The sequence below is a fragment of the Astyanax mexicanus genome, chromosome 23 (genome assembly GCF_023375975.1).
Source record: "Astyanax mexicanus isolate ESR-SI-001 chromosome 23, AstMex3_surface, whole genome shotgun sequence".
NCBI classification, from domain to species: domain Eukaryota; kingdom Metazoa; phylum Chordata; class Actinopteri; order Characiformes; family Acestrorhamphidae; genus Astyanax; species Astyanax mexicanus.
The window spans coordinates 15,196,667-15,318,562 of record NC_064430.1 but is presented as its reverse complement, the minus strand read 5'-3'; the positions used below and the strand labels follow the sequence as shown (position 1 = coordinate 15,318,562).

The window sequence follows — 121,896 nt, the reverse complement described above, 5'->3', positions numbered from 1 at the left end:
TCTCTTTTGAGGAAATAAGTAAAATGTTTAATTAAAAAAATATCAAACATTTATAAACTATGATTTTGTTCAATTGCTCCATATAAACCCATTAATTTTAGAGCTCCTTTTGATGGACCGACAAACCTGTGAAAAATTCTTAATGGAGATTTCTCCTCTCTAAACATTTTCTGCTATTTCAGGACAGTTGCCACCTGGTTGGTTCCATTCCAAGCAACTTTTGGCCTTAAAATCTTGCAATGGTAGTAAACAAGGATGTACTATACTCTGTTATATACAGTACATGTACTATGCAGTTATTTTTGAGTTAAATATGGAGAATTGTGTCACTATTGACGCTACTCTGCACTCTGAATGCCGCTAACCACACTATGTAACTCTGGTGAAGCAGGTAGGAAAGGCACTTGTGAAAACATTTTGTGAAGCTGTTTGCTTTATTTGAAAAACAATGAAAAGTGTCACCCAAGGACAAAGGCGAAAATCAATACTTTCATTCTCAGTGTACAAAAAGCGAGGGTAGGACCACAATGTAAACAAATAAATAATTTGATATGAATGCAAAAAAACAAAACAATTTTATGCCTCTGATTCGAACATCTTCTTTCTGCCACCCATGCCAGCCTTATCTTCAATGTTTTTGCGCCAGTCACCCACACTCTCTTTCTCCTAGGAAAAAAACAAAAAAAGCACAACATGAAACCACTCCTTTAAATCCAAAAAATGTGGACATGATTAGATCACGCCTCCTGTTTACAGCACATTCAAATGCATTCTCTGATTACAGAATAGCTGTCAGCCACTTAAACTGCTTGATAGCTTCTGTAACACCAGCATAGGTCATAAGATATAGGTCATATTAAAAGGATAGTGTGAACTGACAAAAATAATTATCAATTTTGGAGAGTAAAATAGATTTTAGTCACTTTACTTCCTCCTCATACTTTATAACGATATGTTTGTAGAATTCTGTCAGTACAGCGAGATGCATTTCCAGTTGTTGTACTGAATCAGACTCCCTTCACATGCAGGCAAAAATAATTTAGATTTCAGCACAACACATTTTTTTTCTTCTTCTGATACTGAATGGATGATGGTTGCCTTAGAAACTCAACTTCCTGTAATTGGTCTGAAAGTCTAAACGATCTAGGAAAGTGCATTTACACTGCAAATGAGCTGAACCACAATTCAGTTGAACCGGAACAAGTCCGAAAGTCCAAAACAAGGACCAAACAAGGTAGGTGTAAAGGAATCGTCATTCTGTTTAAATATCTATTGTTTTATTTGGTTGCTTCTAAAAAATTTTTAGAGAAGACATCTCAAATCTGAAAAAGAAAGTTTACCCACCTCTTCCTTGGTCTCCTTCTTGACTTGTTTGAGGTTGGCCCTCAGGTCCATTGACACCTTGTGTTTGGAGCCGAGCAGAGCTTGCAGCATAGCGTCAGCAGACATGCGCACTTTCTTCAGAGCTGGCTTCTTAAACTTGCCCTTCAAATCCTGCACTTTTATCTTCAGCTCATCAATCTGTTAAGAATGTAAGTTCAGTAGATGGTGAGATTTAAATTGACTGTGTTTGTGTATGTACACCATATTGCCAAAAAATGACAGAGCAGGATCAGCAGATGTGCTGAGGTCGACAACTTTCTGCAGAGTTGATTGCCACAGACCACCAAACTTCATGTGGTCTACAGATTAGCTCAAGAACAGAAAAGCATAGCAAGCATCATGAAATGTTTTTTTTTTTATGGGAGCTACATCTAAGCCTAACTTAACAAAATGCAAGGCAGAAGAGTGGATACGTTTGGCAATATAGTGTATGTATACATATTAACAGACAGTTAAAGGTTAGATTTAACACTTTTTGATTACCTCTTTATTGGATTTGGCCACTTTGCTCTCCATGTCATATCTCTGCTCATCCACAAGATCAATCTGTTGGTGCAACTTCTTGCATAAATCCTGGGGAAAAAAAACACATCCACAGTCTTTCACTAACTCAGATTAATTTTAACTTTAGTTGAACAACAAATAATATAACAAATCCCTTAGTGATATTTAGGTATATTACTTTGGGATTTGTGCAATACTCTGCATGTGTTATTTGCAGTGAATATAAAATAGAAATCTCATTTATTTCAACATTTGATATCCTTTTTTCAGCTCCACTGAGCATATATGAACACTTTGTATTTTTTTGTACTTTTTTTGTGCTTTTTCTATAATTTGGCTACATACTAGTCCACCTGTTTCTCTGCAAACTTTATTGACCATTGAACAACAGATGAAAGAATAAAAAGTGTGCAGAGAAACAGATGGTCAGTGGAGCTGTTAATATGGTTGACCAAGTTTGGCCCAAGTTTCACTCTCTTTCACTCTCAAGTTCATTGTCTGTGTTAACAGCTTTTTCTCATTTCCTTATAAAAGCATGTTGTAGTTCTACAACTGTAGTCAGCCCATTTGTTTCTCTACATACTTGGTTATCCTGCTTTTATCATTTTTTAATTAAAAATCATTACACAATATGTTTGGGACCTAGAATCAGAATTTAGCAACACACCTTTAGCAGAAACCACAGCTTGTAAACACTTGCAAAGACAGATATTTTAGGTTTTAGGTCTTTAAGTTGAAAATTTTACTACACAGTTATCTCCGGCTATGCAATACAGATGACAGATCCACCCCCATGCTTCACAGATAGCAAGATGGCGTTTTTTGTGTGTGTATGTACTGGGGCGTAGCAGCAAATTCTGGGCCTTGTACACCAGTGGCGTAAAGTGAATATAGTACCCCTTCTGCAAACCATTATTATTTTATTTTACCTTGCAGAACAGTAGATCTCAAAGCAGGAGAAAAAGTAAAAAGGAGAAAAAAAAAACACACAGCCCAAGTGGGTTCAAAAATAAATGGAACGGGCACAGAATGAAAACGGGCTGAAAATTAAAAACGGGTGGGAAACGAAAACAGTTGAAAAACGAAAACGGGCGGAAAATGAAAACCGTCGGAAAACGAAAACGGGTAGAAAATGAAAACGGGTGGAAAACGAAAACGGGCGGAAAACGAAAACGGGTGGAAAACGAAAACGGGTGGGAAACAAAAACAGGTGGAAAATGGGTGGAAATGGGTGGAAACAAAAACGGGTGGAAACAGAGATCACGCAAAGCGCAAGCGAGGAAGACAACAGGCAGGGTAAACAAAGGCGGATAGCGAAGCGGGAAGCGAAACAAACACACTGGAGAGAAGCACGAGGGAGGAGGAGCAGGGTCGTAACAGCAAATTCTGGGCCCTGTACACTCTCAATTTCAGTGGGCTCCTATTCATGCCAGTACACAAGGAACATGAGAGAAAAAAAATCGGATTTTCATGGGCCCTGGGTAGTTAGGTCCACTTTCCCCCCACTACCACGCCCATGTGTATGTATGCTTACCAGCATTTCCTGCATTGATCCAGGCAGGGAGAGGGTAGGACAGTTCTCATCCATGTACTTCTCTTTCTCTTTCTCTGTCTCTGCAGCCTCGGCCTCGAGAAGCCCCTGAGCGATCTGAAGCATCAAGCTCTACACAACAGTCACACAAACAAGAAATTATTAGGGTGAAATCCTATTAAAATTATTAACTAATAAAATGTCTAAACCAAATTAAGCATTTTTTCTGTGTTAAGCTACTGACCTTTAGATGGTGCAGGCGGCTGGATGTCATCTTTTTGCTGTTTGAAAAAAAAAAAAAATAATAATGCAAAAAATATATTATTTGAGTCAGAATGAAACCATTTTCAATATAATTAACATAGTTATTATCTTAAAACACTATTTCCCTCCTATAGGTTCAGAAAGGATTAACGTCTTGAATTTATTTACTTACTAAAGAAAAATAAAATTATGTTTTCGGACTAACTGAGTCTTTCAATTCTAAAATAACAAAGATCATTTCTAAAAGTTAAAATAAACTTATGTCCCATATAAGGGCATTGTTTTTTGCAAAAGAGATTAGAGAAAATTTAAAATGCACACAATTAAAGTTCTGGGTATGAGAAGGAAAATTATACAGCATTCTGCATAAAGATTTTCATAAAAAAAATGTTTATCCAGGACTAGGCTTAATTTCTGTCTGGGAAATGAACCCATGAAATGTAATATCTAATATTTAAAACAATCAACGATTATATTTATTACAAATAACTGCCATTTTTGTGTATTTGTTAATATACAAAGTATTGGGACGTTCAAGGATATTAAAATAAAAATGTATACTATTTTTGTTGGTATATCTGTCGCTACTGTCCAGGGAAACCTACTACTAGATTTCGAGGCACTGTTGTAAGGATTTGATTTCATTCAGCGACAAGCATATTCATAAGGTCAGGATGTGGGATGATCATTACCTGACCTAATTCCTAACTCTCTGACTCATCCTAAAAGTCCTGGATGGAGCACCATCTTTCCAGAGAAAACAGTTTTTCAGGGTTCCTGCAGGTCCTTAAAAAGTCTTAAAATGTCTTAAATTTACTGGTATCTGCACATACTAACATGAGCAAGTTACCAGGGAGAGAACTAAGGTTAACAGAGTGCTAGCTAACATTAGCTGCAAGCTAGTTATTGTTACTGGAAAGAGTACTAAGGTTAGCAAGTTAGCTAACATACGAATGTTAGCGGCAATTTAGCTACATTACCAGGGAGAGAACTATGGAAAGCGGAGAGCTAGCTAACATTGGTTGCGAGCTAGCTATCATGCTAACATGTTCTACATCAAAATGTAACAAAACTGAAAAAAAAAGACTAACAAATGGGAAAAGTTACACTTTGATTTCTAATACAATACATTTTCTACTAACGAAATTAGAACTTCATTTTTGAGCCTTAAATTGTATTTATTGTGGTCTGTGAAAAAATTAATACTTACTCTGACATCTTGGTCTCTTTTTTTGTGTTACACCTTTAAATGGAAAAAGACTAAAATAAAAGAAAGAGAGAGAGCAAAAAGCGTTATGTTGAACGTTTTCATTATCTTAATTCAATCATTGTTGCCAGAAGAATGTAATTTACAACTCTATGTCAAAAAGTTGTGATGCTGTATAAAATGTACATAAATATAAATGAAAACAGAATGCAATGATTTACAAATCTCATATCCCCTCCTTTTTATTTACAATGCAAAACAGAGAAGAGGAGACCAGAGACATCCTGGATCATTTGCATGATGCAGCTGCTTTGACTTGCATTTGTGAATTGCATTGTAAACTGAGTGATTTACAGAACAAAAATTCCTGTTTTTAATGCTGTGCTGCCTGAGGGACCGAAGATCACCAGCATCCCATATCGACCGTCAGCCTTGTTCCTTGTATACAGGAACTTCTCCAGATTCTCTGAGTAGGTTAATGATATTATGAGCTGTAAATGGTGTAATATCCAAAGTCTTCATAATTTTACAAATTAAATCTACATTCACAGTTTTTCACAGACTAGTGAACCTCGACCCATCTTTGCTTTTGAGAGTCTCCGCCTCTCTAAAATGCTCTTTTTACACACAGTAATGTCAGTTAGTTGCAAATTTCTCCTTCAGCTGTTTTTGATTAGTAGCACTTCTGTTGTCAGTTTTTTTTGTCGCCCTGTTTTAACGTGTTTGAGATCCATTGCTGCAACTGAGTACTAAATGAGTAAATGTTCTGGAATGGAATAGTACACAGCGTTCCCATTTTTGGAATTAGGGTTATACTATATTGCATCTAAAATTGTAGCATATAACAATTCAAACATGCACAGTTCTTAAATATATATGAAGGAGAATAGTGTAGTACAATTATTACAATTATGTGTGTGGGTGTATTCAGGATCTTGGTAGGAAGTTTGCACACAAGAATTCAACAGCTGAGGGCATTTGTGTCTCCTCAGGCATTTCCTCAGCTGTTCTGAGACGTAATGAAAAGCTTAAAACAGCCCTGTCAACTCTCTTGGGTCTCCCTCTCTTACACACGAAAATAGCTCTTTGAACTCCCCTGATTCACATATCCGCATTCATTTCCACATGGATAAAATATACTATAAAAAACCCAATTACTGCACTTTGTTCTTTTACCTTAATAACAATATTTAATTGTATATTTAGATTTCAAGGCGTACACAAACAGACACACACTGCCACTGAAATGCATGCAATAATACAGATTCACTAATTTGTTGGATGCATAACAAAAAAGCAAATGCTGTAAAAACAGTATTCTCTTTCTATTGTACAAAAAGAAAACTTTACATGAGAAGGAAAACAGTTTCTTAACTTCCAATGGAGGTCAATGTAAAATGATTTTATTCCTTTTTTAAGTCCTTTTGCAGAATGTCTATTGTTCTATCATGAAATGTAGATACAATGAAAAGAACAACTGTCAGATTCACATAATGTCAAAACATAGGAATAGGCAAAAGTAGGGATAGATATAAGTGTTTTGTGACACAATTGTGTCATGATTTATAACCTTACTACTGGTATTAACTATTTATATAACTATTAAATTGTCAGTTCAATCAGTAAATGCATTTACAGTATCACTATTAACATGATACGCTCTGTGAAAAGTAAATTGGGCTGTCATGCAAAAACCTTGTATCTTTGCATTTTGCCCTTTTCACATTTGGAAACAATTTAAATGTTGCTTGGACCCATAAAATGCTTTAAAATTACATCATTTTAATGCTTTAAAATTACATCAGTAATATCATTTTATATTGACACCCATTGAAAGTTAAGGTAATTTTCATATACTGTAAAGTTGCCACTTTGAATACAAGGTTTAGACCTGAAACTTTGAGGTAGGGAAAGTTATCTTGGTTATTCACTTAATTAAAAAAATGGCACTGCTTTTCTGGATGTGTGACCAAACACCTACAAATCTCTTGTATCTCCAACTAGGAGAATAGGAGAACAGGAGAGTGAAAAGCCTTTTTACTAGTTTAGTTCATTATGAAATCTGAGTACAGTTTAAAGATGATCTAACATTATGTGAAAAAGTAAAGAATTCCAAAATGGTGCAAGTTTTTTTGTGAAAGCAAAATTTTAAATATTACATTTAGCAATATATTGTATACTGTTATGTAAATGATTCTGTATGTTTCTATATTTTAAATCACTTTCTTCACTTTCCTGGAAAGAAAAGGAAAGTTTTGAACATACCTACCATACCACCTGTCTGTTTTGAGATTCAAGGTATTTGCATGACACTGACGATATACAAATCTAAATTTATCAGGGCAGTAAGCATACATCTCTCCATTACAAGCATTTTAAATATTTGCAGCTTTAGATAATGCATCAATAAAAATTACAATTCCTCATCAGCAACATCAAATTCCACAACGAAATCTGTAATAGCATTTCAATCTGGTTATTCTTTAAGCTTTACTTTAGGAATCTAACCACAAGTCTTGCTCTGTGCTCCAATCATTAGAAGCCATTACGTACTAAGATAAGATTACTCAGCTTTCAGCAAGATCTTTAGCGCATGCATTGCACACGTATGTGCTGTCTATCTGATCTGTGTTAAAACAGGAAACACAAGAGCTACTAAACTTCTCTGAGGGATAAGACACGTCATAACGGAGAGAATCTCACCTTTCAGCAGAGAGAGAGAAAGAGACGTGAAGAAGGGATTATATGAGAGGCAGCCTGTGGCTCAAAGCCAGAGTGAACAGAAGCATTCATTCAGTTTATATAGGGGTCTCAGGGGGCTCAAGCAGACAATTCTGTTCTCTTTAAGGAAGGGATCTCTTCTTAAACCAATCAACAACAGGTTCCTCAAATATCCCACACCCTCCAAGAGTCAGCACACACATTTGTACCTCTGGAATTTAGGGTGGCCCGGGGGCACGGGTGACAGCTGAAAACGAGCCGTCTATACAAAAAGAAAATCACTTTCTTTGAGAAGCTGTTTGGGTCTGACTGATTCAATCCAAATGTATGGCAATAATATTCTTTTTTAAACCTAGGTTAGAGTTCTTTATTAATTAATGTATTTCCTGTTTTATCGTATTAGCTAAATCAGTTACTATCCAATTACTTCAACCAAGAACAAAATCAAAAGTGAATTTCTCAAAGCAAACCTGGGGGTTGGGGGAGGGGCTGTAATACGTGCAGAAATTAGGACAGAAATCTCTCATAAATCAGATATAAGTAACTAATCTCTTTAAAGCCACCCAGTGCTGAACAGCCTAAATCAGAGGGATTGGGGTCACTTTCCTAAACAGTTCTCAGAACACTAGAATGACCAGTCAATGCACACATGACCGCTCTTAGTTTCAACAGAAAATATCTACTACTCTAGTGATTTGTGTGAGATTATGATTTGTAATTTGGCATGGTAATTAGATTGTAATTATTTCAGCATTCTTTCTCAACATTGTATCCATATGATTGTATATATCAGTATACATATTCTTTGCACTATAAAGCGCACTTACAATTATTTTATTTTCCCAAAAATCAACAGTGTGCTTTATAATTCGGTCTGCTTTATGTATGAATTTTACCAGTCAGGTTGTAAGTAGCAGTAAAGCCACTCTGCTGAAGCGCAGCATTATAAAAGAGTTTCAGTGAAGTTTCTCTAACACCGAGGCTGAAGTAGCATTAGCATTAGTCGCTAACTGCTGTTCTAGCTCTTTCACCATTCAGAGGTGAGTATACCAGCTAATAGCTAATAGGCTTACCAGAGCACTTAGGGTTCCTCAGTGTAGCACAGTCAGGCAGTATTTACCAGCGCTAAGCACTACTAACCACGCTAAAATACTAGAAATCTAAGCTTATTGTAAGTAAACGGAATCGCTTTACTTATCCAATTAAACAGCTTATAGGAATATGTGTAGATTAACATCAATCTCTCGTTTGACTTTAAAATTGCACCTTATGTATTAAAATAGACCAGAAAATAGATGGTAATTGATAGTGCGCCTTATAATGGCAATGAGTCCAGGAGTCAAGAAGTCCAGAGATGACCCCAGAGCTGTGTTTGGAATGGTTTACTCATTAATTCTGACAACAATTGAATAGAGAATGAGCAAACAATAAACCATCTATTATTTGTACTGCTCGGAGAGCGTCTGACACAAACCACCATAATGCGTTATTTTATACTTTGGAATTTTTAGTGTATACTACATTTTCAATGCATTATGAGTGTTAAATAGGGAACTATATAGTTAAAAATATATATACTGTTGAGATTTTTAACAGCACTACAGCATGGCTGACACACCATATAGTGCACGATTTCTGTAATATGGAGAGATTTCGTAGGCACTCAGGACTGAGCACTGAACTGTTTGTCTCAGGTTGGGAATGTTTGAGTGGGACTCCTCTCTGCTGGCCTCTGGTGACAGAAGAGGGGACCAGCCAGTGGATCTCTCACATGGAAAAAGCAGTAGGACAGCACCAGCATGTCAGTTTACTGCAGATCAGAATATCACCCAAAAATAAACAATACGCAATTTTTCAAAATTCATTCTGCTTTTTTGTGTGTTTTTATATAAAGATTTTTTTTATTCTTTTAACTATTTGTTATATGTATAGAATTTCAGACTACACAAAAATTATATAATTAATCACTATATTTTTACTTGCATGCATGCATCAATCTTATCATGGTAAGCTGCACAACAGGGTGGACAATTACAGGAGGGGCGATTTTGGTGAAAATAGTAATTTATTTAAAAAAAAAGTTTTTTATTTTTCTAAAACTATTTTACCACAGCAGCATGGACAGCTTAAGCTTTACTTCGGCTAAATATAAGAACAATATGAGAAATATTAGATTATTATGTATTAGGTTATTAATATTATTCCCTGGCATTTTAACGTTGAATAAACGTTGAATCAGCGTTGATCAACGTAGATGTTATGGTTGAATCAACGTTGAATTAACTGTTGATTTTAAAAAGAGAATCAACGGTGATATAGCAACCTTGTTTCAACGTCATACGTTCAACCTTTAATAAACCATAGCTCACTTAAATTGAAAAATCCTATGGTTAACAAAGTGTTAACAATAAACTTACATCATGGTAATAAAGCTGAGTGTAACGAAAGTTACCCACCACTACCAATCTGATTCAACATCTGATCTCAAAAACACTAAAACCGTAAAACTATTAGAACATGAACATGGTGTTAAATTAAAAAGCAGTTACTGCAAATTGAAGTAAAACACTTTTTCATTCCTCCATCCAACCGTTTTTAGAAATGATATGGTGATGAAATGTAAAATGCTGATTCAAAAGGCAGAAGGTTGAGGACATTATGTTGATTCAACGTTAAAATTTCAATGTTAGCACAACCATTGAACATTAAATGTTGATTCAACGGTGAAACAACAACATACATTACTTTAGTCATATCAAGGTCAAGGTCGGTTGTGTACCAGCTGGGTTAATTACTGATAATTCAGTGTCTTTAGTCTCTCTCAAAAAAAAAAGGTTAAATAAGTTTGTGATGTCAAAGGTTACTTTCTTAAAGGTGGTACTCCCGGAATGACAGAGTGGACAAATAATACCAGCTATGTTTAAATAGCTTGATAATTCTGCAATTTGTATATATGCATGTGTATAGAGTACCAGCCTAAAGTTTTGACACACTTCTCATCATTCAATGTTTTTCTTTTATTTCTTAATTTAATTGATTTGCTACATTGTAGATTAATATTAAAGACATAAAACAATTAAGGGACACATATGGAATTATGTAGTAAACAATAAAAAAATGTTTTCCACAGTTCCCTGACAGCATGGAGCTTCACAGTGTGAAGGAAAAGCAGCAACTATTGTTCAGCACCTCCAGGAACTCCTTCAAGATGCTGAGAAAACTATTTATGGTGACTCTCCCTCATGAAGACAATATTTGTTCAGGCAACGCATTTATTTGCAGAAAAAGAGAAATGTCTGAAATAAATAAAAAGATGCAGAGCTTTCAGACTTCAAATAATGCAAAGAAAACAAGTTCATATCCATAAAGTTTTAAAAGTTCAGAAATCAATATTTGGTGGAATAACCCTGTTTTTTATTCACAGTTTTTTATGCATTCATGTTCTCCTCCACCAGTCTTACACACTGCTTTTGGATAACTTTATGCCTCTCCTGGTGCAAAAAATCAAGCAGTTCAGCTTTCTCTTGTTTATATTCCAGAGGTTTTCAGTTTGGTAAAATCAAAGAAACTCAGAGCTGTGTGGTATGACTAATAAAAAGAAAAAAAGGAAAAAAACTACTTGACAGTGCCATAACAAGTGAACGTCTGTGGGAAGCATGCGCAGAAGGAATAGAGAGCTGAGAGCTGCTGTTCTGACGACAGCACGGCGCAGCTCGACGTTGTAGGAAGTGCAGAAGGAGGAGGAGGACTAGCTGATTTTCCCAGTGCCTTCAGGAGTGGAGGAGTTATTACAGCCAGGAGCGAGACTCGGGCTCTGTCTGCAGACTGCACGCTCTGGATTTTACTTTATCAGTCTTTGCTCTATTTGCTCTATTAATCTGTACTGTAGGTTTTTAAAAGCAGCTGCTGTTTTAATCTCTGCTCTCTGGACGAACTGCGTTTATGGATATTCAGGGTCACGTGTGGTAAACAGGAGTGTGTGTGCTGTAGTGCAGCTGTGTGTGTGTGTGTGTGTGTGTTCAGTGTTGAGAGTGAGGAAGTGTGTGGAGGAGCGCAGAGCAATGCTGGCAGCGAGTTTCCCACACTGAAGGCTGATGTTCAGGAATGAAATCTGTGTTTTTAGCCGCGGCTCTGGTTTTCGCTCTGAGAACGAACCATGTCAGCTCTCAGAAGTGGGTTAAGCTGTCTTCAGCTCTGCCTGTTACTGCAGAGAACCGGACCACCAGCGGTGACCTGAATCTGCAGATACCGGGGGCTTCAGGTGTGCTGACCCGCGATGGAGACGAGGTACACAGTGTTCCAGTAAAAATATAAATGTATCATTTTGTCTGAGTAAATTATTACAGTTTCAATAGTGTGAAAGCTCGTGTGGTTCTGTCACCTGACCAGCCTGGAACTGAAAGTTGCGTAATGACCAAAAATAACCTGTGTAGGTTTACCAGCCTTCAGTCACTGATTTCCCACTAAAATCATACTTTTACAACTACATTCTGCATCACTTTATACTCTAATAATACTCTTCCAGTCAGGATATACATGTTTTAAGTGATTATTTATCCGATTTTAGCAAATTGTACTTTTTTTACGTTTGATATTATTACACTTTTTATTTTTGCATTTTCTAAGTTATACTTACTCATTGTTTTTAGTGTGCAATGAAAGCCCCCTATGCCCCCTCTGTGATTTTTAATCCCGTCCAGAACTACCATCTATGTGTTTTTCTCAGACGTCCTCTGAGAAAAAGGCTGAATTACCTACTGTTTTTCACTGAACTCCTTGGTCCTCCGGTCATTTTAGTTATGACTGATTGCACATCTCTTAGTTTTGCCACTTCGCGTTTAATAAAATAGCTGTTTGTCCACTGCCATGCCGTAATTGAGCTTTGGGCCCACGGAGATCCACGTAAACACAAGAGAGAGGAAAAAGAGGAGCTACTGAACACGATGTCACATGACCGAGAAAGCCAAAAAACTCAGTGGTCCTCCATGTTTTATTGCAGTCCAGATGCAAGAGTTTTGTCGTAAAAGTAAAAGTGTGAAATATTTTTCACAGACGTCCCCCTAAGAAACGAATCCCGTCCATCAGTGGTGGACAAAGTACAAAAACCATGTAACTAGCTAACAACTTGATTTGTTTCCCCAATGGTGGAACAAACAAACTTCCACTACCAGATCAGGAGCGTTCCTCGCTATCTTTAAGATTCTTCTAAAGACAGAGCTCTTTATAGAGCACTTGTTCTCCTAACACCTCTAACAAACTAACTACTTCCAACCTCATTCCCTGCTCCCCCTCCTTTCCTCCTCTATCCCACTATTTCCCCTTGGCCTCCTTTAGGCCCTGTGAAAAATGTTTTTGTCTTCAGCTTCTATGTCCTCTACTGTTAAATGTATATAATTATTTGTAAGTTGCTTTGGATAAAGTGTCTCCAGAATTGTAATGTAATATAATGTACTTAAGTACTAAACTGCTGTATCTGTATCTACTGGAGTATATTTCCCCCCACTTCACTACTGTATTTAACTACTAAACTGCTGTGTCTGTACCCTTCTGGGGTTTTATTTTTTCTCCTACTTCACTAGTGTACTTAAGTACTACACTTCTGTATTTGTTTTTTACTGGAGTATTATTTGTTTCCTGTTTTAACTTTTACTTTATTAAGTATTTTGCATGAGTTTAATACTTTTACTCTGAAAATTGTTTTATGTGCTGCATTGTTACTTGTTACAATTATAAAAAACATTATCATTGCCAGAGCGGTATATGCTCTGCACTTTCAAAGTATTAAAAGTAATAATGTCCTATTATCATGTTTGTAATCTAGACTAGATTCATTTCGATATGATGCCTGCCTAAAAATCTCAGTATCGACACTAAAACAATACCACAGCTAAAGCCTAAATCATCAGAAATGAATGGAGTAATAGAAGAAAGAATATGGCACTAAAATGTATTATTATTATTACAGAAAATATTAACAATGTGACGTTTATTCTTAATTTCTTGTAAGAACATATCATTTCTTTGATAGTTAACTCAATCTGTGAGCTGTCTAAGAGGAGAGCTCCTCCTAAACATAAAATAGAAAAAATGTTATGTCATTAGCCCTGCTCCCACACGGGTTTCTGTTTGGAATCAAAGTTCAAGAAGAGAACCAAATCATTGTTCTGTGTTTTGATACATCTGATCACTTAAAAGCAGAGGAAAACAGAAAATAAGGCATTTAAAAGCTGGTAGACTTTAAAATCTGCTGTTTTTCTTGTGAATCATCATGTAATCTGTGTGTTGCTTGAATGCTTTGAAGAATAATTGCAGAGTTGACTCATTGAGTGAATCAGTTCATGAATTGAGTGCAAATTCAAATCAGTGATTCAAAACAAGCCCATGCCTTGCTCTGAGCTCATGTTTAAACAGCCGTGGGGAAACTCAGAGACCACACAGAGCTCAGAGCCTCAGATACTGGATTATGCTTTAGTACTGTGTGACTATACTTTAGTGACTGAAAACTGAGAAATAAAGCAGTAAATCAGTCACAGAAAGTTACTTAGAAATAAATTTTAAAGGAAGTTTTTTTTTATTGAGAGTTTTTCCAAAATGGATTAATTATGGATTCTCACCGGAGAGAAATGATGCTGCAATTTTTAGAAACAGTAGGATTTCTTTCTTACTCTTTCTATCCATATATATGGTTTATGCTAAAGTGTTGAGGCATTCTTAAGTTATTATATTGATTACATGGTGTGATTATTTTTGTCAAATGCTACATCTGGTGCAGAATGATTTTAAGTACCAGTACTAAAAAAAAAATAAGGTATTTTATCATTTTTAATAAAGAAGTATTTGCAACACCAGTAGGTATAGGTTCTCCGAAATTTGTATGCCTGCACTTGGTTGCTGTATATGTCCATCAGATCAAAACAAGTGCAAAAACGTAAGTGCTGTACCTTGATCGATGGGTTTGTTGCACTCTTTTATTTATTTTATTTTGACATGTTACTTCTTTTTATTAGCCAAAAATAATTACTTTTTCTTTTTCTTAGATTATAATCTGTAATGTAGTAGAGTATAAAGCATGATAAAGTTTGATTTTGAAATGTCAAACTAAAAAGTCACCTAAAATAAAATACTTCAGTAAAATACAGATTAGGGGTGTGCGTATCGTATCGTACACAATAATATTGCAAACATTTTTTAGCACAATAAAAAAGCCTTTTATTGTGGTAATAGCGATATTATTAAAATGAATTGGAGTCTATTTTGTATTTATGTTCCTATTTACTGTATTTACTTTTAATTCTTTGTTTAGTTCTGTGGTAGATTTTTGTCATTACATTATTTTGTTAGACTATTATCATTTTATACAAATTCAGGGACTTATGAAATAGATAAACGTTTATATATTGTTTCTCCTAAATGTATAAACCTGTTATATGTTTAGTAAATACAACTTTAATTTTTTTATTGCATTAGTAAATTTTTCAAATTGTAGTCATTGTTACCTACTGCTTTTGCTGAACTTCGTGGTCCTCTGGTAATTTTAGTCTCTTCTAGACCCACATCTCTGAGTTTTGTAACCAACATGGGGAAATGGGGGGGTGGATTTTTTAAGCAAAATCAGAGGAAGTTTGGAAGTGGTGAATGAGGCCCACTGGCTTAAATTAAACTAATGAACTATAACTATAAATAACTAAATACTATTTCTAACCAGTGGTAGACAGTAACAAAAAAAAAGCTATAATTCATTACTATATTTAAGACTCTTTTTTTTTTTTTTTGTATCTGTACTAGGGATATGGCCCTAAGATAATATCAGGGTTTTATGCAATAAAATTATTTTTGGCAATAGTGATGCCCCATCACAAGACTAGCACCCCCATAACCCCCTCGAGTGTCTGAATATTTGTAAAAGCACAGGAACAGTTTTTTTTTTTTTTTTTTTGGTGAACGAGACAGTGTTCCTCATTCCTGGCATATTTCTCAGAAGTCTTTGGCAAAATGACGGCAAAACCCTAAAAATATGGAATGTCCTTTTCTACCACCAGTGTGACAAGGTGATGAACCTGTCAGCCGCCGACCGCTGTGAGTTTGTTCTGAACACCCCAGACTGTGCAGCGGAGGGCGGCTTCATTAACTACCCCAAGATCACGTTTTGCCTGTTGGCCCCTAATCTCCTGCCCCTTGCCATATTCTTATATGTAAGTACCTTTATAGGCTGCACAGGTTCCTAAAATATTACACCACTCAAACTGTTCGCACATCTAGGACACACTGAGATTAGAGATTGAACAGTACTTGAAATGTTTCACAATACACTTTCATGTGTGAATGTGAATACTTACAATAAAGAAACGCACTGAAGCAGAGCTTTCATTATGTTTCACATTTCTCTTTTCCTATTTCCTTCCCCCTTCAGATTGTGTGGCTGTTGGTCATGTTCCTGGTTCTTGGACTCATTGCATCGCAGTTGTTAGTAGTTGTCTTTTATATATTTCTATGTTTGTGTGTGTTATGTTATGTTAACCCTACCCTCACTTTGCAGCTAATTGCAGCTTATTTTTCATAGAAAGTGTAGGTTTTATTGGTTGAGTGACAAAACACATGAGGTGGATTGGATAATTGCAGAGAAATGTCAGAAGTCATGGGACGAGGACTAGTCAAGTAAAGTAGTTTTATTGTCAATACTGCATATGTACAGGTCATACAGAGGATTGAAATTGTGTTACTCTCCTTCCCAAAGTTACAACAAGAACAGCAAGATAAAAATATAAACATTAAAAAAATAAATGATGGACACTAAATGTACAATGCCACAAGGTCACAAATATAGACATACGTGAGACAAGAGACACAAGACAATAGTGCAATAGTGATGGGGGAATAAAGATGGAATGACCGTAGCATTGTAAACAATACCTGTATAAACAGTACTGCAAATAGAGGAATAAAGCATAAGGCTGGTAAAGTAAAAAAGATGCATACAGTTCTTAAAGGTTCTTAGTTGTAAGGGGAATTAAAGTGAGTATGATATAGCAGTAGTGCAGGTATGAGGTGTGTGAGTGTGTGGGTATCATGAATCTTAATTTTTGTAAAGTCCCACTGAAGCTAAAGCACACTGAACTGATTTGGAGATTACACTGTATGTGTGAATGGTATTCCTGCCAGAGTCACTTGTCTGTTTGCATGGACAGACCCTGCTTGTCACAATCATTACCACCCACAGCCCTGCCCACTGTGGGTGGTAACACTTTTAATCTGCATCTTGAAGCTCTGTGTCAAAAAGGTTTCAGGGGTGTCTTATTATCTCGTTATTTTTTAGAATAATATTATTATAAATAATAGTATTAATATTTTATCTAGGACAAAACTTGCAGAGTTATCATAGGTCATTCACTAGTAGAAGACAACTCAAACTGTTATCATGAACATATCAAAGACGGCAATGTTCTTCAGCGGCCTTTCTCCTCCCCAGATCTAAGGTTTTGTAATTCAGCTTACGTGTATGTGGGACCTAAAGCAGTAGAATTTGATTAGATTATCATTATCATAGTAAACAAAGACTAAGGATAATTCCTCTTCTCCAGCAACACTGTGTGTAAATATATGTGAACCAAAGAGACTGTAAACAATGTAGTAATCAGTGTTTTAACTTTGTCACCTGACTGCACTTTATTGCCCTTTAAACTCAGTCAGCATCTCTGCTGCTGGACTTCGTTTCCCAGTTGCTGAAGTAGAAAGAAGAAGTTGTGGCTGCTACATTCAGAACTGCATGCACACTTCACTTCAGAAATTTAGGGAAGGTTCAGCAAACAGGAAAGTGAGATTAAAATGTGTGAAATTTACTGAAGTAAATTGTAGGATTTCTTTTTCCAGTGGGTTACTTGCAATAGCAAAAAGCTGAGTCTGTATGTGTTTTATACTCAAATTGAAAGCACCAAAGGGGATGTTTGAAGGAATGCAGTAGAAGAACCAGTTTTGGGATCTAAAACAATCTTTCATTGGTGTAACTGTAAAATTCAGTGTTTTTTAGCTCAATCTTTGTCTGCTGTATTATATGTATACTGCAGATCTTGCAGATGTTGAACTGACCTGGGTTTAACAGTGTTTAACAAAATAATATAAAAGCAAAAATATATAATAAATAATAATCCCCATAAACATTATAATTAGCCTGGTTAATACAATTATATTTAATATTTTGTGTTCTCCAAAATTTTACCTTGTACAGTATTGGTGAGGAAAAAGTATCACTGTGGCGATATATTGTATTGTTTGTGATATATTATCAATTTATTTGCCGTATATGTGTCTTAATGAACCATACATTGGAAGATTCTTAATGTATGCTGTCATTGCTCCAAAGATCACCTATATATTTTTTATATTGTAGAACAAGAATGCATATTTACTGTGTTTTTGTGCAATGTTTACACATTTGTAATACGTATTTAGCATGCATTGTTTTGTTTTTTATCTTTCCATGTAGTTTTTGTCCCAACCTCTCAGCTATCTCCTCTACATTGAGGCTGACTCATAATGTGGCTGTATCCTTTAAAGCATTAGACCAGAACTTTTAATTTTGTAGTAGTAATTCTGTTCTCTCTGTGTCAGTACAGTTCCTCTAAACACATAATTCCGAGATTCTTGTGTCTTAGGGCTTATGCTGCACTCTGATTTATGTTACATTTTATGGACATTTTTTATGTCACTTCACCAACAAATCACTTGAATGTGAGTCTTAGATGCCCCAAGACTGAGAGAAGACCAATTCCAAATATGGTTAAGATCAAGACGAGACAAATGCCGCTTGTTTATGGTCTTGAGACCAAGACAGAGACTGGACTTGAGTACAACACATTCTAGAAATTGTTTTGTAGAATGTTGTCAATTTTAATCTACAGTTACAGTAGATACAGGATTCATTACCTTAAGATGCCTGTGCTCATGAAGTGAACACGGATTTTAGCACAACACAGGCTTTATTTTATTTTCTGTAGTTGAATGAATGAACAAACCCTGCCTGAACTCCCTCTAATTGGTCCGAAAATCCAATCTTCAGACAAACTGATTCATAGTAAAGTTGTGTTGTGCTGTTTCCTTAATGACACTGGCATACAGGGAGTGACCTTTCTAGCACTTGGAAATGGTGCTCCAGATGTTTTTAGTGCCATGGCTGCATTCTCTCGGCCACAGACGGCTGGTTTGGCCATCGGAGCGCTGTTTGGTGAGTATTAAGATATTTGCTAATGATGACAGAATCTGCTTTTTATTTAAGAGAGTACTTTTCACATTGTAATGGGTGGTCAATTCAGTGATTGAGGAATTTTTAGAACCCCTCCCCCATAATGATAATCAGTAATGAGTCTATGTAACTTTTATATGTGGATGTGTGTGTGTATGTAGGGTAAGATAGTAATACTAGAAATATGAGCTGGAAAGAGTTTGGTTTGATGCACGTTTTGGTTTTGTCTAAAAGGGGCAGGGATCTTTGTGACGACGGTGGTTGCTGGAAGTGTTACTTTGGTGAAACCCTTCACGGTGGCTTCTCGCCCTTTCTTGCGAGATATCATCTTCTACATGGCTGCTGTGTTCTGGACTTTCACAATCCTCTATAAAGGATGGATTGATCTGAAAGAAGCTCTTGGTAAGTTCCTTTGCTTTTTCATTCTCGTCTTTCTCAACCTTTATGTCTCTTTTACTTACAAAAACATCTGTAAATCAAACTGTTTGATTTTTATTTAGTTCTCTCCTTCTGTAAACCTTCCTTGTCCCCTCCCTTTGATTCCCCTTACAATAAAAAAAAACTAGGGGTGTCAACGTTAAAGCGTTAACGCACCCTGTTAATTTAGAATCCGTAATGCGTTACTATTTTTTTAACGCAAGTTAATTAAGGCACCAAGTTTGACTCCTACTTCCGCCTCAATCTGCCCCTATTTTCTGGCTGAACAACTGACAGGCGTGCTCATACGGTGTCATACGCACCCACACACCCGCACCACACACCCGCACCACACACCCGCACTCCTGCACTGCTCCTCTCTGATATTTTTTAAATATTCAAATTAAGTTCGAATTCATAAATCCTCACAACCAATTTTACAGTCCAATGTATCATACATTATTTATTCCAGCACCCTATGTTGATTTTATCTCCCCTCACACATACAAGTATATACCATTATTTTAATTGACACCACTAATATACATATAATTGCATTTTACATTCCTTACATTCATTATTTTATTTACATTTAAATATCCACTATAATAATTTACGTCTGAAGAAAAACAAATGCGATTAATCGCAGTAAATCACAGAATTTTGTAGTGATTAATCTTATGAATTTTTTTTAATAAATTGACACCAATTGACACACCAAGTAAAAGTTCCTGGAATTAAATGAAACGTTATACATGCAAAGTTTTGGGGGGTAAACTGTACAATTAAAATAAGGCTCTTGTTTCTTGTTTGTTGCCTGGATACAAGACCAGATGTGGTAGGGCATGGAGGCATACAGGTTGCCTGTGACTTCCTGCAGCATATTTGCCCACAGATGTTGTACCTAGGCATGTAGATCCTGCACATTATTAGGTTGCCATAGATTGCATCGAAGCAGGTCCCATAAATGCTTAATTGGCAGTAAATCTGGCAACCAGACAGACCAAGGAAGTGCTAAAATCTGGTAGAGACATTCCTCTGAAACCTTGCTGTGTGTGGGTGTGCCTTATCCTGCTGAACAAATCCACTGGATTTTGATGCTAAATACAAAATGGTTCCAGTCTGTAGCAGTCCAGGTTTTATTTTTAAACACTACTTAAAAGGAAGGCGGCAGTTACTGTCTGAAAGGTGGCCTAGATGGAGGGCAAATCATCAAAATTACTGTCTTGTACAGTGATGTTTTCAGTGTGTCATAGAGGCATGTCTGGAATTCATCTTTCACCAAGAGGTACACTACCTAAAAGTAAGCGCTGAGAGCTTTCTGTGGCAGTCTTTTGATGTTTGTACAGGGGTTTGTAGTAGCAGGGGCAGCCCTTTGAGTCCAACTCACTTTCTCTGATTTACATCCTATTTCCATTCCATCTGATTTGTCTCCTAATCCCTTTCTGCAGGATATCTGGGGTTGTATGTGCTGTATGTAATAACAGTGGTTGTGAGTACCTACATATATAGACGCCGAACACGCTCTCTCCGAGGACCACTGCAGAACTCTGAGGTTGCCAATGGTAAGGAACCTTTTCTCTTTACAGAAACGCATAAGAATAAGGGATGCACTGAATTAAAAAAGTTAAAAGGATTTATTTTAAGTCATATTTTAGTGTTTTCACTATCACTAGGATGGTTTTAGCAGGGGCAGCACTCCACTCACACCCCCTATCTGGCCTCCAGCAGTGCTGTGTGCCTGAGTGCTGCTGTGTACAGAGCGGGGAGGCAGTGTGTGAGGGAGCTGGCAGGGAGGTCCATCAAATGACAGAATTCAGAAGTTCAGTTTTATGTTCTAGTCACATAAATTAAGTGATGGCGACGCTTTATTTCATTTATCACGCCTAGTGTAAGGTTACATTTTTTCACGAACTGGCTAATTACTATCTGATTAATACAAGCTGTACAGGGCTGGGATAGTAATGCTGGATGAGCTAATCTAGCGTTAGCATCTGTTTGTTTACCGAAAGACAGCTTATTTTTCTCTGTGTAAATTTCAGTCACATGTGACTTGAGTAGTCTTGAGTAGAACTGCTGAGGTACATTTATTAATAAAAATGCACTACCTAAGTACATTTAATGAATAGATTAGCACTACTGAGGTACATTTATGACTAAAATTACACGAAATTAATAAAATAATGTAGTGATTAGAAAAGCGTTTTACATATTATGTGTTTATATGTTTATTTTGTAATTGCTTTTAACAGAGTACATTTAGGCTATAAAATATTTTCATTGGTAAAAAGAGTGTCATGTTTAATAAATGTTTATATGCTGTATTTATTTTGCATTTTCTTCCATTTCAGTCAAATATTTTAATTCCAGTGCATCCCTAGTAAGAATATAAGCTAGGGAATAGAGGTACTAGCTTTTTTTCTGAGAGGGAGGGACTGTGATGGTTACATCCCTCTGTGTGTATCTACAGATATACAGGCTTCAGACTACTACAGAGAAAATATTAACGGAACTCTACAAGAACATGGTAGGTCATGCTTACATGTCGTCATGTTTAAAACATGTTTATTCATAGTATAAATATATCCCACTTTAAATGTAGTAAAAGTGCAAGTAGACTCAAAGTATTTAACATAACGCTCATCTTAATTGAAAATTAAATTGATTATTACGTAAGTACTTCACTACTGTACTTAAGTACTAAAATGCAGGATTTGTATCTACTGAAGTATTATTTTTTCCTCCTACTTAAATTTTTCTTAATACTTTACTTTGCTGCATTTTTACTCGTTACAATTATAAAAATGTTACGAATCATTCCAACCCCACATTATCACTAAAGCCAGAGTGATAGATGCACCACACTGTCACCGGGCTTGATAAAACTGCTTATCATTGAGCAAATCAAGATTCTGTCTCATTCTGTCCAGTATCTCAATTGGGGGTGTGCCATATTTTATTATATGCAATAATATCGCCAAATAAAATGTTATACTCATTTTGTTGCAGTAGTGTATTCTTGAAATATATATATTTTTTAATTCAATGTTTTAGGATTTTTCAACACCCTGAAATGTTTAGGGCAATATCGCCCGCCCCTTCTGTCTTATAAGAGGACCACGCATGCTCCCATTCTGCCTTTCGCTTTTACTTTAAGTACTTGAGTAGAACATTTAAGAACATTTTAGAAACTATTTGCAAGAAATGTTTAAATACTTTAGTATTTCTGCTTTAGTGTGGAGCTTAAAGAACACTTCATATTCAAACTACTCAAGTTACTTAAAAAAAGCACTAATTTTGACCTCCTATTGTAATTTTTTGCAATTTTTTGTAAATGTGATCAGAAAGCAGAGATACACTAAAATAAATTGTGTATGTACTATTTCATCCTCTATATTTGTTTGTTTACATGTCTTCATTTCTTTTATTAGAGGCGGAATATGAGCCCTTAATCTCCTTCACTGAAACAACCAGTAAAATCTTCCTAAAATCAATTTCCCCTGTGGACACCAGGATCTGGAGGAGGAGCCACTGGGCCTGGAGAGCTCTCAAAATCATCCAGGTAAAGAAACACACACAAAAAAGGTTTTTCTTTCTCTTTTTTGTAATTTGATAGTGAGGAAGGAATGACTGAACAGATGAATGATATGATTATGTGTAGGATAGATGATGTTCATGCCTTATGTTGTCTTGAAATCTGTACTTTTGAACACCAGTAATGTGAATAAACCTGTTTGTTCTCTTTTCAGCTGCCGTTTGAGGTAGTATTGCTGTTGACAGTTCCAGTTGTGGACACTGATAAGGAGGATCATAACTGGAAACGTCCTCTTAACTGCCTGCACATCATCACTGGGCCTCTGGTGTGTGTGCTTACCTTCCAGTCAGGGCACTGTAAGTGTGTTTGCTTGTTCGTGTTCCGGATGCAAGCAAAATGTTGCTGTCTGTATCTTTTTATCTTATTTTTTTCCTCAGCATAGTAGAACTGGGCGGTAAAGCAAAGCAAAGTTTAAAATGCATCCCTCTATCTGCATTTCTTACACACCGTAGAACTGCTCTACAACAAAATACAAGTGCAGAGTAAATAAACTTAGCACTGTATAATTAAGGCACACCACAAACACTTATGTACTTATGTGTTGCTAGAGAATGCAGGCTCACACACACACGCACACACACACAGATATGTTCACACCTCATGAACATTCCGCCACCTGATTTAAGATAAACCTGCTCATTAGTCTAAGATAGCTTACAATATTGACACTATAAACTAATGAATGTCTGGTTAATGTTCAGAAGGGGAGAGCTCTCCTTCAGAAACTCTGTGAGACTTTAGCCACAGCCCCACCAAAAACAAGCACAACTTTTCTAACAACTCTCTGTCTAACTGTCTGCTAGCGTTTTTCTCTCTACACACCCCAAAAATAAAACACACACACACACTTGCACTTGGCTGGGAGTATAAACACTTTATTTAAACACACACTACAGTAAACTTTAGAAACTAAAGACTTTGTAGGATTATAAACAGTGCAGTTGTTGTGTATTTGTAGGAAAAAAACACTGATAAACTACTAAAATAGACCTTTTTTTCAGATTCAAATCAATTTGAAATATAATATTATATATGTAATATGTTTTTGCCCATACACCACCCTGCTAGGAAACTTATTGGAAATGTGAGTTATCAAAAAATGTTTTTTTAATCGTGAAAAAAAGGGTTTACGTTTTGCAGATGCTTCATGCAACCTGATACCTTTAAATACTGGGCCCTAACCTTCACCCAGTGCAAGATACCCCGCGAGGCTCATTGCTACTTTACACGGCATCAACAGTCCATTTTCACGCCTTGCATCTCCCTCTTTTAAATAGCAATGGTGCTTGTGAATATATCTACACCGATGGCTGTGGAGTTTCTTGAAATTAAGTGTGTTGAGGTAAATTTCTGCTATATTGCTATCTTGGCAATGGAAAACATAGGTGCGCCACTGACCGATTAGAACCTAGACAGCAGTCAACAGCCAGACGTCCATTGCTATCTTGACATCGCAGATGCACGACGCATGCTCACGTATACACGTATATCCCCACTTGTTACACACACATAAGGACAGCCAGCAGTGCACCTGACTGGGAATAGCAAGTGATTGGTTTATTTTTACGTTACGCCAAAAACACACCCAAGATTAATGAAGAGAATTAGTACATGCCTTTTACATGCTTTGAGCAGAGCAAGGCATAGTTTTTTCATTGTTATGATAGCAAAGGCACACTGACACGCCCTAAATCAAGCTGCGTAGTGCACAATTGACAGATCACATAACTAAAAAAAAGCCCATTTGTGTCATTTTAGGGTGCCAAGCAAACCCTATAATACCTAAAGGTTTAATGGTATACATGATGAAATTAATTCATCATACTCTATGTACCCTTAAAAGTAAAAAAAAAAAAACACAAATACATAGAAAATTTGATGATATTTGTAAAGATTTGGGGGGTTTAAAAATATACTATATTACCCATTTCTGGTTGTACCACCCATCCCTACAGCATAGTCATAGCCAAATTATTGGGTAATGCCTGCCTTTAGTGCATGTCGTTGCTGTCCAATGAAACACAAATATCTCCATTTATGTCGATTTTTAGATTACTACATAATTTCAACAAACCAACTATTGTTCACACTGTGTCAACATTTCTTGACGAATGGACCAATAGAATTTCTCCAAAATTACCTGAAATATACAGTTTTTACATTGACTTCCATTGAAAGTTCTGTCAAGTTGCTGGTTTTGATATACTTGTTTTTTATTGGACATCGACAATATGCAGTTTATCAATCACTATATCTTCGGAAAGTGGGCCGGCAGCACTGTAAAAATGAAAGATGGCACATTCAATCATTAGATAAATACCCAAGAGACTTTTAGTTGTGTTTTAAGTCAGAGAATTGTGAATGTATGCAGATAGTTATTGTGTATTGTGTGATAATTCTGGCTATCATTACACCAGTTGTAATTTGTCTGTGTGTTGCAGATGGTCTTTACCTCATTCAGGGAGATTTCCCTGTTTGGTTGCTCACAGCCTTAATCGGAGTCTTCCTCTCTGGAATAGTCTTCTGCACTACTAACAATGAGCGGCCTCCCCCGTACCACTTCGTGAGTATTCACCCTGTTATCTGTATAAACTAGTTTGGTGTAGAACATTGTTAGAGTTTTATTATTTATTATTTTATAATATTTAATTGTGTGTGTGTGCAGCTTTTCTCTTTACTGGGATTCGTAGTGAGTGCACTATGGATTAGCACAGTGGCGTCAGAGATTGTGAGTGTGCTGCACCTCCTGGGCATCGTCTTGAGCCTCAGTAATACTGTGCTGGGGCTCACACTACTGGCATGGGGCAACAGCATTGGAGGTACACAAACAAGTAGTTTTATCAATTTTATCAATTATCAATTTGATTTGTTTATAATTTTTACGTTTGTTTATTTTCAGATTGCTTCTCAGATATCACCATCGCCCGGCAGGGATACCCACGAATGGCAATTTCTGCCTGCTTTGGTGGAATCATTTTTAGTATCCTTTTCCTGTGGATTCTGAGTATGCAAAATACATAATACTGATGTTTCTGTAAAATATTTTTTTTAGCTTCTCTAACATCTCAATTTCTTGACATTCACCTCACACTCTCCTGTAGACCCTTAGCCCATCTCTACCTCAGATATGTTGTTTGGAGTTGGTCTTGGTTGCCTGCTACAGATGTTCCATAATGGAGTTGTAATGGTATGTAAGATTTCCCATCAAGCTAGTTTTTGCATGTTTGCTTTTAAAGGTTTAAGTGTGATTGACAAATTGTGTGTGTGCTGTATACAATTTACTGCCAAACCTCTGTGATGCTTTACTTTCTGACCATTTCAGTCCTAATCATAATAATTACTGCATTAATGATATGCATCATAGCTATATATAACTATATCTTGAATTATTTCTCAGTCAGTAACAATATAACCTGCCTTTTCTGTCCACAGCATTGTTGTTTAAATGTCATACAAGCGCTGTGTAACAATACATTTTTCATGGTTTACTCTGAATGAACACATTATTACCTCAATTTTGACATGGAAGTACATTGAGGCAACCCTCATTTTCAATGTAGCCGAGCATTTACAAAAGTAAATTAAATATAAAAATAAATAAAAATAAAAATTAAATAATAATAATAATAATAAAAACTTGGTTTATTGATGAGATAATTTAAGTTGATAAAGATTAAAAAGAAGATAAGATTAATACAACAAAAAAATAAGCTAAAACTAACTTTAATAAAAAATAATAATAATACTAGTAATATAGAGGAATGTGAACCATTACTTTAAAGGGTTTTTTTGTTTGTTTGTTTATACAGTTTTCTCTATTGTCTGCAGTTCCACATGGATAAGCTGAATTATTATTTTATTTTAAGTGGTTAAATAACACTTTATTGTTTTTTTAATGTAAAGCTTTAGCTGTCCACCCTGTCAAATAAAAAAAATTCTGGAAATCAAGCAAATTTTGAAAAATCAAATTGTATCTTTGAAATAGAACAAGCTCATCATGAGCAATTTAAAATATTTGCTCATTAACTCATGGTTAAACACGATTTCATCTAAAAGTATGTCTGCTTGCCATGACAGGACACATGCATGACAGGAAATGTAAATTGAGAAAAAAGTAATTAAACTAGAAAAATGTGATTTCTGGGTATTCTAAATGCTTATACATATGATATCTGATACTGACCCATCTCCAAATAAAATTATGTCTTATTACTTTTAACTATGAGGCCTTTTTGGGTAGGTATGTAGCTATAATACTTTGTTTATACCCATAGGTAATTTTAAGGTAGATTTTGCAGTAAGTGAATCAGCATCCCATTACCAAAAACATTACCAAAATCAGCAACAGCCAGCTGCCAAACCAGCTTAAAGGTTTCCAACCCTCTATGTTTTGACCTCTATGTTTAACCTATTAATTAAAATAATGAATAATGAATAACCTTTGTATTGCTATGTTCTGCATTATGGTGCTTACAAACCTTTGTCTGCATAAAAGAAACTTAAATTTAATACACACAGGAGTACTGACACCTAAAATCCACTCAATAATTTACTTTAACTGTCTATTACACAATGCCTCTACATTAGGTAGTGGTTCACCAATCAGTTTACTAGGCCATTTTATCATTATTTGAGTCAGACCCTCCCTTTTTCAAACCACATCATCAAAGAAAAAGATAAGACTGATTCAATAGATGCTCATAATGGTTTTATCAACATGAAAGTATTGTCTTCTCAAATAATGCAAACACCGCTGCTACATCCTGCCCTCAGCTTCACTATTGGCTTCAAAGTTCAATTGAGAGTCAATAATTGTCCCATTTATTTTTGTAAGACTTGATAAGAATTAACTTATCTAAGAATTAAGACCTCTTTTTTAAAAACAAAATGACAAGCACACAAAACCAATAATAACTAATACTTCTAACTAATATTTCAAATAAACAGAAATATACAGTTTTTATCTATTATCTCACTGTTAACTGTTGTTACACTGCTCCATGCCTACAATGTTGTCTCTACTTCCTAAAGTAAGTATTAAATATACTTGAAAATAGCGCCTCTTAGAGGCATAAATAATGCTTAGTTTAGTCTGCTGCCAAATAAGTATTCTAACTTGCATAAGAATTTAAAAAATTGTGAAAGGCAACACACAAAAATAAAAACTTGTCAAAATTGTATATATTTTTTAAACATTTGGGAGACATTTAATTTTTAAGAATCTGTAAAAACCCTGCCTTAAAAAGCATGTTGTCATGTGTATGAGCATTTCATCTAAAATCCATGACATATCTTTAGTCTTAGATATGTTTAATTAAGAATAGGTCTCTCCACTTGACAAAATGACAGATGACAGACCTATGGCATTTTTTATCAAGCAAGTTATTTTACTTATTTACTGGCAGATTGAACCAAGTGGAACCATCAGCATTATAATATTATTATAGCTTAGAGGGGTGCTATTTTTAGGTGTGGTAAATTCTTGTTTTAGCTATGATAATGGTGCTGTAGACATGGGGGTTAGATTACCCCAATTTTGCTTTCGACCCTATGCTTTTTTTCTTTGTGCAAAACTGTTCATTTATGCCTGTATGAAATATTGTTTTTTCAAAAAAATACAGGAATCACAAGCGCACTGTTAATTCTATAAATGTAATACTGGTGTTGTTAGGACAGCTAAACATCTGTGATGTTATACTTCACATCACACATTTTTATGTAATTCTGTTTTATGAACATGCAGTGCCTTTTGTGAAAGAAAAACAACTTCGATATAAGTGTTGTGCTGTTTTCTGTGTGCAGCTGGAGCCGGAGGGGCTGCTGGGCTGGGTGTTGTCAGGAGCTCTGGGTCTATCTCTTGTTCTCTCCTTCGTGCTGGTGCCCCTGCAACGTTTCCACCTCAACCGAGCCTATGGCATCTTCCTTTTAATCTTCTATGCTGCCTTTCTTGTTGTTGCACTACTTACAGAATTTGGAAAGATCCACATGTGAGGCCATAATAAACACAGACCGGACAATGAAAGTGCAATGAAATTACTCACCTTGGACTGTAATGGATGATCTATTTTATGTAGACACTTGAGACTGTCTGTTTCAGGGATGTTACAAAATGTGACAACTTATTTTAATGACATAAATGTTTAATCAGACAAATGCAGTTCTGTTTTAATAAACACAAAAACTAATGTGTCTTAATTTTGTGTATTTTTGCTGCAGTAATTATAAATTCTTGACTTTTTTGATGCTGCACTCAGGAGGGTAAAAGTTCAAATACTAGCAGATTAGTACTTATTGAAAAAAGAATAATGCACCCAGGATTGCTGCAAACCCCCAACATGCAGGTAAGTGATTAGTGATTGGACACAGGGTCTTCCCACATGAAAGCATGAAATTGCCCATCCTGCTGCCCTTTTAAAAGGCTATTAGAGGCTACATTTTGTAGTGTACCTCTTGATGAGAGATCACTGACTGCTAGACATGGCTTTGCAATGCACTTTGAGACATTTTGCACCAGTTAATAGACTTTGAGCGGGGCAGCATCACTGGACTGAGAGAAGCAGCATAGCCGTTTTGTCAAAATGCCCCCCATCAAGGCTGTCCTTCAGCCAGCAAGTGTTGGCTTTGTTTGCAGTGGTCTTGTAAACAGGAAACCTGGACTACTGTGAACTGGATTTCTATAATCTTCATCAACAAGTCCTGGTTCTGTTTGGGATCTGACGTAGTTTGGGTTTAAATATAGAGGCCTTATGGTCAGGCTTCAATCCTGCCTTTGCTGTGTAGTGACACATTGCCCCAACTGCTGTTCTGATGATTCGAGGAACCACTGCATTCAAGAGTCAGTCACCCCTAGAAGTAAGAAACCCAGACATTTATTGCCAGTTGAACATGAGACCAACTGGCAAACTAACTTTAGAAACCTACAAGTGTGTTGGATCTATAAAGTATCTCATCTTGTGTGCAGGCTAAAAGTATCCCAATTAAGGGGAATTTGGAAGTTGTGGGTGGAACCATAGTGTTTGTGTAGTTCAAGTGTTTTTTCTTTGCCAGAACTTCAGCAACTGATGATGTAAGGAACTGGCCTGAAGTCTTTCTTCACCATGGCCCTAGTTGAATATATTTTAGCTTGTAAAGCTATAAATAAAGCTGGTTAACCAGCATAGGATATGTTGTTAACTGAGTTTGGTGGATAATATGGTTTACAAACAATGTCAATACAGCCATTCTATTAATCTGACCAGGCTAACATTTCTTTACAAGCTGGACCCTGCTAGTTGACCAGCAAAAACAGTAGTATAGACAGTATATAAGTATAAGGTATGTTTTCATCTTGATGACCAGTTTTTGGTTCTTCTGGCTACCTGCAAACATTGGCCTTAAACGGGATTTTTCAACAAGGATATATATACAAACATATATGAACTAAATATAATTCTCATATTAAATACATACATGCCATACACATGCCTGCATCACTTAACATTTCAGGTTTGTATTGATAAGCTCGTTATAGGTGTAGTATTTTATGTGCACAGCAGGTGGTGTAGTGGAGCTGTGTTCCACGGGCTTTGTGGCAGAGAACCGTTTCGGTTTCATTTGTTTTTACTGCTTCAAAAGCCTTGTCTGCCCATCCATAACCTCAAAGCTTTAAAGTTCAAAAATGACCCCAACATGTGTTCAGTGTGAAATTGGCTTAAAAATTATAGAAGTTTCTGTTCAATAACCTGGATAAACCTGGGCCTCAGCAGAAACCTAAATTAAAATAATTTGCTCAATGTAAGTTTTTGTTTGATTTTTTTTTTCTAGATTTTTTTCTTTCAAATAAAATTAACTATCCGTGTCCACCACACCCCAAGCAAGAGGACAAGAGGGTTTTTGGTAAAAGCCCAACAATAATGCGGAGCCTAAAAAGCAGGGCCGCTGCTAAGGTTTTGGAGGCCCTAAGCATAACTGGTCAGGGAGGCCGCCTTTGTGATGTATCAAGAGCCACTATCCAGAGTAATGTCAGCATACCACCAAGAAGGAAGAACCGCATCCAACAGGAAGTGGGAGCGCATCCAACAGCAAGAGGAAGCTGTCTGAAAGGGAAGTTTGGTGCTAACCTGGATTGTATCCTAAAAACATAAAACCAGGTCTGCCCAAATCACGGCAGAATTCAGTGTGCACCTCAACTCTCCTATTTCCATCAGAACTGTCCATCTGGACAATAGATTATTGTGGTCTAAAACCAGGTGTTTGAGATACTGAGTTATTATTTTAAGATAATAAGTAATTTTGAGACACTGAGCTTTTTTTTTTGGAATACTGAAATACAGTCATTATTTTGAGATACAGAGATACTAAGTCATTTTAAAATACTAATATACTTAGTCATTTGATTATTACTGAGTTATTTGGGATACTAAAATACAGAGTCATAAGTCATTATTTTGAGATACTGAGATATGGATTCATTATTTTGAGATACTGAGTCATTATTTTGAGATACTAAGTCATTATTTTGACTTACTGAGATACTAAGTCATTATTTTGACTTACTGAGATACTGAATAGTTTGAGATAAGTCATTATTTGGAAAAACGAAGTCATTATTTTGAGATAATGAGTCATTATATTGATTTACTGAATAGTTTGTTTATGATAACTATTATATTGAGAAATTGAGTCATTTTTTATTTATTGAGTCATTTATTTTGAGTACTGAGTGACTATATATATATATATATATATATATATATATATATATATATATATATATATATATATATGTATATATGTATATGTATATATGTATATATGTATATGTATATATGTATATATGTATATGTTTTTTTATGAGTATCTCAATATTTTGTTTAGTATATAATGAGATTAGAAGGAATCCTGGCTGGAAATGTACCTACAATTGCGTGTGTAATTTAGTATAAGGGGAGTGGTTTCTACCACAACATCGTTTCACTTCCTTAAAGGAACGTGTGCAGTCTTGTTCGTCTTTAGTTGTGAGAGAACTCGTAAATATCGTTAATAGGGCTGTACCTGCAATAGAACTGCACTGGAACAATCTGTGGTGTTCAGACTGCAGGTGGGAAACTATGGATTCTAGCTGATACACGGGTTTTGCGGGATGTTACGGATATCGCCACTTTGTAACTTTACCCTTTTTACCTCAAGGTTTCTATGTTTTTGTTGTTGGTGGTTTTTTTTTTTTACCTTTCAGCGTTTAAATGAGTAAAATTAGATCATTTGTGCAAATTTTTGGACTACTCTCTGTCTTGTTCTGGAAAACGTGAAGACATATCTCAGCTCCAGCACAGCTGCTGTGTTTACTGGTTAAACTGGTATCTGATAAATACTCCCGAGAGTACAGCGTGTTCAGAGTACAGAGTAGAAGTGAAAGTAACACTGAGTGAGTAATCGACTGGAATTGCGCAGGAACCTCATAAAGAAAGGAAGCAAGAAATATGGTGAGTTTCTAAACTGCTGTTAATTATAAAAAGCTTTAAATAAAGAGCTGTTCTGAAGTAATTTTGTATACTGTACCTAATTATTAGTTTTTTCTATATATTTGTGTGTGCATTCAGTATAACCTGGAGCTTTAAATGAAGCTATTTCTGAAATGAGTTTTTCTGATAAACAACAAACCATGGAAGAAGAAAGCAAGAGGTGAGAGAACACTTAAAGTTACTTTTGTACATTTTTATAAGGAATACTAATTTGTCATGTAATAAAAGTAGTCTGAACTAGGAAAAATATGTATAGTGTCTGACAGGAATGAAACATTTTAAAAAGGACTAATTCTGACTTAATTTAGGCCCTAAAGCCTCCTCTTGCACACTTAATCTTGTTAGGTTAGGGAATTCTGAACTACTCATTGGTGTTCAATAATTAATAATATATAACATAAATATAGTATGTAGAGTAAGCACAACTACAAAATATTAAACACAATTATTTTATGTAAAAATCAGGGGGGGGGGGTGGAGACAGAAAATAATGTTATTATTAGTGGTAAATTTATGCAATTAGTATTTTTTTGGAATGGAATGAGGTTAGTATTTTTTTTCTAGAGGTTTAAAGGTCTAAATATTTTTTAGAAAAACTTAGATTATTTTAATTTTCTTTTAACTTTTTTAATAAAAATATCAAGCTCTTTAAAGCTGACTGAGAATTTGCAGCTCACACCTTGTCATGGTAAAATATTAAGGTAAGTAAATAATAATTTTAGAAAGAGGCCATCATGAACCACTTAAAATGTTTCCCACTCCACCCTGTCCTTCACTTTATTATTAGATTTGTCTATACATGTATGGGTGATTTTAATTTGTCATGCTATAAAAATAGTTTGAGAACTACAGAAACTCTGTATTGTATCAGTAAAGATCTGACGGAAATGAAACATTTCACGAATATATATTTTACTCACCAAAACTGAAAATCTCCTGCAATGTTTAATCTTGTAAGGAAATTCTGAACTACTCTTTGGGGTTCAATAATTAATTAAGTTATCAAGTAACCAACAACACAACCATGCTTCTCTACAGCAGAGTCCTAAAGGAGAAGAAATGGGATACATTTGGGAGCACTGTTGTTATGCCATCAGTCTGTTGATAATTTTGTGCAATGCTAGTGAGCCTGTTTTGCTCTCATAGTGTCATCACTGCATTTTAAGCAAGGATAATGTTCTTGTTTCCAACAGAACAACAATAGGAATGTAGAAAACTTGGTCAGGTTATATTTGTTATATCCTAAAGAAAGACAATAAAGAATTGTGAATGTTTAGGATGCTTAAGCTAGGATGCTACTGTATTACTCATTTTCTAGAGTAGATCCTAAATGTACTGTTTCAAAAATAAATGTAACAAACCAATAATTAAAAAAAACAGCATATTTCTGTTAGCAGTGTTGCCAAAAATGTCTGTAAAAAGTAAGCACCCCTAATGACATAGGTTTTACAAACATTTAGATGTATATGCATTGTATTGTACTAATTAAAAAACAAAAAATACTAAAGGTGTCAGCCACAAAACCTAGCAAAAGCATAAACAACGCTGTTCATTAGGTGTACAAATTGAGCACTTTAGACAAGGTAAACAGTGTGCGTTTTACTGCAAAAAAATAAAAATAGTAATCATTGACTTTTATTGAGGAAATGTGAGATGCAATGTGCAATCGGCCTATTAGCTACAATAACAAGTTTCTACATTTCCTTCATCATTGATTTTCAGTGAGGAAATTTTTCATGCAAAGTTTGAATGTTGTGATTAATTAATTAACAACGATTCTGTTCTGTATTTTCATAAACTTTTTTGTGTTTTTTATTAAATACAGTATTTGTATATTATACGTGCCTACGACTGCAGCACAGCAGTGCCAATATTACATGTTCTAGCACTCCCTCTCGTGTATTATTGCTTAATTGTATTGTTACAAATAGTAAAAGGCTCAAAGACAAAAGCACCACACTTGATGTTATATTATGTTTTTCATGCAATACCAAGCCCTTATACATTTACAGTTTAAATGTGTAGTACCTAATATTTTCTTGTAGTATTTACACCAATTCTCTTATCTTAACTGTAAGACATGTTTACTGAGTACCTTTATTTTAGTAAAAACAACTAACATTTGTCACCTTTTTAGTAAAATACAGTGTTTGCTTCTGTTTTAGTCAAATTCAGGCAATGAGATCAGACTCCCCTAAACCCAGCTGTGCATCAATGAATGCTCCACTAGAAGACTTCAGAGAGGGAGACTGTTCTGTGGACGTCAGGTAAGACATAGTAAATTGTCGATTTGCCTTCACCTGATAAAACGAATAAGACTATATGTTATAACTTCATGAATAACTGTTTTTAGACTAACAATTATGGTCCTACAGGACAGTTATAGAACATAGCATAGTGCTTGTCTTCCATGCAAAACAGAGCCCTTATACATTTATAGTTTAAATGTCTTATAGTTTAAAAGTAATATTTATGCTAATTCTATTATCTTAACTATAAAAACAAATTACTGTGTAGCTTTATGTACAATTAAGATTTTTAATGTTTTTATTGACTTCAGTGTTTATTTGTGTTTTAGTCCATTTCAGGCAATAAGATCAGACTCACCTAAACCCAGCTGTGCATCAATGAATGCTCCACTAGAAGACTACAGAGAGGGAGACTGTACTGTGGAGGTCAGGTAAGAAATAGTAAATTGTCGATTTGCCTTCACCCGTCAAAACAAACAACATCTAAAGACGTTTATTTTTTTTATTTTTAGACTAACAATTATGGTCCTACAGTACAGTTATAGAGCATAGCATAGTTCTTGATTTCCATGCAGTACCGAGCCCTTATACTTCTATAGTTTAAAGGTGTAGTACCTTACAATGTCTTAAAGAAGTATGTACACTAATTCTGTTATTTTAATTAAAATACATTTTAATGGGCACTATCATTTTAGTAAAAACAACTAACATTTTTCATGTTTTTATTAAATTCAGTGTTTATTTGTGTTTTAGTCCATTTCAGGTAATGAGATCAGACTCACCTAAACCCAGCTGTGCATCAATGAATGCTCCACTAGAAGACTACAGAGAGGGAGACTGTTCTGTGGAGGTCAGGTAAGAAATAGTAAATTATGGATTTGTCTTCACCTGATAAAACAAACAAGACCATAAGACTTTATGAATATATATATATATATATATATAAATACAGAGCTCCTATAGTTCTATAATTTAAATGTATAATACCTTATAAAGTCTTTAAGTAGTATTTACACTAATTCTGTTATCTTAACTATAAGAAATGTTTACTGAGTACCTTTATTGTAGTAAAAACAACTAACATTTGTCGAGTACTGATTCTCTTATTCTAACTATAAAAACAAGTAACATGCTATGTTCTTATTAAAGCTCACCTTCCGTCGTTTTTTCTTTCATTTTAAAATGTCTAGTTGTGGTCTCTAGTATGAATGAATGACATGTGAGCCGTTTTTGTAAAAAAAAAGTGCTCAGGTGTCTCTGTATAGCTCTTTTTTAATGAACTGTTTTAGGGGTGTGTCCAAAATGACCGGATTCCAGCTTTGCTCATGAATATTCATACATGCAAACAGCATGCAAATATCTCTCCTCTGATTGGCTAGGAGCACTGCGACGCCCCTCCACCGCTCTGCCGCTCACTGCCTCCCACCTCCTAACTGATGAGCGGTGATGTTGCGTCGCTTCAGCTCCGCCTCTGGGAGTTTCTCGAGCCAAGGTGGGCTGGTCTGTGAGTTTCTGCCTACGTAGGCAGAAAGATAATTCAAAATTCACCCGTTTTTCGGAGGGGGGGAGGGGGGATTTCTTTGCTTAGCTCCTGCAGACAATGGGGGCTGCAAAACAGTTTAATGTGCAGGTGTACACATTCAACTCGGAGAGACCTACTGTATTCCACAAAAAACAAGAAAAATCGGATTTTCGCGGAAGGTGAGCTTTAAATACATTGTTTGCATGTGTTTTTTTTAGTCCAATTCGGGTAAAGAGATCAGAATCACCTGAACCCAGCTGTTCATCCATGCATAGGGACTATCCCATGTTTGCTTCACCAAACTACAGGGAGAGAGACTGTTCTGCAGAGGTCAAGTAAGGATTAGTAAATTGTCAATTGCAAACACCTGAAAAACTTGACTATTTATTTTTTTATAAGATATAATTTATATATATATATAAAATTTGAAGTATTGTGTGTGTCGTAGTACTGATGCTTCTATCAGATTACCATAACTGCTTTTATGACAAGTTATGCTGCACACCAAACTGAATCCATGTCAGGTTAATTTCATATTTACAGATTCCAAACTGATTTTAAACCACTCAGACCAAATGTTTGCCACAGGAGAACCCCTTTCAACTGATATACTATATATCAGCAAAAAGCAGCACTATTAACATGGCCATTATTGACTATTATTTGGTAATTAATTGTTCCGTCTCGTATTAAACATATATGTGAAGCGATTCGTTTTTTTTATTACCATTAATGTCCTTTTTATATTATATTATAATATGTTATGTTATGTTATATTATATTATATTATATTTTAAATATTTTATACCAATCTCTTTTTATATAGACATGTATAGTTTTAATGTGTAGGAACTAATATTTTCTTAAAGTAGTATTTACACTAATGCTGTTATCTCAACTATAAGAAATGTTTGCTGAGTACCTTTATTGTCACCTTTTTATTAAAATACAGTGTTTGCATGTGTTTTAGTCCAATTCAGGCAATGAGATCAGACTCACCTAAACCCAGCTGTGCATCAATGAATGCTCCACTAGAACACTACAGAGAGGGAGACTGTTCTGTGGAGCTCAGGTAAGAAATAGTAAATTGTTGATTTGCCTTCACCTGATAAAACAAACAAGACCTTAAGGCTTCCTGAATAACTTTTTTTTTCTAAGGTCCTACAGGAAAGTTCTAGAGCATAGGATATAACAAGTTTTGTCACAAAATCAATACAAAAATACTTTATTTATTGTGTGTTTGTGTGTGCATAGTGGAGAGCAGAGCAAAACACAAAAGATCAAACCTTGTGCCCAGAAGGACACGAAGTGGACAGACTGTGACGATGTGCCACAGACCGGTAAGAGTCCTGGGACATTAGTCATTAGTCTATACTTTCACATCCAAAAGAATGCAGGTAAATTAGATGGAGGGTCTTTTCTTTTATATAATACTAAATTTTATATGTCGTTTTTCTGTAGAACCCCTATCTGTATGTCATCAAAAACTCAGATCGACTCTGATGGAGAATTGCAAAAGGATGAATGAAGGCATATCACAGCATGGCTCATCAGTCCTTGTGAAAGAGATTTATACCGAGCTCTACATCACCGAGGGAGGGAGTGGAGAAGTCAATGACGAACATGAAGTGAGACAGATTGAGACAACATCCAGGAGAATAGCATCAGAGGATATACCAATCCAGTGCAATGACCTCTTTAAAGGCAAACCTACACGAACTGCACTCACTAAAGGAGTGGCTGGAATTGGAAAAACTGTCTCTGTGCAGAAGTTCATTCTAGACTGGGCTGAAGGCAAAGCAAACCAAGATATCCTCTTCATATTTCCACTTCCTTTTAGGGAGCTGAATTTGATGAAGGATAAACATCTGAGTTTAATGGAACTTCTTCAACACTTTCTCCCAGAAACAAAATATCTGCAATCAATTGACTCTGAATCTTCCAAAGTCCTGTTCATTTATGATGGTCTGGATGAGTGTCGTCTTCCTCTAGATTTTCAGAACAATGAGAATGTGTCGAATGTAACACAGTTGGCTTCAGTGGATGTGCTGGTGACAAACCTCATCAGGAGAACTCTACTTCCTTCTGCTCTTCACTGGATAACCTCTCGACCAGCAGCAGCCAATCAGATCCCACCTGAGTGTGTTGATCAAGTAACAGAGATACGAGGGTTCAATGACCCTCAGAAAGAAGAGTACTTCAGGAAGAAGTTCAGTGATGAGAGCCTGGCCAATAAGATTGTAGCGCACATAAAGTCATCGAGAAGCCTCTACATCATGTGCCACATACCAGTCTTTTGTTGGCTTGCAGCCACAGTTCTGGAAAGAGTGTTGAAAGGAGCAGAGAGTGGAGAGGTCCCTAAGACACTGACTCAAATGTTTACACACTTCTTGGTCGTTCAAACCAAACGCAAACACCACAAGTACCCTGGAAAATCTGGCGGTGATCCTCAGCAAACTAAAAGAATTATACTGGCCCTGGGAAAACTAGCATTTCAACAGCTGGAAAAAGGTCATCTGATTTTCTATGAAGAAGACCTGAGGGAATGTGGCATTGATGTCGCAGAAGTGTCCGTGTACTCAGGAGTGTGCACTGAAATCTTCAGAGAGGAGTTTAGGCTACATCAGGGGAAGGTTTTCAGCTTTGTTCACCTCAGCGTTCAGGAGTTTTTGGCTGCCTTATATGCCTTCATCTCATTCACCAACAAAAATGTAACTAAACCAACTACTGATTTATCTGATATGTTCAAAATGGCACATATGTCAGACTTCCTCAAGAATGCAGTGGATATGGCCTTGCGGAGTGAGAATGGACATCTTGACCTTTTCCTCCGTTTCCTACTGGGCCTTTCACTGGAGTCCAATCAGACTCTTTTGCAGGACTTACTAGAACTGAAAATAAGCAGCTATCACAACAAAGAAGAAATAATCAAGTACATCAAGGAAATGATCAGACAGAATCCCTCAACAGAAAAATCCATTAATCTGTTTCACTGTCTGAATGAACTGAATGATCATTCACTGGTGCAGGAAGTCCAAACGTATCTTAAAAAAGAAGGATACTTTCGTCTCAGTGGAGCCAGGCTCTCTCCTGCACAGTGGTCAGCTCTAGTGTTTATATTGCTGAACTCAATGAGTAAAGATGATGATGATTATGATGATTTGGAAGTGTTCAACCTTCGGAAATATGATGCATCAGATGAAGGTCTTCTGAGGTTGATGCCTGTATTGAAGGCATCCAGAAGTGCTCTGTAAGTTAAATGTCTTACTGTTTCTTAAAGTTATTGATTTCACAGTTCACAATATAGGCATTTACCTATAAAACGTTCATAAAACAAATGTAACTTTAACAAACTGTAATTATCCGAATTTGTGGGTTTCCTATATGTCTTATTTTATGTGTTTTGACAGACCTGCATATACTGATGCATAATTCTTCTTCCAGGCTACGTGTGTGTAATCTAACAGAGAAAAGCTGTGCACTTTTGGCCTCAATTCTGAGCTCAAATTCCTCAAATCTGAGAGAGCTGAATCTCAGTAGTAATGAATTGCTGGATCCAGGAATGAAGCTGCTTTCTGCTGGGCTTGAGAATCCACACTGTAAACTGGAGACATTGAGGTGATATCACTTTTTCCCTGATCATGTTAATTTTGCTACTCACACAAGTACACACACAAAAGTATATAAGTATGTTGACATTTTGTCCTCTCCACAGGTTGTGTAACTGCAATATTGGAGAGGAGGGCTGTGCGGCTCTGGCCTCAGCGCTAAAATTTAATCCCTCTCATATGAAGATGTTAAATCTTAACCTCAACAGACCAGGAGAGTCAGGAGTTAAGCTGCTCTCTGAATTGCTGCAGGATCCACGGTGTAAACTAGAGAAACTTCAGTAAGTTACTTATTTACACACTCTTTGTTTACAATTTGAATAAATTGCATTTGAAAAAGTCTCACCACAGTTGAAGACATGTAATAATAATTGGCAATAATTGCCAACTGTCTAAAACCTGTTGCAACCTATTTCAGCATTAACAGTTACCAGCTGTATCCATATCTGATGTTCATAGCATAAACTGTGGATTGACATTCTTTTCTCATTAGTTGTGTAAGAATTTGATGTAATGCTTAACTTGAAAATGAGGGAATTCGGTTTTCCCCTCATATAATTAAAAACAGTGCAAAAATATTTTTACAACTTAAAAATATTTTCAAAACTTAATAAAATAATAAGAAAAGCCTGTAATGACCTTCAATATTGATATACAAAATTCTATATGTAGTTAAAATGCTTAAAAAAACAACTCATTCTGTAAGAAGCCATATCAGTCATGTTTTTAGGTTTGGTTTGCTGCAACTGTTAATCTGTAAAATACTGCTTAAAAAAATTAAACAAAAAGTTTTGTACTAGAAACCCATTTAGATTTTCTGTAATTTCCATTTGAACATGTCTGTGTTTGATTTGTGAGTGTATGTTTGTTGGGTGTGGGTTTAATTAGTATAGTGTTAATCAACTTACAATGCAAAACAAATGAAACATACATCTTTTAAAATAAAGCAGTACTAAATATACTTAATTGCACACTTTAATCTGAGTTTAAATTGCTCTTGCGTATGATATAATGAAAAATCCTTATAGATGTAGTATAAATATCGAATATGTCAATTTTGACCAATATTGTCCAATATTAATTAACCTATTTCTCAAATGTTATTTCTCTTTCAGGCTGTCTAACTGTAATCTCACAGAACAAAACTGTGCAGATCTGGCTCCAGCTCTCATCAAATCCAAATCTCTGAAAGATTTGGACTTGAGTTACAATGATCTGCCATATTCAGGAATGAAGCTGATCTCTTGTGGACTTCAGGATCCACAGTGTAAAGTGGAATTGCTGGGGTGAGAAACATCTTATTGTGTCATTTATGGATATATGTAGAGTATGCACTTTTAAAAGTAAAGAAAAGGTAAAATGCAGAATCAAACTTTTGATTTATGGTTCCTATATATTTTTGTTGATGTTGTGTGTATTTTGTAATCTGTAATATGTAATGGGTATGGTTTTATTCTTTTCTGTAGGCTGTGCAGCTGCAGTGTTACAGAGGAAGGCTGTGCTGCTCTGGCTGCAGCTCTGAAATCAAATCCCTCTCATTTGAAAGAGCTGAATCTGAACCTTAATGAACCAGGAGACTCTGGAGTGATGCTACTTCTTAGTTTCCTGGAGGACCCACAGTGTAAACTGGAGAAACTACAGTAAGCTACTTGCTACTCATCTGGAACTAATTTAACGTTTAGATTTTAGACTTTTATAAAGTGTCTGCATTTATGTAAACTGTGAAATAAAAACCCATCATTATTTCTCTCCCAGACTGTGCAACTGTAACCTCTCTGAGAAAAGCTGTGCAGTTCTGTCCACAGCTCTTGGCTTAAACTTATCAAGACTGAAAGAACTAGACCTGAGTAACAATAATCTGCAGGACTCAGGAGTAAAGCTGCTCTCTGCTGGACTGGAGAATCCACAATGTAAACTGGAGAATGTGGGGTGAGATAATTAAAATAATTACCTCATGTAACTGCATAACTCTTACAACCTAGAAATGGAAAATATTTAACAGAGGTTACATATGATAAGAAAACTGGTCCAATCTTTCACAGTAAGAATCTTCCAGAATCTTCTCAGTTTTTACAGTACTGAGTGAGTAAATGAGATAGACAGTGAGCAGAAAGTGAAAAACAATACGCTGTGTTCTGTACTGTAATTGTAAGAAATCATTTTTTTCCTTTTTGCAGACTGTATTAATTTAGTATCACTGGCATTAAATGCATTAGGAGAGAACAGTGATTTATTTTTTGTTTGTGAGTGAGAGAAAGAGAAACTAAATTAACAGTTTAAACAGTTTATAAATATCTTGCATTAATGTTTACAAAGTAGTATGGCTGATGAATATTTTATAATGCTGATAATTGACTGTTTTTTTTTATTCTTATTATACCCTGATATATTTTGCCATATTACCCACCTCTAATTATCACATCAGGGTGCTACTTTTTTGCTGTTTTTAGCAAAAGAAAAATTCACACTGGTTATTTTCCATTATATATCTACTACAGTATCATTAATTTTACTTTAATCCTGGATATATGCAGCTATTTTGAGTGCACTATTAGTATCATGACATTCTGGATAATTTACTTCTGATACAAATCTGATAATTTTTGTATTTTTTAATATCTCAGTTAAGTGTGTGCCCTATCCTATCATATGCAATGATACAATTTCATTTTCATTTTGTTGCACTAGTATTTTCTCAAATGTCTTTAATTCAGTGTTTTGTCATATCACTAAGAGTATCGTTATTGCAAATGTACCATGAAATATTGTGATATTATTTTAGGGCCATTTCGCCCACCCCTAGTGCAATATTCATTAGCTTCCATAGGACATTGCATAATCAATGGACATGGTACTAGTAGATGGGTGGGTGAGTGTTTGTCTGATGTCAGTGCTCTGATCCATCATAATTTCTGTCCAAGGTTGCGTGACTGTAATCTCACAGAGCAAAGCTGTGCAGTTCTGGCCTCTGTTCTCAGCTCAAACACCTTGAGTCTAAAAGTGCTGGACATTGGTAACAATGACTTGCAGAATTCAGGAGTTAAGCTGCTCTCTAACGGACTGAAGAACCCACAATGTAAACTAGAGGAGCTTAGGTAAGTTTAACACAATCACCATAGAAGATTTATTTTTTTTCTTTTTGTCACTTCCTCACTCACACACACAAAAAGTTAGATCATCTGCTATTTTACTGTAAGACCCTACTTGTATGTATGTGTTTTAACAGTATAATTATTTTTCTTTACTCTGCAGGCTGTATAACTGCAGTATAACAGAGGAAGGCTGTGCTGCTCTGACTGCAGCTCTGAAATCAAACCCTTCTCACCTGAAAGAACTGCATATAAACTCTAATAAGCCAGGAGAGTCAGGAGCAAAGCTGCTCTCTAATTTACTAAAGGATACACAATGCAGACTGGAGAAACTACAGTAAGTAATTGACTTTCTGACTCTTTTACACATGGTGTATGAAGAATGATCTAATGTATGTGTTTATTTCATTTATTGTTGAGGATTAATGCTTACAGCCAATGAAACCCCAAAAATCATTGTATATGAAAATCATAGAATATAATATGATATAAGACCACTGTGCTCTGGGCAGTGTGCCATGTCCTGCTGAAAAATTAAATCCGCCTATCTGTAAAAGTTGTCAGCAGAGGAAAGCATGAAGTGCTGTAAGATTTTCTAGGAGAGCACTGCACTGACTTAAGATTTGATATAACACAGTGGATCAACACCAGCAGATGACATGTCTCTCCAAACCATCACTGATTGTGGAAACTTCACACTAGACCTCAAGCAGTTTGAAATGTGTGTCTCTTCACTCTTCCTTCAGACTCTGGTCCCTGGATTTCCAAATGAAATGCAAAATTTACTGATGGGCAGTGATGGTTTGGAGATTTTAGTATGTTGAATATGGTTGACACTTATGTATGACATAATGTGTCCACCATACTCTGCCAGCTTAAGTCTTCATAACCACAGAATCCATATATAAGTTTTAAAATTGTTTACTGCAACAAAAAAAAGCTTGACTTCCACAAATGCTGTGTCAACCAAAAGAAAGTTTCTAAGCGTAAGCTAATGATCCAAAAACAAATACTTCACAGGAAGTTCTTTTGTGACATTTTTAATGAACCGTGGTGTAGATTATGCTTTCGTAGTGTTTCACTGATTTAGTTACTGATTATTGTCTCAAAGCTGACTGTGATAAGTGTATTCTCATGTTTTCTCTTATTCTGTTACAGGATCTAATAATCATCCAATTGGGCCTGTTATGAATCTTGAACAGGTTTTCAAACATTCAGACATTCTACATTGGAATTCACACAGCTTTGGTAGTGTGTACATAATTGGGCCCAGGTAAAATAACAGTCTGAAGACATGAACCTAAAACCAACTGGAACTTTAAAACCACCTTTCTTTAAAAATCACTAGAGGATAAATGACTTCTGCAGGTTACTGAAAAACATTATTTCATCCACAGACAAACAGATCTTATGACAGGTCTTCTTCCTATTTCTTAGTAGTAATATTATTAGTAGTTGTATTTAGATAAAGATCAATTTCTTTGTTGGTTCATGGTTTACATTTCCATGTTTAATGTATTTATTCATGTTTTTTTGCTTTATCTATATTTAACTTGTTAAACTTTTTTGTGTTTTGAGTCTTTTGGAAGTTACTGTTACCTACACAGGGTTATTTCATGCCATAGAGAAACCATTTTTGATTCTATAAAAAAGTGTTTGTAAAGTGTGTGTATTAAGAACAATTTAAATATTTTAGGTTCCGCTTAATGTAAACATGATTCAAGGAGTTTACACCTCTACTCATTAAATGTGTTTTTCTTTATATGATGTCTTACACTGTAAATTTTTTTGTCATTTTTTTATTTCAATATCAGCAATTACAATTACTTTTCCATTTTAGATTATATGTATAAACTTATCAACCTCCATCACCCCATTAACCCCTTAACTCCCCCCCCCCCCATTTTACATTGTACATTTAATATTTATGAAAATACAAAATGTGTCTTAGTGTTACAGCAGAATATGTTTTTTATATTTTTTGTATTTTTTTATTTTATATTATGTTTTTATATATTCTAAGTAGCACATTTAACTTTGAGGACAGATCTGCACACTCTTGGTATTTTAATCTCAGTGTCTTAATTGAGGTAGACTCACCTGTAATAGAGTTCTCAGCGTCTTGAAGGAGTTCCTGGAGGTGCTGAACAATAGTTGCTGCTTTTCTTCACACTGTGAAGCTCCAGCACGTCCCAAATCACCATCTCAGTTGATCAGGTTTAGACCAGGGAATTGGGGAAGAAAAACACTTTTTTTACTGTTTACTACATAATTATATATGCATCTCTTTATTGTTTTCATGTTTGACTTTTAATCCACAATGTAGAAAATAAATTAAATCAAGATTGAAGAAAAACATTGTATGTGTGAAGGTGTTTCTAAAAGTTTGACCGGTACTGTAGGTCTGAATATAGATTTGCAGCAATTGTTGCAAGTATTATGTTTATTAACACATTTCTCATTAAATACCTAATAAATACATTTTGTTTAAAAAGACTGCAGAAAAAACATTTTATCTTCCCTTAAAAATATGGGGACGAGCACTTGTGTGGTGCTTAGAATATTATAGATCTGGAAAAAAATAAGAGACCACTTTTGCTATTTATAGGTATATGTTTGAGTAAATTGAACATTGTTGTTTTTTTTATAAACTACTGACGTCATTTTTCCCAAATTCCAAATAAAAATGTTGTCATTTAGAGCATTTATTTGCAGAAAATTAGAAATGCCTGAAATAACAAAAAAGATGCAGAGCTTTCAGACTTAAAATAATGCAAAGAAAACAAGTTCATATTCATAAAGAGTTCAGGAATCAATATTTGGATGAATAACTCTGATTTTTATTCACAGTTTTAATGCATCTTGGCATTTTCTCCTCCATCAGTCTTACACACTGCTTTTGGATAACTTTATACCACTCCTGGTGCCAAAATTCAAGAAGTTCAGCTTGGTTTGATGGCTTGTGATCATCCATCTTCCTCTTGATTATATTACAGAGGTTTTTAATTTGGTAAAATCAAAGAAATTCATTATTTGTTATAAGTGGTATCTTATTTTTATCCAGAGCTGTATAATGACTTAAGCACATCACAATCCCTCTAGATATGGGGATGCTGTTCGAGGTCCAGACCAGCAGGTGGAGAGCCCACAGTGTAGCAGGGATGCTCTGGATGTTTTGAGGAGCTGGATGATGTGAGCTATCCTATCTTACCGCTGTGTGCAGCATCTGTTTCTGTTGCATGTTTTTAAAGACAGACAGGCTTATTGGAGAAAGGATACATTACTAGCTACTGATTTATCTAATTGACGCTATATTTTAATACACATAGGAACAGAAATCGAGGGAAATGTCTTTTAGTTCGGTGCGAAATCCCCCTCCGTTTTTAGACAGTGAGGATCAGGAGCCAGAATACGACACCAGGGAGCTGGACAGCGACGATGGGGAAGATATATTCACCGGATCGGGCGTAAGAATAAATTATGGATTCTATTATTTTCGCTTGTTTGTTAGCTTGTCTGACTTATAGACAAGCTGCTGGTTGGTTATAAAGATTAGTCATTTAAATAGTTAGCTAAATTTAAAGGCAGAAGGCGAGAATTGGCTTGTAGATTGACTAGGAGTACAAATCCATTCCAGGATTGTGTTCCAACTGCTAGGGCGGCTCAGTCGCAGCCCAGCCGCCCTGGCAGTTGGAACAAAATCCTGGAATGGATTTGTACTGCGTGGACCTGGACTTCGCGAGTTTACTAGCTAGCCTACCAAGCAACGAGATACTCAAGTCCACAGTCATTTAACCTTTTTAGCTAATGACGCGAATGGCTAGGCTAACTAACCTAGCTTAGCTTAGCTAGCTGGTTAATTTTCTATACGTTTTAAGCGAGATAGCAAGCTAACATAACTATGTTTTGCTAGCTAGCTAACCTAGCTTGCTAACTAACTATCGTTCTTCTTATTCTTAGCGTCATCTCACAGTTCTCGTTTGTTAGCTTAACTAGCTATTAATACGTTTTTTACAGAATAAGCTGTTTGCAGCAACTCCCCCAGAAACCGACCCCACCACAGACATCTTTAGTGAAGAAGGCTCTTTCACAGTGGAGAAGAATCATCCACCTGCTAAAACCAACGGCGTCCAGTCCGATGAGGAGCTGGATTTGTTCGCAGGTACGTTAAGTTAACTAAGCTATTATAGCAAAGACTCCTGAAAGCTATTTCATGTAATTTTAGACTATTAAAGACTAAACTCTAACCATTTTTAATTTCCCAACAGACATGCAAGGTTACCGTCTAAGCACAACAAAATTAACGCAAGCTAGGTTACCCTATCACTGCAATTATAGTCCAAAATTTACATCAGTAGTGCTATTCTAATTACAGATTTAGGTTGCCTAACCCTAGCTACCTCAGCAGTGATTCTTTTTAGTATTAAGTTACCTCAGCAGTGCAATTTTATGTCAGCAATTGGATTATAGTCATACATTTACTTCTGCAATGCTATTTTAGTTCAAGTTTAAAGTTTGTCGCATCTTAGCAGTACATCTATAGTCATACGTTTTCCTCAGCAAAGCAATTATAGTTATACATTTAGCTCAGCAGTGCTATTCAAGGTCAAGTTGAAAGTGTGTCACATACATACACAGTACAACTAGCAGTAAAATGCTGTGATTAATTGAAGCTGAGCAAATATGTCAAATAACATGGAAGTGTAGAATATTTACACAGAAAGATACTAAAAAAGAGGGATAGTAGCTATTGTAGCTTAGATGTAGATACACTAAATTCACAAACTGTAGAAGTGATAGCTATAGCTAAAAGTGTGAAATGTAGAGGATCTATTCTTGTCACACATTTAGCACACATTTGTGGGTCTTTTGCCACTGCTTTAAACAAATCTTAACACTGTAATATGACTTAAATCAGGACTCGAACAAAGTCCTTATTTGGTGTAAATGGTTCTATCTTTTAACATAGGAGTTTTTTGCAATGTCCTTCAAATATTTTAAATCCTTAGATATTTGGTGCATCCTTGATGTTAAAACAGAAGAAATAAAAGAGCAACTGCCAGTTTCACATAGTGTCAAAAATGGAGATCTTCTGTTCAGATCTGTTATATGATGTGATATGATAATCTTTTTGTAACAGTTGTAAATTTTATTCAGTTATTTGAAATACTGACAATGCTTTTTAAATGTCATCTCAGAAGCCACAGTAGAACTGACCCTGACCACTCCAAATAGCAGAGGGAGAAAAGAAATCATTGGGCCAACAGGACCACTTTCCACCACTATGAGCACCCAGAATAGTTTACACATGCACAACAGTTTAAACAAACCACTTGAAGAGGTAAGACAGCTACACATTAAATATAAATATCGCAAGATCTATTCTGTGTATAGACAGAATTTAATTATGGTTTCTTTGCAGTTAGAGGAAGAGGAAAGTGGGGACACATTTGAGCTCAACATTGCTGTTACCAACCCTGAAAAGATGGGTATGTAAGAAACTCTATTTTTTATGTCTCAGTAGTATGTGTTGCGTATTTCTGTACATACTTTTTTACTGGTTTCTATTGTTATTTTTCCAGGAGATGGCATGAATGCTTACATGACTTATAAAGTGTCCACACAGGTTTGTTAATTAAAAAAAAAAATAGCTATAGAAATAATTCTATGATGAGACACTTACAGAAATTCTCTCTTGCTAACAGACTACACTGCCTGCGTTCCACATTAAAACGTTTTCTGTACGTCGGCGGTTCAGTGATTTCTTGGGTCTTTATGAGAAGCTATCAGTGAAGCACCATCTGATGGGCTGCATCATACCACCTCCTCCTCAGAAAAGCGTTGTTGGTAAGAAGTCGCATTTAAATCTGACTGTTATACACTGGTATCTTCTGCACAGACCCTTTTTTTATTACTGCAGACTTTTAGCTTTCACAGTATTTGAGTAGCAATGGAATTGTTTAAGGGAATTGTAGGAGATTTTTTACCCTTCTTGTCAACTGGAGGATGACCAGTCTAACCTGAAACATCATTCACCTCAGTCGAATATGATGCCTATCTTTAAATGATTATATTATTTGTGCAGATGTTTTGACATCCATCAAATGTAATGATGATACAGATATGCTTGTAATGCCCAAACATCAACATTGTTAACCACATCTGGGCACAACTCCAGAGACAACTATGGCAAAAAAGAATACTTAATAGGCTGGCTTACTTATTAATTTATTTCATAAAAAAAACATAGTACTTAAGTTATGGGTGTGTTTGATACATTTAATTGACATGCTTAAGAACAAATCAACAAAGTATTTTTAAGTGTTCCAAAGCTTTAGGCAAACTCACCCAGGCTGAGTATTAATCAGAAATGGGCTGGAACTGAAAAGTATAGAAATGAAATGGTGAGAGCCATAAACAACTTTTTCAATATGGCGTTTTGGATTTTTAAATCTGTTAAGGTAATCGTGGGATTATGCTAAAAATTGTTGCCTTATATATCTGTATATAACACTCAGGGAATATTTCAGTGATGGATTGTGGGTAAATGTGTGTTTATTTTGTGTGCTAGGTATGACTAAAGTCAAGGTAGGGAAGGAAGATCCTTCCTCAGCTGAGTTTGTGGAGAAGAGAAGAGCAGCACTGGAGAGGTGACTTTATTTGTTTGCCATTTCTGAACCCATACTACCAATGAATGTTGTAACCAGAGATGTCAACTTAAGTAGAAACGTAGGTTAATTATCCTTTACTGGAGTAATTATTTTTACTTCTACTTCTTATATTTTCACACAAATATCTGGACATTGTACTCCTATTTTATTTCATCTTGTTTTTTTTTTGTTTTCCATAAAAAAAAAAAATCCTATCCAGATAAATCACATCATCTGGATAGAGTGAGTCTGATTCTGGTTGGATGAGAAGTATAAAGAAGTATAAATCATTTCGACACTATTGGTTTATACACGATCCATTGCACCTGCACATGTCACAGCTATACACTCCAGCAAGGACATAGCAGGCATATGTAGCTTAGTATAAAGATGATCTGTGTAGAGACTCAAGAGAACTTGAGTGACATGTCCCAAGTAAGCTTCTTTAATATGTATGCATTATTCGAAAATGCATTCATTTTTTTTAAGGGCATATATGCGGCTGAAACAGGGAGCCTAGTGCATCCCAGATTTTTGTTTGTAATGGCATTTTCCCCCTACATTTCTTTTACTTTTACACTTTATGTAGTTTTGAAATCAGTACTTTTACACTTTTATTTGAGTAAAAAGCTTGAGTTAATACTTCAACTTCTACAGAAGTATTTTAAACCCGAGTATCTATACTTCTACCTAAGTAATGAATGTGAATATTTCTGACACCTTTGCTGTAAACCACAGGTACCTCCAGAGAGTGGTGGCTCACCCAGCACTTCTGCAGGACTCTGATGTTCAAGAGTTTTTGGAAAGAGAGGAGGTAGGTTCAGTTTCACTTCAGATTCATCTCAACATAAGTAATTGCCTGCCATTGTTTGTCTCAATGAATATGCATATACGTGTTCCTCAGTTACCTAGGGCAGTGAACACCCAGGCTCTGAGTGGATCTGGTTTCCTCAAGATGATAAACAAAGCATCGGATGCCGTGAATAAGATGACCATAAAGATGAACGAGTCTGATAATGTAAGAATTTAAACAGGATACTGAGGTCTGTCACGATAACTACTACTTTTTTTGGACAATAATTTGTCCCAGAAATAATTACGATAAACAGTATTGTCATTATAAGGATTCAAAAGATTCAAAGAGATTTTATTGTCATTCGCATCACATGGGGTGGAACGAAATTGTGATCTCACGATCCAGTTTACACCCAAGACCTGTTGTTAAAATAGATAATATAGATAAAATAGATAACAAAATAAAGAACATATTAAAAAGAAAATAGAACAAAATAAATAAGATAAATACACAAACAAATAAATAGGGAGAGTAGGCAGGTAGCAGCAACATAAAGTCCAGAGTGCAAGTTTGCTATAGCAGCATGATTAAATGAGTAAATTAAGAGCAGTACAAGATAAAGTGTCTCAGTGTGGTTAAGAAAATGTATATAAATGTCAATTATATAGTTCAGTTGTACCATTTAAAGGATAATGCACTTTTAAGTAGTAAAAATAGTTTTGGAGACATTTTCTTTCTTCACCTTCCATAGTCCTCTGTGTGTATATTTATGTGGCATTTTTGATGCATTAGTCATTACATAAAACTGATTAAAACATAAGTAAAGTTCATTTGTATGGAAACAAGAAAACTAAATGGACTGTCAAATTAGTCACAATGGACAATATCAATGTAGTCAGCTAAAATGATTAAGGTTGTGTACATTCTATTGTTTGATAAATTGCTACTGTAATTATTGTGACAAGCCTAAAGGTACCAAAGAAACAAGTAATTTCAGATATTTGGGTGTAAATCATACATTTTCCAGAAAAGGTGTGTGTGTATGTGTTGCAGTGGTTTGAGAGCAAGCTACAGGAGGTGGAAAATGAGGAGCAGTTGTTGAGGAGGCTCCATGCTTCAGTTGACTCGTTGGTAAATCACAGAAAAGGTGACAAAATATAAATCTACAAGTTCATTTTAACAAACACTGTATTGGTGTTACCATAATAACAGAACTGATTAAATGTTGGTTGTAAATGTCAAACAAATCTCTGCAGAGATGTGTATCAACACTGCCATGTTTGCTAAAAGTGTGGCCATGTTGGGCAGTTCAGAGGAGAACTCTGCCCTGTCACGTGCTCTGTCCCAGCTAGCTGAGGTGGAGGATAAGCTGGAGCAGCTGCACCAGGAGCAGGCCTTCAGTGACTTCTTCATTCTAACGGAGCTGCTTGCTGACTATGTACGACTCCTGGGGGCTGTAAGGGTAAGAAATAGTACAACATACATTTTAGACACCTATTTATCTACTCCTGTTTTAATAAATGCTTTCAGGTATTTAAATTTGCACCTATTAGATAGATAAAAATGTGCAAATGCACACAAACAAACAGCTTGTCTAGTACCTGTAAAGAAGTACTTGCTGCCAGTACAGTTGGATTTTCTAAAACATATAAGCATAACCATGAACCTACAGACAACATGTCTAATGCCAGTTTTGTACTTAGTGGTAAAGAATCCACCAGCATTGAGCTGTGAAGCAGGGGAACTGTCCTCTGAAAGGATGATGCCTCATTCATTACATTTGGGATGAGCTGGGGTGTATTGTTGATGAGTTGGGGTTATGATTATCCAGCATACTGACCTTATTAATACTGTCACTAAATGCAAACAAATCCCAATGGTGATGCTCTCATAGCTCTAGTAGCTCTAGTAGGAAGCCTGCATTTTCTGGACAGTACAGACAGTTACTAAAGAAAAGCAGAATGAGCTGTAATTTAATGTCCTGATTTTGGAAGAAACAATGAAAGAGCATGTGTCCCAATATTTTAGTCTGTATAGTGTATATATATTTTTTTTAGCATTGACGCCATTCTAAATTTTAAAGCAAAAAGTAATCGGTAGCTAGCTTGTTAATTGAATCTAGCATGAGTCTGCCAAACACTGCAGAGTATTTTTTTAAGTAATATTTGTTTTATTTGTCAGCCCTGGAAATTTCCTCAAGCCTAGTAATGGGAATTTGACCATTTTAGGCCAAAGATTGGGCATTTTCATCGCTATTCTGAACTTTCCTCTGTGTCAGATGTCTGACGATTCGACAGTTGATGCAGTGACAAGTACATGTGTGAACTGTAAATGAAATTCAAGGTTTGTTTTATGGCACTCTTTTAAAATATACTTTCTGTTGTTGTTAGGGCTGTTTTGAGCAGCGCATGAAAGCGTGGCAGCGTTGGCAGGAGGCGCAGGCAACTCTGCAAAAGAAAAGAGAAGCTGAAGCAAAACTGCTCTGGGCCAACAAACCTGACAAACTACAACAAGCTAAAGAAGACTTGACTGAGGTCAGCACAAGCACACTAGCAACATATAGGCTGTGACCTCATTTAGTGTTGTTCTATATCACTTTAGGTTATATTCAAGAATTTATTCTGTCTTTGTGTTGAAATGTCCTGTCATTTTGTGTCAAATGGTTTATTGTGTAATTCCATTATCTAATTGTAAATTGTATTCATCTTATTCAGTTCATAAAGTTCATAGCTAGCTAACTATGCTAATCCAACAGACTTTTTAAACATTATTAAGAGCATAAGAGCTACCCTAAAGATAATCTAAACGCCTAATACATGAAACGATAGTAGCTGTAAATCTAGAACCTTTATATGCACTGGTCATTATCTTTGGATGGAGGTGTTGTGTTGTGTTCAAAACACTGATATTCAGGTAAAATTCTCCACTCTATGTTCAACTGTTTGTTGCTTAGTAACAAGAACATTGCAGTGCATTTTGCCAAGGGGGATAGAGTATCCAAAAACAGAACTTGGGTAAAAGTACTGTTTAGGGCTGTCCCTAACGATTATTTTTTAAACGATTATTCTAACGATTATTTTTTTCGATTAGTCGACTAATCTATTCATTGAGAAACATATTTAAATAATTATTTTACGTTTTAAAGCAAACGATAAATTACTATATTTATATATAATAACAACAACAACAACAACACAAGCCTACTAAACCAAACCCCACACTTATAATCACTTACATGTACAGCACGTTGTTTAGATCTATAACGCTAAAAATGGATAAGCTCCCATACACCACAACCGTGTGTTGCACTGTTTTCTGTGACCGCTAGATTTTGTGACCACTGGCAAGTAGTTCTCAGCAGACCGGTGCACTGGCCATTCGAAACGTGTTCGTTTCTAATGTTTACCCCGACTGGCCAAAACGGTTCAGTTTAGGGCTGAGGGTAAGGTGTAGGTATAGAAAGCTTCCGTTTTGCCAATGAACGCTCATAACCGTGAGCACTGGTCACAAAATTCCGACGGTGACAGAAAACGGTGTGACACCGCAGCACCGACGGCGCTAGCTAAAATAACTTAAGGCAGCTAGCTTAGCTAAACACCTGAACCTATGAATAATGCTACTGTTTCTGGAAACTGCGAAATGCCATGCACAAATATAAACCAAAAATGTATAATTTCTGCCTGTGGCAGGTTTAAAACCTTTGGTAGACAGCCTTAAGTCTTTTTAAGGACACCCGCGGAGACCCTGATGTAAACAGTAACTTACTGTGTGACCCTGTTGACATAGTGCTCCTGGATGTTTGCGCTTCAAGTGCTCCTTTTGCACATATGGCAGAGGACCACATTGTTGCCCTTTTGCGTGAAATGCTCCCAAACTTTAGATGCCCGCTGGCGTTTTTTTGTAGCTGGAGATTGCTCTCCGGAGTCCAAGCTCTCTAGAGCTTAGATTCTCTGCCCGAACCCGACATGACCCGAGGCCCGCCCGTAAATCCGACCCGGGCTCCAGAAAATAGTCCGAGATGTAGGCGTCTGTTTTTTAATTATATTTTTATTTAAAAAAAAAAAAAACGAAAACTGAAAGTGAAACTAAACTAATTTATTTATAAGCGCTGTTTTCACTACCGCAGTTCTACAGCGGGGGTGTTGTGCCGATTCTGTCCGCGAAGCGGGAGTCAGATTCAGCAGAGAGTCGGATTCGGCACAAACGCGGCGGCACCTCGCGGTCCGCGGTGTCAGTTGTAAGCGCTCGCGCTAGCCGCAAAATACGGCAGAAAACACTGAGGGAGCTGCAGAATTATGAATGGGACTAGAATATGAGCACGAGGAGATCAAAGAGAACCTTCACCTGTGAGTAGTTCTCACCAGAACACGCAAATCTCTCTCTCTCTCTCTCTCTCTCTCTCTCTCTCTCTCTCTCTCTCTGTCTCTCTCTCTCTCTCTCTCTCTCTCTCTCTCTCTGTGTCTCTCGCACGTGAACTCCTCCGCGTTTGACTTGCAGAACTGTGTTTAGCTGTTCTTAAAAATCATTTTAATTAAATAATAGTTCTATGCTTCTATGTTACCGTGTTAATTAACATAATTCTGATCATATTTCGCTCATTAAAACAGCCCGAAAACAGCCAGTTGGAATTTTTGGGCCCGATCTAACCTCTAATGCTCTCCACAGGCGCCGCCATGTTTACGACGCGCCGACGCACGTTATGCAAATCGATGTATTTTTGTAATCGATGACGTCGATTATGTCGACGCGTCGCCCCAGCCCTAGTACTGTTACTACTAGTAGAAGAAACCTTGTCATTTAAATTGTTACTTGAGAAAAAGTAATAAAGTATTCAGTAAAAACAACGCTCATGTAGTGAGTTACTTTCTCTATCTTAAGTAATAATCAAAATAATCAAACTTTTCTGCTGTTTACTTCTGTTTAGTCTCTTATTTCTTTGTGTCTTGCACTAATCATTTTTTGTTTCTCTCTCTGTACAGTGGGAGGCTAAAGTGGGACAGTGTGAAAGAGATTTTGAGCGAATCAGCTCCACCTTACGGAAGGAAGTGCACAGGTTTGAGGTAAGTTTGTTATATTCGCCACAGCCTTAAAAACAAATGGGACAAGGGCCTGTAGTTTATCATGTAACTGAGCTGCTATATGTAGCTATATGGATATAACGGTAATGTATATTCCTACCTAACTGCTGGTTAGATTTGCAAATATCTTCAAACGGCTGCAAATGAATGTATTTCACCAATGTTTTGATGTTTGATGTTCTTTTTTTATTTGATTATTCCAACTTCTTTGTGCCCTTTTTCAGAAAGAGAAGTGCAGAGATTTTAAACACCATATAGTGAAATACCTGGAGTCTCTACTTCGCTCACAACATCGGGTGAGTGCAGCTATTGCTAGGTGTGTGTTTCCATGCGTGTGTTAGTACGTTTTGACTCACTTTTGACTCACTTTTTCTGTTTTCTTTCTTTTTTCTTTCTTTCCTTTCTTTCCTTTTCTTTTCTTTTTAGGTGGTGAAGTGTTGGGAAGCGTTCCTGCCAGAGGCTAAAGCTATTGTGTGAGACTTCTACCTGATGATGATGTATCCTCCTTCCCCTGTGAATTTCTGACCTCTAATTAACACTATGCTCACACAGACATGCAGTCATGCGCACACGCACACATACACACACACACAAACAAACAACAAGAAAGCATGCACAGTGCTGAAGGAAAACGGACAATCAAGTTCTGCCCCCGTTTACTATATTTCAACTTGTGTTGAATGTTTTTTCAAAGGTGCTGTTTTATTCCAGTTCGATCAGCTGAAATCTACAGCCGTTCTCTGGCTGTCCCATGATGTCAACAACAAATGTATTAGCACACTTAAGTGTTGTTTTGTCCTTTATAGAGAGAGAAGTCTCTATATCATTATGATAGAGCTACAGAGGTTTAAGTGTAAAAAGATTTCATGTTTTCTTAAAACATCTCACCACATCCAACAATGTTAAGATACGATGCAACTGAAAAGGATCTTCTGTTTGCACTTGTGGTTTTTAATCTAAAAATGTAATCTATAGAGGAAATAGATTTGCAGAGAATTTTGCATAAGACACACAGCACAGAATACAGCAGAACTTTAAAGTACCTAAAATGTTCTGTTAGGCTTTTTACGTAAGACGAAATACAAAGCAGGTTAGAAAACAAGCATCACTTTTAAAACATTTTTAATTACCGGTAAAGGTCAATACTAGCTAAATGCATCAGTATTTCAGAAAGCATTGCCAGTAAATTCTGCTTAAATTGGTCTTTCCCTACCCATGTATCTGTACAGGTTTTTTGCTGTTTTCAAAGTTCCACATAATTCAGTCTTTCAGATGTATACAAAGTGTTTCTGAAGAAACGTATCTATCTATACATGACCAGTGAACCTACATACCTGAAATGATATATTGCAGTTGATGCAAAACTAGTGTAAAACAATGGCAACAGTCTTCATATACACTGACATGCCAAATTTCATGAGATACGATACTAAAGCAAAGAGAAATATAAGTATACTGAGAATACCGCGTTGTAGGATACGTGTGTGTGGCCTCTTGCATTAAATGGCTATTGTCCATGTAAACAGTAAGTAACTCTGTAAGAATGCACAAATGCACACGAACATTACCACTCACTCTAATGTCCAACGTAGGTGGTAATGCCTTCTATGAAGTATTCCCGGCACAAAACCCCGACACTGCAGGTTGAGGAATGTTTAATGCCTTCACCAACTTCGCAAATGGAATGCCCCATACCAACTACTATCAGATCTCATTTAAACTCTGATTATTCACACTGCCTTGCTATGAGCACACTGGCTATTTATTTTTGCGACCATAAGTTCCATCAGTATCACCTCTTATTTATAGTAATTGTGATTTTGTACATCTCCAGACACAGTGAAACAGGGTTCCTTTAGCCTTTGTGCATTTAGTGCAGGTATCTGACTTTTGGCATGTTAGAAAACTCAACAGAATCCAATTTTGGATTAAACCGTGACAGACTACCGGCATATACATTTATTCTTTTTTTTTTCTGGTGAGGAAATGTAAGTTGGTACTCTTTGACATTAGGTGGTAGATTCAGTGTAGTGTTGTGTGTGTGCACGTTTGATAGTCCACAGCCAGATAAACCAACATCAAAAGCTTGCAAGCTTGGTTTAAGCAGTTAAAAAACAGTTTTTGCTTTTATTGTTTTTCAGTTTGAGTGAACAGTGAGGGTTTGTACTTGTTGGCACTTGTAGTGAGAGTGATGCAACAGTGACATTGTTTCAGCTTCTTCCAGCCTATACATCAAATCTCACCATTGAAGACAAATTTCTCAATCGCTTGTGTAAAAATGTCAGGATGACTTTTTCTCTGTGTAATATTATCACAGGTTTTTTAATCTTGATTCATGAACATTGTGACATGAACACTGTAAATATCCCATAGTTAGTGTAAAAAAACTACCACGCAGAAAGCAGCAAAGGGTCATGCCCAGATTTTACTGCATGTTTTTTTAACATGAAAAAACTACAGCACACAGGAGGGCAGCCGTGAAAGCTGCTTCTGTTTATACTTTAATGTTCAAAAGTTTCCCCTCTTCTAAATTTCCACCAGGAGCATGATGGGAAATACTTCTAGAATGAATCCTGTTGTGATTGTCAGGCAGCCTCCCATTTGTGTACTAAATTTAAACACTAATAATATAAGGTATATACAATATACTAGTATAGTATATAGTAAAACAAATTATTTAACACACTAACCTGTTTTGTACTTTCATTATCTGCCTTTTTTCTATTGTTGTTCCAGACGTGAATAGCTCCTCCTTGTTCTTTTTGTATTGTGTGATCATAGCGTCCAAAAAGTTCAACCAGTATGTATGTGGATATTTGAGTGTACTCAAATATTGTATTTTGACACACTTATCTATACTACGTACTTTATATTTATTTATTTCTATACACTGCCTGGCCAAAAAAAAGCATGGGCATACTCCAGAATGACTGCCAGGATTCATGGGGCTGGAATTGTAAAATAGTTGTTCAGGTTAAGTCCAGACCTTAACCTCATTGAGAATCTTTGGGATGTGCTGGAGAAGCGCTGCTTTGTGCAGTGGTCAGACTCTACCATCATCAATGCTGTAGGATCTTGGTGAAAAATTAATGCAACACTGGATTAAAATAAATCTTGTAACATTGCAGAAGCTATTGAAACTATGCCAGAGCAAATACTTGACACAATTAAAGTTAAAGGCGGACCAATAAATATTATATTTTGTGATTTTTTTTTTTTGGTCAGGCAGTGTATAAGCATTTTGCACATTTAACGATATGACATGTCCACAGATAAAGTCACAGAATTAAACACACATATAGGAGTGATAAATGATAAACTGTATAATACTGCTGCTACATTTACTCCTTTAATTTGTAGTGCAGCCATCTTGATTCTGAAATCAGGGTTGGTGAGGTTCTCCTGACTTTCCTGGTAGAAAGGCTGTCCTAAAGAATCCTACTAGGAACTAGGAAATTCCGATATCCAAGTGCAAATAGAACGCAGCATTAAAATGCAACTGGGATGCACCCTTAGTCATGAAAGATTTACAGTCTTTCAAAGTCTGTTAGTGTATTGTTTGACATCAGTGCGGTTTAAATGAACCCCTTAAACACTACATTTATTATTTAGCTATTATGCTAATACAGAAACTATTGAGAACTATTTGGTAGCCATTTTATGTGGCATATTTTAAGTTATATTTGTTTTTTCAGGATTCAGGGTGGTAAAACAAAAGTATGTTTTCTCTGTTAAGGAAACCATTCAGAGGAGGTCAATTTGTAATGTAATTTTATGATATTGCAGCAATGACACACTAATAGCATTTGTCATGGTCATTAATGTCATTCTCAAGAGCTTTACTGTTAGCTATGGGTTTTCTTTGATTTCAGTGTAGAGTGTTCTTATGGCTCTCCATTTAAAAACAATTGACAAATCAAAATCTGTAGAGCACAAAAATAGGCAGATTCAGGATCAAACAAGCTGCAGTTACTTTATGCTGAAGCTCCACCACCATGACCTTAATGAAGGAAGGATGGAAGAGGCCAGAAACAAATTAGGTAACTTTAATGTAATTATCTGTATCATCGCTGTCCAATAAAAATATGTACAGTATCTCCAAAACAGCAACTTTACAGGAAAGATAAAATCTTCTTAACTTTCAATTTAAGTCAATGTAAAAATAGTATTCCTATTGGTCCTTTCATCAAAAAATTGACAGAGTGTAAGCGATAGTTGTTGTGTTCAAATTATCTAGTAAACTACAAATCAGCAAAAATTAAAATACTTGGTTTTTATTGGTGAGCGACTTTTAAAACCACTTAAAACCATAATTTGATTAAAACTAATGAGATTATTTTAGAAACGTTCTTTGAGAGTTTTAATGTTTTTGTTCAGGTTATGTTATATGATGTCCTAGCCTGATGAGACGAATGTCTTTATACATTTTGAATGATTTACATTATGGATGCACACGGATGAGCTAAGCCCAGCTTTTAAAATGCTCTTTTTGAACACAAAGAAATAATTCTCCACTGACAGTGTATCTACCTTGTGTGCAGAAAACTGTTGAACTATATGTGTAATGTATATGATTTGGAGTGTAACTGTCTTAACTGCCTTCACTGCTACACACTTCAGTAACTCATTATATAACTCATCTGATTGCTGAAAAGGTGCTGAAGAGAATCTGTGGTGATCTAAATGTGCTTTGATTTATAACTGATGAATCTTAAAGCGTGTGAAATGGTTGACTTGAATATAAAGTAATGTGAGTGTTTTCTTGACTACTAATCTGATACTTATGGAAGCCCATTTCCGCCACCTGAAGAAAAAAAAACGTCCTCAACTAAGTCATAATTATGAGATAGTAAGTCATAATTATGAGATAGTAAGTCATAATTATGAGATAAAAAAGTCATAATTATGAGATAGTAAGTCATATTTATGAGATAAAAAGTCATCTCATAATTATGACTCAGTATATCATAATTATGACTTTCTATCTCATAATTATGACTTAGTATCTCATAATTATGACTTTTTATCTCATAAATATGACTTACTATCTCATAATTATGACTTTTTTATCTCATAATTATGACTTACTATCTCATAATTATGACTTAGTATCTCATAATTATGACTTACTATCTCATAATTATGACTTACTATCTCATAATTATGACTTACTATCCCATAATTATGACTTTTCTATCTCATAATTATGACTTAGTTGAGGACGTTTTTTTTTCTTCAGGTGGCGGAAATGGGCTTCCATAGATACTACTAAAATGTGTTTAAATACAAAAAAATGGACCCAACTCTGACTGTTTGATTAAAGAATACTTTCATATGTGACGTGTCATTACTTTGCTTCTCGCAGAATCAGAAGGTTGTATTTTATTGGAGTTCAAATTGTAGCCCTTCTTTTCTTATTTACCCAACTTCATTAGAAATGTACAGTAAAGCAAAAAACATGGTAGCAGACTGATCAGAGCAATAGGAGTATGATTTTCATGCTTAAAAGCTTTAAAAAAAGTTAGATGTTTTGTACTTTAACTGCTTCCAGATTAAATGAGAATATAGGCTTGGGCTTGTTAAAGAGAAAAGTGTTAGTGAGCAGTGTTACCACTATTTGGCTAATGGAGCCGTCAAACTTTACATATGATTGCTGTCATGGTGCTAATATATTAAAATAAAATGCATTGGGAAGGGGAACAAATAGATGCTGTGGGGCATTTCGGGGGAAGGTGCACCTCATCTTAAAAATATGTGCAGAGATGGTCCAGTTCTTTAGAATGTATTTAAATCAAGGAGTTTAAATACGAGTGTAAATGCGGTATGTTACTGCATTTCTGTTTAGTATTGGAATCCAGTAAGAGTAATAGGATAAACAAATGTTATGGACATGTGATTTCACTGCTTTACTGTCCAAAATGTTTAGTGATAATAGTTCATAGTCTAGTTATATTCAGTAGAGATGAAAGTATATAATTTGTGTACCCCATTTAGACTGTACTGAATATTTTACATGAAAAGTATGCATTTCTCTGAAACGAGTATTATAATAATAATAAAAAACAAAAATTATACCAACATGCTTTATTTATAACAGTTTTAATACAAAGTTACATGTTTATAAAGGTTACAAATACAAGGTTACAAAGGTTTACTGAGTAAAAAGAAAGAAAAAACAAAGTGCAATAGTAATATAGTGCTGGTTACAAAGGTTACAAGTTTACTGAGTTAAAAAAACTAAACCAAAGTGCAATAGTAATATAGTGCTGGTTACAAAGGTTACATAGTTTACAGAGTAAAAAATATATAGTGCAAAAGTAGTATAGTGCTGTTAAGTTCTAGAAAAAAAAGATATGGTATATTAAAGAAAAGTACTCAAGTATTTTAATGACAAATAATACACAAAATACACTACCGGTCAAAAGTTTTAGAACTTATTTTTTTGCTCTACATTAAGCTTTTTTGGTCCCATCAATAACCAGAAATGTTTTGGGAAAAGGAACACACCTGCACAGAAACACAGTTCCCTCTGTAACTATTACAAGTATAAATAGCCAGAGAGCAGTGAGTACTGTTTCCCACACCTTTAATGATTCTTGTAAACTGGAGAAAACTGCTACAGGAAGGTACAGGAACTAAAATGAAGAGAAGAATCAGAGGTCTGACCGGTGAAGTGCAAAAAAAAAAAAAAAAAAAAAGGGGTGTTACGATGTTTTGGAGAAAGGAACATGCTATAAGTATCCTATAACTGATTCCCATATCCATGATAAGTCTTAGTAACCCTCCATCACCACATTTATGCCTTTTTAAACTGTCGACTCTCTTTCCTGAGCTAGTGAGTTACCTAGTCAGTGAGCTAGTTAGTTAAATAGTCAGTGAGCTAGTAAGTTACCTGGTCAGTGAGCTAGTTAGTTACCTAGTTACCTGGTCAGTGAGCTAGTTAGTTAAATAGTCAGTGAGCTAGTAAGTTACCTAGTCAGTGAGCTAGTTAGTTACCTAGTTACCTGGTCAGTGAGCTAGTTAGTTAAATAGTCAGTGAGCTAGTAAGTTACCTAGTCAGTGAGCTAGTTAGTTACCTAGTTACCTGGTCAGTGAGCTAGTAAGTTAAATAGTCAGTGAGCTAGTGAGTTACCTAGTTACCTGGTCAGTGAGCTAGTAAGTTAAATAGTCAGTGAGCTAGTTAGTTACCTGGTCAGTGAGCTAGTTAGTTAAATAGTCAGTGAGCTAGTGAGTTACCTGGTCAGTGAGCTAGTAAGTTAAAAAGTTAGTGAGCTAGTGAGTTACCTAGTCAGTGAGCTAGTTAGTTACCTAGTTACCTGGTCAGTGAGCTAGTAAGTTAAATAGTCAGTGAGCTAGTGAGTTAAATAGTTAGTGAGCTAGTAAGTTAAATAGTCAGTGAGCTAGTGAGTTAAATAGTTAGTGAGCTAGTTAGTTACCTGGTCAGTGAGCTAGTAAGTTAAATAGTCAGTGAGCTAGTGAGTTAAATAGTCAGTGAGCTAGTTAGTTACCTAGTTACCTGGTCAGTGAGCTAGTAAGTTAAATAGTTAGTGAGCTAGTGAGTTAAATAGTCAGTGAGCTAGTAAGTTAAATAGTTAGTGAGCTAGTGAGTTAAATAGTTAGTGAGCTAGTGAGTTAAATAGTCAGTGAGCTAGTAAGTTAAATAGTTAGTGAGCTAGTGAGTTAAATAGTCAGTGAGCTAGTTAGTTACCTAGTTACCTGGTCAGTGAGCTAGTAAGTTAAATAGTTAGTGAGCTAGTGAGTTAAATAGTTAGTGAGCTAGTGAGTTAAATAGTTAGTGAGCTAGTTAGTTACCTAGTTACCTGGTCAGTGAGCTAGTAAGTTAAATAGTTAGTGAGCTAGTGAGTTAGTTAGTTACCTACTTTGTGCTGGAATATTTAGCACACCTCGCTATCATGAGCTTTTTAATGGAGTGAAACACTTGCTTGGAGAATAAATCTAACATTAAATATAACGTTTGTATGAAATTTAATTGTAAAAGTATCTGCTGCTGTTGTGCGCTGGAACCTGTTCGCTCCCGTGTTTGGAAGAACGCTTGAAACTGGCGGGGTGTTTGGGGGCGTGGTCAGTTTCAGACGAGAGTTCAGGGAACCCGTCAGTCTAAAACCAGCGGACCAATACAGATTCAAGGGTAGCGCCTTCTTCTAAGCCCCGCCCACCCGTGAAATCTGTACCAAAACTCAGAAGCAAAAAACTGAAGCAGAAGCAAACGAGAGATTCCAGAATCAAGTCTTTAACAGAAAAAAAAACACAGAAAATTCACAAAAAAACACAAAAATAATAATAAATAATAACAAATAATAATAATCCAAACCATAATAAATTTCAAATAACTGCAAAGAATAATAAAGTAACCAAGTATATTTAAAAATATGTATTTGTTTATACATATGGATAAATAATTTTTCTCTTTTTAATTTGCAACACAATTTTTCCTTTTGATTCTTAAAATATTAATTAAGGATTTTATTTTTTTGTGTAAAACTGTTGGCACAAAATTCACTCCATAGGGGTGCATACCATGGAGAGCAATTGGAATTAAAACCAGCAGGGGAGCAGGAGAACATACATTATATTGGCAAATGTTTTCACTCACCAATCCAAATCATTAAACTCAGGTGTCCCAGTCACTTCAATGGCCACAGGTGAATAAAACCAAGCACCTAGGTATGCAGACTGCTTCTACAAACATAAACGCAATGCAGGCGAGCAGATACTTTTAGTAATATATTGTATATATGTAGAAAAACTGGATTATTACCGCATTATTATATGCATTAGTATCATAAGGCATAATCATGCCACCTTTAGTCAGCACAGCACTGGTGGTGTGTGCTGGAGGAGCGCAGGTAAAGGTGATGGTAGGCAGAGCACTGGCGGAAGATTCTGGCAGAACGCCTCGGGAGGACGTCAGCAGAGCACTGGCTGAGGATGCAGTCACAGCACTTGAGAGAAAGATGTTGGCAGAGCCTTTTAAAATTGTGTTTTGTTTTATCCACCCATTTATCTATCAATTTATCTGCATCAAAAATATGCATATGATTCTGATCTCAAGCAGAGGTTCTAAGGGGTCACTAATCTTAACTTGTATAAGATTATATTTGACCAAGAGTGAGACAAAATCCAATGTTGTCAGTGGCAAGCATCATAAGAAAAATACAGGACAGAATAAGTAGTAAAAAAAACAGCTAACTAACAAAATGTGAACTCAAGATGTCAAATTAATGATTGTAAAATATATATTTGTATTTCTTGGTATTGTACCGTTGGTTTGACATTACAGGGTCACATTCTGAGTTAGTTTCTGAGCTAGATTTTGCCTCAATCTTTAGTAAAGTTTAGTAAAATTAAAAAAGTGAATTTCAGTAAGGATTGTAAAATGATTGGGTAGGTTAAGGTTGTTAGTTGTTCAGCTGTTTTTCATGATTGAAAAAAAAATAGTTTCACTGATTAATGTAAAAACGGTTTATGCAGTTAAAAAAGTACCTCATATCTAAAGTAACTACTATGAAAAGAAAAGGATCTTCATTAAACTCTAGGTCTCATATATTTAGCATAAACAAAACTTACCCTGAGTTGCTTCAAACTCTCCCCTCTGATGGACACTCTCCCTTCCTGCTCAATCTGTCTTCTGAAATAGAAGACAGAATTACTATCCTTGTGCTCTCGGTCAATCTGAAATAAATTGATGGCACATAATAATATAATAATAATAATAATAATAATAATAATAATAATAAATATAATAATAATGTCCATACATACAGGTCTGGAAAAAATCAAGAGACCAGTTAAAATGATGAGTTTCTTTGATTTTACCAAATTAAAAACGTCTAGAATATAATCAAGAGGAAGATGAATGATCACAAGCCATCAAACCAAGCTGAACTGCTTACATTTTTACACCAGGAGTGAAATAAAGTTATCCAAAAGCAGTGTGTAAGACTGGTGGAGGAGAACATGCCAAGATGCATGAAAACTGTGATAAAAAAAACTGGGTTATTCCACCAAATATTGATTTCTGACCTCTTAAAACATTATAAATATAAACTTGTTTCCTTTGCATTATTTGAAAGCTCTGCATGTTTTTGTTAGTTCAGTCATTTCTCATTTTCTGCTAATAAATGCTCTAAAGGACAATATTCTTATTTGGAATTTGGGAGAAATGTTGTTTGTGCTTCATAGAATAAAACAACAATGTTCATTTTACTCAAACATATACCTGTAAATAACAAAATCAGAACTGATTCAGAAACTGAAGTGGTCTCTTAATTTTCTCCAGAGCTGTGTATGTCACTAAAATTTTACAATACAGAGACAACAACAAACACTATAAAACTTACAGCCATGCCCTTTTTACGTGACTGTCTCTGGTTCCGAGAGGATTTCTCCACTGAAAGATTTCTGCTTCCTCTCCTGCCCCTAAATTGATAACACTGGTTTAGATATCTGCTGTGACAACATGCAAAATGTTTACATACAATTTATTTACACTAAACAGATCATATATACATTAGGATAAACACAATTTAGGGTTGCATGTTTTTCCATTTGTAAATAAATATTTTACTGTGGTCTGCTGAAGTCCCTAAGCCTTAGAAATGATTTTGTTACCTTTTCCAGACTGATAGATGATCAATTACATTATTTTCTAATCTGTTGCTGTATTTCTACAAATCGGGGCATAATGTGTTGCTTTTTGTAATCTTTTAGCTGCTTCATGTTGTGAGACAGGTTTTTATTTAAGTGATTTCTTGATTCTACAGGTCTGGCAGTAATTAGGCCTGGTTGTGTTTAATAGTGAAATTGAACTCAGCTTTTTAAAAAGTGTGATTAATTACAGTTCATTTATTGGGCGGCAAACATGTTTTCACAAAGGACTAGATTGGTTTAAATAGTTTTTTTTTTCCCATAATAAATTAAATCATCATTTAGAAATAGCTTTTTATATTTACTCAGGTTATCTTTGTCTGATATTAAAGTTTGTTTGTTAACCTGAAAAAATGTAAGAGCAAAAGACTAAAGAAATCTGTAGCTAGCAAGCTGATATCAGCTAATAAAAGTTACCAAGTTGAATTCATGTTCTAGTAGGTTTTGTAGTGCTTCTGAATCTGGTTAACATTATTATTATTATTTTTTTTTTACATTGTTGGCTGTTTTCAGTGAAATAAGCTGCAACATGCTGCCCTTAAATAACAACACTATTTGCATATCGGTGCAGGACATCACATCACACCCGAATTGATGACCTTTCAGTTAAACATTCAGATCATTATCAAAGTCATTATCAAAATACTTAGTCAATTGGTTCTCAAAATAAAAAAATACTTTAGACTATACAGAAATCATATATTAAATTAGCTTAATTACTTTTTATTTCACATGCTGCATGCATTTATCCATCCAAGGCAAGCTGCTTGTCAGTATGGACAATTTTAGTGACCCACATGCAGTGACTGTGATAGCCTCCACCATCACCATCACCTCACCTTTTTTAATTTGTATACTTAGGATTGTTTCTGGGTGGTTCTACTGCTCGACTGTATGAAACTATCCTCTTAAACCACTGCCCATTTTTAAATAGCCATAACTTACTTTATATCCCCAGTAATATCAATTATCAGTGCAAACCACTAGGGGGAGCCCACTGACTTTAGACTTGATATAATACAGTGGATCAACACCAGCAGATGACATGTCTCTCCAAACCATCACTGATAGTGGAAACTTCACACTAGACCTCAAGCAGTTTGGACTGTGTGTCTCTCCACTCTTCCTCCAGACTCTGCTCCCTTTAATTCCAAATGAAATATAAAATTTACTGATGATCAGTGATGGTTTGGAGAGACATGTCATCTGCTGGTGTTGGTCCACTGTGTTATATCAAGTCTAAAGTCAGTGCTGAGGTTTCCCAGACAATCTTACAGCACTTCATGCTTCCCTCTTCTGATAACTTTTATGAAGATGCGGATTTCATTTTTCAGCAGGACTTGGCACACTGCACACACTGCCAATTGGTCTTATATAATATTCAAATTTTGTGAGACACTAATTATGGGCCATAAGCCATAATCTTCAACAACAAAAGAAATAAACGCTTAAAATAGATCACTTTTTTGTTTCACTTTTTAAATTGAATTACTGAAACCAAGTAACTTTTTTTATAATATTCATATTTAATGATATTTGAGATGCACTTGTGTAAGCCATTTTCACCCAACACTACTTGACACCACTCCTATTTAAAGTGGTCAAAAGGAATCTTTGCAAGTAAAATACTCTAATACAACCTAAAAATCAGAAAATGTTGGGACAGCATGAAAACTGTAAATGCAAATTCACCATTCCTTTCACAAAACAATTGAAGATGTGTTTTAGGTGTTAGGTGTTTGTCTCATTCTACCTGCAAAAAACATATATTATTATTATAAAATGTGTGTCAGATCCTGTGTAGGGCTAAACTATTGAGTTAACTCTGAGCTAATGTGTGTTAGCAAAAAAATAAAAAAGTCTTCAATAAATGGAAACAGAGATTTGCAGACCAAATTTTCCAAAACTTTTTTTTTTTTCATTTTTTTTCCCAAAACTTATCCAGGCCTGGAAATTGCAATTTTCAAATTCCTTTTGAAATCCTTACTTTTCCAGGATTTTTATTACCATATGAACCCTGTAACAATACATGGATGTCCCTGGAAATTATGTTATTTTGAAGAGATCATACATTGCTCTGAGATGTTGATGTATTTGTCTGCATGAATGCTGGATCAGCACTGACAGAACCCTATACCATGCTAGACCCTGACTTTTGAACATGCTGCTGATAACAGTCAGGATGGTCTTTTTTGTCTCTGGTCCAGAGCACACAGCCTCCATTTCTTCTAAAAAATATTAAAAGTAATACTTTTATCCCAGATGCCTCCAAGACCAGAGAAGTTGATGCCACATCTAGACCAAAATCATGATAATCCCCTGTAGACATCACCTGTTACAAATTACATAATTTTAGTTGTGTGTGTGTGTGTGTTTTTTTTTGATCTCATCTTAGCTTTTTTTAATGTGTTTCAGGCCTGAAATGTAGTAAAGAATGCATTTTAACAAATTAAATTACACTAGCCAGATCAAACATATCATGCTGTGGGTTTATACTGTCTGCAATGAAATAAAAGCCAAAGTAAATGTAAGAAAACACTGCATTTTTATTAGTATTTTTCATTCTGTTCGGGATTTTGGCATTGTGTTAGAAAATTATAGACCGATTGATTAAATTTATTTCATTTTACTTGATTTTTTTTTTCAAAAATAGGCTCAATCATCATATTACATTCTTACAGCAATCTCATCAGAAAATATTTACATATGTTTAATACATTTAAAATGCTTTCACTTGCCAATATATTATTTGTTGTGAAGAGGAAATTCAGAGTCATCTCCTATTCATACAAAAATATCACTTTCGATAGATTTTCAAGAAAAATACATTCTCAGCATCAAAATACTGGAACATAAACATCAGCACCTCTCAAACAGACTATCTGAGAGGGCAAAAGGCATTTTTGCTGAAAAACAGAAAGAGCTTCAGTCAGGTTAGACTGGCAGAGACACTGACAGGCAGAAGATGAACAGGACTACATGATGATGCTGGTCTCTGTAGTTTCAGTAGTTCATGCTGGATCATTCTGAACTATTCCTCATCCTCTTGTCAGTGAGGTGTAAACAAATAAGAGACAGAAACTCCTCAGTCAAAGTACTTGGGAAAAAAAGCTCTTTTTAAAAAACTACCATATAAAAGAAAGGTCCCCATTTTCACACCAGAATAAATTAGCAGTCTAGACCAGAAGAGGTCCTTAAATCCAGTCTGGTGACTAGAAGCAGCTGGTGTGTGTGCGCGTGGCTCCATGGTGGTCTCTCACAGGTCCTCTTCGCTGTCCCAGGTGTCCTCTTTGTGGAGGAGCTGGTATGACTGTCAGGAGTGGTCGTCGCTCTGGTTGATGACGTGGCTGTAACCGATGGAAGGCTCGCTCTGACGGCAGAGCACTACAAACAACAGCATGACCAGCAGCAGCAGCACACACCCACACACAGCCAGCCCAATGATAACATCTACACACACACACACACACGAGAGAAACAGCACAGAGAAAATAAGACATCCCATAGAGTTGAGCAGTATAGCGAGAATATACCGCAGTTTATAAAAAGGATGGTGTGTCTGATGTGTCTTTTTTTCTGTTCTGTGTTTAACTAGGACAACTAGTTAACTAGCTAACGTTAGTATGTTAGCTAGCTCGCTGCTAACATTAGTTCTCTCCCCTCATTAGATGTTTGTGGTGGGGCACTGTGTTTTCCCACCAGTATTAAACGCACTGTCTGAAAATGTAATACCTACATCAAATTTACTGTACATTTAAGACAATTTAAGACATTAACTATCCAGATTTTAATTTAAGACATTATAAGACTTTTTAAGGACCCGCAGGAACCCCGAAGATGGCCACAAAGTACTGAACTGAACTGAGGAAGTCACACTTTGAAAACATTTGAACTTGAACTATGCCTGAAGAAAAAATAAATAAATAAATAAATCAATAAAACCAAAGAACATTCATCCTCTAAACACAAGTTACTTGAGCCTTGAGTGTTTGGAACACAGCCTGTGTTGTGGGTATTACAGTTTAGAATCTAAATAAGATAAAACCTTTCAGATTTAGTCACTAAGAGTTTTAATGGTCAGCACTCGTGCTGTGTATTAATCTATAGACTCGTATTTAAGCTAACTAAGCTAAAGAGCTTAGCTACAGACTCAACACACCATGAAAGAAAAAATAAATAAATAAATGCTAACAGCAGTTTATTAATCTGAGCCATTCTTGTCTAAACACTAATAAATGGTGTTCTGTGGTGTAAGCTAATGCTAACCAGATTCTCTTTCCTGATTCAAAGCAATTAAACACTCGTAATACTTTAAATTAATAATCATTTGGTCAGAATTTGTTTAATCAAAGATTAGCTCAGTGTAACTAACTGTGAGTGCAGCATGCTGCTCACTTTACCTTGTTGTCTTTTCTTTACTTTGAACTTATTAAAATAAAAAATAAACAATAAATTCCTAACTAAACAAAGTAACATTACAGTCGAAAGATTGTGATGCTCCTGGCTCAAGGATTCTGCTGTCTTCTATGCATCATCACGCTTTATACTAGACTTAGTAGCCAAAGAAGTTGCAAAGCATGCGGATATCGCCCAACCCTAGTAACACTTGCCCTAATCTAACGGAATAATAAGGGTCACTTAAGTACTCAATGCATGTTAAGCTGACTGAACAGCCATTAGATCACAAAAAACTGAGTGTTTTTGTACCTGTATCAGTGGAACCTGTGTTCATCATGCACTCTTTATCCCAGTCTGTTGGAATGACCGATTGTGTAAGCTTGATGAATTCCTCCAGAGAGCAGTGATGAGCACAGCCTGGTATAGTTAGCGGGTATGGCTCAGCCACACTGCTGTCATTACGATAGAATATCTCAACTGAAAATGACCTGAGAGAGAACAAGACGACAGAGGTGTGAACACTAAAGAAGTATAAATGTATCTGCACTACTGTAAATTTACACATGTATGTATTACCCATTGCTGTCCTGATGCAGTTCCATTATGTGGCAGGAAGCGTATGGCGGCTGCAAGCCATTGAATACGTTAAGCGCTTCGTGAAGAGCTACAATGGTTGTGTCGTGCTAAGAAGGAAAACAAACAAAAGAAGACATACAACAGGGAACATAATTTTTTGCAGTCTTAATCGCATGATACAGAGCAGCTTTATATAAGAGTTGTAAAAACGCATCACCCAGCATGTTACAGCTGACTAAAAGGAGAATTCATTTAAAGGAGACTTTAAAATGAGAACCCAACAAATAGATAGGATAGAGGAATAGATTGCAATATTAATTTCTGTGGAAGTGCATAAATATTATAGGAAATTATTTGGAATTCATACATTTTCCACAGCTTATCGAATTATTGTGACTTAATTTCAAGATGGCAGCATTTGGAGCACTACCTGAGGGTACTGTGTGAATAAAAAGTGTTTTTAATAAACTACCTGTGCACTTTCAAAGCTCTCAGTGCCTCATTTTAAATGTCAGGTTCCTCAGTATTCTACCAAAGAAGAGTGGAGCTACTTTGAGCAATTTCTTTGCATGGGCAACACTATGCCCCTCTCACTAGCATTGTGAGCCTGTTGGGAGAATCAGCTAAAAGCTCTGTATTTCAGAATGCTGGGGACAAACGGAGATGGGATATTTGACAAAAGTTTTTACTCATCATTCACTACACCTCAAATTCAGTTCACACCGGACTTCTCCTGTAATGTTTAAAGGGAAACGTGTTCAGAACTCGAAAATATTGATTATGAAGCCTTGATTTTGTGAAGATATGATTTTAGTATTGACTTACTGCCGAATACATGATCATCTTGAGCTGTCCATTGGGCTTTAGAGATGAAACAGTTGTAAAATTCTTAATAATCTGATCTAGCAACAGACCTGAGAGAGAAAGAGAGAGAGAGAGAGAGAGAGAGAGAGAGAGAAAGAGAGAGAGAAAGAGATAGAGAGAGAGGAATAAACATATACAAATAGGATATTAAACAAGGACTTGAACACAATATTGTTCTGAAGTTCAAAGTTTAACAAAATGGCCAGGGAGTCAGCAGGTCCTCTTATCCTGGGACAACAAGTTGTTCTAACACCTGAATCAACATCCTACGTTTTTTTAAGAGGGTGTGTGTGTGTGTGTGTGTGTGTCTATGTTTGCATACATGCACTTGTAACTCCTGTTCCTTAGGGTTTAAGTGGCTCAAAATTTACAACCAGTCCCTTTTTTTTTGTACGTGATGAACAGTCAGATTAGTCAGTATAGCACAGGGAGAGCGTATCTTTCCTAACATGCAGCTAAACTTCACTAAACATTTGATGGACTGGAATTGCAGCTTCTAAGCCCTATTTCTGTCATCTCTGTCATACAGAGTTCCAATGTTCTATATAGGAATATCCAGATTATCTTATTTTTCCCTCAAATCCAAAATACTCTTTTTTTCATATATAATTTTATTTCCAATTTATTTGCCCATTTTTTCCCCAATTTACACGGCTAATTACCCAACCCACACATTATGACTCCCCCCTAGTACTAGTAATGCCCCAACACCAGGAGGGTGAAGACTAGCACATGCCTCCTCCTTTCCATATGAAGTCAGCCACCTTCCTTTTTGAACTGCTGTTGATGTAGCATTGCTAAGTAGCATCACAGCGCGCTCAGAGGAAAGAGAGAGAGAGCAGGGCCAATTGTGCTCTCTCAGGGCTCCGGTAGCCATTGGCAAGCTACATGAACAGGATTCGAACAAGCGATTTCCCGACCATAGTGGCAGTACTTTGCCCATTGGACCACTCGAAGCCCTGAGAATCTTAATTGTAAAGAACCAGCGAATACTGATTCAATCTGGGCTGATCTTTGTGTTTGTATAAATAATTATGCAGCCACACATTTCAGGTGTTGTGAATTCAAGATGCGCAGCTGATTAATACTAAAGCAAAATTACTTAATGTTTTGCAACCATTAATATAATAAGACATTATTGATTGATTTATTAATCCTTAATGGTTCTTTAACATGCAATTCCACTATGGTTTCTTCACTTTATTGTACCCTATTGTAAGTATAATGCATAACTTAAACTGCAGTTTAAGTAAAAGAGAGAATGACGTGCATTAGATATGTGTAGAAGGTGCCACATTATGAATGTATTAATGTGTGAGTAAAACTAGTACAATATAAAAACACTCAGGTCTGACCTCCCTGCAACCGGCTTTTCTCCACTCGTTTATGGACACCAAACATGATCTGAAAGCCGAAGTTCTTCAGGAACTGCAGAGTGCTCATTACATCTGGAGTCACCCAATCTGGAAGAGTCATGCCATGCTTCTCCTGAGAGAAAGAGAAAGCAACAGAGAACTCTTTAAACAGAAGCCAACAAACTGCTGAAGAGGCCTATTAAGCCACATAAGAATAAAAAGATTATAATAGTCTACTTTCAGCATTTAGTTAATTTATAGCATTGCACACACAGTGAAGTTTAGCTTAATAGATTTAATAATAAATAATATGGCAAAAATGATTTAGGTTAATCGTTCAAAAAAATAAAAGTAGTTTTAAAATAAATTACTACAAAAAATTACATAAATATGTTAATGAGTCATGAGTTTCAGATCACCCCATCCACGTGAGGATGAACACACTTCTGTTATCTTTCTTCTTTCTTCTAACATGATGACACATCAGTGCATACGACTACAAACTTTTGCAAACCAAGCGCAAATTCCCCTCTCAGCTGCTTCCCTAACAGCGGTTCCCTAGTTCGTTTCTTTGGTGAGGCCTTGGCAAGAACTTTTAAGTTCTCAAATCAATGACAACTAAAACTGCATTGTGCTACCAGAGCAAATTAATTACTCTTTTCTTTCAAACCTTTCTGATCATGCCTTTCTAAAAATACAGAAATGGCTGTATAATAAATAAAAATAAATATGACCAGACAAAATTTGAAATATTTGATTCAAACCATGTACAATTAAATAAAAGTTAAATAAAGTAAATATAAAAATAATGCACTTTCCATACTGTAAGTTGTAGAATCTGTATTTTTAAAATGCTACATGTACATACTAAATGTATACACAATATTAAGAATAAAAAAGTTCTATTTTATTACATACAGGCTTCATGCCAGCCCTTTTGAAAAGGAAGTATACTTAAAAGCATTAAACTTATTTTCAAATTAGGTAAAGAATACTAAAAGTGCATTTTTAATTTAAAATATTTTATGAAAATACACAAATAATTTCTCTGTATTTTTATAAAATATATATTTTTAAATCAACATTGTGTTGATAGAAAAAATATATATAGTGGCATTAAATACTGCTTAAAAGTGCACTTTAGTGTATTTTTTCCCCCAGAAGCATTAAGGTGTTAATGTGCATCAATACGAAAAGTAGTATATTTACAATATACTTCAAGTGTATTAAAAATGTGTTTAAAAACACATACTTAAATCTACTTAAGTTCGCAGGAGTTGTACATAAAAAAAAAACACAAAAAAGCATAAAATAATGATTTTATATTGCATTTAGCTTAGTTACAACTAAAATATACCTAAGTTGCCATAGGTTGTTCCAAAATAGTACATTTATTAAGTATTTAAGTACATATTTTAAATTTTAAAAAGAATGTACTTTTTCATGTTAAGTATAATTTAAAAAAATATACCTAAATACACTTTTCTTTCACAAAGGAGAATAAAGCTGTACATTCAAAAGGTAAATATCAAAGCAGTACCCACTGTAAAATTATTAATTGGGCCTATTACAATGTGTAGATGATTATTGTGTGCATATACAATCATAGAAATGCAAGAAAATAATTTCAAATTCTCTTAAGCTTTAAGATTGTAGGTTTTGTTATCTATAGAAATACATGATGCTGATACAGCAGAACCTCACCTCACAGAACAGCGTGTCATGGATGCTCCATATTGACGCAATGGTGGTTGACTCCACACCCGTTTTATTCCGCACCATTTCCAAGAAATCCTATTCATTAAAGAAATAAACATTTGAAACAATAAATAAGAAAACACCTCTAATTCTAATAAACCCATACATACACTATAAGGACAAAAGTATTGGGACACCTGCTAATTTACTGTTTGTTCCTAAATCAAAAAGTATTTATAAAGAGTTTATCCAGCTTTTGTTTTAGTAACTGTATCTACTGTTCAGGGAAGAATGTACAAGATTGCTGTGAGCATATGATGGTATACAGTGACAAACCCTAAAGTCATCCCAGAAGTATTGGATGGAGTACCATGATTCCAAAACACAGATCCACAGCTCCAGAGTTCACTACTGGGGGCTTTATATCCTTGTAGCCTAATATCTGGCATGTTATAATGTCAATTCAGTAGGTTAATGTTTATCTGCTTCAGAGACTAATATTCTATTGACAATTCTTCTTCACAGTCAATAGACAAGCTGTATGTGTTTGCACATCAGTATCAGCAATGGGAGCAACTTAAAGTAGATTAGTACATTAGTAAAAGTGTCCACAAACATTTCCACATACAGCATATTTCCTTACCCTTATAACTAAGGAAAGTACATATTAGTCATACAGAATATCTACAGGTATGTGAAAATTAAACTTTTGTGGTTTTAAGACTTTTAACTAATATTTAAAGAATCAGGACCACTTTCGTAATAACCCAACTGCAAAAAGGTACAAACAAATACTTAATTAAGTTTAAAAACTTGTGATTCCTGTATTTTTACACACAACAATATTTTAAACATAGCATAATGTAAATTAACAGTTTTAAAGTAACAGAACAGCCCATTAATGTTTTTTTCTTACTGTAATAAAGAGGTTAATAAATGGTACAACAACAATTGTATTACTTGTATTTAAATGTGTTTTTTAAAATGGGGTCAGAACTAGTTATACAGGATGTAAACATTTCATTAAAGTATTTAAAATGTTAAAATGGTTAAAACAGGTTTGGAAGCAAAAGTACACTTTTAAAATGAGCTAGATTTATCTCCAGTACTAACCCAACACACCTACATTCTGTAAATAAGGTTAAATTAAATTAACACAAATTGACACACGGCCCTGTGATGCTCTCAGAATGTTCAGTATGTGTTACTTAGGGACTTCATGAGTGACTTCCTGTCACTACAGGTTCACTTGAGTCTCAAAAGTACCACAGACAGTAAATGCAGATTTGGATTTAATAGTAGCGCATTGAATTTCACAATTTCCAAACTCCACATTTAATTTTCCAGATTTAAATGCATGTTTGTTTGCACAGTGTGTGAATCTGAAAATTGACCTTATTTACAGAATGTAGGTGTGTTGAGTTAGTGCTGGAGATAAAACTAGGTCCTTTGTGTATTTTTTGGCTTCTACAGATCTGTTTCAACCATATAACGAGTTAAATACTTTAATACAATGTTTTACATCCCATAAAACTAGTTCTGACACCATTTCTAGAACAAAAATTTAAATAGTTAATGTACCATTTATGTTGCATTGGGATTTTAACCCACTTTATTACAGTAAGAAAAAAATGAGCCATTCTGTTAATTTAACAAATGTAATTTTAGATATTTTTCTAATTTTTCAGAACAGGGTCTGGGCTTGAGTTTTAAACAATCTGCAGATACCCTGTTCATGGCAGTTACATGATAAAAAATCTTTTAAAGAATTTAAAGTAGTGAGTGAGCTTCAGCAGAGATGGAGCTGCTGATTATGTGTGGTTGATTTAGATGTGTAAGCAGTAGGGGTGTCACGATCTCGATATTTTATCGAAATCGAATCGAAATGAGGTCATGGTCTCGAGTATCGAAGTCAAAAAGAGGATCGACGATCCCTCCCGCGCGCGCTACGCAAATAGCGCAGCGCGCTACGCAAATGGCGCGGCACCAACACAGCGCATCCTATTCATTTAAATAGAGAGCCGCTGCATGAGCGCAGCCCCGCCCTCAGTTCTGCTGTGTGAGAGACAGCTGCCTTTCAACCACGGAGGAGAAACTGAAAACGGATTTATAGAAATATAGACAGGGCTCTCAAGTTTTGAGTGTCGGCGGGAGTGTGATCACTGTTTTTTATCTGTCCAACGGGGGAGGGGGGGCGGGGGTTGGGCGCGCAGGTTTTGTATCTGTATCTGACGGAGGGGTGGGTGCGCGCAGGTGAGAGCGTGTGAACTCGCTGAAATGCGTGTGTCAGTGTGACTTGAGAACATTGACTATAGATCACAGTGAGGTGGATTAAAAATCTTAAACTTATAATTGACTACACCTGTTGCTTTCCATTGAATTAAAAAAAACATCTTTCTCTCAGATAAAGTAAACACAAGCGTGTTTCTGACTAAAATAAAAGCTTTTCAGGAGAGATATAAGTTATGTGTAAATATTTATAAGACAATACCTGACAAAATCAGTTTTAATGACGTTAATAAACATCACTGTGACAGCGCTAGTCACAGTTTCACCACATCACTTATCTAACCAGCCTGTACTGATTTCTGCCCCCCAATAATGCTTTCAATAACCTCTAATAGCCTTTAATAGTCTTCAGTAGCCTTTAAAAGACTTACCTGGCGGCCGTGGTGTGTCCACTAAACTCCGTAGTTATAAACATCCTGAGGTTAGCAGCGCGCTAACTGACCTGTTTATAATGTAATCCGAGCAGTGACTCCGTGTCGGCTGTTCTAACCTGCTGCTGTTAGCTGCTTGGGCTGAAAGATGAACTGTAGTGAGCTGTATTATCCGGTTAGTGGGGTTAAAACCTTTATTTGTTTACAGAAACAGTAAAAACGGACTGGCTGAGCCCTGTAGCCCGTGGCTGGGCTGTACTGAAGTAGTGACTGAGTGAAGAGAGCGGGGCTTGTGCTGCTGCAGCTCCGACTAGTGGTTTGATGAAGAACTGCAGCTTCATGTAAGTGAGCAGTTTCACCAGCCATCCACACACAGCTCTGATAAACTGCTTGTTTTAATAGTGCACACTGTTGCTACCAAAAAAGTCACTAGATGGCATTACCATATATATCTTAATAAATAATAATAATACTATTTATAATATTTATAATAATAATAATAATAAATATATTATTTAAATTTTATGAGGCATAAAATAATAACAAGAAAAAAAACCAAGAAAATCGAGAATCGAATCGAATCGTGACCCTCAAATCGAAAATGAAATCGAATCGAGGATTTAGAGAATCGTGACACCCCTAGTAAGCAGAATTCAACGCAGACTTACGGCGTAGGTCTTGGTCATGTTAATGAAGAGCTCTGTTTTCTCTGTCTCGTTCATAAGGCGTTGGTAGTATGCACAGTTTGACAGGGGAAATGAGAGTAACTGGAAAAACACACAAACAAAAAAAACACCACAACAAATGGTATTCTTTTAACTATATCCTACACAGGACATTTGTTAATGTTCAACTTAACTTAAAGTAATAATGTAAAACTGTTAGTTCACATAGATATTTATGCATCAGGTATTTATTTCACAACCAAGAAGAAAACACTAAAATGTTCAGCTCTTAAATGAGGCAGTTAAACTAACAGCACTGTTTTTGTCCAAATTGAAAGTAAGACTGCACAGTGGCATCTTTTGTTCATTTTATGAGGAGGAAAAAGGATATCTGTCACTTGAAGACAAAATATGTCTGTGGGGGGGGGAAACAACAACAGATCATGTTGTGTCTACTGTGTATAGTTTTAATGAGGGATATTGTGTCTGACTAGCCTTTAAGTCTGGCAACAGTGAGGAACTGAAAGCTGCCAGACACAACAACTAAGAAAACAAGCACAACACACAAAGCACAGCCCAACTCAAACCGACTCAAACTCAAATCCCAGAGACATTAGCAAGCCATTAAAAAAAAATTAGAAAAGCTAATTCAGCAACCCAACAACTTCTCTCTTCTGAGCTGAACACTTTGTGCCTGCTTTGCACACTGCCAGTGCCCTAATCCCCTCCCACAGAGGAGCAGACACTTAGACAGATTACAGATGAGGAGAGGAGAACTGAAATGAGGGTTTCGCCCTAAAAAAAAGAAGAAGAAAAAAAAATCATCAGGCCCAGATTGTATTTCAAAATGGGTCCTAAAAGCATGTGCCAGCCATCACAGACATTTTCAATAGGGATCCACCGGTCCAATTTGAACAAAATTAGCTGGATCATTTATCAAACAAACAATTAGGTCTGGATACACTCACTAAACCTGATACCTGCACTGTGTTGGCAGCCAAACACCAGCAATCTTGACTTCACATCATCACCATCATCCCTGTTCCTTTGGCTTCTGGTTTAACTATGTAGAGTAAAGGACAAGTTATGAACAGGCCCCTGCAAATTCTGTCTATTTCAGTTCATTACAGCACTCTTAAATACTCCATTTCATAAAAATCTTCACTCAGAAGCTAACCTAAGAGTCTTTCCTCTAAACTACTGAACAATAGCAACCGAATCGCAATTCCAGCAAAGGAATAATGGACAAGATGTGGTCAATAAGGATCCAATGCTAGCTAAACTAACTAACTGAGCTAACCAGCTCTTTCAGCAGTATTAGAGAATCTATGGATGGATTTAAAGAATAACTTACAAATACTATCTTCGCATTGCTAAATCCAGCATTGGAGAAGGTACTAGCTCCAATTTCAGCTTCACTCTCACCAATTGGCTGACTCACAGAAATAGGTGTCTGTAACTGATCGGATGATCAAGGTACAGCAAAAGGATTGTATGAAGGAACTGATCTCCCAACTCCCAACTTGATCTCCCAACATCCCGTTAACAAGGTGGACGACCTGGAGAACCACACGCCTTATTGGCCTATCCCTTTATCACATTAATGCCTAAACAATAGGGGTGTCACGATCTCGATATTTTATCGAAATCGAATCGAAATGAGGTCATGGTCTCGAGTATCGAAGTCAAAAAGAGGATCGACGATCCCTCCCGCGCGCGCTACGCAAATAGCGCAGCGCGCTACGCAAATGGCGCGGCACCAACACAGCGCATCCTATTCATTTAAATAGAGAGCCGCTGCATGAGCGCAGCCCCGCCCTCAGTTCTGCTGTGTGAGAGACAGCTGCCTTTCAACCACGGAGGAGAAACTGAAAACGGATTTATAGAAATATAGACAGGGCTCTCAAGTTTTGAGTGTCGGCGGGAGTGTGATCACTGTTTTTTATCTGTCCAACGGGGGAGGGGGGGCGGGGGTTGGGCGCGCAGGTTTTGTATCTGTATCTGACGGAGGGGTGGGTGCGCGCAGGTGAGAGCGTGTGAACTCGCTGAAATGCGTGTGTCAGTGTGACTTGAGAACATTGACTATAGATCACAGTGAGGTGGATTAAAAATCTTAAACTTATAATTGACTACACCTGTTGCTTTCCATTGAATTAAAAAAAACATCTTTCTCTCAGATAAAGTAAACACAAGCGTGTTTCTGACTAAAATAAAAGCTTTTCAGGAGAGATATAAGTTATGTGTAAATATTTATAAGACAATACCTGACAAAATCAGTTTTAATGACGTTAATAAACATCACTGTGACAGCGCTAGTCACAGTTTCACCACATCACTTATCTAACCAGCCTGTACTGATTTCTGCCCCCCAATAATGCTTTCAATAACCTCTAATAGCCTTTAATAGTCTTCAGTAGCCTTTAAAAGACTTACCTGGCGGCCGTGGTGTGTCCACTAAACTCCGTAGTTATAAACATCCTGAGGTTAGCAGCGCGCTAACTGACCTGTTTATAATGTAATCCGAGCAGTGACTCCGTGTCGGCTGTTCTAACCTGCTGCTGTTAGCTGCTTGGGCTGAAAGATGAACTGTAGTGAGCTGTATTATCCGGTTAGTGGGGTTAAAACCTTTATTTGTTTACAGAAACAGTAAAAACGGACTGGCTGAGCCCTGTAGCCCGTGGCTGGGCTGTACTGAAGTAGTGACTGAGTGAAGAGAGCGGGGCTTGTGCTGCTGCAGCTCCGACTAGTGGTTTGATGAAGAACTGCAGCTTCATGTAAGTGAGCAGTTTCACCAGCCATCCACACACAGCTCTGATAAACTGCTTGTTTTAATAGTGCACACTGTTGCTACCAAAAAAGTCACTAGATGGCATTACCATATATATCTTAATAAATAATAATAATACTATTTATAATATTTATAATAATAATAATAATAAATATATTATTTAAATTTTATGAGGCATAAAATAATAACAAGAAAAAAAACCAAGAAAATCGAGAATCGAATCGAATCGTGACCCTCAAATCGAAAATGAAATCGAATCGAGGATTTAGAGAATCGTGACACCCCTACTAAACAAGTACAGATCCATTGCTCTCAGTGCTTAGAGAGAGCCCTACAAAGGGTACTGAAACCTACCCAGCACATGACTGTATCTTCTTGGGAATGAGGGGATGCCCAAGTAAAGTCAGCAGCAGCATTTCTAAGCATGCACATTTCAGACAATTCCTGTTTTCACCTCAGCATCAGTCTGAAGAACAGCTTTTCCTCATATTCAGTTTGTTAAACTGGCCACAGCAGAGGGATCAATGCAAACAAAATACACACACCGATGATCCTCTCAGCTTAGGACTGTATGCACACTGCACTTTGAACTTGGTACTCTGTTAACTAATACTTGAGTATTTGGCAGGTAATTCACATTCACATGCACTGTACACCCTGCTAATATAACTCTATATCGCTACTGCTCAAAGAAAAATATATATCTCCAAAAAAAGCGAATTTACAGGAAAGAGATAAAACCTTCTTAACTATCAATAGAAGAAGAAAACAGAAAAAACTATCGGGATCCATATTTAGCAGTTGTACATGTGATGTAAGTATATAAAGCAAAACTGTTACTTATGAGTAATAGGAAACCTTTAAGTGTAGCAGAAAGTGATTAGATTTATATCATGATACATATCGATATCGGCTGATATGGAAAACTACATTATGATAAGATTTTTTTCCATATCGCCCAGCCCTACTATTAGGTATAGCCCTGTCACGTAAACTATCTTTGTTAGGATGATATATTATCCCAGAAATAAATAACATGTTTTTAAACAACAATTAACTTTTAAATACTAATAATTAAATTAAATTAAATACGATAAATAAAATGATTGATGATCTTCATATATAGTACTATGTATAATGTCGATAACATAATCATCAGGGCAGGCCTAATGGTGGGTGTATAGGTGTTAGGATCATAATGGGTTGGACTAAACTGATCTAAGCTGATCAAGTGGGATGTACTTTGTCCTTTGTCTTACCCTCTCCTGATCCTGTGGGACTGTGTGGATAGGTATGGGCTGCCAGTTCAAGCCAGGATGAAACACTTGCGATCCATTGGGTGGGTAGAGACCGGCCAGGTTCGACTCAGCACTCATCAGCGTCCGATCATAGTCTGTGCTCCGTACAGCAATCTGCAGGACAGAAAGCAAAACAGCAGCATTAATGATACTGATCACAGAGCACGGAACTGAAATTACTGGTACGGCTCAATGAACTAAAACCTATAACAAATCCACAATAAGCATCATTTCACTGTTTATACTCTTCAAAATATGCAAAATGTTTGATCGGCATGTAGAGCAAGTTCTACATTACTAAAACACAGGACTATTAAAATAACTAACTGAATATAGCAATATTTTTATTATTTTTAAGTATATATTTTGGTATCAGTACAGTCCTAGAAACAGCTTACAGCTGCAATACTGACCTATTATAACAGGGACAAAATAACACACTGTAAAAACACTAAAAGACTAATAATTTAGACCAGACTGAAGAAGCACATATTAACAACAGCAGCAGCCTGCTTTAATAACACTCCAGTACAAACAGTAATGACACGGTTCACAAGGCTGGACTGAAACAACACACAGTCATGACACTGGTCTGAGATCTAGCTCTGAATCTGACCTCACAGTCTCCTTCTAGATCTACAATTCATCCTGCACATACATTTCTCCAAGCTGTGTTAAATATCTCATACAAATATTAACATCCTCATACACAGCATATTTGCGTTTCAGACACACTGCCTGAGAGCGCGGCCATCTTTATCCTTTAACAACAAACACAGGTAATGGCAGCTGAACCGAGTGTTTGGGTGGACAGAACTTCCACAAACGGAATCAAATTGCCAGTAAAAGACCAGAAAGGCAAATTGTGAGAACGAACCAAGATGTAAATGTTTAACCTGGATATGAGATCAAAAATAATGCATTTAGGGTAGGAGTGGGCAAAACCGCCCTAAAAAATTTCAATAATATCAATATTTTGTGGTATTTTTTTGCAATAACAATATTCTTGCCAATATGAAAAATATTTTATTGATTTAAAGAATATAGTCCTGCAACAAATGGCTTCATATAGTATAACGGCTTAAAATATGCAGTAAAATCTGTAAACATCTGTTGCAAACAACAGTACCCTTTTATTTTTGTACAAAATAATCATATTAATTAGGAATTAACTGATGTGGGAATTCGGGGCTAATACCGACATCTAATATTGCACATGTGCATATCTGCCGATGCCAATGCCAATCTATACATTTAGTGCTTACAGAGAGACTAGACACTCCAGTATAACTTTTTAACATTAAAACTAATAAAAACAAATAAAAACTAGCTTAAATCCGATTAATTTTAAAGTAACACAAGAAACAGTCATATTTTTTTTTCAGCGTATCGGTTTGAAATACTTTTTAATTCTTAAAAAAAAAAAGATAAATAATAATAATAATAATAATAATAATAATAGCAATATATATATATATATATATATATATATATATATATATATATATATATATATATATATATATATATAAACAATATAATTCTTGTCTATAATACCAATATAATTCTGATATCATCATGCATCCCTTATAGTATATAAAGCATATAAACTGCAAACATAAACAATTTTCTGTATTTGGCATTTGTTATCCAGCCTTCATCTAAGTGTTTCATTTTATTTGGTTTCAGAAAAAAAAACGTTATTATCTGCATTGTATTTAGAGATGAACAGAAATAAGTCACATTAAGTGATGAGATAAAGTAAAGTAAAGGCAGACAAACTATCCTTGGGTGTTTAAACAGCTGACATGCATGCTGTCTTCAAATACTGCTTGGAACTTGATCTCTTTCACAGACACTGCATTTAGGACTAATCTTGCTCTTATTAAAGGCTTGTGACTGAATTTAAGTGTGTCCTACTTTGAGATTTACTGATTTTTACATGCTGACTATGTACTTGACAGTATCTAAGCTTACAAAAAACCTATTCCAAATAGCTAGTTATATTTTTTATGTGGACAGCTGAAAAAGAGCATCTGCTAAATGTAATTAATGTAAATGTCATTAAGATGATCCTAAAAACACTCCTAAAAATCCTCAGTAGACTATCTTGAGTGGTGGCCTTTAAAGACCCCCCAATTCAATGACAAATTAGCAGATTTCTGCAGTCAATGCTGGACAACCCAAGAATCTCTCAGGACTAATCATGATTTACAAGAAAGAATGGAGAAATATCCCCCAAACATGAACTGAAAAGTTTCTTAGTTTGTTACAAACAGTATTTATAAGTTATACCTGCCAAAAATGGGTTTTATTATGTAGTGACCATTCAGGCTCTCATAAGAAAAATTAAGATTAATGAGATCCTAAAACCACCACGTTTAATGAACCAGCTTCAGATGTCAGACTCATTAATGTGTATGATGTAATAATAATACAGTGAATTTAGAAGGACCAATCTAATACAGTAAAACAGTACAGAAAGCACAGAACAAGTCCAGGACACAGACCTCATAACGGGTGTACGGCTCGCTCAGGAATCCCTGGTAGCGCCTTCTCAGAAACTGGCCCAGCTCAAGGTGCTGCCGCATACCTTCCTAAAAGAAAAAAAGAAAAAGAATAAAAAACAACACAGTACAATACTATAGCATAAAATAACACAAAAAGGGACAGGACACATACAGAGATGATCATAAACATATGAATGTTTTTGTGTGGGGGTTATTCCTATATGATGATGTGGTTAAGAGAATGGATAGCCTGTGGGAAGAAGCCATTCCTCATCCTCTCCATATTCGTAGACCAAAATCACTTTTCTGACCTCACTCCTGACTGTAACTCCATATATTTAATTATACCACAGCAAGTTCCAACTCTGATATGTGACTTTATCCAGAGCGATTTACATGGTTATTCCTATTACAGAGGTGGGCCAATGTAGTGTTTTGAGTCTTGCCAAAGGACTTATTGGTGTATCACAGTATACTCACCCTGGAATTGGGAATTGAACCACAGTCTCCCACATGATGTGGTAGCTCACAAGCAGGTGGTGGTGTTATCCACTGCGCCACACCAACCCAACCACTGCTTCAAACTTATCTCAATATTGTGTGTGTATGTATATTTAAACAGTACCTGTGTAAGCTGCCCAAATCCCTGTGGCCACGCACTCTCCTGGTGCGGGTCGGTTGGAAAGGCTTTGACTGGAGAGCGGTCTCCATGGCGATACAGCTGCAGAAAGGAAAACGTGAAATCAGAGGTATTAGTTTTACAGGATTACAATAGTGAGTCTAATAGGATTTATTAATAGAACATTTTCATGTGATTCCCAAAAACGTCTCACTATAGCCAGCAATGTTTACTAGTTATATAACAGCAAATTAGCTTTTCTTGACACTAAATACAATAAAATGAAGCGAAAAGTTACAGTTGCATGCAGGCTAAGGAAACCTGACCACATTAAACAACCAATATGACCAAGATTAACTACTTGCTTTAATATACTGCATATAACACCTTATTTATGGAGGCATAGGCACTCCCAAAATATTGAAACTGTGTTTGCACTAGGTAGCAGCTCTGTTCAACAGGTCTAACAAGTTCAAAAGGTTTGTGCTCCATGCTTCTTTTGTTCTGATATGCTGTGTATTCTGCACACATAAGCCAAATTTTACTTTTAACTTATTTAGAATTTGCATAAAGTAGTGCAGTAAAAATTAAACTAATATTTAACTCTTAAATGTCACCCAAAGTGGCCCAAAGTACAGATTTAAGAAAGACCTACATTGGTACAATAGCAAATAAAAATATAACTTCATAACCGAATATTCAGTGGTGGAGTTATGATCAGATTTAAATGAAATATATTTTATACACATCTAACATAACAGATTAAAAAAAATCCCACTGTTGCATTTCATTAGAAATATACCCAAACATGTTTGCAAACACGTCTCAACAACCCAGCCTTTTCACACTTAGTACCATTTGTTCAACCACTGGCATAATTAACAACCAAACCTACTAAACGTGTTTAGACAGGTCTCCCAGCACAAGTGAAGAACTTTGCTAATTTCCATACTCCTGTTTCCATATCCTGCTTCTCTCATTTACATTTACAAGCCATTCACTTACATTTTATATCTAGATTAGGGGCCAGCCTTATGTCAGAGTAATTGTGTGGCACACCTACAGTTTATTATTATATGCTACAATTTCTATTACGTCAGTCTGTTTAAACTGTATGTCTGAGATTGTCTGATGAACTTTTTTAAACATTATTAAAAAAAAAAAAAAACACTGTTTGGATTTGGAGGTCGGTCCTTATCTTACATGAAATGTAAGGCTACCCAAGTGTTGTGCTCAAACAAGTCTGGCAGTGAGTGCTCCACTACGTTTTGGATAAGGAACAAAAGAAAAACAGCTGATCAAGTTTTCATGGCTGGGGCACCAAGTTCTGCAGAGGATTTGGCTGGCAGGGACCTTCCAGAGACCAAAGGTGTGTGACCTTGTGATCACAAAATACACTAAACACACGAGTCAGCACTTCTTATGGTAGAGAAAAGTAAACTTATCATATTATTTATTTAATCAATCCTTTATAACTAGTTAGCTGAGTTAGTTAGCTAGCTAAAAATTCAACTTACATTGGCAGGTAGGGGCAGGCGATACAGCCTTAAATAATATCAAAATATTTCAGGATATATTCCTGGATTTTTACTATTAAATTTTAAGCAGATACTACATTAACAAAATAAATACTGAAGATTTATTTCGTATCAGAGTTTCTTACATTCAGTTGGGGGTGGGCAATATTGTAAAAAAAAAAAAAAATCTTGATTAGCTTCAAATATGCGCAATTGTCTTACTATTTTTAGTACTTACATAACAACATCCATTTTTAAATTTACAAACAGACAGCACCGTTTAACATAATGCCCAATCTGTTTTTGCCTTTACATTTTATTTACCTTTTTTGGGCCTCCTCTTCAACCTTTTGTATTATATGTAATACACACTTAAATAATATACAACACCTCCTCGTATTTCAGTTTAGCAAATTCCCTCTGGCAGCTTTTATATGTCAAGCTGTAGTTACATTATCAGTATCTTGATTATCCTATTTTGAAAATAGCATTAAAGCAGTAATTCGATTAATCAAATTAATTTGCATAAACTCCCAGCCCTACAAAAAATATATAAAAAAACATTGCCCATTTATTAAACAGTAATCTAACACAAAACTAAAGTGTAGCATATTAGTGCATACTTATAAACTGCAAACAATAAAAAGTAGACAATAAAACCTAAATACAGTAAATTGCAAGCTAAACAAACAAATAAATAAATAAAAAACAGACTTCATTAGCTTGCAACAATATCACTCCTTCCACTATATGGATTTTTTTTTATCGTGTCAAAACATTTTGGCGTTTTTGTATATGAAATATATAGCGTTATTTATATCATTGATATATATTAAGTTATATGCAGCATGGTGCATAACCTCCACGTATTATATATTGATATATTAAATATATAAGGAAAAAAAGCACGTGAGTGAGCAGAGATTTAGCTAAAACAATTGAGAGTTAGGTTAACTAATTACTGTATGTTAAATGTAGCTCAGTAAGTTATTAAGATTTTATTAAGTTTTATAAGTTATTATAGAGGTTTTATTGTTTACTGTATTAAAACTTTGAGGGGGGCTGGCCAAAAGCTGTGTGCCATACTATATCGCACAAAATTCTGAAAAAAATATACATAATATATATTTTATATATTTAATTACTTGGCACTTAAAACATAACTAGCTTAGCTTAGCTAACCCAGCTACAGCCCTGTAGAAAGCTATAGCGTTAGCTTACTCGTTAGCTTAGCTTAGCTAGCTCTCATAGCTAACCTTACCAAAGTCCTTTATCCCTGCCTTTACTCAATACGAAGCTGAATAGCCTAGCCGGGTAAAACAGGCAAGCTAACCTAAAAGAACTGAACAGACCCAGCGAGGAGCTCAAAGCGTTAAAACAGCCACTCACCACTGTGACCAGCTTTAGCTGACTCTGTCCAAACGACTGACCGAGAATACACAACAGCAGCAGGACCAGCAGATACGAAGCCATGCTGACAGAAACACAGAGCTCAGCTGTGGAGCTCCGCCGCTGTCTCTCTATTTCTCTACCTGACGGAAAGAAAAGCTCCTTGTTTGTCTGTCACACAGCAGCTGCGCCACTATTGGACAGAACAAGTCGCGCTCTCATTGGCTGCCGTTCATTAAGGAGGCGGGGTTTGCAGTCACATGCGTGTATATATCAAAACAAGCCATTTTTTGTTATGAAGAACAAAAATAATGCACTATAATTGCCACCAAAAAAGGTCACACGCTCTAATATTTAGCTTTGATTGCGGCTTTATGCATTCTCTGTGGAATTGTTGCTTGAGTCGGGTAAGTAAAAGTAATTTTTTGTTAATTATGTTACTATTAAATGTTTTTGACTGGGATATAACTATTAGAAAATAAAATACTAATAAAACTCTAATAATACAATATTATTAATGACATTAAAGTAAATAGCAAAATTGATTATAAATCCCTTATAAACAAATACTAAGTCGTACACTCATAGTTGTTCTGCCATATGCTTTGAAGGTGTGATAGACATATATTTTGTCCTAGTTTAATTTTCAATTTTAAACTGACTTTGGGCTGGATATATTACATGTTAACAGTTTAATAGTTTCCTTTTTTAGTTTAAAAAAGGGGGTATTCATTTAATATTAATTGCAATATTTTTTTTCCAAATGCAACGTTTAAAAATAGAGAGAAAAAAACTTTAGATATGTGTGCAGTTTGTATATCTTTTTTTTATATCATCTTTTAACAGACCACAAACAACCACAACGATGCCTTACTGTTTGGATGTTTGTATAAAATCCCAGCCCATGCGTCTGTCTCATGTGTAAGGGTGTGCCATATTGTGCCATATGCAATAATTCTGTCTTTATCAGTTTTTCTATGCAGTGGGCCAGGTGCCTCTATCTTATTAATCCAAATACACTTTTATTTACAAATAAAACTATTAATGTTATAAGAAAGAAGACTTATAAAAGTATTATCATATGATTTTAATAATATATACTAGAAACTATAGATTATAATATTAAAGTACAGTAAATAATATTAAAGTAAGATAATCTGTATGATACAGTGAACTATAAGATCACTTGAACTGAATATTAGTTATTCATGTTGTTGATCAAAAGTCGCCCCCTTGTGGAGAAACAGCGCAATACACACTCAATCCACTTCAGGCTGTTCTAAACTACAGAAAAAGATCTCTGGTAAAACCCTGCAATGAAGGCAGTTATTCGGCTGTTATTAGTAATTAGTGTATAGTTTTATAGCAAAGCATAACTTGCTACTTAATACATATTTTAATAATAGAACACTATGAAGGCTGCTGGCATTTACAGCTCAAAAAATAAGAGACCACTTCTGAATCAGTTTCTAGTATATTATTATATCTATTATTTATTTATAGGTATATGTTTGACTAAAATGAACAATGTTGTTTTATTTTATAAACTACGGACAACATTTCTCCCAAATAAAAAAAATGTCATTTAGATAATTTATTTGCAGAAATGAGAAATGGCTGAAATAAAAAATAAGCAGAACTTTCAGACCTCAAATAATGCAAAGAAAACAAGTTCATATTCAAAATAGTTTTAAGAGTTCAGAAATCAATATTTGATGGAATAACCCTGTTTTTTTAAATAACAGTTTTCATGCATCTTGGCATTTTCCTCTCCAACAGTCTTACACACTGCTTTTGGATAACTTTATGCCACACCTGGTGCAAAAATTCAAGTAGTTCAGTTTGGTTTGATGGCTTGTGATCATCCATCTTCCTCTTGATTATATTCCAGAGGTTTTTAATTTGGTAAAATTAAAGAAACTCATTATTTTAGGTGGTCTCTTATTGTTTCCATCCAGAGCTGTATGTGTTGTGACCTGAGTTTAGTATTGGGATTGTTGATCAACAGTCGCCCCCGTGTGGAGAAACTGTGCAATAGACTCTTAATCCACCTCAGGCTGTTATAAACTACAGAAAAATATCTCTGTTAAAACCCTGCAAATAAGACAGTTATTCGGTAGCTCATAGTAATTGCCGTATAGTTTTATGGTACAGTATAACTTGGCGCTTGATAAATTATTTGCTGGCTAAATATTTGTAATATAAAACACTGTAAAGGCTGCTGCCATGTAGTCCATCCAGAGATTTTCTTCAGAGTAGAATACCCACTTTAAAATCTCCTAAGGGTTTGCCAGACCACTAGAGGGAGTCCAAAAAAATGGGTTTATATGGAGAATTTGGGCAAAATCATAGTTTTTAAACGTTTTATCATATTTATACTAACAACGTCTCGACACAGATGTTTCAAATGTTTCTGTACAGTAGGCATATGAATGCATATAAAGGTTTTAAATGTCTCATTTCATCTCATCATTTTTATATTCATTTTATGTCAAGTCAAGTCAAGTCAAGTAGTTTTATTGTCAATTCTGCATATGTACAGGACATACAGAGAATTGAAATTACGTTACTCTCCTTCCCAATTTTACAGCAAGTACAGATAATAGATATAATAAAAGAGAATGGGAGACACTATGGGTACAATACAGCAGGGACACAAATAGACATACATGAGACAAAAACAAGGTGCAGTAGTGTGGGGGAGGAATAGATATATAAATATAAGTAAAAAAATAAATAGATATATAATATAAAAGAGTGGGAGACACTATATGTACAATACAACAAGACACAATAATCATACGTAAGACGGAAGACAATAGTGCAATATTGATGGTGATTGAGATGGAATGACAGTATAAATAGTATATAACAGTAGTGCAAATATGGTATATGGTATATAGCTTAAGGCTGGTAAAGTGAATGAGTGCGTAAAGTTCTTAAAGTTCACAGTTTATGGCGAATTAAAGTGCGTATTGACAGTGCAAGTATATCAAATATGCATGCATATACAACTCAGAGAGACCTATTGTATTTCACAAAGAACAAGAAAAAGTGGATTTTAGCGGGAGGACACTTTTAAACTCCAGTTAAATGGCTTTGAATATGCTCTGGCTGTAATTTCCATCTATGTAATGCTGCAGACCGGAGCCCCCAGTGGGCGTGGTTAAATGGCGGAGCATGTGTCCATCATTTTTTACTGCAGCCAATCACCTTAACAGATCTGTCAAAAGAAGGCGGAGACTGCGGTGCTACCGGTTAAACGAAGCGCGATTTAAACTTCTGAACGGCGGTGAAGCTGAATGTGTATAAGTATTTTACAAAATACTACATTAACAGTTTAAACACATGTATGTGCTACTGTAGTTAGTCCTGCCTATATGCCGCTCTTAAACAGAAGTAACTGAATGAAAACGTTAGTAAAGGCACTTTCGTGTTTTTTTTTATATGCATATATATACACGATTTAATGCAATTACTGCAATAAAGGAAAAAAAAAAACACAAGTGCCATTCCAGAAAAATTAGTATTTTAATCTTTGATTTAAAAATATCTAAAGTCAGGGCTTTTCTAACGTTTTCATTCAGTTACTTCTGTTTAAGAGTGGCATATGGGCAGGACTAACTACAGTAGCACATAAATGTGTTTAAACGGTTAATATAGTATTTTGTAAAATACTTATAAACATTCAGCTTCACCGCTGTTCAGAAGTTTAAATCGCGCTACGTTTAAAACATGTACACTATCTACATAAACTGTTTGCCAAGCTAATCTAATGTATCTAATATAATATGTGTTTTCTTTTTCTAACAGAAAGTGCAGCTGCCAGACACCTCTCGCTCTGCATTCCTGTTGGCCTTCATTCCTGACAGGTGAGAATCCTGTCTGAGCTGATTGATGTCTGATAGAGAGTCAGAGAAGGGTAACTGGGAGACAAACAGTTAGCAAAAGTCTGCTCTAAGGCGACAGATACACAGCAGGAGTCTTAAACCGGTGAGACAGATTGACAGCAGGAATCTAGCATGGAGAAGCAGAAAGACAGCAGAGAGTGTATGCAGACAGACTGGTATACAGGGGGAATCTGCTACAGTAGCAGGTAGGACTGCACTGAAATGAACATCTTTGGCTGAAACTGAACAAAATTAAACATGTCTTTTTCTTAAACATGTCACCTTAAATAAACCATTTACAAAACTACAATTTAAAATCTTTATTGAACTTTACATAACTTACATTAATAGTGCTATTATAAACATAAATTTACCCCAACACTCCTATCCCAGTCATACATTTACTGCAGCAATATGATTTTAGTCATACATTTACCCCAACACTGCTATTTAGTCATAAGTGTACCTCAACACTGCTATTTCAATGACACATTTACCCCAACGCTGCTATTCCAGTCCTACACGTACCTCAGCACTGCTGTTTTAGTTATAAATTAACCTCAACACTGCTATTGTAATCATATGTTTACCTCAACGCTGATATTTTGTCATACATTTATGTCAGCATAGCTATTTTAGTGATACATTTACCTCAGCACTGCTATTTTAGATATACATTTACCCCAAGACTGCTATTTTAGAAATAAAATCTACCTCAGCACTGATATTTTAGTTATAAATTTACCTAAACACTGCTATTTTAGTCATACATTTACCTCAACGCTGCTATTTTAGTCATACCTTTCCCTTAACACTCTTAACAGTCACATGTTTACCTTAGCAGTGTCATTCTCATCATACATTTACCTCAGTAGAGCTATTCTAATTACAGATTTACCTCAAAAGTGGTATTTCAACTCACATAGGTCAGGGAAAAGTTTAGAATGATTTACTATTACTATTACTTTTCTGATTTGTTGTAACTTAATGTTTACATGTATATTCTTAAATGAATGTTTCAGTTTATGAAAGTTTATTGTAACATTTTTCTTATTTCAAAGGCTTACTGTGCTTTGTTTGATCAATATTTCGTTTTGATCATTATGTACAAAGATAAAATAGAGCAATTTGTGGTATTGTTGTGAAGTAATTGACGAAAATTACTGTGCACTTAGTTCAAACATATCGACTTTTTTTAGCCACTTTACTGATTTCTTGTAGATTTTCCTGTGTGGACACAAAGGTGGAAGCGGCTCTACAGTAGTGAGTCATCTCAGCCTCATTCTTTGGCTTTTCAGTCTTTTGACAAGAGTCCGCTAATAATTATGTTTATGTTTCTTGTTTATTGTCTTGTAGGTTGGTGAGATTTGATCCATTGAGCCATTACCTTCTAACTGCTATTATAGACCCTCAGCACAGCACATATTTGTTTGGTTGGACCTAAACTTTCATGAATTAAAACTTCTCAGTCAGAGTATGCAGGTGCTTTTCTACTACTGTAATGCTTGGGCAGGCTGTACACATGAAATAGAGGAATACATGCTAGTAAGTGATTTGCAAACAAAGTCATGTAAAGCATATAACTGGCATAACACAAACAAAAAATATAAAAATATGGTGTCTTACTTCTAAAGCAACAGGTAGTTGCCAGTAAGTTGGTCTCTTGAGTATTAGTATTATATCTGGATAAGGCCAAGCTACATAAAAATGAAATATGTAAAGTGTAAATGCACCTAAGATGCATTTGAAACAAATACAAATAGGCCTGCTACGATAACTACTCTTTTAGGACAATATATTGTCAGCCACTAAACAGAATGTTTCAACCTCCCTTTTTGAGAGTGGCGATGGTGCCCTGGGTCATGCCAGCATTTCTTTGCCTCCAAACAGGATGAATCAAATTGATTCCAAAGAGTTCTGGCAATTTTGGTCTCATCTCACCACATCATATTTCCCCAGGCCTTTTCTGAATCATTCAGATGTTGTTAAACTTTAAACAAATATTTGCTGCACGTATGTCTGCTTGAGCAGAGTGACTTTGCAGGAACCGCAGGATCTGTGCCTGTGGTTCCAGCTCCCTTGAGATCATTAACAAGCTCCTCCTGTGTAATTCTGGTCTGACACTTCACCTTTTTCAGAATTATCCCTACCCCACAAGGTGAGACATTGCATTGAGCACCAGAGTGAGGGCAATTGACTGTTATTATGAATGTCTTCCATTTTCAAATTATTATAGCTTTTAAGGGACAGGACTAATTTGTGTGCAACCAACCAGCCTGTGGGGGTCAGATTTCTTACTGGTTGGCAGGGAATCAAATACTTATTTCACTTAATCAAAAAACAATGAATTCATAACATTTATTTAATGTTTTTGTTGTGGGTTGTCTATATTGTTAATATCCTGTCTCTCTCTTTTAAACTATTCTTAAAAATGATGAACTGTTCTTGTTTTTGTCAGGGGATGAAATTATTTTTACCCCACTGTGTACCCACATACCAATGTGCACAGTATTAATATAACCTGAGTTCATTCCTCTGACTCGTTTTACAGAAGGTAAAAGGCTCAGGAATCTTTACTGATGCAGGAGTGCACAGTCTGGGAAAACTAAACTAACTAAAATTACTGGTAAAAATGTCTTTATTCCATCACCATATGAAAAATTAGACCTGTCCAAATTCAAAGGTTCCAACTGATTTACTTGCAAATTAACACTAATATTTTTATGTTATTAGAGTTGCTACTTTCCCATAGAAAATACATTTCCTGGGGGCATATCCAACAGTCTGGGCTGTTCTTTCACATTGCTTTAAATAACTTATTAGGCGTCTAATAGAATCGATTGATCAACATTGATCAAGCCTTGTAAATGTTCTGAGCAATTTATTTAACTCCTTTATGTCTAAATAAATGACTAAAACTAAAAGATCATGGAAGGAAAGCCTTTGCTAGGATACATATGATTCGGAGGGTCCACTGAGCTCTTGCCTGGTGTCTGCTCATAATTCACCTGTGGAGGGCAGCACAGGTTTCTGAATAGCACAGCAAGTGGCAGCAACTCTCTCGTCTCTTTGAAACTCCCTTCTTCATTGTAGCCCATCCAACATGCTGAGCTGCCAGGTATGTGCACAGAATGGAGGACTGAGCAGCATTATTGTACATGGTTCTAACAGAAAATATGCAGCACAGACTTTAAATGCATCTTTACACACACATATGTTAAGAACCCTCGGCATACTCTGCTTTTTTATACATCCAATACAGCTCTGGAAAAAATAAGAGACCACTTCAGTTTCTGAATCAGTTTCTCTGATTTTGCTATTTATAGCTATATGTTTGAGTAAAAAGAACATTGTTGTTTCATTCTATAAACTACGAACACCATTTCTTCCAAATTTCAAATAAAAATATTGTAATTTAGAGCATTTATTTGCAGAAAATAAGAAATGCCTAAAATAAAAAAGATGTAAAGCTTTCAGACCTTAAATAATGCAAAGACAACAAGTTTATATTCATAAAGTTTTAAGAGTTCAGAAATCAATATTTGGTGGAATAACCCTGGTTTTTAATCACAGTTTTCATGCATCTTGGCATATTCTCCTCCACCAGTCTTACACACTGCTTTTGGATAATTTTATGCCAATCCTGGTGCAAAAATTCAAGCAGTTCAGCTTGGTTTGATGGCTTCATTCATCTTCCTCTTAATTATATTTCAGAGCATTATTTTATCCCAAACTGAATATTAAGTGAACTAATTATTAAGTGGTCTCTCTAGGGGGTGCTTGGGAACATCCACACCATTGTGTAAGTTGTGAGGTATTGTCTTGTGAGTGAGGCTGAACAGCATACTAATGGCAAGGCGTCAAGAATTTTAAGAGTTTGAAGAGAAGAGTTCGAGCAAGGCCTGATAGTGGGCACCTTGTTTTTTAATTTTTTATATTTTGGCTTCTTTCCATAAGTTTTCAGTGGTACTGTAAAAAATGCAATGGATACTTTACTGGTTTTAGTAGAATCTGCAGTATGGGTTGATCTCTCTCGCTCTCCCTTTCCCTTTCTTTTGCTATTACTCTGAATGTATGCTGTTGTATGTATGCCGTTGTATGTATGTGTGTGTGTGAGACAGAGAGAGAGAGAGAGAGAGAGAGAGACATTGCAGTGGAAGGCTTGTACATTGCATCAGGCAATCAGTTGTTAAACCACATAAAATATCTGCAGCTATAAAGGCACCCAGATCCCTCACCTGCATAAATGCAGCTGACACCTTATCTTCATTTCATTTTTTTTTCAACTGCTTCGGATCTTCTCACAGTTCTATCCAGGGCCAGTTCCCTTTGTAGATCATGTCATCATGTGACAGTGCCACTGGCCAGTTCAGAAGAACAAAAGCCTGTCACAGAGTCAAGCCATCTTTTCTTGTAAATCTTTGAACATTTGACCTGTATAGCACAGGGCATTATTTCTTTCCACTCAGTGAGAGCTTGACCAGTCATAATGATGTGGAAGCTACCAAAAAAAGGCAGAAAACAAATAGTTTGGCTCAGTGTAAAAACAATTTGTTAAAGCCCCAGGGAACCTAAATGTGTCGCTTTCTAATTAGGTTAATGTTGCTCTTATGGGCACACAGTCGGCATGTATAAAGTAGGTCCTAAAATAACTACATGCACTTGTTTATTTACTTTATTTACTTCACTAAAATCTCTCCCATTTAAAAGTATGTTCTCCCATTTTCATCTTGACTTAAGTCCCTTTTAAATTGCATTTTAAATATTTTTTTTAATTAGAGCCTGTTCAATCAGCTAGGGTGACATAATGTAAAAAAAAAAAAAAAAAAAAAAAATGCATGGCCACGCCTTATTAAGGTGTGGGAGCGAGATCCTAAGGTGTGGGAACTAGATAATAAAGGTGTGGAAATTAGATAATTAAGATGTGGCCACAACTTACTAAGGCGTGGGAACAAGTTAATTAAATGTAGCTGGAGAATAATAAAGCTTGCTGTTTAATAAATTAATGCCCACAAATGAAACTGATATTACATCAAAGCTCCTTTAATCCAAGGATAATCTTTAGTAAGAAAATGGAGAGTGAACTGATTTCTTTTTTATTTTTATCTTGTCATGAATTATGGTGATATTTTGGAGTCTCTTGCAGTGAGACATGACATAATTCTCAGTAAAAGACACCTAATTCTCATACTAAAAGCTGATTGGCTCAGACGCAGAGAGTATTCAGACCCATTTACCTTCCATACAGTCATATTGTGTACAACCCCTGAGAGCTGCTTGCTTTGTTAACTGTGAAACTAAAGAATCATTTGGCCACGCCTTAATGGCTACCATTTAATTAACTCGTTCCCATGGCTTAGGATCTCGTTCCTCCTCCTTCTTCTTTCTCATATATGTTAAAATCAGGCTGACTAAGCTTTGTATTCATGATTGAAGACCAAACAAATGAGCATCAAGATGGCGGCAGAACAGCTCAAAAGAACTGGTCCAAAATATAAAATACTGATTTATCTGACCACAATACAGTTTCCATTGAGTGATAGTTTATCCCAGTTGCCTGTGAGCCTAGAATGGTTAACATACAGCAAAGATTAAGATTCTATTTTGTATAGTAAAGTTTTTAAGAACTGTTAAATGTTGAATGGATTTGCTGTTTGAGAGGTTTCGAAACCTTTCTTTCAGTTATTTAATAATGGCAAACCCTCTGATTAGCTTTGCTCTTTTTCCTTTCTCTTTTTGCTATATCACAATTAGGCTTTTTAACATGTTATCTAAATTTTTTACTATATCACAAGCCATAAATTGCCCTGTCTTTTTGAATGTTTTTTATTGCCCTTAAATGTTTTTTTACAAACTGTTTCTGTTTTGGAGTTGTATCTGTCTTCTTCAGTGTAGAGAATGCAGATGTGGGTGTTTTAATCCTTATGATATGATCCAAGAATAGAGAACGAATTTACACAGTATGTTCCATCACTGCTTTTATACAAAGAGTTTGCAATATGCAAATTATTTGCATCAATTTTCAAAGCATAATGGCTTTGCTACAGACCAGCTGTAAGTTGTTAACCTATGGCATTTCTCTAAAAGTTTTTTTTTTATTATTATTTACATTAAATTCTATTTAGTTTACGTTTGTTCCCCTTAAAAGCCCAGGAAGTTTACTGTTTACCTTTGTACTATTTGAGGTGACTGGAATTTGTACAATTTCAGGATATTAAATGGACTTCAAGTGCTGAAACTTTTGTCAGCATTATTTAATCTGGTGTTTTCTGTAAAACTAAGACTTTTTATTATTGTGGATAATTGCTAGGTAGTTATACAGGACTACCATGTCCCGGTAACCCAGGATGCTTTTAGCTAACGTAGCTTGTTTTAACATGGTAAAGACATGGCGAAAGATCTAGCGCTGCGGTTAGCAGCTAATGCTAATTCTGCTTAGTGCTAGAGAAATTTCACTGAAGCTCCTGTATAACGCTGTACTTCAGTGGAGTGACTTTACTGCTTCTTACAACCTAACTGGTAGAATTCATACATTAGGCGCACTGGATTATAAGGCTCACTGACATTTTTTGGAAAAATTAAATGGTTTTAAAGTGTGCTTTATAGTGTGAAAAATATGGTAGTTTGTCATAAATATCTTAAAAAGTGTATAAAGTATTGGGTAAGAATATAGAGAGTGTAAAAAAAGAAAATGTATCACATTCATGACCATGTTATATAACTTTTAGTTTCTTTCCTACAAATCTGACTTATGCTGGAATCTTCCATGAGAGAGCACAGTCAGACCTACCTGTAGCTACACACTCCTCCATCTGAGTTCTGGCAGGTACATAATACTTACTCTCTTTTTTTAAACATCAGGGTTCTGGCAGGGTTCTTCACCTGCTCCTGTAATAATCAACTGTTATATAGGAGCAAAAAGCCTGTGAGCTTTCTGTGACTCGAAGACTAAGTTTAGTCAATCTGGAGCAGGTTGTTGTTCAGTGCGCTGGCCTCTTGCTTAGGCCCACGTCCCACACACTCCACCTCACATGTTTCAGGTAGCACATGTTACCAAAACTACTCACACAAAACATGGCTCTCACACAAACGTGGAACACATGGTGGCATTTCTATGGGAATGTTTTGAAATGAGTAGATCTGTTTTAAAAAGCTTTTTGTTGCTGGTCTGGACCCGCTAGAAGTATAATAGGTGGACACTGAGTGGGCCAGCGGTCTAAAGTGCTGCCACGATGTTTGGGTTTGAATCCCAGTCATGCAGCTTGCCTCAGCTCTCTCTGGGTGGGAAGATGTCGCTCTTTCCTCTTATTATTCCTAGGGTGATGTTGATCACCACAAATCGTTCTTGAGCTGATTTATGGGAACCAAGTCCTTGTCCTTTCCTCCGATCATGCTGTGATCCTACTCAGGAATGCTACATCAGTAGCAGTTCGAAAAGAGGTGGTGGCTGACTTTATATGTGTCAGAGGAGGCATGTGCTATTCTTCACCCAAATTGTGTTGTAGCATCAACTGTGATGAGGTGTATACAGCTGACTAAATTGGCCTACTTAAATTGGGAGAAAAATGGAATAAAATTGACAAACTCTTGAACCAGCAGCAGTAGGTGAAAAAGCATTGTTCTGTTGGAATTCTGCACTGGACTCAAAAAAGATACTGCCACTGGTTGCAGGACTTTATAAATGTAACATTGGGTTGTCATTGGGTTCCTGGAATAAAGACCAAATCTGGTAATATGATCTGATTGGCTTGCAGGAATGGCTAAATTGAAAAATTATTTAGTATCTGCTTATAAGCTGATCCCAATACGTAGCTGTTTGATAATGTTTAAGCTAAAGGTTTTAGTTATTATTAAGTTGTAGTTGTAACAAATAAAGTCATTGTCATGCTTGGTGCTCAACTGACTCTCCCATACGCAGCTCTGCCTGCGATCTCCTGTCTTCGGACTACGTAACCCAGAACACACATCACCATGACATCACACGATCACATCACTCTACACATGGCACCTCCAAGAAACCAATCAACAGAGTTCTAAACATCTGTGGACTCTGTATAGATAGAACTTCAGGACACACACTCATTCACAAGTAATTGTTTGGTTTACCCAAATTACCAGGTGTTATTCCCTTGCCTGTTTTTTTTCTCCTGTGTTTGACTTTGGATTGTTTATTCATCAACACCGAACTCTGTATATTACCTGGACTGTTTATCTTAACTCTGATTTTTGCCTTTTCTTTATTACTGCCCTGCTGTGTATGACCCCAGAACTGTTTACCATTTATGGTATGTGTTTTCTATCTTGCTGCTGTTTACTGTTACTTACCCTGCTAGTTTTGATAACTTTTTTGTATTCTGATTTATTTCATAAAATATCTGTACTATATCTCTGCATGTCTGAGTGCAGTCCAGTCATGACAGGCATATACTCTATTTTCTTACTTTCTTTTTTCTTTTTTTCCCCTCTGTTGAAAAAAAAACCCAACTATTCTATTGTTAAGTTCCAAGATGACTCTCAGCTACAATTCTGCTATTTAGAGCTGAATTAAGCAAAGTATACCTGTGATCTTGTTTATCTTTGATGTTCATCATCCTTTTAGCAAGTGTCTTTTATTGTTACAAATGAAGGAGCCTTAACTCCCTCTGTCACCGCCTCCTCCTGAATGTTCAAAGCACAGTGGTCATTGGCTGCTTTTAAAACATTTATGCAGAGTTTCAGTCCATCTCACCATGAAGTAAGTAAGAGTCTGCCTCTCTCGCTTTCCCACACAAATAGCCATTTCTAGCCCACACTAATTGCAGAAAGTGATCTGAGGTTCAGAAATGCCCCTCTCCAAACGCTCTCCAACTGCGCATAGGCAAAAATGACACTCTCCACTGCTCACTCAGACGCTCTGTCCTCCCCGCTGCTGTCCTTCTCCTCTCTTTTCTGCTTGGAAATTTGAAACAGTTGTCACGTTAAAGTGAGCCCCGGGGTTGTGTTTGCTGCATTTTGTATGAGAACAGCTGTTTTAGGGGAGTAGTCTGGCACAAAAGTAAACTACACACACTGTTCTCCTTAGCACCGATGTAGTTGATCCACCTGTATAGTTATGATGTCTGAAATTGTCTTTTATACTTTCACAATAGTATTCACAATTTCATCCATGACATCCATAACAGCATCTCTATGTTTCATAATCTCATATTTTTTTCAGCATAACTGAGCAAATATTCAGCAATTTGTAGTTCCATAATTTTAGCAGTGGTGTGCAGGAAGGGCCTTCTAACCATTTAGAGAAGGGGTGACAATAGGTGCATGTAAATAATTACATAATATTTAATCAGGAAAAATATATTATAGTTATTGTAAACTATAAGCATATATTTTAAAAATGAACAAAAATAAAAAACAGCAACTAATTCAAAGCATTAGTCTGCATTTTTTTAGTTGCTACAGGACTCTTATCTGACTGACAGCTGTTTTAACCAATCAAAGCTTTTTAAAATGTCTTCTGTTCATGTGTGTCTGCGTGACCCTTCTCCTGATTTTTTGAAGGGTGTAGCAATGAGTATATTAGCAAAGTCACAGGACAATCTAACCAATCAGAATCGTGATTTTCACTCTGGGGGCGCGGTCATGACTGTCTAACCTCTTGTCAGCGCTGTGCTGAAGGGGCTACACGTTGCTTAGTGTAAAACGGAGCTTCGGGGTTGCCGCCGTTCTGGTTGAAACTCCACCCTCTTTGACTAGGTCTGCCTAACAACAGAGCGATCTATATTCTGATTGGCTCAGCGAGAGCCGATGGATTGGCAAGTGTGAGAAATACAATATGTGGCGTGTGAGCGTGTGAACTCGCTGAGGTGCGTGTGTCACACGCTCGAAACATGAGACTTGAAAACACTGTTATTATCCTTCTTTCAGTTTTTAAACATCTCAGTGTCAGTGCTGGACTAAGAGTAGTCGCCTGAACCAGAAATATCCAACCAAGAGTGTACTGTAGACAGTGTCCTGTGGTCATTGATGAAGGATGACCAGCACAAACTGTGCAGCAACAGATTAGAGCTTCTGTCTCTGACATTTTACGTCTACAAGGTGGAGCAGTTAGGAGTGTCTAATAGAGTGTACTATGATTAAACACAGTGCTTAAAAACTCCAGCAGCACAGCTGTATCTGACCCACTTGTACCAGCACAACACTACTAACAGACCACCACCATGTCACTGTAACTGCAGTGCTGAAAATGACCCACCACCCAAGTAATAAATAATAATAGCTGCTCTAATGTGGTCCTGTGTGACTATCTGTAGAACAGGGTGAAGGAAGGAGGATAATAAAGTATGTAAAAAAACAGATACAGACTACAGTATATAAAGATGCATGTTTGTATTATATTATTTACTCGTAGCCCCATTACTAAAACTAAAAATACAAACTTCGTATTTACTGCTAAAAAATTATATATTGTTCATTTTTTGTAACCAAACTATTCCCAGTTTTCTGGTCCATCCAGCTCTCTGATAATAACGTGTGCTTCTGTGTGTTTGTTATAATGGACTGCCCAACTGCTCATACAGTAATGGCACTTTCAGCAGTCAAGTACCCCATGAGGTCGTTTCCATGAACACCTCTCTAAGCAGCCTATCAGAGTGCACGGCTGAAGAGGGTCATTATGCAGCCGTGAGTTATGATTGGACCGTGTTTCTGGGTCAGGAGGAAGAGAAGAGGTGCGGTATGTTGAGCTCAAACCCTGCACCAGCTGATGTGAGGTGCACAGGTTTCAGCAATGTCCATTCTCTCTCTCTTTCTCTCTCTCTATCTATCATTGTTCTTAAGTTTTCATCGGGCTTTGTGTCACTCTTTCCATGTTTTGCTGTTTTTTTTTCTTTTTCTTGGTTGCTGTTCTTTTTTACTTTTATTTTACTGCATTTACTTTTATTTATTTTAATGTATTCTTCCTCTTTTTCTGGCTCAGTTTACCACCCTGTTTTTCCCTAGTTCTGACAGAAAATAAACATCTGAATGGACAGGAATGAGGTATAAAAATGGATTTCATATGGCCCTACTTTCTTTTTTTTCCATTTGCTTTGTCTTTTTCCTCTACCGTATCTTTTTCTCTGACTCTATCATTGGAAATTATGTTTTTACAGAGTTAAAAAAAAAATATTTAAATATATAATGGATTGCATAGGACCTTCTTTTTTTCATTTTTTCCTTTTTTTCTCAACTCACTCTTTCTGTCTGGAAAAGAATCGAAAAACAGATTACACCGAATTTTCTTTCTACCTTTGTCCTCTCGCTCTGTCTCTTTGAAAACGAGTGGGGAAAAATATAAATACAGAAAACATAAATGATTTTATAGGGCCCAATTTTCTTTTTTTTCTCCACTGTGTCTATTTGGAAATGAGGCAAAAACAAAATTACGGAAAACAGATTTCACATATAGGCCCTTCCTTCAAAACAGATTTTATAGAGCTCTACCTTCTTTCACATTTTCTTCATTTTTCTCCATTCTCTCTTTCTATCTCTATCTCTTACACTCTGTTTTTCGAAAAAGAAGAAACAAATTAACTACAGAAAAGATTTAAGATTTAATTGGCCTCAACATTCTTTACTATTTTTTTTCTTCGTCCACTCTCTCTCTTTCTGTAAATGAGGGGAAATGGAATTACATTCAAACTGAAATAGATTTCATAAAGTTACTTTCTTTATGTCTTTCTCTCTCTGTAAAAATAATGGGAAAAAACTGATTATGGGAAAAATATTTTTTGTAGGACTGTACTTTCTTTTCCATTTTCTTTCTTTTTCTCCTTTACTTTTCTGTCTCAGAATTACAGAAATGACAGAATTACTGAAAAAATAAAATGGGTATTTTACGTCATTGTGTCTCTCTTTCTTGTTGTCTTTTTCTCTCTCTGAAAATGAGGGGAAAAGACAAATTTAATATGGCTTAATTTTCTTTTACATTTTATTTGTGTGTTTCTCCACTCTCCTTTTTACTTTTTTATCTTACCCTCAAAATGGAATTATGCAAGAAATAAGAGAGATTTTTTAGGCCCTTTTTCTGAACTGTCTCTTTCTCTCTCTCTGTATATATCAGTGTGTGTGTGTATGTGTGTGTTTAGGAGGGAGGGAGGTGTGGGAGTGTATGGTGTGTGTTTTAGCCAGTAGAGACCTTACATAATCCCCCCAAACATACACACCGAACCAAACGCTACACATATTGTCCACAACCAGCCTTTTAAAATCTCATTCCAGCTCTGTTGTTCTTCTCAGTGCCTCATTATTTCTTTCTGCACTTTAGTCCCTTTTGTTTTCTCCGCTCTTTTGTGTCTTCTCACTGTCACCCCATATCTCCCCAGATCAGTATTATAGCTGTGTTTGAGATCTGGTAATGTGACAGTGTGTGTATGTGTGTGTGTGGATGTGATTCCATGTGCGCCTGTGGATGTAAGCTATATGTTTGTTCTTTTCTCCCTGAGCGCTGACTCTGAACCTGCTCTCTTTGTGTAGCCGTGGCTTAATCCCTGTTATGGGAATACATACAAGCACAGTGCATTAGAAAGAGCTCTTCCCAAATCCCTAAAGCATCGCTGGATCTCAGCAAGACCACTGTGCCGTGCTTCAGAGATGTTCTGTAGAATAGTAATACCCTGCAAATTAAAACATTGCTTCATTCATACACGTTCTTTGGTGTCTCTCCAGCCGAGGCTCAAAGATGGTGGTAATTTCGAATAACTGAGCTTGTTTAGAGATGATGGCAGCGTGGAAGACTGGAGGTTCTGGAGTGTGAGACGGTTGGTGGGTGTTTTTCTGTGTGAATGTCTGTGGGGGTGTGTGTGTCTCAGGGGATTTTTCTTCTCTACACTGTGTTCTTGCTGCTGAGTGAAAAATGGCTGAAATTACTCAATCTAAATCTGACTTTTTTGTTCGATTTCGATTTTTAGCATTTGTGTGTATTGTTGCTGCAGCCATCAGTCCCCCCCATGTGTTGCTTGCACTTTTTAAAACATGGAATAGAATACAACATAATAGAATTAATATATTGTCAACAATGTGGAAATTCACTTTTGAACATCCCTTTTCAGACAACCCTCCTCTTAGAGCGTGCACAGTTAATCCTGTTGGATGTGGTTGGTCCTTGGTGGTATGCTGACATTAACCTGGATACCGTGGCTCTTGATACATCATAAAGACTTGCTATCTTGGTCACAGATGCGCCAGCAAGACGTGCACCAACAATTTGGCCTCTTTTGACCTCTGGTATGTCACCCATAGTGTTGTGTGCATTGCAATATTTTGAGTAAAACTGTGCTCTTACCCTGCAAAATTGAACCTTCACACTCTGCTCTTAATGGTGCAATGTGCAGTTAATGAAGATTGGCCACCAGGCTGGTCCAATTTAGCCATGAAACCTCCCCCACTAAAATGACAGGTGTTTCAGTTTCATTGTCCAACCCCTGTAAGTAATCGCTGATCATGGTCATTTAAGATTTTTTCCAACCACATTTCTTCCTCAAAGATGATGTTTACCCCCACTGTTCTTCTACTTTTCAATAATGATAGGACAGTTGTTAACCCGATTTGATTCAGTTTTAGCATTCTCCATAGATGTTTTCTTTGTATTATCTAGTATTGTTATTGATTTAGTTTTAAAAAAGGATGCATCTTAAACTTTAAACTATTTTGCTTCTCTTAAGTTTTGCAATCTCAAGCTAACGAACATTAAAATCTTTTACCCAGACGCACACACACAAACAAACTGCATAGAAAGGGCTGAGCACCCTAATAAAGGAGGAAGTGTCTGTATATTCTAGTTAAGCCAGGCTTTATGTTGAAACATTGTACACTATTGCTTTAAGGTTTCAGTTCATTTGGAATCATTCATCAGAGAATGTTCAGATTAAGACTCTGCTGCACTTCATTACATATTTTAATTAAATGCATCATTGGTGAATTGGGATGCAGCAAGCATATTAATAGCCTGGTACCAATTTATGACGGAATACATTTGCATTCACGTAAATGCACAGTTGTTCCAATTACTCCAATTTCTGTTTAATCTTTTATTCAAGAAAAAGGACACAGACAGCAAACCTCAGAGCTAGTGTGAGGTTTGACCATTTTTTAAAGCTCACTTTAATGGCATGTTTATGACTAAAATTGCACTTTTGAGATAAATGTGCCGTAAGAGTAGCACTGCTGAAATAAATGTTTGAATTAAATAGTACTGCTAAGGTAAAAAACATGATTAGAATTACTTTAGAATGCTGAGGCAAATGTATAATTAAAGTGACACTGCTGATGTGAGTTGATGATTAGAGTAGCACTGCTGAGGTATATTCATGATTAGAGTAACAATGCTGAGGTATAATCATGATTAGAGTAGCGCTGCTGAGGTAAATTCATGGTTAGAGGAGCAATGCTGAGGTAAATGTATGATTACAGTCACACTGCTAGGGTAATTCATGGTTTTGAGTAACACTGCTGAGGTAAATTCATGACTACAATAGCAATGCTGAGGTAAATTCATGATTCAACTAGCACTGCTGAGGTATATGTACGATTAAAGTAACAATGCTGATGTGAATACATGATTAGCATAGCACCAGTCAGGTAAACTTACAATTAGAGTAGCAATACTGAGGTAAATTCATGATTACTGTAGCAATGCTAAGGTAAATTCACAATTAGAGTAGCAATGCTGAGATAAATGTATGATTAGAGTAACACTGCTGAGGTAAAGTTCATGATTACAGCAGCACTACTAAGGTACAACCATGATTAGAATAGCACTGCTGAAGTAAATTCATAATTAAGATAACACTTCTGAGGTAAAGTCATAATTGGAATAGGACTGCTAAGGTAAAATGACATTTAGAATAGCAGTGCTGAGGTAGACTCATGATTAGAACAGCACTTCTGAGTTAAATTCATGATTAGAGTAGTACTGCTAAGGTAAATTCACAAGTAGAGTAGCAATGCTGAGGTAAATTCACGATTTATATATAGCCAATCTCTAATTATTTTAGTTTTCCTTGATTTTTATGATGCAAAAAGGATTTGTAGTATTTATCTACAAATTTATCTATTGTAGTATGTTGTAATTATCTTTTATAATATATTTTTTGTTTGTTTGCTAGTTTGTTTTCTGAAATGCTCCAGTCAAACCAAGAGTCAGTACAGAACAAAACAAAATATTATTTTCCTGCATCATTTGCAGCTCCACACTGCCTTCACCTCCATCCACCCTGTAAACCACATACATAATTATCCCAATTTAGCATCCCCGAGTGTGAGGAGTGCTGGGTGGGTCAATTGGATGGGCCAGTGTCCTTTAGTACATTATTAAGAGCTGGAACTGCTTAAGTATTCTTCACCCAATGTATCCTGTACTAACAGCTTGTTTAGCATGTCCTCATTTAGCACATATTGCACACAACACACACACGCACAAACACACACACACACTAACACTCACTCATGCAGTGTTAATGGTTTCTTAAAGGACCCAGTGGAGTTGTTCTAAAAGCACAGCTGGGCTTGGACAAGGTTGGTTCATGTGAGGTGAGGTCGCTCTACCTCTTACTTTCTCTCTGTCTCTCTCTCTCTGTCCCCTTGGTTAGAGGCTTGATTTCTACCGTGCTGACCCATGATGCCCCACTGCCCCGAGCTACAGCATCACTAATGCACCTCAGCCTCTTTGTTTCTCACACATACACACACACACACACACACACAGACAGTAGTTGCGTTCTGAAGCCTAGGCTACAGTCGAGGTAGGCCAGGTTCTCTGTAGAATTGTCCTATATAGATTCCTTCTTAGTACCCAGTTAGTCCTATAAATAAAATAGTGTGGTTATCAGTAATGACATCACTAGAAAACTTTTTGGGCTAGCATGATTAGCATCAGCCAACATTCACATGTGGGGATATACATCTTATGTAAAAATGTGTTAAATATATCAATATATTGCCCAACTCTACTCTGACCACAACATGCCAGGAACTACAGTATGTAACCTAGCAAAACAGGAAGGACAATACTTGATAACATCACTAATACTAATAATGGGCCAATCCATACTTTTTCTGATACCGACTGCTGATACCAATACAAAGTCTGATACAATATCATTTTATTTTATTAATTCTGTTTTTTTTTGTTACTTATTTTACATACTTATTTTAAACATGAACACTATCATTGTTGGTATTGTGCTTAAGATTACATCACTAGTTTGAAATAAACCCCACATAGAGTGATATCAGCTAATATTGCCTTTCTGAAAGCAATGTTTCAGGTAAAGTTTCAAATTCTAAGTTTAAGGTGTTTCCAACTGAACTCCTAATCGACTCCTCTTCCCCACTCTGGTTAAACTATTAGAAGCAGCCATATTTCCACCTGTCTGCAGACTGTCTTTTCTCACATTATATGTAGATTAAATATCTCCAAACAAACAACACTTTTCTGTAACCAACATCTAAACGTATTAGATCAGCTGCTGTGTGTTCATGTTACTGAAATCTGTATTGATGATGATGTTCCTCTTGTTCCATTATGGTTGGTTTAAGGTTCAGTGCAAGCTACAAACAGAAGTCTGCTTCGGTAATTTTATTGGCCCTATCCAATATTACATCTGATCAGTCACATCTCTATTCAATGCTCTAGTTTTAATATCCTTGATTTCAAAAGAAACAAAGAATGTGCAGGTGTCCCAATGCTTTTATTCATATAGTGCTTTCAAAAGAAATACTAAAACAATGTTTTATAGCTTACCATGGTTCTTTATATTTAAGCAATAATACACTCGAGGTTCGTGCTATAACGTGTAATATTTGTGCCAATATTACACGTTATAGCACAAACCTTGAGTTTATTATTGCAATTACACCACAGTTCCATTATCGCTGTTTATTGAGCGATTTCGAGTTAAACAGGATTAGAAAATGTGTTTGGTTTGGTTATTAACACTCCACATGTTAAAATACTTCCATAGCTGCTCTGCTTTATCTGCGCTGTAAGCTCTGCATTATCGGGCATTTCAGTCAAAATTGTGAAAATATAAGCTTACTGTAAATAAACGGAAGCGTGTTACTTACCCAAATAATCGTTTTTCAAGAGAGAAATCTGTGTAAATTGAAGTCCAGTGCTCATTTGACTAAAAGGAAATGTTTTTTTTTTTTTTTAGAATAGAAGTTTTGTTTAGTTCGGCGCCCTCCAGCGGCAAGACCTGGGAAATTAAAAGAGTCCACTTGACACTCAGCTTAAAATATTAACTGGAAAATATATACACTTAAGCTTATATGTTAATAATAACAAATCTTTATCTGATATTGGTGGCTGATAATGTGTGTAATAATGTGTATTTATGGAATTGCTGGGCTTATTTATTTGTGGGACCCTGTCCTTGGCTGCGCCGCCTATTGGAGACATGGCATTTCTGCACTGTGCCTGTGTGATCTAGGGCCTGCTAGTGGTGTCTAATGAGATCGCATTTGGTTTGTATTTGGTTTGTAGGTGCTGCATTTTTGCTAGGTTACCTGTTACTGTATGTGGTGGAGTAATACATAGCCAAAGAGTTTTGGTTACAGTGCATTATCGGCTAATAATGTCACTCATCAAATGCCTCTCAGCCAACTAACTGTGGTACAATATTACTCATAATTCTCCTGTTCTCATTATAATTGATATAGATTATTGCTGCCTGGAACATGCCGTACACAGTAAATATGTATGTCTGTTAGATGTTTAATTATCTGGTAAATGAAATGTTCCAGAGCATGATGTTATTCTCGAAATTATTCCAACATTTGGTGCGTGGATGTGTGTGTCTGGGTTTGCTCGCAGGCGTGTGTGTTGTTCTCCTGTCTCCGTATCCTGAGTTTGTCTATCTTCTGCTTAGCCATGTGTGGAGAACACTCTCCCACGTGGACTATACCTGACAGATCGACCACCCAGAACACAGACACACACACACACACTTTCTTACTTCTTGAACTGCCCAAATCTCACATTGTATTAGGGATATGACTTAAAAACTAAAATGATTTTTCATTAAAAAAATGTAAAATGATTTTATACAATTCAATGAAATCCATAATGAATGACGCATCAAAAAAAAAAAAAGTGTCAGATTGCAGTGCTATTCAGAACGAAGATAAGAGTTACCAATCCATTAAATGCATGAATGCAAAACATATTTAGACCGATATGAGTAATATATTATTATTGAGCTACATATACAGAAGTAGAGTGTAACGCAACATGCCAGACATATTAGCGCAATATTTGGGATAAACCGAATATTTTACAAGTTGAAAAGTAAGGCTAATTTATTTATACTAAACAATGACTTATTTTTAGGTCATACTGCAGAGTTTACTCAAACATTAGAGAGCAGCAGTGGTTGCACTTTACTGGATTTCAAGACACAAAACAGATCTCACACAGTGAATTAAGGCTGTCATCAACTTGAGTACTTGAGTAATCCTGCTCAGAAAAACATTCAGCATCACCGCTAAACTGCTCCAGCCCAGCTGAACTTTTACATACTTTTTAAACTATTTCATACTTTAATTGCTAACTGGCTTTTAGCAATCGCAGCTAAACTGATCCAGCATAACAGAGGTGGCTGGGTCTGCACCCCTTGTTTCAAATTAAAAGCCCTCTGCAGAGTTTCATAACTTCAAAATATATGTAAAACAAGGTTAAAAATGGTTGGTTCTGAATAAATATTCATAAACTATATGTTTTATAATTGCTTTAATTGGTGCTTGATTTAATTGATAACCTGCTCAAGCTAATTAAATAATAGCCTATGAAAAAAAAGTTTGATATAATGTTCATTTTGTTTCAATATATTGTGTATTTACATTATAAATACAACTATAGTAGTGGTGCAAGATGATATCGGAATTATAATAGCATTGGCCGATATTTACTCAAAAAATAAACATGAACAGTAGCAGATCTGGTCAATATTTTAAACCGATACTTGCTGATGTATTTATCATATGCCAGAAAAGCTGGCAGCACTATTACAATTTGCCAATACTGGCTGCTTTTAAATCCACTCATTTAAGCTACTTTTTATTAATTTTACAGTTATACGGATTTAACCAGGGTGTATAGTTTTTTTTATACATTATAAATGTGTATAAATCGACATAGACATTGACATATGTATACATGTGTAATATCATGTGATATCTGCCCAGAATTCCCACATCGGTGCATCCCTAAATTTTAGTGCCATTTTAATATAGTTCTTTGCATTATAGAACATTGATAGATATATTAAATAATTACCCTTTTTAAAATAAATGTAAAGGAAGAGAGTTAATTATTTTGTGTAGTATTAGTATTAGTAGTTTATATAAAAGCCTCAGAAGCTGTGGTAATGGTGAACAAATGTGTTTTTTGGTAAAAAAAGAAAAAAAAAGAAGCTGAATTGAAGTGAACTTTTGAACTGAATGTATAAGAAGTCCTTTTTCACACGTTTAGCTTATTGTGGTGGTAAATATGCAAATGATTATATCCTCCAGTGGCTTTCCGCTCGCTGCTTAATTTTGTCCACCTTATGAAATTCACCTCCAGCTCTTCAGTTGCGCAAAGAAAATGTTACATTTTGGGGGGAAAACTTGCATGTCAGTAAGGGGAACAGCAGGCGTGAAAGAGGTTTAGCATATAACCTCGCTGCTTCAGATAACAAGTAAGCTCTTAATCCCCCACTCTTTCCGTCTCTGTCATTTTTTGATAAAATTGTCGTGGAAGCGTGGCTAATTATGGTAAACACAATCGTTTTCTCATCTGTTTTTTTTTTTTCTTTTTCTCATTCGTGTGTCACTACAGTCGAACCAAGGCAGGATAAAAATAGCCATTGTTTCCTTTTTTCTGAAGATGCTTTTGGCACCTCAGGTTTGTTTTGCTCTTGGTGTATCTTAATTACTTTCTAGTGCCGATTCCTTCGTAAATTGACCTCTACTTGAGCAGACCTGGACTGCTGTCTGTTCTGGCCTAATGTGTATTTTGCTGTCTTCCCTGGCATAACCTTACATATCCATCAGTCTAAACTTAGCCGTTTCCAGTAGGGCTGTGCGATACTGCAAAAATACAGGGCCAGTATTGGTGATATTGATACCAATATTGATACTTTTTATTACTACCATCTACTTTTGTGTATATCATATATTATAATTTATTTAGTGAACGCATCATCAATGTGCAAATTTGAACGAAAATTTTCAGCCAATGGAATATTATCACAATGAAGATGGATGATCACAAGGCATCAAAACAAGCTTGAGCTGCTTAAATTCTTGTACCAGGAGTCGCATAAAGTTATCCAAAAGCAGTGTGTAAGACTGGTGGAGGAGAACATGGCAAAATGCATGAAATCTATGATTAAAAACCAGGGTTATTTCAACAAATATTGATTTCTAAGCTCTTACAATTTTATGAATGCGAACTTGTTGTCTTTGCATCTTTTGAGATCTGAAAGCTCTGCATCTTTTTTTTCCATTTTCTGTAAATAAATGCTCTAAATGACAATATTTTTATTTGGAATTTGGGAGGAATGTTGTCTGTAGTTTATAGAATAAAAAAAACAATGTTGATTTTACTTAAATAAATACTTATAAATAGCAAAATCAAAGAAACTGATTCAGAAACTGAAGTGGTCTCTGAATTGTTTCTCTTAATTTGAAGTGTAAATTCATTCATTCACACACAAAAAGGCCTTCACAAGTGGCACGAATTGTCCATTGCCCTGCAAAACCCATTTCCTATGTGCATAAAATTAGAAAAACCTCAGCTTTTGTCCCAATCTTGCTGAGTTCTGCTCAGAGCACTTTCTGGAAAATAATGGAAGGCAGTTTTTTAAAAAATGCTTTATTTCACTTCAGGGTGAATGCCCCAATGTAGTTTCAAGCACAGCCTCAGTCCTAAACTACACAAACCTATGCCAGTATTTAGGTTGACATCAGCCAGAGGCACTTCTAAAGAAAGAACTACTCAAACGCCACCAGGGTTCCTCACAAACTGGGGCAAAACACCTACATAAACACCTTCCCGGTAGAAGCGCTCTTTGTCAGCTTACTGTACCTGACTGTGGACTGGAAATAGGGCAGTAGCTGAGCACAGGGAGATTCAGTCTAATGGTTATTTATGCCCGCATTACCTCTCCCAGACTCTAAGTCATAACAGACAAATCTAATCTCAGATTTTAAGCAGGGACCAGCCCCATGGCAAATGGACCACTAAGTGTCCTGTTTGGCCATCTTCCCCCTGTGCTGTAATTGTAGCTGTGCTGAGGAGTGCTGGAGAGGACAGGATGATGTATTTCTGTTTAGATTAATAAATAAGCAGCTGAAAGCGGATACTAGCAAAACTTTGTCTGCATGTGTTTCTGTGTAGACTCATTTACAAGGTGCGCAGTATCAGTATTGTCAGGTTTAAGTCTGTTCCATACAGAGGAACAGCTTGATTGTAAAAAAAAAATACTGTATTTTTCGCACTAAATGGTACGGCGTATTATAAGGTGCACTATCAATAAACGCCTATTTTCTGGTCTATTTTTTATGTATAAGGCACACCGGATTTAAAGGTGGTGGGCTGCTGGGTGGTGGTGGGTCAGTTGAGTAAAGCTAAGCTAGGTAAACAAAACTGTAAAAAAAGCACTTGACAAGTTCTAAATGTTAATCTACACAAAACGGTTCATTTCGGTGAGTAAAGCGTTTACAGATGTCCACCAGGGCTGGGTGCAGCAGCATTAGCAGTAGTGGCTAACCGCTAGTAAATGCTTCCCTAGAGCGCTACACTGAGGAACCCTGAGTGTTCCGGTAACCCAGGGCGATATTAGCTAGTGGTTCTTCTCATGCAGCTTGTTTTAACATGGTAAACACCCAGGCTACGGTCCAATATACTCGCCTCTGAATTATGAAAAAAAGAGCTAGCACTTAGCGGCTAAAGCTAACACTGCCTGTATTGTTCTCTGTAACGTTACTGCTCCTTAAAAAAATGGTAAAATATACATTAGGCACATCGGATTATAAGGCGCACTGACGTTTTTTGGGAAAATTATGGTTGTTCAAGCTTGTTTTTTCTCCTGCAGGAGCCTAATTGTTAATGACCTTTAAAAAACACTGTAATTATCCGAATCTAACTCACTGCAGGTGCCTAGTGGTAACACACATTTCTAATGCCATTACTGTTATACTAATACTGGCCCTTACAGTTACTGTGAAAAATCATTGTCTCTCAACTGCCCTCTAGTGGCTGCATTGCTTAACATACATACCAGTGAAAAGCACACATAGAAGAATGTGGGTTAAATTAATTTAAGCTCCATAAAGAGTTTTTAGCAGTTGGCTTGGCTGTCTCTCACTCTGCCTAGCGCTACCTTGCTCTACTACACTCTACTTCCCACTCTGTTTAGCTCGACCTCGCTCTGCCTCCAGCCTGGTAATGTAATGTGAGCACAGCCTGCAGTGTGAGGAGCTCCCTCTGTTGCTTCACACTGGTAATATAATTTAAATTTCATGCTAATCACAATTTTATTGAATCGATACCTGTAAAAATGCAATTTATCTTACAGCCCTAGTGGGTAGTGGTGGTTTCAATGTTTGAAACAGATTAAAACAAATGTCTTTTTTTCTAATAATTTCTTTTTAATTTTATCCCATTTTCTCCCCAATTTGGAAAGCCTATTATCCAACCCACTCACTAGGAGTCCCCCTATTACCAACAATGCTCCTGAAACTAGCAGGGTGAAAAAAAGCATATGCCTCCTCCAAGAGAAGAAACCAGCCATCGCCTGTTTTCGAACTGCCACTGATGCAGCATTCCTTTATAGTTTGTGCACTGAAGGAAAACACAGTGACCCAGCCTGGATACATCAGCTGATGCCTGTGCTGAAAATAGTGTCAAATAATGTGGGGAATGAGCACCATATACCCACTGTGTCCATATCTACCCACTCAGAAAGAAAATGGACAATTGTGCTCTCTCTGACTCTCTGACTCTGGCTGCTGATGTAAAGCAGCATGACCCAGGATTTGAGCCAGTGATACTATGATCATACTGGCAGCACCTTAATTCACTACACCACACAGAGCCCCAAGTTTAGATGAGGAGGCTTTGATGACCATGCTTCAGTTTGTGTCTCCTCAGGTAGTTCTTGGTTATTTTGTGATATATGTTGCATCACTATCCTTTTGTTCTCAGTTGTAACCTTTTAAAAGATGGCTTTACTTTTGCATCCAGGATTTTCTGGTACTTTGTGGAATCTATTCTTCTCTCCACCTTTACAGTATTGCCAATTCATCCGGAAGGAACAGAGCCCCAAAGCATGATAGATGCACCACATGTTTTAGAGCTGGCAACATGTTCTTTTTGTGAACTGTGGTTTACTTTTGTTGCCAAATTTACAGTTACAGACTTCATTCAAAATGATTCAGAGTTTTGTTGGGTTTGCACTGTTAGCTCCACAGTGCTGTTCTGCGCAGGTATTCACAGGCTCTTTCAGCTTGGAGTGCTTAGAGTTCCAACAGCATTATAAAAAAAGTAAAGTATAATTCATCTTGAAAGATGAAAGATAATACAGAACATTGCAGAAGCTCTGCACGATGATGCATTACCTAGTTTGCCTGGAATGGTTAATGTGGCATCACAACCGACTCTAGATTGTATTAGTGATTTATCAATCTTAATAAAACAATGATTGGAAATTGGAATTGATATAATTTTGGTCAAAAATGCAGGACAGTTCTTAACCATGTAACATTCAGAACTTGCTAATGTGTTTTATAATATTGGTGACAATTTTTTTTAAGTAAATATCATATGCCTCACTTCTCTGTTTGGTGAAAAATGTATTCAGTCTCATAACAACAGATTAATGTTGATGACATTTTACCATTTATTAGTAATTAGTAAATTATAACTAGAGTTTAAGGAAGTTTTTCATTTGTGTTTTTCAATAGGAGTTTTATATTTTATGTGTTGTTGCTCTTTTCTCTTATGGCTGGATATATGTAAAGCTGCACTGCGACAACATCATTTTTAAAAGGCACTTTAGTATTAATAAATTTGATTTGCTTTGATTCGATCTTGAGTTCCTTTCCATTTCTGCCAACTTCTCTAAAATCCTTTTCTTTTTATCTGACTAGAACATGACATGAAGTGGGTTTACGTGCACTTAATCATCCCATAACTGCAAAAAATCACATTTTGTCAGTAATCCAATCGACGAGTTTACATGCACTTGGGGAATCTACTCCAGGAAAACTCTGGGTTTTCTTGAGTCAGGCAATAATCAGAAAATAACCAGAATTCTCACAAAGAGTGTGAGTTATGAGTAATAGTGTGACTAATATTGTTCAATGCTGAATTCTGGCCTTTTTACATTGTCTTCTATAGTGCTGCAGAAATGGAAACTTTTTTTGAACAAGTGGCTAAGAAAAGTGAAAAAATAAATAAATAAATCTAAATAATCATATCCATACTGAGAAATCTGATTAATGAGCTATGATTTCTAGGCATTAATCTAATTAAAGAAATCAAATGCTGTTTATAGTAACAATATTAGGAACACCTCCTTGTTTCTACACACATTGTCAATCTTATCAGTTTTACTGATCATATAGGAGCACTTTGTAGTTCTGTTATTACAGACTGTAGTTCTGTATCTGTTTCTCTCTATATTTTATTATTCTTCTTTCACTCTGTTCTTCAATGGTCAGGAACCTATAGAAGAAACCACCACAGAACATGTATTATTTGGGTGTGGATCAGGCACAGCAGTGCTGTTGGAGTTCTTAAACACATCAGATGAAGGACTAGAGGATGACCAATGCAAACTGTGCAGCAATGATCTGATCTACAATAAGTAGTAGTTAGGTAGAAATGTCTAATAGAGAGTACAATGAGTGAACATGGTGTATAAAAACTCCAGCAGCACTGCCGCATTTGATCCATTTGTACCTGAACAACGCCAACAACACTAACACCTCACCTTCCATATAATAGATATAATAGATGCTCTATGGTGGTCCTGTGAGATCCTAATCATATAGGAAAATTGGAGAAAAAGGAGGTTTGAACAAAGTATGCAGATAAACAGAGAGACTACAGTCTGTAATGATAGAACTACAAAGTTTTCATATATATGCTGATCAGTGGACAACAAGTGTAAAAACAAGTAGCGGTCATAATATTCTGAATTTTATGCTTATAGGGAAAAGACTGTAAAATATAAACACTTTCATAAAGATGGTGGCATAGCCCCAGTGGAATAAAAAAAATACATTTAATCACTCCGTGTGTTGATAATACTGTAGTTGAGCTCCGCTGATCCTGTTAGCCTTGCCCACTAATGGTAACCTTAGCAGAATTTCAGACAGTTTTCCTCTTGCCTCACATTGATACATGTAATTTTGCACAGTGGCTGTTTCCCGAATCCTGTGGAGAAGCTCGGATCAGCCCACAGTACAGCTGGAGGACAGCCATTCTGTGGGCTGCTGCTGATAATGGCATTATTATCCTTCATTAAAACTGGAGACTTTTTTCCCCAGCAAAGCACATCTCTCACTTCTGCTCTCTCTCTTTCTCTTTCTCTCATTCTCTCTCCTTTCCTTCCACTTGCTCTCAGAGCTCTTTGCAGAAATTTGCTCTTATAACTATGTTATAAGATCAGAACAGCTTCAGTCAGCTGGAATGGCTTTCAGTTAACAGCTGTGCTGAACTTGTCAAGAGTTAATGACTTGAATTTCTTGCCCTTTTCATGTGTTTGAGAGCATCGGTTGTGAAGTTAGAGAGGTAGAGTTGGTAAATACAGTGAATATCCTAATTTAGGTAACATTCTAATCCATATTATGGCAAAAACAACTCAACTAAGTGAAGAAAAACATTAATTTATGTAATGAAGGTCAATGAATGCAAAACATTTCAAGAATACCTTTGAAAGTATCCTCAAGTGCAGTTGCAAAGACGATAAAAAACTTTATGATGAAACTGGCTCTCATCAGGACCACCCCACAAAAAGGAAGACAGAGAGTTTACTCTGTTGCACAGGATGAGATTATCAGAGTTACCAGCCTTAGAAATTCCCTAGTTAACAGCTTAACCCCAGATTAGAGCACCTAAATGCTTCACTTCAATATTTTGGTTTGTTAAACACTTTTAATTTGCTACATGATTCCTTATGTGTTCCTTCATAGTCTGGATGACTTTGCTATTTATTAACAATGTAGGAAAAAAATAATGAATACATTGATTGAGAAGGTATGTCAAGACTTTGGCTTTTTTGACTGGTACTGTATATATTAAATATGTTTAAAACAAATGAGTAATTATTTATTATTCATTTATTGTAGGAATTTGAGGTACTAACGAAAATAAATGTGATTATTGTAGAAGTTAATATGTTATCCATGGAAAAATAGCTGTAAACCTCACATTAATTATAGTAATCAGTAAATATTTGAATTGGTAACATTTTGTGTATAATGTCTTTTGAACGACTTTTTGAACAAATCTTTTTATTTTTTATTAAATTATTATTTTTTATTTTTTTAGTGGGTGGTGAGTCAAGCTCAGCACTGCAGTGACACTGACATGATGGTGGCGTGTGTGTATTAGTAGTGTGTGTGCTGTGCTGGTATGAGTGATATATCAGACACAGCAGTGCTGCTGGAGTTTTTAAACATGTGGAATGGCAGCAACCAGGCAGCATCTGATAGAGTGGACAGTGAGTGGACACAGTGTTTAAGAACTCCAGCAGAACTGCTGTATCTGATCCACTATTACACACACACACACAGCTCAGCACACACTACTACACGCCACCACCACCATGTGTCAGCTTCACTGCAGTGCTGAGAATGAATATTTCAGCCAGTGATCACTGCCTCCTTATTTAAAACCGTTTATAACCAGTTTTACCACACACAATGATGTCGCCTGAAATCATCCCAAAAGAGCTTTTATCTCGTCCCGTGTGCTATTTTTGTCAGCCCTTGGATGATGGGACGTCATTAGTCCGGAGTCCTGGACCATTACTCTGGGGTTGTATCGTCTATTTCAAGGGTTTCCTTGCTTTGTCCCCATGATACTGATTTCCAGCGTTCCTGGTATTGCTTGAGAACATTATATCACTTCTTTGCCCCTTTTTTTTGCCTGAATCTAATTTATGGCTGACTGACTAAGGCTAAGATACAGCTCTGGAATCTATCTATCTGAATCTATCTGCCATCATCTGAAAGAAGCTGTTGAAATGAAGTTATTATTAAATGCATCGCAGTTTTACTCCTTCCCGGTAATAGTATCAGACTCTGACCTAATTTACTAGGTAGTGATGTCAAACATGCTCCCCTAAGAGACGCTCGGCTGGAAATAAGGCTGCCTGCCTGCAGTTACCTGACAGTATTTCTAAATGGATAAATCTAACTTTCTTACCTGTGCAATAGAGTCTGTTCATAAGCTGCAAGAAGAAATTCCTCATACTAGGCAGCCTAACGTGCTAGATTTGAATAAAGCTCTGTTTCTCATTAGTTAACCATTATAGGGTCTTCATTTTTTGTTACACAGGGAGTCCTGCTGGGTCTAGTGGACATTTCATTCAAAATAATTAAACTTTTTTTTGTTAAAATACTCAACCCAATTGTTTATAAGTCAATTTACACATAACATCTATCTGAACAACATATTAACCCCACTGAAAACGGGCATTTTAATATCAGACTATACCGTTTCCTCGCATTAGGTCAGGGGTTTATAAATAAAATGAAAGTTGGCCCACAGGTTTTTATAATGTGAGATTCAAAATTTAAAGGATATGTGTCAGAAAACGGACCAATGAGTCTAAAAGCAGCGAGAATGCACAGTTGTAGCATGAGAAACAGACCAAAGAGTCTATGTGCGACGTGAATGCGCAGTTGTGGCACGGAAAACGGGCCAAAGTGTCTAAACGTGGGGAGAGTGTTCAGTTGTAGTGCAGAAAATGGGCCAAGTAGTCTAACAACTTCAAAGAAACTAAAAATGGACAACAAATGCAGAATATTTGAGTTCAGAGGGAAGTGTGTATGTTAAATTTGTCAGGAATCAGTTGCCTTTATTAAACAAAACATCAATTAAAAAAAACATAGTTTACACAACACTGTCAAAATAGATAAAGACAAGAACTCAAGTAAAATGGTGTGTAAATGATAATAATCAAGAAAATTATTATATTATTGTATATTATTGTATTATTATAAGTGGTATATTTCATTATTTGTTTTATTACAGAGTCTGTGGCCCGTGACTTCAAATATATTTCTCCTTCTTGCCCCCAACAAAAAAAGTTTGGACACCCCTCCATTAGGTGGTCCTCACATTCTGAATCTTCTTTCTCTGCATCACCATCAATACCTTCTCTCAAAAATCCCTCTCTATCACTTTTAATGTCAACTGTAAGCAGTCTGAACAGAGAATTGCTTTGGCATCTTGATCAGTTATGGTATGGATCCATGCTGACAGAGCTATTTATTGGTTCCCACAAGACAGAGGGTGAAATGTGTGGGAATGTAGGTTCAAATAGTTTTGTTTATCCAATTTCGCAACCTTGTGCAGGAACAGTGTGGGTGCCCAGTCACACCAAGTGCCCAGTCACACACTTTACTCTCTCCTTCTCTCTCTCTGTCTCTTTGTCTCTCTCTCTCTCTCTCTCTCTCTCTCTCTCTCTCTCTCACACACACATACACACACACACACAGGCCCAGAGAGGAAGAAGGGAAAATAAGGGTGCACCTATGATTTCCACACTAGCCCTGCTCCGGTGAACTAAAAGACCCTATATGTAAGATAATTGTGAAGGGTAATACACAGGGGAAATTGTGTTTTGATATATCTGGCCAAGGCCACTGAATCCTAGTTAAAAAATAATGGTTTGTATCGTTTTTAATCTAAAGCTTTAAGCTAAAAAACTTTACAGACCTGAAAACTGTAAAGGGTTAAAAGTCAACAGTAATTTAGGCTCTGTTTAAACAGCATGTAAAAGTCTCCAAAAATATGATCTTTTTCGTTATATGTGACATCTCAGATGTTTCGTTTCTGTGGCTTATTTTTTATTTAAATTTGGGCTACTTTAAACTATGGTATTTAAATTCGATGCATATCCAATTTGCAGCAGTGCAACACAACAGCTACATCAGAATTCATGCAACTTTTTACATCAAGGAGACAATTAGTAAAATGGTTAAAATCAATGTTCCTCAAGAAAAAGAAACAGGATTTTTTTTTTTATAATTTCTGATCTTTTCCTATTTTTTTCCTAAATTTAATTCACTTTTATTTGTGGTCTTAGATCAGATATCTGTCTGATTCATGTGAGAAAAATGTGAACATTCAAAACAGATTTAATGCATTTTGACTGGACACGTAAAATTTACATCTTCACAACACCAATGGGAAGATATTTTCAGCCACACAAGACCAGGCTCCTACCTCTATGAATGTGGAGAGAGCAAAATTAAAAAAATATATAACATTACAGTTTAAATCAGTGACAAAATCTGATAAATTATGAATAGTTTAAATAGTTTGGATCGATAATGCACAAAAAACTTTTTTGCTTTTAATTTAAAAAAATCCTCATCCTTATCTTTATATTTAGGAAGGAGCTCCTCTTTTT

At 36.0% G+C, this 121,896-nt stretch overlaps 5 protein-coding genes across 45 annotated transcripts; 3 read left to right on the top strand and 2 right to left on the bottom strand.

Moving 5' to 3' along the window:
- Positions 1-415: 415 nt before the first annotated feature.
- Positions 416-7,695, bottom strand: LOC103022042 (troponin I, fast skeletal muscle). Its single transcript, XM_015604718.3, has 7 exons — positions 7,593-7,695; positions 4,893-4,942; positions 3,663-3,699; positions 3,422-3,550; positions 1,867-1,956; positions 1,345-1,521; positions 416-666 (listed from the first exon to the last, which is right to left on the bottom strand). The coding sequence occupies exons 2-7, from the start codon at positions 4,898-4,900 to the stop codon at positions 577-579; spliced, it is 531 nt and encodes a 176-aa protein (XP_015460204.2). The 5' UTR covers positions 4,901-4,942; positions 7,593-7,695; the 3' UTR covers positions 416-576.
- Positions 7,696-11,335: 3,640 nt separating this feature from the next.
- On the top strand, positions 11,336-29,053 carry slc8b1 (solute carrier family 8 member B1). 3 transcript variants are annotated; one of them, XM_007244946.4, is made up of 15 exons: positions 11,337-11,897; positions 15,650-15,802; positions 16,021-16,073; positions 18,091-18,148; positions 18,723-18,828; positions 19,081-19,248; positions 20,715-20,828; positions 21,734-21,790; positions 22,695-22,825; positions 23,013-23,154; positions 25,300-25,421; positions 25,524-25,677; positions 25,758-25,838; positions 25,984-26,045; positions 28,661-29,053. In XM_007244946.4, exons 1-15 carry the CDS (start codon positions 11,715-11,717, stop codon positions 28,847-28,849), a joined length of 1,773 nt encoding a protein of 590 aa, XP_007245008.2. In that variant the 5' UTR covers positions 11,337-11,714; the 3' UTR covers positions 28,850-29,053. The 3 variants fall into 3 exon arrangements, with proteins under 3 accessions (XP_022523956.1, XP_007245008.2, XP_015460188.2); XM_015604702.3 differs by lacking the exon at positions 11,337-11,897 and adding an exon at positions 13,652-14,257; XM_022668235.2 differs by lacking the exon at positions 28,661-29,053 and having other exon boundaries at positions 11,336-11,897; positions 25,758-25,862; positions 25,960-26,045.
- A 2,757-nt stretch (positions 29,054-31,810) lies between these two features.
- LOC103044598 (NACHT, LRR and PYD domains-containing protein 12) lies at positions 31,811-45,184 on the top strand. 10 transcript variants are annotated; one of them, XM_049471211.1, is made up of 17 exons: positions 31,813-32,319; positions 32,437-32,518; positions 34,524-34,625; positions 34,937-35,038; positions 35,361-35,462; positions 36,348-36,464; positions 37,100-37,201; positions 37,384-37,469; positions 37,591-39,379; positions 39,574-39,747; positions 39,845-40,018; positions 40,853-41,023; positions 41,204-41,377; positions 41,493-41,666; positions 42,659-42,832; positions 42,990-43,163; positions 43,985-45,184. In XM_049471211.1, the coding sequence occupies exons 2-17, from the start codon at positions 32,472-32,474 to the stop codon at positions 43,989-43,991; spliced, it is 3,669 nt and encodes a 1,222-aa protein (XP_049327168.1). In that variant the 5' UTR covers positions 31,813-32,319; positions 32,437-32,471; the 3' UTR covers positions 43,992-45,184. The 10 variants fall into 10 exon arrangements, with proteins under 10 accessions (XP_049327177.1, XP_049327168.1, XP_049327169.1 ...); XM_049471212.1 differs by lacking the exon at positions 32,437-32,518; XM_049471214.1 differs by lacking the exon at positions 34,937-35,038.
- A 789-nt stretch (positions 45,185-45,973) lies between these two features.
- On the top strand, positions 45,974-57,300 carry snx1b (sorting nexin 1b). Its single transcript, XM_007244926.4, has 15 exons — positions 45,974-46,293; positions 46,844-46,988; positions 48,025-48,167; positions 48,249-48,315; positions 48,409-48,452; positions 48,532-48,673; positions 49,398-49,476; positions 50,215-50,290; positions 50,381-50,494; positions 51,326-51,419; positions 51,529-51,734; positions 52,663-52,806; positions 55,252-55,332; positions 55,575-55,646; positions 55,777-57,300. The coding sequence occupies exons 1-15, from the start codon at positions 46,174-46,176 to the stop codon at positions 55,825-55,827; spliced, it is 1,578 nt and encodes a 525-aa protein (XP_007244988.1). The 5' UTR covers positions 45,974-46,173; the 3' UTR covers positions 55,828-57,300.
- A 4,119-nt stretch (positions 57,301-61,419) lies between these two features.
- Positions 61,420-88,520, bottom strand: acp2 (acid phosphatase 2, lysosomal). Of its 30 annotated transcripts, none has more exons than XR_007429198.1 (16): positions 88,356-88,520; positions 85,456-85,551; positions 84,831-84,917; positions 82,282-82,434; positions 78,238-78,336; positions 74,916-75,005; positions 73,212-73,344; positions 71,818-71,906; positions 70,993-71,099; positions 70,726-70,904; positions 65,712-65,790; positions 64,939-64,999; positions 63,171-64,313; positions 62,659-62,866; positions 62,539-62,586; positions 61,420-62,434 (listed from the first exon to the last, which is right to left on the bottom strand). XR_007429198.1 is itself a non-coding variant. In XM_007244925.3 (11 exons), exons 1-11 carry the CDS (start codon positions 88,437-88,439, stop codon positions 69,332-69,334), a joined length of 1,254 nt encoding a protein of 417 aa, XP_007244987.3. In that variant the 5' UTR covers positions 88,440-88,518; the 3' UTR covers positions 68,541-69,331. The 30 variants fall into 30 exon arrangements, 1 of the variants encoding a protein (XP_007244987.3); XR_007429206.1 differs by lacking the exon at positions 62,539-62,586 and adding an exon at positions 62,491-62,538 and having other exon boundaries at positions 61,420-62,354; XR_007429211.1 differs by lacking the exon at positions 62,539-62,586 and adding an exon at positions 62,491-62,538 and having other exon boundaries at positions 61,420-62,274.
- Between the last annotated feature and the right edge of the window lie 33,376 nt (positions 88,521-121,896).

What these genes read in the sequence shown, in the direction of transcription:
- LOC103022042 (XM_015604718.3), bottom strand. An exon ending in TGGCCAAATCCAATAAAGAG is followed by an intron (nt 1,522 to 1,866) that starts GTAATCAAAAAG and finishes CATTCTTAACAG; the next exon opens with ATTGATGAGCTGAAGATAAA. An exon ending in AGAAGGAGACCAAGGAAGAG is followed by an intron (nt 667 to 1,344) that starts GTGGGTAAACTT and finishes TTTTTTTCCTAG; the next exon opens with GAGAAAGAGAGTGTGGGTGA.
- slc8b1 (XM_007244946.4), top strand. Translation starts at nt 11,715, where the DNA reads ATGAAATCTGTGTTTTTAGCCGCGGCTCTGGTTTTCGCTCTGAGAACG. An exon ending in TGACCCGCGATGGAGACGAG is followed by an intron (nt 11,898 to 15,649) that starts GTACACAGTGTT and finishes TTCTACCACCAG; the next exon opens with TGTGACAAGGTGATGAACCT. An exon ending in TGATCTGAAAGAAGCTCTTG is followed by an intron (nt 19,249 to 20,714) that starts GTAAGTTCCTTT and finishes CCCTTTCTGCAG; the next exon opens with GATATCTGGGGTTGTATGTG.
- LOC103044598 (XM_049471211.1), top strand. Translation starts at nt 32,472, where the DNA reads ATGAGTTTTTCTGATAAACAACAAACCATGGAAGAAGAAAGCAAGAG. An exon ending in GACTGTTCTGTGGAGGTCAG is followed by an intron (nt 35,463 to 36,347) that starts GTAAGAAATAGT and finishes TGTTTTTTTTAG; the next exon opens with TCCAATTCGGGTAAAGAGAT. An exon ending in AAGGCATCCAGAAGTGCTCT is followed by an intron (nt 39,380 to 39,573) that starts GTAAGTTAAATG and finishes TTCTTCTTCCAG; the next exon opens with GCTACGTGTGTGTAATCTAA.
- snx1b (XM_007244926.4), top strand. Translation starts at nt 46,174, where the DNA reads ATGTCTTTTAGTTCGGTGCGAAATCCCCCTCCGTTTTTAGACAGTGAG. An exon ending in ATATATTCACCGGATCGGGC is followed by an intron (nt 46,294 to 46,843) that starts GTAAGAATAAAT and finishes CGTTTTTTACAG; the next exon opens with AATAAGCTGTTTGCAGCAAC. An exon ending in CTAAAGAAGACTTGACTGAG is followed by an intron (nt 52,807 to 55,251) that starts GTCAGCACAAGC and finishes CTCTCTGTACAG; the next exon opens with TGGGAGGCTAAAGTGGGACA.
- acp2 (XM_007244925.3), bottom strand. Translation starts at nt 88,439, where the DNA reads ATGGCTTCGTATCTGCTGGTCCTGCTGCTGTTGTGTATTCTCGGTCAG. An exon ending in ACATGACCAAGACCTACGCC is followed by an intron (nt 75,006 to 78,237) that starts GTAAGTCTGCGT and finishes TTTAATGAATAG; the next exon opens with GATTTCTTGGAAATGGTGCG. An exon ending in ATGACACGCTGTTCTGTGAG is followed by an intron (nt 73,345 to 74,915) that starts GTGAGGTTCTGC and finishes TCTTTCTCTCAG; the next exon opens with GAGAAGCATGGCATGACTCT.